At 34.2% G+C, this 123,997-nt stretch overlaps 2 protein-coding genes across 10 annotated transcripts; one reads left to right on the plus strand and one right to left on the minus strand.

The window, feature by feature from the left end:
- Positions 1-48,436: 48,436 nt before the first annotated feature.
- Positions 48,437-72,797, plus strand: LOC123701273 (yemanuclein-like). Of its 4 annotated transcripts, XM_045648687.1 has the most exons (17): positions 48,437-48,670; positions 51,861-51,962; positions 52,491-52,598; positions 53,724-53,858; positions 55,296-55,430; positions 55,737-55,824; positions 58,599-58,710; positions 59,555-59,692; positions 61,961-62,094; positions 64,862-65,051; positions 65,213-65,293; positions 65,782-66,000; positions 66,553-67,432; positions 67,647-67,704; positions 68,048-68,114; positions 69,735-69,779; positions 70,491-72,797. In XM_045648687.1, the coding sequence occupies exons 1-16, from the start codon at positions 48,512-48,514 to the stop codon at positions 69,766-69,768; spliced, it is 2,640 nt and encodes an 879-aa protein (XP_045504643.1). In that variant the 5' UTR covers positions 48,437-48,511; the 3' UTR covers positions 69,769-69,779; positions 70,491-72,797. The 4 variants fall into 4 exon arrangements, with proteins under 4 accessions (XP_045504643.1, XP_045504644.1, XP_045504645.1 ...); XM_045648688.1 differs by lacking the exon at positions 69,735-69,779; XM_045648689.1 differs by lacking the exon at positions 68,048-68,114.
- Positions 72,798-76,705: 3,908 nt separating this feature from the next.
- On the minus strand, positions 76,706-120,743 carry LOC123701553 (protein Fe65 homolog). Of its 6 annotated transcripts, none has more exons than XM_045649061.1 (14): positions 120,589-120,743; positions 109,548-109,634; positions 103,357-103,495; positions 90,758-90,796; positions 90,015-90,232; positions 89,301-89,535; positions 88,584-88,776; positions 87,394-87,521; positions 87,133-87,138; positions 86,238-86,431; positions 82,565-82,767; positions 79,487-79,663; positions 78,642-78,859; positions 76,706-77,897 (listed from the first exon to the last, which is right to left on the minus strand). In XM_045649061.1, the coding sequence occupies exons 2-13, from the start codon at positions 109,567-109,569 to the stop codon at positions 78,650-78,652; spliced, it is 1,764 nt and encodes a 587-aa protein (XP_045505017.1). In that variant the 5' UTR covers positions 109,570-109,634; positions 120,589-120,743; the 3' UTR covers positions 76,706-77,897; positions 78,642-78,649. The 6 variants fall into 6 exon arrangements, with proteins under 6 accessions (XP_045505017.1, XP_045505013.1, XP_045505015.1 ...); XM_045649057.1 differs by having other exon boundaries at positions 120,567-120,743; XM_045649059.1 differs by having other exon boundaries at positions 109,548-109,737; positions 120,567-120,743.
- Positions 120,744-123,997: the final 3,254 nt, after the last annotated feature.

Below are 123,997 nucleotides of genomic sequence, written 5' to 3' on the forward strand. Positions count from 1 at the left end.
TTATTGTCTTTGCTGTTTTATTTACTAAGTGCTCATTGGTTTTTATACACAACGATTTAACAGAAATTCTTTAAAGATTAAAAAACGTCTGTACACGTAAAGGAAACCTTAGACCCCGTATTCTTTTACGTATCTTTTACTTTTACGTATTATTAAACTAGCTTACCGCCCGCGTCTTCGTCCGCTTTGTCTAAAACCTAATAAATTATATACTAAAACGTTGCTCTTGAATCACTCTATCTATTAAAAAAAACCGCATCCAAATCCGCTGCGTAGTTTTAAAGATTTAAGCATACAAAGGGACATAGGGACAGAGAAAGCGACTTTGTTTTATAACTTTTATAATATGTAGTGATAAATCAAATATAAATTATAAATTGCATTTAATGGTATAATAAACAATAATAATATATCTCAGTCGTACTTTTTCGTGTATTTTGTTTCCCTTTTGAATTCTATAGATTTTAAAAGAACTGCTTCTGCCTTCACTAAGTTATAACACCTAGGAAAACCTAACATTGTAGTATACAGTACCTACAATCTACATATTCTACTATATTGCTTATTGTCCTAAATACAATATATTATGTAGACTTATAAAATACTAGAGGTCCGCCCCGGCTTCGCCCGTGGTACATATTTCGCAATAAAAGGTAGCCTATGTCCTTTCTCGGGTATCAAAATATCTCCATACCAAATTTCATGCAAATTGGTTCAGTAGTTTCGGCGTGATTGAGTAACAGACAGACAGACAGAGTTACTTTCGCATTTATAATATTAGTATGGATTATATTTAAGCAACCTATGTGTGCAATAGTAGTAAGTAACAAGTACTAGTGATTGAGAAACCAAACCTATAGAAAACTTCTTCGACTTCGGTATTTACATAACAGAAAAAATATACATTTCAAGTGCATTGATGAAATCCGATACTTCTGAAACAAACATACTTTGGTATTAAAATAGTTGAAACCCGTTTCTTCGATGTTGAAAAGTAAATCCGTGTTGATTAACAAAGTTCAAGCGTATACCGCTTGAAGCGTATAATATTTGGGTGTGATCATTGTGATAGAATTAGCTACAGCGATTTACGCGCTTAAAACTTAAGAACTTAGTACATAGGTACTTAGAAATGAAGCAATTAAATTTTACGAAAAAATTTCAGACTTCATGATTTATTTCCATTTTCGCTAAGTTTGGTTGCGGTAATCTTAGGTACGGTCGAGGTGTAATCAAATTTTTACCAATATATTTTACGAAATACGTTCCTTATTTATGTTTCACTAGTAACAAAAAGACTGCATGATTATCTGCAGAAAGTTGCAGCCAACAGATAGTAAGTTAAAGCTGTTCTCTTCTCCTTAAATTATAATAAAATCTCTTCACAATTAATGAAATACGAAATATTTTATAACCACACAGGTATCGCCCCTCCCATCACATAACCCAATCACCAAGATTTGCCAAACTAAACTGGGCTCAGTGGAAACTACAAAGTGGTTTTTAAGTACAATAATTAAACTGTTTTCCTAAAGTTTCCATCATACATCACGTTTAGGCAATCTCGTACATCTGCCGGTTAAAGTAGATAACGGTAATGGGAGTTTGTCTGGAGCAAATACATATTATTACTTTGAATACTTCATTATTTAGGGATTTTCCAAGTGCTGTCCAGCTAAGCGATGCTTTAACAACACAAGAAAGTATTTTTGTGTTGTTTAATTATGTGTATTTCGTTGTAAATAATAATCTAAACACACGTGTGAATCTAAAATAAAATATACCTAATCGCTTTTCAGCATTTTCAGGACGTCAAATGTTGGATGTAGGACTCCCACAAGATTTCGGATCACCAGCGGCGTGACTCTAGAAGCTCCCTGCTACTTTGATTAGTCGTCTATCCATCTCATTAAATATATAAAAATAAATGTGGTTTTCTGCTTGTGAAAGTTTTTTAAAAATCAGTTTAGAACTTTCAACATCATGGTGCATTACATATTGCTATCTTAATTTTTTAAGAATTTTCACGTATATATTTTATAGTATTAGAAAAGTATAAAGAATAATAAAATAAATTGAAGAATAATAAAATAAAAATAAAATAAATTGATAAATTGATTGCGTAATCATAAAATCAAAATGGCGTACTAAGTCCCACATAATAACAACCATAATAATTTTACTTCTAATGCAATTTATATCGTTAGAAGCGAACGGTGCATAAAATAAATACAGATAATAAAATATAGACTATAAAGACATACGTTAACGTTTATGGCGTGAATAAAATCAGCTATACCAAGGCTATACCCGTTATAGGTAAACTGGTTTTATGAACGTAAACAATATTCTAATGTGAACAACCTTATAATGATTATTGTTTATTGATTCTCTGATGTCTTCGGCCGCTCCATGCTGTGAAAATATTTCATGTTTGCTGTAGGTACCTTCATAATCACTACATAGTCTAAAACAAAGTCGCTTTCTATGTCACTATGTCCCTATGTATGCTTAAATCTTAAAAACTACGCAACGGATTTTGATCCGTTTTTTTTAATAGATAGTGTGATTCAAGAGGAAGGTGATTCAAGAGGAACTACCAAATTATGGAATAGCCTCCCCGCAGCGACATTTCCTAATGTCTACAACTTGAGTGTCTTCAAGAAGAGAGTGTACCTCCATCTCAAAAAGTCGGCAACGCACCTGCAGAATCCCCTGTAGATGAATATGGGCGGTGGACTCGCTTACGATCAGGCGCTCCACAAGCCCGTTTGCCCACTCTAATATAAAAAAAAAAAAAAAAAAAAAAAAAAAAAAAAAAGGTTTTAGTATATACAGTCGACTCTTATTAATTCAAACCTGCGATAATTCGAACCTCTCTATAATTCAAAGTCATCACGAGGTCCGGCTACGAAATCTCTTTATATTTCGAACTAAATCCATACATTTTTGTACGCTTGGTAATTCAAACAAAAAATCATTGCTATATAACAAAACGACGCGTTAATTCGAACTCATCGGTGTTCAACATTCGACAATTCGAAGTTGCAGAGAGAAAGAGGCGGAAATATTTAACAATCTAGTACCTACTAACGTACAAATACGATTTTGCGACAAGTTCAAACGTGTAGGTATTGTTTTTGTTATGATTAGTTTGACTATTTGACACGCATTCTAACGAATTGGTTTGTGTTATAATTCAGTTACTGTTAATCGTTCGTTGTGTATACAGATTAAAATTTTCTGTTAGTCATGAGCCCTAGAAAGTATAAATGTTTGACGATTGCTGAAAAGAAGAAGTTAATCGAAAAAGTAGAGGAAAGTGAGAAGAAAAGTGATGTTGCAAAAGAATTTAAGATTCCTCTGAGTACTCTCTCAACCATAATAAAGCATAAGGAGAAAATTAATGCTGTTCAAACTGCTGGAGTACGGAAAAGGCACTTTTTCTCTTAAAAAAATATTGATAAGTCTGAGCAGCAGCAATATGCTTTGAAGCAAACCAGCATAACAGAATTCTTTCGAAAACTTAGTTAAACACTTATGATTACATGTATGTACACGAATGTACCTCTAAACTTTTGTCATTGTTATAGAATAGGAGTTAATAAATAATAATTGATCAACACTTAAGAATTCGAAGTTTTATTTAATTACTCTCACAAATTTCGAACCATTTGATATTTCAAACACTCGATAATTCGTAGTATTTTAAGAGTCCCTTGAGTTTCGAATTATCGAGAGTCGACTGTAATTTAATAGGTTTTAGACAAAGCGGGAGAAGCCGCGAGCGGGTCGCTAGTATTATAATAAAATGTTCAACAATTTTCGTAGAGGCTACGTAGAGCCTCTACGTAATCGTCTACACATAATTACTCAGGCTAACTAAGGTTAATGGTAATTTTATGAATTTTTTGCTTGCATTTTTCTGCTTGATTCCGATTGCCCCAAAAATCTTGTGAAAAATCCAATCTTTTATTCCATAGAACACATACCATAATACATAATTATTATAGCACATATTACAAGAAACGAAACTACGAATAACGATCGCACTTTATTAACCGACTTCAAAAAAAGGAGGAGTTCATCAATTCGGCCGGTATGTTATTTTTTATGTATGTACACCAATTACTCCAAGGTTTCTGAACCGATTTACGTGATTCTTTTTTTGTTCGATGCGGGATGGTGTCGAATTGGTCGCATAAAAATTTTATTCGGATAGGCCCAGTAATTTTTATTTTATGAGCATTTTTGTCTGTATTTGTAAATGTTGCAAGTGCAAGTTTGAAGTCGGTTGTTTTTAACGCAGTTATCACTTGTAAGATTAGGTAACTTTTTAAAACATCCCCTAATCATAAACATAACAGCATAATTATCACGAACCAGTTCATATCAGAACAATCTCCAACTGGCCAGCATTACTGGCCACATTACCAATTTGGCTAAACACTAGACCGAGTAAATAGCAGTTCCCAAACTGTAGTTAATACTGCGACTTCGCTCGAAACTTTGTCGAATCGCTACGAATGAAATTGGTAGCTGACGTCCTAAGTTTCAGTTGAGAGTTGAATGCGCCAGATTCTCGGCTAATATAGCAAATGTTCAGTTTTGGAATCAATGGTTTAATTGGAATATGACTTAATTCTCTTGATCTTCTTTTTATAAATTCTATAATCAACTGTTAACTATCAGGTTTGACACATTGCTGTAATTACCTTAATAAGTTCTATCAATAATTAAGAATACAATACGGCTTATTATCGCTCCGAAAATTTCAACCCACGCCTATTATGCATTATGTAATTTCCTATCTTATCCCTTCTTTTATTCCCGTCTTCTACTTACAATATTATGTCTTCGTACACTTTTGTTCTTTGGCTGTGGTGATTTAATGATACTATCTGTATCTGATTCTGACTGACTTCATACAGTTTACCCACTCTTCTTTAAAAATTTGTTATTCACCTCCATATCCTTAACAAAAACTGCATGGTTAAACTTATAATTGAATGTACATACCCCAAGTGACACAAGGTAACAATCTCCTCCATATTTTAATAACCGGAAAACCAATATAGCTTTTTCATTTCCCAACTTATTAGAAAGGACGGATGTTTCCAATTAAGTGACCTTCACAAAAAGAGTTAACAAAACTTACTTCATTTCGCTTGGAATTAGCTCAAACGACCTCTGAAGTTTATTACACAGCGGAATAACCGCAAAGTATTAAATAGCATTTCGTTAAGGACCGTAATTAACGAGCGTTTAAAAATTTTCATCCCGTTTTAATATACTGCGGCTTCAGAATAAATTATGGTTTATGAGCATTGAGATAATATTAATATGGAGCAGACACCACGAACAAAATCTGTGCGCCAAGCGCGGCGGCGCGGGGCGCGCGAATGACGGCTAGACAGTCATAGATTATGCGATGTCACCGACTCACCGCTATAGAGGCGACACTTTGTTTCATTCTGTCTATTTTATTGGGTGCCACTCCTTACATGCACGTTGACTTGAAATTTTCTTTGTACTTACTTAATATTTATTTTAGGTATAAACTGACTTTACTACGCGGGGCTAACAATATCTGGCATATAATATAGGATGATGTAAATAGTGACGTCATATGGAATAATTTAATTTTTTTCGTGTTTTAGGTTCAGTCAGGGCTATGGGAAGTTTTATTCCTTACAAATTGAGCCTTTTTTAGAAAAAAAAATAATTTTTCCCTTTCTTCACGGCCCAGACATGGAAACCTTGAATAGAAAAAATATTAATTACTTATCTCTGAACTAGCGGTCCGCCCCGGCTTCGCCCGTGGCACATATTTCGCAATAAAAAGTAGCCTATGTTCTTTCTCAGGGTCTTAAGATTGTCTGTGAAAAAGGAGAATGCCCATGAAAGTATGGACCACAGTACAGTGTTGCGTCAATGCCAGAGTGGTTTTGGAGGGTTCTTCGAAATTCAAAAGATTTTTACCAATTGATTTTTTTTGTGATAAAAACAGGGGTTTTCAAGATATTGAGAAAAATGTGAAATAACCTCAAAACTTAAATAACCCCGATTTAGTTAGGTTTATGTGTGATTTAGGTAACATTTTATCGTCCAAAGGTTATTTTTTCGATTAACATATTTAATCTATGCGTAGAGCTTATGCTTTCAGACAAAGTCTATCTGTTCATCGGCTAGTGTAGGTAGGCACCAGAAATCTTCCGGGACGGATTTCAAGAAAACCTAAATATATACTTAAAAAATTCCAATTGAGTTTTTATTCGGTTTACATGTTGTTGTTGTTGTTGTTGTTTGAATCATTTTTTCACTACATATTCGAAGAAAGAAACAAATAAGAAATAACTGGTTACCTACCAAGCTATGTCATAATAATATTTTTTTTTATATATACATATTTATATTATTTTACTTCACTATCTTTGTTAAAACAACCTACAGTGTATAAACAATACCTTAAAGAGTGATTTTATGTTAATTGATTTTTTTTGTAATTCAATGAAAACAATAATCGATATTAATACATTTAGCTATTTACCATAGTAAATGTAATAAGTTACCGCTTGGTTACCGTGGTAACCGGTAATGGACACTAAATCTATAATAACGGATCTAAACAATTACATGTCTTATTAGATTTTACAAAACATTCCCTGTTCAAAATATATTTTCCGATGGTAAGAAGGCCTCTAAATTGCCGAGATTTTTTTTAATAGTATTGTTGTCTTGATGCATGAGAAAAACCAGTACCAAAAATGGGCATTCTCCTTTCATCAAAATCGGTCCAGTAGTTTATGAGCCTATTAATTACAATCAAACAAACAAACAAAGTTTTCCTCTTTATTATATTAGTGCAGATAAATAAATAATAATTATACGTTCAAGTCAGTAGCTTATACAATATCAAATAAAAACTTGATTAAAATCAATTAACAAAAAAAAATTGGTGATTGAGTAATTGATTTTCATATTTCATGATTTCACCTTTTTTCAATTAACAACCAGTCTATGCTTTTCTAAATATGTAAAATTATTATTTTATACTATAAAAATATACGCCAGCAAATATTACTAACAACACTTATTTCATGCCCAATGTCATATCTTAAATTTTTAATCTATGACAAAATGTCGCCCGCCAAAAATTTTGCTCTAACTAAGTTTTAAAAATTATTATCTAGTTACTTACTGATGAAAAGTTATTCCTTTGCACTTTTCCGTATTCTTTGTATTATCTGTGCAATATCGTAACACACACGTAGGCATATTTGATGCGTTTCACGTTAAAACAAATAAAAAATGAGCGTGACGTTCGCGCCAATGAGCGAGCAAGCGACTGAGTGCAGTTACGCCACATGACGTATGTTGAGTGGAACATAAGTGATGTAGGCGGTATCGTCTCCATATTAAATATTATCTCAATGTTTATGAGTTAACTTATGTATATCTGTGTTGAATCCTCTTCCTTTTTAGAAGGAAGAGGCCTAAGCTTTACAGGATGTTACGCAATAAGCGTATTTTCTTATTTTTTTCCCCACACTAATTCTTAACGTCATTCCAAAACTAAAACACTTCTTTCTCCTTTTCATTCAATCTTGTTAATATATTTTGAGGTTAACTCCCGATCAGTAGGTAATAGTTTATTTTCTGTTATTTCTATAACATTATTTCTATAACCTGCATTAATTATTTAGATATTTCTTTCAATATCTATACAATTTCTTATACTATATTATTATGTCAGCTAAGTAGAATATATGGTATATGTAGAGCAGTAATAAACTTACTTTTTTACCTACATATTAGTAAATACTTCCTACATAATCTATATAATATACTACTTATAACTTTGTTTTTTTTTTCAGATCAACCTTTTGCACAAGGTACAAGTATCTTTTTAATCCGTTTAAATATTTTCGGCCGCTCGTCAGTAGCTCGCCTGCCGCACAATAAGGACATTAAACGCGACAAAAATGAAACGTAGCCAACATTACTGAAACATGATCCACGGCTGTGAATTATTACATCTGTCCAATGATTTATTCAGTCACAGATTGCCGCCATTTTTTATTTTTGTATTGACGTCCCCGATAGGTATTAAAACCCGATTGGTGACTGTTCAATCATTTATTCATTTGTAAACCGTTTTGTATGGATACGGGTTTGGGAAAATATTTCAGTGCTTCTTTTTATAGGGGACGGCAAATAAGTTGATCATGGAGGTTTTAAATTGGTAATGAAATGTAATTTTTAATAATTGCAAATTTAGTACTTATTTAAGAATTTAAGCATGAACTAACTTCATAAGTAGGTATGATTGCGTATGTCCAAATGTGGTAATTTTTATTATATTTTTATTTTTTGCCAATACATACCTTGTTGATGCGTTGGTTTGACAAAATCTTCAATAGGAAATCCTTTAAAATGTACACTTACGATTAAAAAAAAAAAACTATAACCCATCCAAATATCGACCGCACCAACCGTTGCTTAACCATAAACAAAATTACAATCATTGACACGACGGAAGAACGCTTGTAAATCGCGAACAAGTATCGCTACAAAAACACTCGCGTAGAAAACGTAAAGTGCGGCTAAGTACCTAAGGGCCTTCTAACGAGCGCCTCTTGACGTCCGTCTCCTGTTTTAGGGTTCTGCATGCAATGGAAAATCCCGAAACATCCCTTTGACAGAGGATTAACAGAACTATAGTTACTAAAATTATCTTTGTAGGTATGTGTCTTACATTTCACGACAAATAGTAACAATTTTCTATTTTGTATTTCCACCAGCTAGGAATCAGAGAAGAAATCTAAATCTATCAAGTCTTCTAAATTCGTACAACGCATTTAAAAAAAGGTAAGAAAACAATTGCTTTCGCACTAATAAATCAATTCAGATAAAGCTCATCGTTGATCGAATTTTCATCCTCTTATAATAAATGAAAGATGAAAAATCGATCGTGATAAAAATTAATATCCCATTTTACGGAACCCATCGAAGCCAATGTATAAAGTACTTGACCCAGATCCTCCCCTCCACTCTAAGGGCACTCCAATGGCTTTCCGCTTTTTTGTCATTTAAAATAACCGCCAACGCATTTTTCACGAATACTTTCATGATGTGAACATTTTTGATATTTATATCAGGATATTGTTCATGTAATCTTTATGTGATCGTGTAGAAATATAATGTCGTAATGTATTTATGGTGATTATGCATAATCTTTCTAAAAGAATTAAGAGTATATTCATTACTAGCTGTGCCCGCGACATCGTCCGCGTGGAATAGCGACTGCATAGTACTTACTACTTTACATACAATTATTTAGTAAACACGTACTACCATAAACAATTCATAGAATTGTAGCTAAAAAACTTCCGTACTTTCCGGAAATCCGGGGCATTTTCCGGATATATCCGGAAAATGCCTGTAAAATATCTGGAAAATCCCCCGGAAAATGTGTGAAAATGTCCGGGAAATACCCGGAAAATATCCGGAAAATACGTGAAAATGTTCGGGAAAAGCGTGGAAAATGCCTGAAAAATCTCCGGAAAATGCCAGGGAAATGTCTGGAAAATATCCGGAAAAGCGTGGAAAATGCCTGGAAAATCCCCGGAAAATGCCTGAGAGATGCCCAGAAAATGCCCGGAAAATATTCAAAAAATGCGTGAAAATGTCCGGAAAAGGCGTGGAAAATGCCTGGAAAATTCCCGGAAAATGTCAGGAAATGTCTGAAAAATGCCTGGAAAATGCGTGAAAATGTCCGGAAAAAGCGTGGCAAATGCCTGGAAAATCCCCGGAAAATGCCTGAGAGATGCCCAGAAAATGCCCGGAAAATATTCAAAAAATGCGTGAAAATGTCCGGAAAAGGCGTGGAAAATGCCTGGAAATTCCCGGAAAATGTCAGGAAATGTCTGGAAAATGCCTGGAAAATCCCCGGAAAATGCGTGAAAATGTCCGGAAAAAGCGTGGAAAATGCCTGGAAAGTCTCCGGAAAATGTCAGGGAAATGTTCAGTAAATTCCTGGAATATGCCTGGAAAATATCTAGAAAATATCCGGAAAATGCGTGAAAATGTCCGGAAAAAGCGTGGAAAATGCCTGGAAATCCCCGGAAAAATGTCAGGGAATGTCCGGAAAATGCTTGGGAAATGCCTGGAAAATGCCTGGGAAATATCTGGAAAATATCCGGAAAAAGCGTGGAAAATGCCTGGAAAATCCCCGGAAATTTCCTGGGACTTACCCAGAAAATTCCCGGAAAATATCTGGAATACGCGTGAAAATGTCCGGAAAAGCGTGGAAAATGCCTGGATAATCTCCGGAAAATGTCAGGGAAATGTCAGGAAAATGCCTGGGAAATGCCTGGAAAATATCTGGAAAATATCCGGAAAATGCGTGAAATGGTCCGGAAAAGGCGTGAAAAATGCCTGGAAAATCCCCGGAAAATGCGTGAGGAATTGCCCGGAAAATGCCCGGAAAATATCCGGAAAATGCGTGAAAATGTCCGGAAAAAGCGTGGAAAATGCCACTTCAAATTTGCGAAGTAATTAAAGCAGACAACCAAAAAAAGAAAAAGAAAGCTAAAATCTTTCATATTAAATGTATATGGGATATCATATTTCATATTATGTACTTAATGTATGGGAGGGTAAAGATATTTTTTTTATATTTCTCGATTTATTTAAAAAAAAATGATTACGGCCATTATTAGGTTTAGTACTTTCGATATCAGTTTAAAGTTTTTTGTTATCTGTAATACTTACAAAAAAAAATCGCCTGTGCACAACAGACGATTACACCTTGTACATGAATGCCTTAGCAAATATTTGCCGTGATTATTTAAATGATCATAATTTTTTTTATTAATGAACCAATTGACATGAATTAAACACTAAATGACAAAAAAAATTAACTACAGTTTTGGGTTCGGGATCAATTTAATAATTACACCTGTTAATATTTTTTTACATATTTTCATTGTATAAAATCGTAACATAATTTCCTTTATGTTTTGTTCTATAAGCTCCTGAAGTGGACTCTGGGAAGACATGGGTTAAAAAGTTAAATAAATAAGTACAATTGAAAACCCCACCAACATCATATTATTTAATTTTTAATTATAAATTTGCAAGAAGCGTTAAACATGTAAATTGATTTGATTTTAATGAAGTCTCATAGATGGCGCTGTTTCAAATTTGTCTTTATACTACTAAGATTCATTAAACTGTTTCTCTGCCAAAATTACGTAAATGACGTAGTTTTTATAGTGTAAAGCTAGATAATAGCGTGGCTTACCCAAAAACAACATTTAAACATGAGTCTTTAGATTGTACGCTGTGTAATACACGGAATACGTTAGAAAAATAAAGGTTCACAGCTCCTCCCCCGGAGGTGATAGCATGATAATGTGTATATAAAAGCCTCACCCGACCTGTTAGTAATAATCATGCAAAATTTGAAGTCAATCTATGCGGTACTTTTCGAGATTAGCTCGGACAAATATACAGACAAACAGACAAACAGACAAACCGACAAACAGACAAAAATTCTAAAAACTATGTTTTTGGCTTCTATATCGATTATAGATCATGGATTATGTATTCTTTTAAAAAAATATTCAATGTACAGTTTTGACTTTCCTACGATTTTATTATATGTATAGATTGTTGTTATGTTATGTTAACTGTTATGTTAACTTGTATGAATTTTGTTACTTAACAACTAGAGAACAGCTATATGAAATGTAGCACAACACAGAACAAATAGAAGAGACAACATAAGAATTGAACTAATTATGACTTTTAAGTTTCATATCGTTATTCTGTTGAAATAAATTTTAAGTTAAGTAGGTACTATTGAAGTGAAACTTCTTTATCGGGGTTGGAAAAAAATTTAGTGTAACATTTTTTCGTTACTCGTGACATTTTTCTGTTACGCGCCATCTTTTTCTTATCCCTACCACGCGTGATTCAACGTATTTCTGTAAAGTTGCATAAATAGTAAATTATTTTTTGAAAAATAAGGTCATAAAGAAGTTTCACTTCTTACGTGTGTACACGCACACATTTTTTTATAATTGGAGTTGTGATACTTAGCTAAGAAAATTTGATCTAGCTACGTTCAAGGAACTAAAGTAGCACGAAAAAGCAAGTGAAATTTTAAATTTCTCTCACATGATCACTATTCTAATGTTAATAAGTAAATTCTTTTGAAACATGACCATAAAAATTAAATAAATAATGATATTATATGTGACATTAATCAAAATGTGCTTTCACAGAAATGTTATCAGGTTTAAACCATAATTGGAAATCTCTATGATGCCTCTATGATGATGGTTGCGTATTATTTATTGAAATTAAATGGCTTCCATTTTCCACAAATATTACATTGCAAATATAATTAATTAATATCCCTATTGCGTGTCCCAAAACAGGTTTTACATAAACAAAAATAATAACTATATACACACAAAAACATATCTGAACGTCTGTCAGACAAATTTATTTGCGTACTTGAAGTACAATAGGAGTCAACAGCGAGTCAGCGTAAACTCGTATTTCGCGAACAAACCCAGGTAAGACAGCTGCTATAAACAACACGTGCGTTAAATTGAAGATTCTTGCCTGTGCTGTGTGATATTTTGGATGCGGTATTTGTCTTGCTAGGCTAGTAACTGAAAAGGTAAGAAATTAGTCGGATAACATATTTATTTTAAGTATAAAGCTTTGTGTATTGATACAAGGTTATATTGTGCATAGAATTTATTACGAAGTGGTAAGTACTAAGACAGAACAAACATATAATATTACTAGATTTCCGCCCGCGGCTTCGCACGCGTTTGCAAAGGAAAACCCGCATAGTTCCCGTTCCCGTGGGATTTCCGGGATAAAAACTATCCTATGTGTTAATCCAAGTTACCCTCTATATGTGTGCTAAATTTCGTTGTAATCGGTTCAGTAGTTTTTACGCGAAAGAGTAACAAACATCCATTCATCCATACAAACTTTCTCATTTATAATATTAGTAGGATGATAATACTAGCTTTTCGCCCGCGTCTTCGCCCGCGTTTTCAAAGGAAAACCCGCATAGTTCCCGTTCCCGTGGGATTTCCGGGATAAGACCTATCTTATGTGTTAATCCAAGTTACCCTCTATATGTGTGCTAAATTTCATTATATCGGTTCAGTAGTTTATGCGTGAAAACCATACATGCATACAAACCTTTTCTCCTTATAATATTAGTATAGATAAACCTTCTGCCACAGATAATATTATATTACTTTACAAAAGAATTGTTTTGAAATTGTAAACCATATTATTCTTTTAAAACTATATATAGTTAGATTAATATATGCCTAGAAAGAATAAAAACAGTACGTAATACTATTTTTAGATTCTAGTAACTAAATATTTCACTAGAGCGTAAAAGCAAAGTCTCTAATGACGTAGATACGGGGAAATGTAAAACTTTTCACTCTAAATTAGTTCCGTTCAACATTTGCGTGTAAGTAATTAGCATATGATTAACGAAACAGTTTTTACCTTCCCTAAAGATAAGTTTCAACACTGAAAAACATTTTAAGCTTTGGATCAACCATATTTCTGTGTATAATTCTGTTTAATTTATATCTCTACTATGAAAATTTGGGGGACATGTTTTTATTTCAAAATGTCCATGTATGACCCTTTCGTTAATTATTATTGTAGTATATTCTTAAAATTTTTGATTGGATAGAGTTTTTAATTTTCAAATGCATTTTACCGATAGATTGATCCAATTTTCATATTTATAATGTTAAACACAGTATAATTAAGCCCGGAAAAAGCTTTTTAATAGATAAGAGCTGTTTAAAATTCCTATACGACATGAGCATAACTTTAATCTATATCTATACATATAATAAATCTGTAGAAGGGTAAATTCTGTACATTGAAAATATTGAAAAAATAAATAGCAAGGGGTGTTAACTGGATCGATACCAAACCCAAATATGTGATTAAAAAAAATTTTGTCTGTCTGTCTGTCTGTCTTTCTGTCTGTCTGTCTTTCTGTCTGTCTGTCTGTCTGTCTGTCTGTATGTGAAGGCATCATGTAAAAACTAACGGTTTGAATTTTATGAAACTAGGTATAATTATACCTTATTAACCTGGGCATAAAATAGGATACTTTTTATCTCGGAAACATACGAAGAAATCTTAATTTTCCTTAATTTTTCCGCGCGGACGGAGTCGCGGGCGGAAGCTAGTACAAAATATAAATAAAGAAAAACACAAACTAAATCAAGAATAATCTACACACATCCACAATTAGCATTCTTCGTAAATGTAAAGCGGTGTTTACATCTTAGGATGCAAATAAACAGCGGCATAGCTGCAAATTGTAGACGCACGTCGACAGTGTACACCTACCCTACACGGGAAACATAATAATGTGGGTCGACATCTGAATTTATATTGGTATAGTTAGTAAAATTTATTACACATGTCTCTTCTGATGACTGGCTTTGATGGGTCATCCATACATGAAAATAATTGAGGGTATATGGAAGTAAAAACTTTAAATCTTATTGAGAAATAAATAAATATAAAATTTTACCTTCCTATAGCAATATAAGTGGACAAAAATGAGCGTAGATTAGTTCCATATCGATACGCATACTATAAATTCTAGATATGCATACTCAAAGCTTTTTTAAAGAAATAGCAGAAAATGGTAGAAATGGATACTGTAACAAACAAACAAACTACTAATGGCATTAAAACTAGAGAGTAATTGACTCATTTTCCACAATAAATGTTTACTAACCAAGATCTAAAAGAGAAAAAATTCAATAGTAACACTAATAAAGTGATACAGTTGTTAAGCTTTTATAATATTACTAGCTGCGCTCCGCGGTTTCACCTGCGTGGTTCCGTTCCTGTCGGTCTTAACGTGATGATATAATATAGCCTATAGCCTTCCTTGATGAATGGGCTATCTAACTCCGAAAGAATTTTTCAAATCAGACTCGTAGTTCCTGAGATTAGCGCGTTCAAACAAACAAACTCTTCAGCTAACAAACAATCCCATTCCTATTTGTACGAAGGCCAGTTAATTAATCACTTTTAAATTTCCTTTCAAGACACAAAATGAAACCATAATCACATTAAGCCCCAGAAGGCATCCCCGAGTTATCTAAGTTATGTTTACTTCTTTAGCAGAAGCAAAACAATTATTTATCCGTATTCCTTTCCGTTTTGATGCGCTGACTTGGCAATCTTGTTTGGATTATATGTAAACCGTGTCAAAAAATGTGGCGTCTATTTTTTTTAAACACCCACGTAATGTATAAACATAAAACTGTGAGTTTGCAGAAACATTTAAATATAATATAGATATAAAAACTGGGAAGAACCTGGCCTTCGAAACACAGTTTACCACTAGTTCGAAGGTCAGGGTCTGAACATAATGCTGTACCTGTTTCTTGAAAAATAAATTTTTATTATTTATTTATTAATGTTGTTTATTAGTTTTATTCTATGGAACGATAGATAATAAATGTAATTGTCAAGTTTATTATAATCAACAAAATCATTTCTTTTCTTTCAGATGACAGATTCTCTCGAGGTGGAATTGATACAAATCCAATCTTTTCAATGTTATAAGTTTAATTATGAGCTTTTTGTTATCATGGAGCTGAGAATAACAACAGACTGATCACTGAAGGAATGTCTAAATTTGGTAGCCATAATCCAAATTTGAATTCAATAAAATATACTTAAATGATTATAATGCACCAATACATTCCTAGAATTTTAAAAAAGCTTTATATTTCAATTTCTACTAAACGTGGTTTTATTCACCCGACTGAGTAACTCAAAGAATATTTTCCTTTTTCAATCGTTCCATTATCGGCCCTACTTGTACGTGTCGCTTCGTTGCAAATAAAAGAAATTTACATTTTAATTCTGTGAGCAGCTTAAGTTACGAAGTCCGAAAAGTGATTCGGACTTGAAATGAAATCTCTTTTGTACCTTTTCCGCCGGTTTCTGCTTTTTTGTGCCGACGCTACTGATAATTCTTAATTTGAATTAAACATTTATCTTTTATTTTATAGGCAATGGATTATCATAATAAATATTGTTGTTCAATTTGTGAGACTGATAATGTGTTGTATAATGTAACCTTACAACTAAGTTATCACACGTAAGATCGCCCATCAGTCGAAATTTAACTATCTCTACATAATATATTATAACTACTAGTCGTTGGCCTATTTAATCTATGTTAGATTATATAGTTATATCCGGTTACATTTTAGTTACATTTTAAACTATTAGTATATTATTATATTATCTGTGATTATAACTAATATATACAAAACATAATAAAATGGCCACAAAGCAAGAATCACGTAAGCAATATCAGAGAAACAGATGTGAAATGCACCTGGACCACATCCCACTAGAAAATACACCAGTATTTCGTTTTACTTCCTTATAACTTTTGTCGGTATACCTAAAATAAATATGTAGCAATTATGTAGGTAATCGATGTATTAATAAAATAAACATAAAACCTCAGCTTTGTGTTTTTAGAAGCCGGTTAAAAAACATCTAAAGTTTAGAAACAGGCTAACAATAAAATATAAAGTATACTAGATTTCCACCTGCGGCTTCGCCCGCGTTTTAAAAAAAACCGCATAGTTCCCGTTCCCGTGGAATTTCCGGGATAAAACCTATTATATTCCAAGTTAGGTAGGTAAGTGTTCTAAATTTCATTGTAATCGGTTCAGTAGTATTTGCGTGAAAGAGTAACAAACACACACACATATCCTCACAAACTTTCGCATTTATAATATTAGTAGGAGTAGGATAGGATAGGATAGGATGTAAAATACAACCTATTCACGCTTCAGCTGAAAACGAAACTGTATAAAGCTATAAAAGTTTATATAAGCTTATAAAAGTTTCCATACACAGGACTAATTGCGGATACTATTTTTCGATACAATCTGTAATTGATACATCGGTATTAAGTTATACGTAGGAATAATTATATTATAAAATAAATCGCAGTTTTTTTTTACTCAATATGTAGGTTTCTAACATATTAATATGCAGTACGAAAGCTCTGTAATTCTGTATATTTAGGCGACAGGTGCAATGCGCAGAATCCATCACAATCCGTCCATCCAATCACAGTGTCAGTTATATTGTGAGTACACGCGGAATTCGACGATAAATACATATGGCTCGATTGTCCATGATTTGTATTTTAATTGGACATAGTTAATTAATAATAATTAAACAAGTGTATTAAAACAATGACTTTGTGGTCAAGGCTTTAGAAATCCGTCGAAAATTCAAAGCTTAGTCATTAGAATAGCAGGAAAAAATTAAAAGTTTTTTACAATCGATTTCCACATGATCCACAGCAGTACATTTTAGATCAGTATTAATAGACATCAGATTCAGATGATTGTGAAGATAATATGGTATACTTCGCTACGCCCCGGCTTCGCCCGTGGTACATATTTCGCAATAAAAGGTAGCCTATGTCCTTTCTCGGGTATCAAAATATCTCCATACCAAATTTCATGCAAAATGGTTCAGTAGTTTAGGCGTGATTGAGTAACAGACAGAAAGACAGAGTTATTTTCGCATTTATAATATTAAGTATGGATGTTGCAAAACATTCTTCACAGAGCAACAAACATTGACAGAGCTATCAACAAAACAGCTATCAAACTCTTTAGTACACTGAATTATGGCCACACTGATGAAGCCACATGTCGATATCGTCAGGTAAGTAGATCGTTTTATCCAGTTTAAACATAAGTTTATCCTCATCTTGAAATAACAGAGTCAGCTCAAGTAGCATGTAGATACTTTGCTCCATTTCTTTTTACGCTCAACCTTACCTTTAAAGTAAACACGTGTAGTCACCCTAACCGCAGACGATTATCCGTCGGCAGGCGATCGTTTTGCGCACAATCCGTGTCCGGTTACTGCCCGGTTATACCCGGGTAATACCATTCACGTATGTATTTACATAATAGTATTGTATGACAAAGGCTCTGCGACACTGTGAGAAAAATAGATTGTAAAATGCTGTAATCCCCTTGAAATCACCTGTATATGATATTATGTTATTGTTGGGAATAATACGCGATTGGGTTATAACATGTTTATCTATGCGCGCACTATGGCATTTATTTCAAATATATTTTACTAGCTGTACCCCGCGGTTTCACCTGCATTGCTCCGCTCCTGCTAATCTTAGCGTGATTATAAAAAAATAAAAAAAAAATTGATTATATTATATAGACTATAGCCTTCCTCGATAAATGGACTTATCGTAGTTCCTGAGATTAGCGCATTCAAACAAACAAACTCAGCTTTATAATATTAGTATAGATTAAAATTATCCATTAACAATCAAATTTAATTAACGTTCTTTATGTAAAAGAGCATAATTCCGTAGTCCGTACCTATAGACAACATTGCTATAACATTTTTGAAAGGCGTCTAAAATTGAACGTTATCGTGCCGTTTACAGCAAATCGCCAACTCGCTCATCTCCCTCAAAGCCAGCTAATGGGAAGTCTTCATTAATCACGCTATAGGAACAAAACTTGGCCCTTCAAGATCCTTTTTATGGACAGAAAATAATTTATTCCCGTGATTTTTAACTGAAGATTTATGATGCTCGGACAATTGTGGTTGTAATGATATCAATTTGGGTCACGATTATGAATTTATCATCGAATTATAGTTAGGGAGATGAAAGTAATAATTCCAAATGTATATAAAAGCAGGATAAATAATTGGATGATCTTACACTTACATAAAAATAACGTGCAGTAATGAAATTCAAAGTTGCAATCTACTTATCTGTCCGTGATTGTTTTTTTTTTTAATTAGGTTCAGACTTCAGTTCCAAAAATTCCACGAAGTGTTTATTTTTCTGAGCAATATATTATAATTCAAAAAATGGTTCAGATACAGCTCTAAAAAAAGGCGTTGGCAAGAAGCACTATCCAATACATCAACATAATTTTTCTACTACATATTATGTCTATGAATTGAAAGAACTTTTTTAAGTATTAAAATACCAAAAATATACTCTCGTAACAGATGAACACAAATAAATTATACCAATGAACTTTGTTATTTACTATAGTTACACAGAAATCCAATATCAGTCGTACGTAGTTACTATAGAGTTTATTACGAAGCATTTACATACAAGTTTATTAGCCCCGTTACGATCTTATGAGGAAAATGTCATCTTATGCCATATCTGTATTAATTCCAAGCGAATCTATTGGTGTTTACAAAATACGAGAAAACTTGCTAGAGTTAGCATTTTCTTTAGATGTTTGTTGCACTTCCTTTGAGGTAGACAGAAAATAAATAAAATAAATAATGCATGATTATCCATACCTACTAATATTATAAATGCGAAAGTAACTCTGTCTGTCTGTCTGTTACTCAATCACGCCTTAACTACTGAACCAATTTGCATGAAATTTGGTAGAGATATTTTGATACCCGAGAAAGGACATTGGATAGGTTTTATCCCGGAAATCCCACGGGAACGGGAACTATGCGGGTTTTTCTTTGACTGCGCGAGCGATGCCGCGGGTGGAAAACTAGTGTCAAATAAAATGATCCAATCTTTATACAGTTCGATATGAATCATTAACATATTGTACATAATATTAATCTATTCTTATATTCTAAAGCTGAAGAGTTTGTTTGTTTGAACACGCTAATCTCAGGAACTACAGGTTCGTTTCGAAAAATTCTTTCGGTGTTAGATAGCCCATTTATCGAGGAAGGCTATAGGTATAGGCTATACATATATCATCTCGCTAAGACCAACAGGAGCGGAGCATTGTGGGTAAAACCACGGAGCTAGTTCATGATAATATCCATCGATATAATATCCAACTCTTCCAATATTTCGATAATAAGAATAATCATGTTCTAATAATGTTCATATATTTCATACATTCTTATTTACTTGCCTTTATACAATTTTAAGAATCATATTGGCTTCACAATCATGAAACTATAGGATAAAATTCCTAAATAAATTTGATTAAACTTCACCTACTTAAAGGTATGAAAATTTACGATTCAGTGAGAATATTCGCTTCACAAGCTGAATCTAAAGTTCTTTGCAATTGAAACAATTGCGCCGCCTCTGCAATCCAATCAAGCATCGACTGGATTGAACAGGACCGTATTTGACAATTTTTTAAATCATATTTGATAAACATTGAGTTGGAATGATTAGGAATATAATAAACCTAAATTCACTAGGAAATATGGTAGTGGGTATCTACTGTATGATATGCGATACTCGTAAAGAAACTTACAAACTATTCACGAAAAATGTTTATGATGATTTCACACTCTCATGTTCATTTTACAAAGGCAAAAATACGTGTAGACCACATCCATAATAATTTCATTTAATCAGATGAATGAATACCAAATTGAAAATAGACCTCATTCTGATGATCTACCACTCGTCATTTCACTTTCACTTATTTGCCTTACCGAAGTAATTTGCAAAAAAAATAAGAATTATCTTTCTTCCGTCTTATCCGGCCCTGGTAACAAATAAGAGATGTTTTCGATTGTATCGAATCATTTATCGGGTTGGCTAAATGATGCCGTAGTTGCTTTGTTGCGTTCGCGTTGTCTTTAGTGCTCAAAGCTCTAATAACTTGGTACGATAAAGAAACTTTTATAATATAAATGCAAAAGTTTATATGTTTATTTGTTAATCCTTCACGCAAAAACTGCTGAACCGATTTTCATAAAATTTGGCACACACATAGAGAGTAGCTTGGATAGTCTTTGGTAGGTTTTTATCATGAAAATCGCACGAGAACGGGAACTATCTATGCAAGTTTTCCTTTACTCGTGTGAAGCTGCGGGCGAAAAGCTAGTATAAATATTGTAAAGGTTCACTAGCATATTTCGATTTTAGTTTCGAGGGTGTTCATGAAAGTAACGGACTACTACTTACATAAAATAAAAGGCCAAGAAAATAAGAAATATATATGTTACAGTCAAAACCCTGAACCAGTCAATAACGTTATTGACCGGTAAAATCAGTTAATAAGGATATTGACTAAGGGCGTCGGTTAATATCCTTATTAACTGATTTTATCTGATTAAACCAGTTAATAACGTTATTGACTAAGGGCATCGGTCAATATCCTTATTAACTGATTTTAAGTCAAGACATCTAGTCAATATAGGTTTTAACCGACGTGCCCAGTCAAAACTCATAAAAAGTTAAGGACGTTAGTGAAATTATACTAGAAAATCATTTAAAAAGGTTCATAAAACTTTTTAAACTTTTTTATATTTAAGAGTTTTATGTTTTATTAATTGATTCGGGGCATTGTTTGTAAACTGCAACCGCGCGAGAATACGTGCCCCAAAATATTTTTGAAGATGGCAATTGTGTTTTAATAACAACTAGGTTTCCGCCCGCAGCTTCGCCCGCGCAGTCAAAGAAAAACCGCATAGTTCCCGTTCCCGTGGGATTTCCGGGATTGCGTTAGTTTCTGATTTGACGGAGTGACCTGCAGGTGTACTTCGAAGACTGCTACTGGATCTAATAGACGAGAAGAGCTAGGAATGCCGAGTTTGGACTCGTTTTGTTAGTTATGTCGAGACCTTACCTCCGGACTTGATGGAATGATCTGCAGGGGTACTTCGAAGACTGCTACTGGAACTATTATACGAGTAGAGCTATGTGTGCCGAGTTTGGGCTCGTTTTGTTAGTTATGTTGAGACCTTACCTCCGGACTTGATGGAGTGACCTGCAGGTGTACTTCGAAGACTGCTACTGGAACTAATAGACGAGTAGAGCTAGGTGTGCCGAGTTTGGGCTCGTTTTGTTAGTTATGTCGAGACCTTACCTCCGGACTTGATGGAGTGACCTGCAGGTGTACTTCTAAGACTGCTACTGGAACTAATAGACGAGTAGAGCTAGGTGTGCCGAGTTTGGGCTTGTTTTGTTAGTTACGTTGAGACCTTACCTTCTGACTTGATGGAGTGACTTGCAGGTGTACTTCGAAGACTGCTACTGGAACTAATAGACGAGTAGAGCTATGTGTGCCGAGTTTGGGCACGTTTTGTTAGTTATGTTGAGACCTTACCTCCGGACTTGATGGAGTGACCAGCAGGTACTAACAAAACGTACTAGTTCTACTTGTATAATAGTTCCAGTAGCAGTCTTCGAAGTACACCTGCAGGTCACTCCATCAAGTCCGGAGGTAAGGTCTCAACGTAACTAACAAAACGAACCCAAACTCGAGCTCTACTCGTATAATAGTTCCAGTAGCAGTCTTCGAAGTACACCTGCAGGTCATTCCATCAATTCCGGAGGTAAGGTCTCAACGTAACTAACAAAACAAGCCCAAACTCGGCACACATAGCTCTACTCGTCTATTAGTTCCAGTAGCAGTCTTCGAAGTAAACCTGCAGGTCACTCCGTCAAGTCCGGAGGTAAGGTCTCAACGTAACTAACAAAACGAGCCCAAATTCGGCACACCTTGCTCTACTCGTCTATTAGTTCCAGTAGCAGTCTTCGAAATACACCTGCAGGTCACTCCATCAAGTCAGGAGGTAAGGTCTCAACGTAACTAACAAAACAAGCCCAAACTAAGCACACCTAGCTCTACTCATCTATTAGTTCCAGTAGCAGTCTTCGAAGTACACCTGCAGGTCACTCCATCAAGTCCGGAGGTAAGGTCTCAACGTAACTAACAAAACGATCCCAAACTCGGCACACCTAGCTCTACTCGTCTATTAGTTCTAGTAGCAGTCTTCGAAGTACACCTGCAGGTCACTCCATCAAGTCCGGAGGTAAGGTCTCAACGTAACTAACAAAACGAGCCCAAACTCGGCACACATAGCTCTACTCGTCTATTAGTTCCAGTAGCAGTCTTCGAAATACACCTGCAGGTCACTCCATCAAGTCAGGAGGTAAGGTCTCAACGTAACTAACAAAACAAGCCCAAACTAAGCACACCTAGCTCTACTCGTCTATTAGTTCCAGTAGCAGTCTTCGAAGTACACCTGCAGGTCACTCCATCAAGTCCGGAGGTAAGGTCTCAACGTAACTAACAAAACGATCCCAAACTCGGCACACCTAGCTCTACTCGTCTATTAGTTCCAGTAGCAGTCTTCGAAGTACACCTGCAGGTCACTCCATCAAGTCCGGAGGTAAGGTCTCAACGTTACTAACAAAACGAACCCAAACTCGGCACACCTAGCTCTACTCGTATAATAGTTCCAGTAGCAGTCTTCGAAAAACACCTGCAGGTCATTCCATCAATTCCGGAGGTAAGGTCTCAACGTAACTAACAAAACGAGCCCAAACTCGGCACACATAGCTCTACTCGTCTATTAGTTCCAGTAGCAGTCTTCGAAGTAAACCTGCAGGTCACTCCGTCAAGTCCGGAGGTAAGGTCTCAACGTAACTAACAAAACGAGCCCAAATTCGGCACACCTTGCTCTACTCGTCTATTAGTTCCAGTAGCAGTCTTCGAAATACACCTGCAGGTCACTCCATCAAGTCAGGAGGTAAGGTCTCAACGTAACTAACAAAACAAGCCCAAACTAAGCACACCTAGCTCTACTCGTCTATTAGTTCCAGTAGCAGTCTTCGAAGTACACCTGCAGTTCACTCCATCAAGTCCGGAGGTAAGGTCTCAACGTAACTAACAAAACGATCCCAAACTCGGCACACCTAGCTCTACTCGTCTATTAGTTCCAGTAGCAGTCTTCGAAGTACACCTGCAGGTCACTCCATCAAGTCCGGAGGTAAGGTCTCAACGTAACTAACAAAACGAGCCCAAACTCGGCACACATAGCTCTACTCGTCTATTAGTTCCAGTAGCAGTCTTCGAAGTAAACCTGCAGGTCACTCCGTCAAGTCCGGAGGTAAGGTCTCAACGTAACTAACAAAACGAGCCCAAACTACGCACACCTTGCTCTACTCGTCTATTAGTTCCAGTAGCAGTCTTCGAAATACACCTGCAGGTCACTCCATCAAGTCAGGAGGTAAGGTCTCAACGTAACTAACAAAACAAGCCCAAACTAAGCACACCTAGCTCTACTCGTCTATTAGTTCCAGTAGCAGTCTTCGAAGTACACCTGCAGGTCACTCCATCAAGTCCGGAGGTAAGGTCTCAACGTAACTAACAAAACGATCCCAAACTCGGCACACCTAGCTCTACTCGTCTATTAGTTCCAGTAGCAGTCTTCGAAGTACACCTGCAGGTCACTCCATCAAGTCCGGAGGTAAGGTCTCAACATAACTAACAAAACGAGCCCAAACTCGGCACACCTAGCTCTACTCGTATAATAGTTCCAGTAGCAGTCTTCGAAGTACACCTGCAGGTCATTCCATCAATTCCGGAGGTAAGGTCTCAACGTAACTAACAAAACGAGCCCAAACTCGGCACACATAGCTATACTCGTATAATAGTTCCAGTAGCAGTCTTCGAAGTACCCCTGCAGATCATTCCATCAAGTCCGGAGGTAAGGTCTCGACATAACTAACAAAACAAGTCCAAACTCGGCATTCCTAGCTCTACTCGTCTATTAGATCCAGTAGCAGTCTTCGAAGTACACCTGCAGGTCACTCCGTCAAATCAGAAACTAACGCAATCCCGGAAATCCCACGGGAACGGGAACTATGCGGTTTTTCTTTGACTGCGCGGGCGAAGCTGCGGGCGGAAACCTAGTTGTTATTAAAACACAATTGCCATCTTCAAAAATATTTTGGGGCACGTATTCTCGCGCGGTTGCAGTTTACAAACAATGCCCCGAATTAATTAATAAAACATAAAACTCTTAAATATAAAAAAGTTTAAAAAGTTTTATGAACCTTTTTAAATGATTTTCTAGTATAATTTCACTAACGTCCTTAACTTTTTATGAGTTTTGACTGGGCACGTCGGTTAAAACCTATATTGACTAGATGTCTTGACTTAAAATCAGTTAATAAGGATATTGACCGATGCCCTTAGTCAATAACGTTATTAACTGGTTTAATCGGATAAAATCAGTTAATAAGGATATTAACCGACGCCCTTAATCAATATCCTTATTAACTAATTTTACCGGTCAATAACGTTATTGACTGGTTCAGGGTTTTGACTGTAACATATACATATTTTTTTTTCCAAGCAATGGAGTAGGCTTAATAAATTAATACAGTACCTTTACAAAATTCGATTTGTGTTTTTTTTCTTATTTATATAGTTATAAGGGCTATTAAATCTCTCAAAATGAATCCAATATTTAACCACAACATCATATTACGTATCTTTACAGATCATTGTTTGCATGGTTACGCAAATAAAAATCTGCGAACAGTATCAAATAGCAATACTTCAACGAATTTGATTTTAGCAGTTTAAGCTTTATGGGCCACGTCGCAATAAAAGTTTACGAACATCTTACATTTGGGCATTCTGCGCGTGTGAAAGACCTTTGCGTGTCGCGAGTAGAGGGGCTATGGTTTTGAGGGAAATTGGGATGTTTCAACTCACTGACTCAACTGTTATTTTCTTGTTGTATGTGTAGAGAGGTACATGAATAATTGAGTGTAAGATACTAAGTATATCGCTTTAGAGCGAACTTAATAAAAGATCAGATATAAAAAGCACGGATAGCAGTCTTGAATGATTAAAACATATTATGTAAATTGCGAGTGATTTTTGTTTAAAAGAAAATAAAAAGAACCAAAAAGAAAAGATGGTGGCATATATTATTTTTTAATATTATTTTAGGCAGTTGTAATGTTAGTCATAATACAGCATTATTCTATTGATGCTGTAAATATGTATTTATTTATTTACAGCATCAACATGCTCCTATCAGGCTGCCTGGCAGATATTGCTGCACAGCAATAAGGCCGCCTTTTGGTCAAAATATTTGTATGTAATTTGTTTGTAGATTTTTAATTATAATTTGTACAATACTGACAATATGAACATAAAATGCAGTTGACATTTTAGCATATCATTGTCGAGTATCCGAATTATCCACACTTCCCCAAAGTAATACAGGCCCTACCGGGTCGGCAGTTTTATGGGACAAAGGGGCTGACGCAATGCGGATCGTTAGCGCACCACCTGTTATGGGTTCCGTCTCTATTGTTTGTGTGAACACGCCTTTACGTGTCACGTGATAGTCGAGAGTATTAAGGAAGCAATTTTTTGTTTGTAGACTTGTAAGGAGGATTTGAGTGTATGTAATGGAAAATTAGTTGTATTTATTTCTTAGTACGTACATAGCTTAAGAAAGTGCTAGGCTATTTAACCATTTATAAAAGTACATCTATACTGTATTATGTGGAACAACGGCTTTAATTGAACTGTGTTATTTTTCCTTTTCCAGACTGACATTTCCCGCATAAACCATTCATTCACAATGCATTCACCGCTATCAAACCCAACCAGCCTTACCAAGTTGCCAGCCTTAAAAACCACTATATTGTCTTGTTGATAATAATATTAACGTTGTAAACTATGATTTTTAATCACTTTGTTACCACTTGATGTTGAAGCCCCCTTGCTAGGCAATAGCTCAATTACGAGGTCTAAAAGCGTTAAGCGTTTAACGGCCCAAATACCTGAATGGCGAACGCCGTGACAAGATCCATAGCACACGACCGACATTATAAGAGAGAATTAATATGAAAACTTTGATCAAAAGGTAAAGTTTTCCAATCAGTGCGCGCTATTGTGTCCGCGCAATTAATGTGCTGCCACAAATAATGTGTGTTCTTTTGTCCTACAAATTGGGTCGATTCCTCCTTGAACGTGTATCTTGTAGGACTCGTGAAGACCTAGTTTTTCATTTACATGCACGCGCGACACAGCGCTCCCGTTACCACGCATTGTAGAGCATGAATGTCGCGCTTTAGAACTATTTGATACAATTTAGGTACATGCAGTAAATTGTATCGAATAGTTCTACATAATTGTTTAACACAATATTTCTTCCTCTCAAATACACTTATCTAGTCTGAACATTGGATTGAGTTTTATTATTCTAATGGTCGTTAGAAAGATGTTCTTATCTTAAGCAGGGAATAAATTTACGGACTGGATAAATGTTATTGATACGAATTTATTGTATCCATGAATCTTGAGAGAATTAAGTATGTCAAATTTCACCAAAATAACCATCAAATCATGACTTTATACTCTATTTTGATTGGTTCATTTTTCGAACAATTCTCCTTGCAACAAATATCTAATATATAATATTATAAAGGCGAAAGTTTGTATGGATGTATGGATGTTTGTTACTCTTTCACGTAAAAACTACTGAACCGATTACAATGAAATTTAGCACACATATAGAGGGTAACTTGGATTAACACATCGGATTTTTATCCCGGAAATCCCACGGGAACGGGAACTATGCGGGTTTTCCTTTGCAAACGCGGGCGAAGCCGCGGGCGGAAATCTAGTACGTATATAAGAATCTATGGCCTATAGAACGATTGGAACAGGAAAATATATGTAAAATGCATCCCCATACTCCAGAGAGAACAAGCGTCTCTTTATGGGCGCGCTTGCTGTATATTAATGCCATGTATTTCAGCCAATATGTTACACAGACTATATTTTATTCGCTTGTTCCCCTTCGGATATGTCGAATGCGACATGTGGAGTATCCAAAATATGTGTCAAGTTGTCATAAAAATGTATAGGATATATTTATTCTCTATACCTTTTCCAATGAAGTCAGTCACAATTCATCATTAATCAGAACCATTTTAATCGAGAAAAAACATCCAAATCGGTTCAGCAAACATCATAGACTAGATTCTGGAACTTTTTCACAAAAATGTAAATATACTTAGAATTATAAAAAAAACTTGTAGAGAAATTCTAAATACTTTCCAATAGTGGAAAAACAGGTTCGCGCACAATATGTTCAGACCTTTAACTACAGCGATTTATAGTTCTTTCAAAATCACAGCCATTTTGAGCCTTACAGTATCCTTTTAGATACACAATCTGCGCTAATAACATCTCAATCATTTGAACAACAAATCGTAAAAAGACAGTCATTCTACACTTTATCCGTAACACTCGGTCATTACACACAATGCCCATCCAATAATTCCAGACATTAACTTTGGCAATAACGGGGAAAACTCGGTTATTCGGGCATTATCGCAAATGTCGTGGATGAATTATCACATTGTTAGGATATCGATTGCCGTTCGATTGTTATCTAGAAGCTCTTTGTTGACAACCAACGTTCTGTTTTTGGAGTTTTGTCAAGGAATGTTTAACGGCATCTATTCATAATTGTATAGGGATTATAATTATTCATCTTTACTACTTTTATTTCATTTATCGGTCTAATAGCAAACATATTCGAATATGAATTAGAACGAAATGTTATGGAGAAATATTTTTGGGTTTCAGTTTCGTTCGTTGATAGTTGTGTTGTGACTAGTATACTATTGTTATGTTATTGTTGTTATTGAAGCATTTTGTTATGATGTAACCTTAGGATGTAACTCTAGAAGACAAGATAGTCAAACAGTGCATAAAATATAAAGATTAAAAATAAAGAATGGATATTTTCAAATCGCAATTTAGAGTCAAAAGTAACTGATTGTACAGCACCTACTTACCTACACATAAAAAGTATATTTAGACCAAAAAACAGCATTTGACCAACAACAGCACAAAAATTTGCCATTACCTTACATTACGTTGGTAATGGTAAATTTTTGTGCTGCTGCTCTCCACACGTATACTTAAACAAAATAAAACAATTACAAAAGCCAGCTCAATTGAGAGATTAGATAAACGCGGGAGTTTTCAACGTATCCGGTCATAACCGTGGCGATAGCACGGTCATATCCGGGCTAAGGATACCCGGATACAATTGAGTGGTTATTATGTAAATTCAACGTTATCTCGGCCAATATGCACCTGCAGTAGGTTATAGACGTGTAGAGGAAATGGCATACTTTTTGTGTGTTTTTCTTTTTCAAACCTTTTAGGTGGACTGTATACTAAAAGGTAGATACAATGTTCCAGTTATATAGAACTAACTGCTCCGCGCGGTTTCACCCCCGTGGCTCCACTCCTGTTGGTCGTAGCGTGATGATAAATAGCCTATTGCCGCCCTCGATAAATGAGCACTGAAATATGTTTTAAATGGGACAAGTAGTTCCCGAGATTAGCGCGTTCAAACAAACAAACAAACTCTTCAGCCTTATAATATTAGTATAGATGTGGTACTTTTCGTACTTGTATGTTTTTCTTTTTGAAAACATTTAGATGGACTGTACTTATGAGTACTGATAGTGTTCTTGATTTCTATAAAATGTGTTTCAGGTTGTTGTACAGTTCACTGCTTACTCTTGTATTGCTGTCAGAAAGTTTATAAAAGAATCAGCAACAATAACTCGTATAAGATAATATTATAACAGTTTGATATTGTCCCATTCAGTTTTATTGTGTCTGACACACATTCGATATGTTTGAAGCAATTATATCTTCAGAATGATTGCTATATAATAAATTCCCTTCATTGTTATACATTAGCACAGATAATATAGAGATAGTAATAACATAGATTAATAACTCCTAATATCTAAGCACATTCGATAATCATATGAAATTTGAACTCTCTAACAAAACTTACTCTGTGTACCGTTTAATTTTCTTCGGATATTTTCTCAATAATATAAAGCATAGCAACAAGATGCTCGCTGGTAATTTTAAAATAAATACACAATGCAATATCCACGCGAAGCACGTACAAATAAAATACAGAAAGTATTTAACAAAACGCTTGTGTGTCTGGAAAGAATTGAATCTGAAATTTATATATTTTTTATTTTTTAACTGCTGCTTTAATATATTTTTATCAAGTCTAATAATGACTGACGAATCGTTTTAAATATCATTATTATGAGGTAGCTATCTAGTTCTACATTTTACTGCTCATCCATACTAATATTATAAAATATGCGAAAGTAACTCTGTCTGTTACTCAACCAAACCTAAACTACTGAACCAATTTGAATGAAATTTGGTATGGAGATATTTTGATACCCGAGAATCCTTTCTCGGGTATCAAAATATCCATAGGCTACCTTTTATTGCGAAATATGTACCACGGGCGAAGCCGGGGCGGACCACTAGTAATTCATAAAATATACATTTTATATGAGTATTATTTTAGGCTAAGTATCTAGGTAGTTTAACAACACCACACTGCACACACTATGTCTTTAAAAACAAACTTCTAAGTAAATCGTCATTACTCCATTTTTTGATTCCCACTGCAGGGACACAGACACACACAGGCCTCCTTTGGGGGTAAGACATAATCCATCACGCCAAGTGCGGGTTGATATATGTCAGATGTCATGCTTTTTGTTTTAGACATGACGGCTTTAACCATGGTTTTAGACATGATGGCTTTATCCATGGTTTTATCCTTTGATTATTTACTTGTAAATAATGAAAGGTTTTATCACGATGTTTTCCTCTTTCTCTTCGATTGGCGTAGTGACTACTTGACTAGTGAGGACATCACCAGTACATTTCAATATAATTCATTCTACACAAATTTAGACCAATTTACAGAAATAGAGATCATTCACCATTCTTAAACAATAAAATTATACCATCTATATAATATATAAAAATGAAACCCGTTTCGCGTTGTCACGGCATCACGTGTGAATGGCTGAACCGATTTCGATAATTCTTTTTTTATTATATTCCTTGAAGTACGAGGATGGTTCTTATATAGAGAAATCGTAAATATGTACCACGGGCGAAGCCGGGGCGGACCGCTTGTTTTGAATATAAAACGAACTCATCACTATAACAAACTATGTAAAGAACGTATTATAATCCTTTTTAAATTCATTTTTGCTTGATCTCTAAAATAGCCAAACCGATTTTGAAGATAGTTTCTTGAAAATAAAGCTTAGACTACTTGGATGGAAACTTAGATGGAAATTAAGGCCAAATAAATATAATCTTTCGTGTTTCAGAGAATAATTATTTCTTTAAAATATCATCGAAATCCCACAATCCGAAGGATGAAATGTCGCCATGACGGTAAATACTCGTGGATCATGAAAATGTTAATAAAATATAAGTTTCAAGGTTTATTTATTTCATTTTTGGTGAATCAATATTATTAGATCCCCTCGTGGCATATAATAGTCGAGATGTATTGCAATTTGCTTGCCTCATCGATTCTCAATATTCATTATGGAATGCATGAGTTATGTTAAGAATGTTTCATATTTGATACTAGCTTTCCACCCGCGGCATCGCCCGCGCAGTCAAACAAAAACCCGCATAGTTCCCGATCCCGTGGGATTTCCGGAATAAAACCTATCCTATGTCCGGAGTAAAAAGTAGCCTATGTCCTTTCTCGGGTGTCAAAATATCTCTATATTATATACCAAATTATTGAGTAACAGACAGACAGACAGAGTTACTTCCGCATTTTTAATACTTATTAGTATCCCAACAAGCTCCGTTCTATAGTGAAGGATATACAAAAATTGATACCTTAAATTGTTGTCATCATCATCTATCATCTATTAATTAAAAATTATTATTCTTTTAATAATAAAAATAACTTTGTAAAAATAATTTTGTATTGTACTCTTAAGAAATAGCTCTGTATAATTGGCGCATGCTGTGTTAACCTCTAATTGTTTGTTACTTTATCGCAAGAACTATATGTTATGTAATAATAATTATACTAAAGAATCATTGTAAACAAATGTTGGTTAACCAAATAAATAAATAAATAAATTAGTATGGATTCACAGAGAATAGATATGGATAGCTCAAAAGAGCTGTAAATAAGAAGTCAATGATAGTAAAATTGATTTTAGTTCCATAATATCTCTATTTACACTAAAATGTGATCAGACATGATATGAACCACATGAAAATGAATGGGGAAATTTATAGTGTTCGTCTCATGTGTATCTAGACACGCGGCAGCGTGTCAAGCCGAGTTCAAGCGAAGAGAACTGGCGAGCAGCAGCCGTGTGTATATTTACACGAACCATTTCGAGCCACTTTTCACCCCCTTATAACTCGAAAACTATTTAAGTTATATAAACCAAATTTGGTACATATCAAGAGGACCTCAAGATAAACAAGAACCTTAAATTTCATAAATACAGATTAAACAGTTGCGTAGATATCAATATCCAAAAATCGCAATTTTTAAGACTGACTGACTTATAGACATATACAAAACCTAACCCACTTCCAGATGACCTAGAAAGTTCAAATTTTGTAATCAACTAGGTAATAGTGAGTGTACAAAGGAAAAAATCAGAAAATACTGAATTTATTTGTATTTAATTTTTTTTTCAATGACATAAATTTTGTTTGTATGGAAAAATGGAAAAGTTTAAAAAAAAAAGAAAATAGTATATTCACCTTACTAGTCTTAAAAAATAGATCAAAACTAATCAGTGGCCGAAAAAAATTTTGAAATCCATCAATAAGTGACTGAGATATAGATTATTGAAGTTTACATATTTTAGGACGAAACATCTGTAGATTCGAAGCGCCTCTGACATCACACTCACTCGCGCTAGTATCGCTAGGGCGGATTACTTCGATTGCATGATTTCTTTATTCAAAACTATTATTAAACGTAAAATAAAAGAAAATTGTAATAAAATATTGCCTTTATTGCTCATACAGTTAAAAATAATATATAATTTTACATATTCACATTTATTTATTCTTTATTTATGAGTGTTTAGTTTAGTTTTAATTTCAGTGTAAATAAATAAATAAAATCTTTATTTTGCTTTAAACATGGTATTCAATGGTGATACAATTATATTAATACCTAAAGCACAAACATGTTTAGCCAATACAAGCATGCAAAAATAATTACCATAAATGGTGAGTAGTTGTGATATCACGTATTGGCGAACCCACAAATCAGTGGCACCCATCCTAAAAAAAAAAAAAAAAAAAAAAAAAAAAAAAAAAAAAAAAACAGTTTGGACTCTTTTCCCACTAAAGCGACCACGCTGAGTCGATAGCACTCACTCCCAAAGCGATAGGATGCACGGTTTCGAAGATGTGCAGATCGATTAACTCATATCTAATTGATATCCGGTGGGTCATTAGCGTCCCATTGTTCACCTTTTCCTATTAGCTAATTACACCGTCCGGCGTTCTTATCTATTACTCATTGTGCACCTCGCTTATCACTGCTTTTGTATTAAACTTCTTTGTTATGACCTACCTCACTATTCTAACCAAACGATGTATTATTATATTCAAGAAAAAATACGTCTAAAATCCTATAACTATATTTATATATTATCGTACTATATTATTATAATTGCTGTTTTTTTAAAAAAGCGATTCGCTTCTGGCGTTGTTTATCAAAATCTAACCTAACCTAACCTAACCTAATTATTTTTCCGGGTAATCTGATGTATCGAACTTTGTTGCGAGCTACCTCGCTATTCTGAATCATCAATAAAACACATTCATTTTACTGCCATTTTTATTTCCAAAATGTTGTTGCTTATTATCTACTGCTTTGTGTATTTAGCGACCATTTGTCCATTTTGCTATATAAAAATAATTATTGATGAACATTTGAATTGTAGCCTTATCTACTTATAAAATAGGAGCGAAACATCTCATCCACTAAAATATCGTTGTACAGTGTGTTCCCTGTAAATATGCTCGTAAAACTATGCATTGAATATCCCTGAAACTTATATAGCAAATACATTAAGCAATATTCACCACAAACTGAAGTCCAATCATTCTGAATCCTATCAACATTCCAGTCCCATCTCTTACAATTCCTTTTCAAAAACTGGAGATGATATCGCTCAGGTGTTCGTCCATATGAATCAAAATATTGACCGATGCCATTCGTATCGATATGTACAGCTACCCAGTGTGAACCTGGTTTATCATCCGCATCCAAATTGCATATTATATACGTTGGTACATGGGTATACATAGGCAGTCTATTAGCAGCATAAACATTATTTTCTAGACTAGGATGAATCTTTTTCATATGTTTTTGTAATTCTAGTGTATCCATGATATTACTGTTACTAGCAGATTATTACAGTACCAATCTATTCAATGGTTGTCATAGGAATGTTCAATTATAGTGTTTTGTATAAGATTAAATAGGAAGTTTGTAATGAAATAAAAAATAGTAAATTGCATACAATTTGTTTTATTTAATTTTATAATGTTTCCTTTAGTTACATATACACAAAATGCATTAAGCATAACACATAAATCTAAAATATAACACACATTATAACCTTAACTACTATAGTCTACAGTAACATTTCTATTTTTATCTATTTCAATAATATTATCAAACTCAGCATAAACAATACAGTTAATTGTTTGTGTTAGTGAGGATTCAAATCGTACTTCTAATCTTACACTACCATGCTTTATGAGATTCCAATGAGCTGATGAGTTAGCTGATAAATCAGGAGTTAAATCAAATGCTAAAAGACAGTAGCCTTTGGCATACTGTTCACGAGAGATTGCATTTCCTTCATTAAGAAAGTGAATACCAGTCCCCGAGAATAGAGTATGATATGCCGATGTGAATATATTATTATTAAAAGATGGTTGCAATGCTTTTGAAGGTATTTGTTGACCATCAATATATAAGCTGAAAGAGTTAATACCATAGTTTTCAAAGTTAAATGGATTTTTAGTAAGTGAACCATTAAATGCGGAATTGTTAACAAATCCAATAATACATCTTTTGGGTACCTGTCCCAAGAATATATTATCAAGAGTTTTTCCTTGAACACCTGATGGAATTGTTAAAACTTTAACTTCAGCACGAGTAATAGGATATTTAGCAGTTGTAGAAGCTAAAACTTTCTGATGTGCGAGTAATACACTTGGATTAATTCGTGCTCTTCGAACAATAAGAGTTGCATCCGTAATGCAAACTTTAAACTTTTCATCATTTGACCCAGCAATTAAATTAAAACTCTCTCTCGACCGAACTAATTTTACACTCATTTCAACACCATTAATTAAAAATTTATCTTGATTGAAAATGTCACCATGAAGATGACCAATCATTTCTATTTCCCGGCTTTCATTAACTAATTCCTGTCTTTTAGCAAATCCTGTGTTTTTACCATCTGTGGAATCCATTTTGCCTGCTGTATCATCATACCAAAGACTACAAGTAAGATGAGATTGTTTAGCAGCAGGAGCATAGTTTAAAAGGGTTTCCATGTATGCTCGATAGGCATAGGTATTATTAGGTGGTGATACAAGTTTTTGGTTTAAATAAACATCGAGTTGACTAAAAAGTGAATGCAACCAATTATTTACAGGTGCTACTACTATAGTTGATAACAAGTTTGTTGAATCTTGATTTAATACTTTTGCCTTTATGTGGAGTAATGTATGAGACAAATCTATGTAGTCATCGCCTGTTCCAGGAACTTGAAACTCGATAGGTCCATCATCAGCAAGAGATGAAATTGGTTTATAGTGAATCCACAATCCATTTTCAATGCTTGTTTGTGTGGACGGTAATGCAAACAAATCTAATTCTGACTTAACGCACTCACAAGAATGATTATGAAGGAAAGACATACTTAATTTGAAAATATATCTTTGATGTTTTTTGGTTTTAGGCCAAGTTTTTTCGTAGCTTTCACTTTAGCTGTTAGTGGTGGAATGAACGAGGCCAATCGTTTTCTTTTAGTTATATACCCAGATCCTGTCATGTTTAATCGATCAATTTTGTTATCAGCCTTTCGTTTTAAGTTCGTACTAACTTGCTTTAGACGATCTTTTATTGAGGCTTCCATAGGACGGGCTTGAATCATATCCGATAAAAGTCCTACTCCAGCGTTTAATGCCTCCTTACCAACCACTCGAGCACCACTTGAAAGTAAAGGTAAAACTGATCTAAATAACCCTCCTAAGAAGCTCCCAATACCATGACCGCGTTGGTATGGTGAACCCTTATAAATTACTCCAACTCCTGATCCAGCTTGATGTGAATAATAATTTTCATATGGACATTTATGATGATCATGAGGAGAATACATTATTATAATTTGCGGAAATGTAGTTTAATACACACGGTTCCAAACTGGAATGGTATTTTTTGTCCTGCGCTCGATCTTATATCCATTTCCAGCGTATCGAACTCTCTTCGCATAACGGGTAAGTAGTGAGGTGGAGAGAAAACGTGCATTTTATACGCACCATAAATGTATTTTGAAGGATCTAATGAAATGACTCTTAATAGTGGAGTCATAACATCACCCACAATCTGAGGATCGATAATGTCGCAATATAGAAATAGTTGAGATGGTAACCCTAAATGTAAATTAGCAGGACACTTCCCAAAATTTCTGTCTAGGAGATTTGTATTTGGTTCATAACCTAGTTGTAAACTTAATTTGGGTGATAATGTTACGGATGTTATATTTTTATCCAAAACAGAAACAGACACAAATTTTGTTATTTCATCATAACGAAATTTCAAGTTCTCTCCGATACCATTTAACGCTCTCAAAATATGTTCAACGTTATCGTAGTTGGTAGCGGGAATATGTTTTTTGTAGTACACTGATGATGGTTTATCTTCATTAGGAATTAACATGGTTTTTGTGATGTATACAACATTTTCATGATCTTGAACAGTAAACATTGTGCATGGATATTGAAACTCCACAACTCCAACCAACCATTCACCTTCTAATTTCATAGCTTTTGGTAATTTTGTTGAAAAATTTGTGGTCTTGTTATCAGGAAAGTATTCCATTGAACTATTGCTGAGCAAAGTTAAATAAAAACTTTCTTTATTCATATTTCTTTTAAACTAGAAGCTAAAATCCAACTGTTAAATTTATCTGGATAACCTTTCCACTTCACTAATACTTCTTTTCTGTTGCCCGAATAACGAGTACCAATTATTTTATCTATTTTATATTGTGAGGTGGGGTTGTAAGTGACCTTCTGTAATTCTCTTTCATAAAAAGTACCAACTATTGGTTCATTTTGTAAATCTGTAATTGTATAAACAACCCATGGAGATCTATCAATTATTGAAGATATAATAAATATTTCATCACTCCAATTTGATTCATATCCTTTTTGGAAAACATGTTTATATTTAGTTATTCGAACATAATCACCCACGTTGAAATTTGGTTTTGAATTTACTAAAGAAAGTTTGTTTGACCCTCTATCATAAAGATTAGTCCAAACTGTCATAATATTGTTGGAACTTACATCACATGGGCACATCTTAATACTCGAGTGAATGCTGTGATTATAAGAGTATATTAAATCTTGTAAAACATCTATAAATCTATAAGTATTATTATGAGTGAAATAACGCCACATTTTCATTTTTAGAGTTCTTTGAAATCGTTCAACAATACTAGCCTTAATATCAGGATTGTTAGTGGTATAGTAATTTATCTTTTTGGATTTAAAGTATTTTTGTACATCTTTTGAAACAAATTCTGTACCTTTATCAGATTGTATGTGAGTAGGGGTTGAATTACTTTCAGTAAATATACTTTCAAAACATTCTTTAGTTGTTTCTGAGTTTTTCTTTTTCATTGGTCTTGCAAAAGCATATTTACTAAATACATCAATAACACAAAGTATGTAGTTGAAACCATCATTATATTGAGAATAAGTTCGCATATCACTTAAATCAGCTTGCCACAGCTCATTAATATTTGATAGAATGTACCTATTACGCGGGAATTTTTTCCGAATGGGTTTATGTAATGTATATGTTTCTTGTGATTGTAACCATTCCTTTACTTGCTTTTTATCCATTTTACCCTTCATAGCTTTTGATAATTTATCAATACTACCAAAACCAGCGGGGTTAGATGGATCATAATAAATCCTGTTAATTTCTTCTAGTACGGGGTCCATTTTTCCCAATCGATCTTTTTACGTATTTTAGTTATATATCTTTTATCTCCACTGCTCGGTGTAGAAAATTCTTGAACTTCAATCTCAGAGGTTTTGTTCAGATCTTTCGCTTGAAGTTGGTTAATAAACTTACATCTCTTTGGATTTCCAATATAAGTAAGTGGTACTTTAATATCTTTCAATGCTTTAGCAAATCTATCCCACCCTATCGGATCACTTTTTTTTAAGGGTCTAAGTGAATCATTTATTAAATCAACAATATTACTTCCTGGAATTTTTTCATTATCAATTATGACTGTGCCTTCATTATCCCAACGTATTTTACTTTTACTTGTTCCAATTAAGTTTAATAATGACTCACCTTTTTTATTATAAGTTTTTGGTATTAAACTGAGTATTTGTGTTGGTGAATACAGTGGATTTGCCTCACTTTCTATACTTTTAATGGAACCTTTCTCCTCCAACAAAGATTCAGCATCAACTGAACTTTTTAGATCTCTATCTTTATTTTTAAAACCAATTTTAGACTCATTTGAATATTCATTAGATGTAACAGAATAAATTGGTAATCTGAGTGGTTGACGATCCTCTTCGGTAAAGTGAAGGTATCTTTGTAGTGTTTGTAAATAGATATAACATCCACTTCTTTCGGTCTTCCGTCTTACTATTCATAATATTTTGCATTTCAATATCTAATCGAGACAAATTACTTGTATCCTTATTTTCTTGTTTTAATTTTTCAATCAATCCAGGTTCAATAAGTATCATTTTCTTAGCATTTTCCATGTTAACTGGCTAGTCCACTTACTAATCCACTCAATATTGCACCTAATATTATTGGTAAGAAAGTCCCTCCTTTTTGTATAATAATATTTTTTCTTAGTTTATGTTTACACTTACGCACCAGTTTACGGAGTATATTTTTGTGTTTATTCAATTTTTGTTTATCTTGATCTTTAAGTGGTATCTTTCCTTGTAAAACGTTATGAATACATTCACAAATACAATTTATTTCTTTTTCATCACACGTTTTAAGTAATGCTCTTTGATGTTTTGGTTTAAGCGTATGCAAAGCATTTAGCAAATGTTTATGCGTTGTGACTCGACGATGCATCATTTAGAAATGATTTGAATTGTTTGATTCTTGGTGTATTTAAACTCTTTCGTGGGGACGTAGACTGTACAGTGACCATTAAATGGGAATACATTTGTCTTGATACGACAAAAATCATTTGTATTCTGTTTTAAATCTATTATTAAATATCCATGTGCTTCTAAAGTTGCATCCCTGTAGGCGTCTTCAATGAATTTTGTGTTATCTGGTGACACTTGTCGTGCTAAATATCTTATTTGAGTTTTATCTCGAGGGTTTTTAAAATAAATTATATAACTTGAGTTTAAAGAAATGTCTCTTTGACCTTTACCTTGATGAAATAAATTTTGTGTTAAATAAAATACACTAAGATTCCGGTGATGACTACCTTTTGTAAATATATCCACAATTCTTCCATCAGACTCTCTCATTAGATCATCAATAATAATAAGGTGTGGGTTTTCACCATCAAACATATTAAGATTTGGAATTCCTTGATGATAGTTAACATTTGGTAAATTATATAAAGGTTGCATTTCATCAAAGCACCATGTGATATGATTAAAATCACAATTACATATTTCTTTAACTGATTTTATGAAATTTGTTACAAAATTTGACTTCCCACATCCACTTGGTCCGGCCACAATAGCAGTAAACGGATGGATAAAGTGAAACATTTCACACGTCTAGAGTTTAAAGGGATGAAATAAAAAATGAAAATGTTGGTGTAAAAATTTAATATATATATATAATATTATATTGCTAATTTTTTTTTTTTTTTTTTTTTTTTTTTTAATTAATATCATTTTTTTTTTTTTTTTTTTTTTTACAATCAGTACAAATTTTGTATATATACACACAGAAATAATAGTAAAAAGTCACTTAGCGTAATTTATAATGTCCGGAAAAACTCTTGATAATATATTCTTGGTACAGGTACCCAAAAGATGTATTATTGGATTTGTTAACAATTCCGCATTTAATGGCTCACTTACTAAAAATCCATTTAACTTTGAAAACTATGGTATTAACTCTTTCAGCTTATATATTGATGGTCAACAAATACCTTCAAAAGCATTGCAACCATCTTTTAATAATAATATATTCACATCGGCATATCATACTCTATTCTCGGGGACTGGTATTCACTTTCTTAATGAAGGAAATGCAATCTCTCGTGAACAGTATGCCAAAGGCTACTGTCTTTTAGCATTTGATTTAACTCCTGATTTATCAGCTAACTCATCAGCTCATTGGAATCTCATAAAGCATGGTAGTGTAAGATTAGAAGTACGATTTGAATCCTCACTAACACAAACAATTAACTGTATTGTTTATGCTGAGTTTGATAATATTATTGAAATAGATAAAAATAGAAATGTTACTGTAGACTATAGTAGTTAAGGTTATAATGTGTGTTATATTTTAGATTTATGTGTTATGCTTAATGCATTTTGTGTATATGTAACTAAAGGAAACATTATAAAATTAAATAAAACAAATTGTATGCAATTTACTATTTTTTATTTCATTACAAACTTCCTATTTAATCTTATACAAAACACTATAATTGAACATTCCTATGACAACCATTGAATAGATTGGTACTGTAATAATCTGCTAGTAACAGTAATATCATGGATACACTAGAATTACAAAAACATATGAAAAAGATTCATCCTAGTCTAGAAAATAATGTTTATGCTGCTAATAGACTGCCTATGTATACCCATGTACCAACGTATATAATATGCAATTTGGATGCGGATGATAAACCAGGTTCACACTGGGTAGCTGTACATATCGATACGAATGGCATCGGTCAATATTTTGATTCATATGGACGAACACCTGAGCGATATCATCTCCAGTTTTTGAAAAGGAATTGTAAGAGATGGGACTGGAATGTTGATAGGATTCAGAATGATTGGACTTCAGTTTGTGGTGAATATTGCTTAATGTATTTGCTATATAAGTTTCAGGGATATTCAATGCATAGTTTTACGAGCATATTTACAGGGAACACACTGTACAACGATATTTTAGTGGATGAGATGTTTCGCTCCTATTTTATAAGTAGATAAGGCTACAATTCAAATGTTCATCAATAATTATTTTTATATAGCAAAATGGACAAATGGTCGCTAAATACACAAAGCAGTAGATAATAAGCAACAACATTTTGGAAATAAAAATGGCAGTAAAATGAATGTGTTTTATTGATGATTCAGAATAGCGAGGTAGCTCGCAACAAAGTTCGATACATCAGATTACCCGGAAAAATAATTAGGTTAGGTTAGGTTAGGTTAGATTTTGATAAACAACGCCAGAAGCGAATCGCTTTTTTAAAAAAACAGCAATTATAATAATATAGTACGATAATATATAAATATAGTTATAGGATTTTAGACGTATTTTTTCTTGAATATAATAATACATCGTTTGGTTAGAATAGTGAGGTAGGTCATAACAAAGAAGTTTAATACAAAAGCAGTGATAAGCGAGGTGCACAATGAGTAATAGATAAGAACGCCGGACGGTGTAATTAGCTAATAGGAAAAGGTGAACAATGGGACGCTAATGACCCACCGGATATCAATTAGATATGAGTTAATCGATCTGCACATCTTCGAAACCGTGCATCGTATCGCTTTGGGAGTGAGTGCTATCGACTCAGCGTGGTCGCTTTAGTGGGAAAAGAGTCCAAACTGTTTTTTTTTTTTTTTTTTTTTTTTTTTTTTTTTTTTTTTTAGGATGGGTGCCACTGATTTGTGGGTTCGCCAATACGTATCACAACTACTATGGTGTAAGTAATGGAAGAAGGCTTCGTCGAAGGTCGAAATGATTTAATTTGCGTAATAATAATATGAGTGAAACATCTTTAGGCGCGTTTAGAGTAAAATTTCAAGATTGCGTCATGGCAATACCGTAACGTCATGGAGTAAGGCGACGATTCTTCTACAACGATCTTTGCATCTTGGTAATAGTGTGTGTACAAATTCACGCTGGATGTTTAGAAAATCATGTAATCTTTTAAACAGAAAACGAGTTTAAAAAATTGCAGATAATGACGGGGCAATGTGCGCTGACATTCATAACATACAAGAAAATATAGAGAATAATACTAAACAAACCATACAGAGAAACCGCAAGAAAAAAAAATCGTATATAAAAAGTATTATATTTATAAAGTAAATCAAATTTGCAGAGTAATTTTCTGTACAAAAAGTAATGATATCCCACCAAAAACATAAATGTAAAAATTGGAGCCGAGTTCAATCGTTGACTTCATTTGCCAAAAAAAGAAATGAGATCTAAATGTGTGCCAAGTTCTGCAGACAGTCCAGAAATTTATTTACAAAGATGTATTAAGTTCTTAGGTTGACTGAAAACTCAATTGTTTTATTTTCCCTTAGAGAACAATGTTTTTTCCAAAATATAACTTTTTTAATTTGAATAATATAATTATTTTCACAAAGAAAACAACTAATGACCTATTGAACCCCATAATTTGATGAGGCTAGTTTTACATACTGTTTATATTTTGTGTGGTTCTAAAAACTAGCTTATATGTAAGTTATCCCATAATTGCATGTACATGTATATTTTTTTGTTGTCAAATAAAGAATTTATTTATTATTTATAAAAGAATTTATAATTATATTATTCAAATTAAAAAAGTTATATTTTGGAAAAAACATTGTTCTCTAAGGGAAAATAAAACAATTGAGTTTTCAGTCAACCTAAGAACTTAATACATCTTTGTAAATAAATTTCTGGACTGTCTGCAGAACTTGGCACACATTTAGATCTAATTTCTTTTTTTGGAAAATTAAGTCAACGATTGAACTCGGCTCCAATTTTTACATTTATGTTTTTGGTGGGATATAGTATACTAGCTGCTCCGCGCGGTATCACCCCCGTCGCTCCACTCCTGTAAGTCGTAGCGTGGTGATATTCTATAGCCTATAACCTTCCTCGATAAATGAGCTATCTAACACCGTAAGAGTTTTTCAAATCGGACCAGTAGTTCCCGAGATTAGCGCGTTCAAACAAACAAACAAACTCTTCAGCTGTATAATATAGATTAGGTTTTGTTGAATATTTAATAAAATTCACTACACAAAATGTCACATACATCGAAATACCCGAAAGCACTCTACAAATCAATAAAAGGACCTTCCTTCAATCAACTAAGAGATCCGGAACGAAAAATGTAAAGACAAGGGCCGTATTGCATAAAATATTGGGTTTACGGTATTAGGTATGGGTATTCGGTATTGGGTAGGTATCGGTATCGTATACCTGTTACGTAGGGCAGGTATATTGTGAATGTTATCGAGTGCTCACCTATCTCCAGCTAGATTGAACTGGAAAATATCCAATGCAAATACCCTATTGGCGGCTACGAATTATATGGTTTGGATGCGGTGGTTTTTTCGGTATTTTATTTATACTGGGATGAACAGGTAGTCGGAATACGGTTTTCTCATACTAATGACTCTAGCCTACAGGCTGAAACACATTGCAAGTATCGCAGTAAAACATATTATGATCGATAAATGTGCATTGTCAAAGACTTAAATATACTCGCAAATCGCGATATGTAGACTCTACATTGTAGAGGTCACTATAAAATTAATTAAGTTTTATTTATGTAATAGTTACCTATCTAAATTTCATAATCATATTTTGAAATAATGTCTATCGAAACGTCCTCTCTATAATTTAATGACTACTTATTAATTAAAAACAAACATGTATAAACCTAATAAAGTGCAGAATTAACTAGTTTCAAATTTTCACATCCATTCCAAAATTATTAGCTCCACGAACTTATTACCAGGTCTAGATTAATCCGTGCTCTATGACGTCATATTACTTAATAGATCACATCCAAGATTCACAAATCCAAATAATTGAGGTAGTCTGGAAGAAAGGGTAAAATTTCAGTCACGCGCCAACGAGGAGGCAAGGAAAGCGCTCATAAATATTGTAATCGCAGTGTATTTCGGCCATTGATGAAATTTATTTAAATGATTTCAATAATGTATGATGAAATCCCCTGTAGCACGGAGCTTTTTGCGTTTATTATAGTGTTCGATTAGCATTAGAAACTAACTTTTTCAAGTGAAACTTCAGGCGCGATGAGAGTAAAATTTCAAGGTCACGTGACGTCAATACCGTCTCGTCATAGAGTAAGGTGACCATTTTGGCACCTTTGGATTTTGCCACACACACGCTCTTTTTTATTAATATCTATAACTTCATCAAGATACAGATGCTTAGATACTATGACGTATTTATAAGGACTTATAAGTAAAATATTTTAAGGCATTTCAATCGGCAAACTAATCACCTGGTTTCATTTACAAAACGGAACCGAAACTGCGTCATTATTTCCCAACTTCGCCAAACTTTGACACCCTAGGGCTGCGCAAGGGACAAAATCCCATTTCAATTATTATTGTTGTGATCACGCAAACATTGGAACTGGTAATTTAAAACTTTCGTACGGGTACAAAGCCGAAACAATCGAATATGCAAAGGTTTTGTTTCCTGGAAAGGAATGCTGGAATCGATGGAACGATGGAATCTTCATATGAATTTTAGTTTTTTTAACAAGGTGACATTTTAGTACAATTTGTTATTTCGATCGTTCTCACAATAAAGTCTATTGAAGTTCTGCTCATGCAAAAAAGAAGCCTATAATATCCTATTAATAAAACTTATTCCAAATTCCTTCAGTGGCTCTAGCTTGAAAAAGCAATAAACAAAATAACTACCATGTTCATAATATTATACAATATTAAAATGTCCGCATGGAGTACGGATATTAATATTTAAAAAGATACTCTAGCAGAAAGTAGGTACCTAACCTAACTTTTAACGTTACTCATAAAAGAGAGAACTTAGGGAACATCTTAGCACTTATTTTAAATTAACCCAGTGCCCTTATAGACATAATAGGCCATCAATCTTACTTCCTAATGAAAGGGAAGCCATTTTAAAGACTACATAAATCGACGTTTAACGATGATTCAGAAATTTAATCGGAGCACTCCCGCCAAAACTCAGGTGGTAGAGTTTTACATTTTTAATCTGTTAGCTTCGAATTTAGGCTAGTTGTACATTGTACGCTGAACATCTTAATGCAGCAATGCCTTCTTTTTGTATTTAAAAATCGCAACAAAATATGTAAAAAATTCTTAAGCGAAGTTAATAAATTATATTGTCATGTTTACACCGCACATGTTGTGGAAGAAGTGCATTCCATTCTATAAAAGCATAATTATTAAGATTTAGAGATATACAAATTTATTGCAAATTAATGTAATTCTACCGACCTATACAAATCCCATGTCTTAATTAAAATGGGCAATAAATCCGTAGGAATTAGTATCAATGGGAATGACCTGAGCTTTGAGCTTCGCTTCTTAATAAGTACCTATTACAGATAAAGAACCATAATAACATTGTTTTTCGTTTATAATATAAATTATTATTGTATAAATTATTTTCTACGATATTATAATACCTATTTATTTTCTAGCTTATGAAAATAATAAACGAGGCAAATTAGACCCGTCTGGAAACATTTCTGACAAGTCAAAGACAGTGCACAATTGGTTTTAAATCTCCTTTGTAAAATGTATTCAAATTCTTAAACCTCCGGTTCTATTATCCGAACGAAAAATTCCCGCCAAAAATTGTGTCATAATAGCGATGAGCGGGAAGGTCAAATTTCATTTTCCCTAATGAATAATATTCTGGGAGTGGCACCGTATATCTTAGGATCAGGGAAATACCGTCTCCTTTTTTTATTAGATGCCGCGTTCAGTCAATTCAAGTATATTTTTTTGCTTTTTTTTATAATAAAAATATAATATACGGAGACATGATATGTTGTTTGACCAAAGATTGAGAAGCCAACGTGTAAAACATATTGTGTTAAATTTAACATGTACTGCGCCTGTAATTAAATTTATGCAAATCGTCACACCTTCGTAACTGCTTGTGTTCACCCATCATTTCAATTTGCATATTGCCTTAAGGTACCTACATAACGTACGGAAATTGGTTTTTAATTAATTTTGCTCGCAAATGTGTACTCTGCAAAATTTTGAAAGTCATTTAATTATGTGATAAGTTAAACAGCTTTTCAAAGCCCTCTCGTAAACGGTAAAATATCGTAAAAATAATATTTTCATTAGCTACATAACAATATAATAATATACTTATTGTTTATTCCTGGTTGTTTAACTTTTATTTTACTAATTCAATAATTAAGTACCTACTTAACCACTTTCAATTCGATTTTATTTTAAAATTAATTACGATAAAAAAATTTTTCACAACAGCTATAAATTTTAATGATTTATACGTCCTACTCCTAACCTAACACATGACAAATGTTTTTACTTACAAAATTATTTACTTTAATTTCCTTTTTTATCAATGCCTACGTCTTAAAAATGCGTGCTTCTTCCTGATTCACTAAACTTCCTAACAGAACGAGTACCTACTGGCGAGCCGTGCAAACGCGTCAGTAGAGAGTAGAGACTAATGTACCTAATCTTAATAGGAATCTTGGTTTCATAATGTCCAACTCATCAACGCTTTCCGAAAAGTCCCACTTTAAGGAGCCGTTTGCTGATAGTGTCATTTTTATACGCCCGGACCGTTAACTCGGAATTAAAGTAGTAATTGGCGGGATTCTCATTTTAAACTCGAACTAATTTACAGTTATTGGAATTATTATTATGTACGTAGTATATATCTGTCAACTGTGTTACAATTCACTGATAAAGTATACCAGCTATGCCTCTATGTTTGTGTACGCTGTACACTGGATGAAATACTTCAATATTACTACTTACCTACATTTTTAAAGAAAATCATGAAAAAGTTCAGTATTCTACTTAGTTAATTAATAATAATATTCTGCAAAATTACCTACGCGTAAGTTACGGTAGATAGATTGCAGTCGATTAGGCACAGATTGCTTAGGTACCTATTTTGTATGCTATTAAAAATGAATTAGCTGTAAGAATATTGTCCTAATATCTCAAATGTTATTAGAAAAATACCTATGTAAAAACACACATATTGTAGGACTAGGTAGGTATTAGTAGGTACCTACGTGCCGAAATAAATTTAAATGTACTCTGACAGGAAGGGCCAAGGGGAACCATACATTGAGTGTTACCACCTCAAAAAGTAGGTAAATGAAAATGATATAATAATAACCAATTGTACCTATAATGTGCAAAGTATAGGTATTAAAAAATATGTCACAATATTATAATACTTAAAAATCTCTAAAATATAAAAATCAGCAGGAATTGGGAAGGTAATAGCAATTTTCCTTAGGTATTTTCACCACGAAAAAATGTTACACTAAATTTTTTTCCAACCCCATAAAGAAGTTTCACTTCAAAAAGACGTGTGGCACTCGGGGACGGCCGCACCGCGCCGGTTAAAGCTATATTGCATAGCATGCCTTCAGGCTTCAAGCCACACCTCCGAGACCGTCGGAGTGAGGAGCGTGAGATTTTTTCGACGGAATTTCTCGATTCGGTCCCCGCGCTCAAGGCCCGCGATTAAATTTTATAAACATTTAATTAAATTTTAAACAAATGAAAATACCTATTCGTTACAACGACATTTAGAAGATTCAATCAACATATTATATTATGATAATATTAATATATAAGAAATAAAAATATATTATATTAGATAATATGTAAATGATTAGTCGGGTCTTAGGCCGCCTGTCCACCTGCAAGAAAACTTCCGCGAGAAATGTCCGACAGTCTGTCCGACAGCAACTTGCAAGTCTAATTCCGCGTTTCCACCTGCAAGTAGACTTGCAAGTTGCTGTCGGACAGACTGTCGGACATTTCTCGCGGAAGTTTTCTTGCAGGTGGAAACGCGGCCTTAGATATATTTTGTCGATAAATGCAGGATAATAATATTCTAATGTCATGTGATTGAAATTTGATAAAGTGACATCTATTGTTTCATTATTGAACTTAAATTATACTCTATACAGTTTAATAGAGAAATGAAATTACAACAATTTTTACTCCTTAAATCAACAGCATTTCAAAACATTAAAAAAATAATTTAATAGACGGCCACCCATTTTAAAAATTGTGATTTTACTTTTTAATTCCATAAACATGTTTATTTATTTACAAAATACATTGACAATATACTGCCATCTCGTGTTTAAGCTATGCAACAGTATCGTAGTTCCTAGTTTTGTCCGTGGCGCTCACAACCCAAACAATGAATTCCAACATGGTGGCAATGTGGTACACAGTTTGAAAATGCAGGCCGTGTCATGCTTTGAAAAAAATCATTTTATGCTCGAATTTGTTGGAAAATGTCGGACCCTAAACGTGCTACTATTATAACAGTGGGTGCTCCAAAAAGTGTAAAGAATAATGTGAATAAATCAGTGAGATTAACTATAAATTTGGAGGAAAGCAACGAATTGAAATGTCCAGAGCTGAATTACAAGGAACTAGTCATAGCAGCAGCAGTAAGTTATCACAGAAAATCATAGTAATTTACGCAACCATACTGCTTTTTCAGGTCTTTGTAACTTGAGGAATCCAGTGGAAATCTAAAACCGCGGTAAATAAAAGCGTTTGGCGGCTAGATTCGATCCCAAAAGGAGTCTTGTAGAATTCGCTTAGGATATTTTTTGCTTACGTTTCACGGTTTTGCATTAGGTTTGTTACATGATTTTGCGTTCACGGGCTGTGTGAGAAGCCCAGTTATCGGTCGCCATGTTTGCAACAATCTTTGATGAACGTTGTCAACCTAGGACATCAACTTGCGAGAGCAATGTTTTGATCCAATAGATCATACGATATAACGCTATTTACATAAGATATTAATATTTTTTTAACATTGCAGCATTATAAGAATAACACGTTGCATATTTGCTAATGACAATGGTAGTTTATTATTATATTGAACATAGGGAAAGTCGCCTATTCGAATGACCTAAGTTAACCCGCCTATTACATTGTTATTTCCGGCACAATCACAGATTAGGTTACTATTTAATGGTTTTAATTTTAATTTTGCTATTTACGAATTAGGATAACATATGTTAGGTACCTAGCTGTAATTATAGGACTGTACATAATAACATAGTCAGATAGTGCATGTGTGTGTGGGTGTCGTATTTATTTACGTTCGGTGCGTTAATAGTGTGCAATGGTCATTATCATAATATATAAACGGTTTATAATTTCGTGACATTTGAAGAATAATTAAAGATGGTATGAATCGGTATGAATATAGGATTATACATAATAATGTATATGTGTTGTAGTATGATTCGCAATGTTGGCAGAAGATAAACGCTTGCAAAACTTGGCGGTTGGTACTGGGATGATAATATAGTGATCTTTGCTTGGTCTAAAAGCTTTTGTTAGCTTCAAATTTCAATCGATAGGTAACTAATAGTTAGGTTATGTGCATATTATTATATACGGGGTTCTCGGCGCGCGCGTGTGTGTGTAATTATTTATGTGTTCCGATTATAATGTTTATGTGTGCTTATTTACCTGTTATATTTATGAACCGTTGATGTTTTAGGTTGTTTTTTGTCGTAGGTAGATATAATAATATATTTGCGCGTGAATGTTCAGATAATCCACATAACTTGTCTTTTCTATTGGAGCGTGTAAGATCGGTACCTATTATTATTATTTTAATAAAATGTAATGACGACATTACGAATGTCATTTGTTTGTTGTGAACGTTTCTTATGTTTTTCGCGTTGCGATTATTCGTGGATTATTCTTTCTTCATTAATTTGTTTTTATTGTTGTTTTTTAACTAGATACATTGTAGGTAGGTATATTAGGTAGGTGCTATGTTTAGTTTTTATTTGGGATTTGTTTTTGTATCTGGATTGTTGGATCTCTTATGACTTTTTGTAATTTATAATTAATGTTTATTGGTATTGTTTTTATAGGACGCCGACTTTTTTTAACGCGCCGAAGATATTGTATTTTTTTGTAGGTAGTGCAAATAGTTAGGTGCCCATTTTGAGAACCTGCACCTAAGTATATGTAAATTAACTCTTTTTTTGTGGATACGGCAAATTATAAATCTTATTAGAATATCAATAAGTATTAAATAATATTTATATTTTATTTATTATTATTCATATTGAGTATTACTGTATGTTATAAAAATAATTAGAAGCGAGTTTTTTATCAATCCACTGGTTGATTTAGCGTTGGTAGTTAGGTATGTACCATATTAGTCATTCTTATTTATTGCATTTTAAAAAGTGTTACATTAAAAAATGTACCTGTGTACATAAATTTTAATTTTTATCATCCTAAATTATGTGCAAGAATATTGCTATTATTTTAGAAATAGTAAAAATGACGGCGTTAATGTTTGTAATATCTAATTAATAAAATATAATATACAAAACAAGTTCTATCTGGTGTCACCTTAATTAATTTATGCTTCAACGTTAACTTTGGTATATCGGCAAGCTTGATAAATACTAAATAACTAGCTATTGCCCACCGCTTCACCCGCAGACAAAAATTACACCCTGATTGAACTCTTTGCGGATGGTTTTTGAAAGAATAATAAATACCTACCTAGCCTGTTTTAAAAAAAAATAATGACTTTGATTCTTTAACTATTTCATTCCATCTGAATTTGTGCTGTGGTTTGGACATTTATAATATTAGAATGGTTATTCAATAAAATATACAGACATAGTACCTACCTATCTTATCAGACTAATTAGTTATTAAATAAATAAATACTTATGTAGGTACCTATCTATACATATAATAAATCTGTAGAAGGGTCAATTCTGTACATTGAAAATATTGAAAAAATAAATACCTAGCAGGGGGTGTTACTGGGCTTACTTGGGCTGGGTCCAAAGATGTGATTAAAAAAATTTTTGTCTGTCTGTCTGTCTGTATGTTCAGGCATCACGTGAAAACTAACGGTTCGATTTCGATGAAACTCGGTATAATTATACCTTATTATCCTGGGCATAAAATAGGATACTTTTTATCCCGGAAAAATACGTAGAAAAAAATAAATCTTAATTTTTCCGCGCGGACGGAGTCGCGGGCGGAAGCTAGTATGTAATAATATTAGTATAGGTACCTATAAAGGAATTGGTTTATTTATTGATCTTATAATAAAGTTTCCGTAGCACTGAGATGTACTAGTTTTACCTTCTAAAAGCAGTGCCGGCGTTAGGGGGGGGGGGGGGCCGGAGGGGGCAATGGCCCAGGGCGTCAAATTCTGGGGGGCGCCAAGGTCTGAAGTTGGTTAACCTAACACTTGTTATTGCTTCCCTCAAGTGGCCGCCACAATATTGTCGCCCAGGGTGTCAGTGGCCCTTACGTCGGCACTGTCCAAAAGTAAAACATAATTCTTGAATTCAACTACCTACACACTACCTACATAGGTTGATAAAAACACTAAACGCAAGTGACTGAAAAGATATTGGAACGCTGGCAGCAAATATTTATATTGTTTCCATAGGAATATCATATGGAAACAAGATAGCAAAACAACATATTCGTTCACTTTAGAAATTTGTAAGGGTAACTTAAAAATTAAAAAAAAAATTATGTAGGTATTTAAAATATGTACATACCATACTTTTCGAAAAATTGCAGAGCCCGTAAGTATGGTTAATTGATAATTATTATTTTTTTTTACAGAGAAAAAAGAGAGTAGAAAATGGAAAAACGGCAGGGCTGGACCCATTCTCAGATAACGACGATGATGTTGAGAGAGTTGCTAGGAAATTTGAACAAAAATATGTAAGTATTTTTAATGACAATATTATTTTAGTAATTTCTCAAACTCAAACATTCATTTATTCAATTAGACTACTATTTAGTAGCACTTTCGAATCGTCATTACATAGGTAAGTATTTTTAACATTTACCAAATAATAATAAAATAATTTTCAAAAGAAGATTGTTATCAAATTGTTATAAACCGGATCATATTTTGTACAGCTGTTGATCTGTTTATCTTTTTCGACACATGTGTATCCTAAATGAACATTAAATAATTTGAAATAATAGAGACATTATGATTTTTTATTAGTTGATCCGGAAACAATTATCTGCAAGGACAGTCTTATCACTTATAAAATAAATATGTTAATAAAGCATAAATAATAACACTCAGTCCTACTTAATATACACAAAAAATGAAATCTTAAAATGGATCAAATCAATTTACATTCATACAATATAAATTATGTGATTACAATTTAGTATTTTATTGTTAATTAATTATTTTATTCTGTATAAAAATAAATTTGGTTCACAATTTTCCAGGGAGGAAAAAGCACATATGGCAGAAAGGGCCGATCAAAGTATGAAGATTTTGCAGACATTGGAGCTGGTTATGATGAAAACGATTCATTTATTGACAACACACATGGGGTAAGTATATGCTGTGAACTTCAATAAATCAATAAGTGAAGATCCGGTTTAAATGTTAAATTTAAAAAGAACATAATTTCGTTTTAATTTACTACATAAATAATTAGTTTATATTTCCTTACCATTCATTTATCAATCAACATTAATGTATAGAACTTAGATTATAAAAAAAAATAACTGCGTTAAAAACAACCGACTTCAAAAACGGAAAAGTAAGAAATAAAAAAGATTTGATATTATTAATTACTACATATTATTTTTATGTGCTATTTACTAAAAAGGTTTGATGTCGGTGCATGGGCTTAATACTAAGTGCTTAGTGTTTGGCACCGACTTCAAACCTATTTAATAAATAGCACATAAAAATAATATGTAGTAATTAATAATATCAAATCTTTTTTATTTCTTACTTTTCCGTTTTTGAAGTCGGTTGTTTTTAACGCAGTTATTTTTATTTAATACTTTTTAGTGTATTTTTCAACACGAATCAAACGAGCCCAAACTCGATAAAGTTGAGTCAATATATTACTGAGTTCCTATGGCCACCTTCCGATTCCATCATCAGATCAGCTCCATGTCATGATAATGTTTCATCGCTATCCAATTTACATTCGTATACAAAATTTCAGCTCAATCGGTTACCGGGAAGTGAATCAAAGTTACTTGCTACATTGAAATTAAGTCATCGAGTACAGACAAAAATGCTCATAAAATAAAAACTACTAGGCCTAGCCGAATAAAATTTTTATGGGACCAATTCGACACCATCCCGCATCGAACAAAAAAAGAATCACGTAAATCGGTTCAGAAACCTCGGAGTAATCGGTGTACATACATAAAAAAAAAAAAAAAAAAAAAAAATATACCGGCCGAATTGATAACCTCCTCCTTTTTTTTGAAGTCGGTTAATAAACGGAATACACAAATAATTAATAATAATTGTTATGTGACCATTGAATCATTGATATTAGGTCTAAAATTTAAAATATGTATTCTACAAATTGTTTTAAATTCACAATATTATTTTTTTAATATGTATGTTGATATATCTTCAACTTCTAATATAGTAAACAAAAAATATATGAATTTACATGCATAGGATATTTCATTTATATTTTCTTTCAGTACGATGAGATGATCCCGCCAGAATGTGATACTCTCCACGGTGGTTTCTATATAAACAGTGGGTCTTTAGAGTTTAAAACAGTACCAGAGAACCAAGTGGCAAACTCGGATGGGGAGCAACGGCGAAATAATAAGGTAAAAAAGGGATTTTTTATTAGTATATCACTCAGAATTGTTTCAATTTAATATTGATGGAAATCTTGGAGTTATTTGATAGTGTATAGCATAAATTTAAACAAAAATGAGAAAATGATAATAAGAGATAAGCGCTTCAATGTATCCGCGCAAGTTATAGTTAAAAATGTTGAAGGATGCAAATAAACAGGTTCAGAATGCATTTAAAGTCAAGCATCCATTAAAAACCGTTGTTAGAAAAAGTTAAGAGGTCTCAATAGTTTTATATGTTAATGCCTTTGTTAATATTATGTGATCTTAAAAGGTGTGCTTTTCAGTTTATAGATTAATTATCAGAAATCTTTGACATACATATTTTGGGTCTGATTTATAAAGCATAATTTTATCATTGTACATTTTACTTTACTTCTTTCAAATAAAAATAAAAGTGTTTGCTCCAAACCCTACATTTAATGTATTTTATATATTATGCACATGAAATAAAGTTTAAGTTCCTGTTATAGGACAACAAGTATTGCCAAAGCATGCCTAGAATTGCATCATAATTGATGCAGTGACACGTATATTACGGCCAATTTACTTTTATATGTATTTACCTTATATCTAAAATAACTTGCAGCTAAACATTTTTCTTAATTTTTGTATTTATTGTTTATGAATTATTCATAATACAGGAAGTTGTTTCACTTTATCCTTATACTAGCTGTGCCGCGCGGTTTCACCCGCATTGCTCCGCTCCTGTTGGTCTTAGCGTGATGATTAGCCTATAGCCTTCCTCGATAAATGGGCTATTTAACACCGAAATAATTTTTCAAATCGGACCAGTAGTAACTGAGATTAGCGCGTTCAAACAAACAAACAAACTCTTCAGCTTTATTATATTAGTATAGATATAAAATTTCTATGACTTCATTTTTTTAAGTTACAGTTTATTATGACGGTGTACTTATCCTCATTATAAGAAGTATATTTTACTGGCAGTCCGCCCTGGTATTGCCTGTGCTACATTTTTACCCTATCGCAGTCAGGGATCTAATGTCAAATGATGAAAGATTTTTAAAATCAGTGCCGCTCTTAAAATTAGCACATTCAAACAAACTAATTCTTCGCTGTATATTATTATTTTTATAGATATATAATATTATTAGTATAGATTATGTAAAACTAGGTTTCCGCCCGCGGCTTCGGTCAGCGCAGTCAAAGAAAAACCTGCATAGTTCCCGTTCCCGTGGGATTTCCGGGATTGCGTCATTTTCCCGGGATTAAATATTAATAAAAAGTAGCCTATGTCCTTTCTCGGGTATAAAAATATCTCCATACCAAATTTCATGAAAATTAGTTCAGTAGTTTAGGCGTGATTGAGTAACAGACAGACAGACAGAGTTACTTTCGCATTTATAATATTAGTATGGATTTCACATCTCGTAAATATTGCAGAGGCGCATTTCATCGAGCAGCAGTGAAGAGGAATCATCGGATAGTTCATCAGACTCGGACAGCCAAGATGTGAAGGACACGAAACCTATGACCAATGGAAATGTTGATTCACACAAGACTGAACATAGGAAAAAGGTATGGGAGTGTTACTTAATTTTTATGTATGTTCTTGTAAAGTAAGTTTTGTATGTTTGTTTTTTTTTATTGGTAGGAAACTACTAGACTCATGCCAGGAATTATTTCAATGAAGAAATAATTGAAAGCTACATAAATAATAATTATTATACATTTTGGATAAAAAAATTGGAGACCTTTATAAAAATGAGTGCAAGCTAAATCTAAAGACTAAAAGATTTAAGAACCCATATCATCAACTTATTTTAATTTTTAATGCTATCTTTTTGCCTTTATAACAGTGTATTAAACATGTATTTGTTTCAGAAAAATAAAAATAATGAAAAGAAGAAAGCAAAGAAAGTGGGCAGAACTGACTCGTCTGCGGCTACATCCGGAAAACAGACATCTGACGGTAATTATAGCTAAATATATATTTTAAGCTATTGCATAGCTTCTATCGCGGGCCTTGAGCGCGGGGACCGAATCGAGAAATTCCGTAACGAAAAAACCTCACGCTCCCCACTCCGACGGGCGGAGGTGTGGCTTGAAGGCATAGCATGCAATAGCGCAACCGCGGCAGTCCCCGAGTGCCACACGTCGTTTATAAAATACACACAGTATTATTTAGTAAAATAATATCCCACCAAAAACATTTTCATGTAAAATGTTGCCAAGACGAGCCTATATGACTCGCACTGTCAAAAAGTTATCAGATCTCATGTAGAGCCAAGCTTCTAACACTACACGCCCTAACTCTACAAGGCCTAACTTCACAAACTCTACACCTTAGTCAAAATATGTGGCTTGGCCATTTCGCTACATTCACATCGGCGCGGCGTAAGGTGAAAAATTAATTCACTGTTCATTACTTTTGTGTTATACAATAGTTCTTGCAGTAACGAACGGCCAAGCCACATATTTTGACTAAGGTGTAGAGTTTGTGAAGTTAGGCCTTGTAGAGTTAGGGCGTGTAGTGTTAGAAGCTTGGCTCTACATGAGATCTGATAACTTTTTGACAGTGCGAGTCATATAGGCTCGTCTTGGCAACATTTTACATGAAAATGTTTTTGGTGGGATTTCATTTCTTTTTGTAAGTTGTTAAGTAACAAAATTTTTTTTTATTTTTTTCTTCTTTTTTTGGGGTGTATTTCTTGCACATCAGAGACGCCTTTTTTTTAAAGCCCACTCTCTTGTCAAGGACAATTTATTTTTTATTTTTAGCTACTGTGTGGACGTAAGATACATATATATATATACGTACCCATACATATATATATCTAGGGGAACCAAGTTTTAGATTATTAGATTAGACCTCTAGCGTCATCAAAATTTAATTTAAAATTACAGGTCTAATACAAACTCCCATCCCCTAGTTTAAGGGGTTGGGGGATGAAAGTTACAATTTTTTTGTTGTTTGTGTGCTAATACTAGCTTACATACAAAATTTCAGCTTTCTAGGACATTAGGAAATACCTTAAGAATTTTGATGATCATCAGTGAGTCAGTGACGAAATTAGCGTTTTTTAGATATAAATAAAATCTGAAGTATAAAAGCTAATGTAATTAAAACTTAATATATTCAATAAGTCCCCTATTGACAATATATCCCGAAAATTTTGTTGATCTAGCATAATCCAAACCCAAGTTATGAGGGTTCAAAAAAACGTCGAAGCGCTTCGAGAAAAGGTAGGTAGTGCCCGTGCGCTTCGCTTTCGCTTGGTTCGTCTTGGCGGGGGCACTACCGTGCCCCCAGATATCACTACATAGTATAAAACAAAGTCGCTTTCTATGTCCCTATGTCCCTTTGTATGCTTAAATCTTTAAAACTACGCAACGGATTTTGATGCGGTTTTTTTGTATGTGATTCAAGAGGAAGGTTTTAGTATATAATTTATTAGGTTTTAGACAAAGCGGGCGACGCCGCGGGCGGTAAGCTAGTATTTTATAAAATACACACAGTATTATTTAGTAAATGTATATAAAGAGTTTATTATTTGCATCATTTATCATACAAGTGATAACTGCGTTAAAAACAACCGACTTCAAACTTGCACTTGCAAAATTTACAAATACCTACAGACAAAAATGCTCATAAAATAAAAACTACTGGGCCTATCCGAATAAAATTTTTATGGGACCAATTCGACACCATCCCGCATCGAACAAAAAAAGAATCACGTAAATCGGTTCAGAAACCTCGGAGTAATCGGTGTACATACATAAAAAAAAAAAATATACCGGCCGAATTGATAACCTCCTTTTTTTTGAAGTCGGTTAATAAAATGGACATTTGATTGATGGATGTTTAACACACAATCATATTTTAGTTGAGAATTATCAATATGAATTTTTATTACTTCCTTTCAATGATATATGATGTAATATGTTATGATAAAAAATACATATTGATGTTTTCTACACTAATATTATAAAGAGGAAAAGTTTGTTTGTTTGTTTGTAATGAATAGGCTCCTAAACTACTGGACCGATTTTGATGAAATTTGGTTCAGACAATCTTTAGACCCTGAGAAAGAACATAGGCTACTTTTTATTGCGAAATATGTTCCACGGGCGAAGCCGGGGCGGACCGCTAGTGTTTAATATTGTAAATTAATCTAAATCCTATACATATACTTCTAAAAAGTGTAGAATTTGCGTAAATGCTATGGTAAACCGGAAGTTTAAAATTCATATACTTACTCTTATTGCACAATTTTAAAACGCTGTAAAAATTATTATGTGTCTTACTAAAACACAGCGTTGGACGAAGAAGCAGTCTATGAATCCTATAAATCTCTATGAAATAAGGTCACCTTACCGATTGTCTATGGATCTTTCACCTCACTAGCAAGTAATATTGTTGTCACAAGGAATACCAATGAAAATAAAAACGTGTGCGTGTACTAGTGTACACACGTAAGAAGTGAAACTTCTTTATGACCATATTTTTCAAAAAATAATTTACTATAATGCAACTTTACAGAAATACGTCGAATCATGCGTGGTAGGGATAAGAAAAAGATGGCGCGTAACGAAAAAATGTCACGCGTAACGAAAAAATGTTACACTACATTTTTTTCCAACGAAGAAGTTTCACTTCAAAATAAGAATATGTGTAAAAATAAAAGTAATGTGTAAAAATAAAAGGGTGTTATAAAAATACTAATAATTATACTGCGTCTTTAGAAAATGGCGCCGGCGAAAATGAAAGTGCTGACTCGCGAACATCTCAGTCCGACTCGCTGACCTCGAAACCGGCGCCCAGCTCTGAGAATGTGGTCACATCGGATAGTTCCAGGTATATGCATACTAATATTATAAATGCGAAAGTAACTCTGTCTGTCTGTCTGTTACTCAGTCACGCCTATGAGCCGGCCGGCCGGCTATGAGCAATACACTCAACGAGTTAATTACTGAACCAATTTGCATGAAATTTGGTATAGAGATATTTTGATACCCGAGAAAGGACATAGGCTACTTTTTACCCCGGAACATAGGATAGGTTTTATCCCGGAAATCCCACGGGAACAGGAACTATGCGGGTTTTGCTTTGACTGCGCGAGCGATGCCGCGGGTGGAAAGCTAGTGTTTTATATCTGTATAATTAATGGCAAAATGTCATAAAGGGAGAAAATTGGTAAGACTATTTCGATCTGATTTAACTTTATTGAATCTATACTAATATTATAAAGCTGAAGAGTTTGTTTGTTTGTTTGAACGTGCTAATCTCAAGAACTACTTGTCCGGTTCTTTTTTTATAATATTCTTTGAATTACGAGGATGGTTCTTAAGGAAAGTACATATGTACCACGGGCGAAGCCGGGCGGCGGTTAGTATTTTATAAATTCTTGTGATAATGCCATAATTGTTATACTTGGCATAAAATAACTTTTTCATTTTGATACATTTTAAGCTATTGCATAGCTTCTATCGCGGGCCTTGAGCGCAGGGACCGAATTGAGAAATTCCGTAACGAAAAAACCTCACGCTCCCCACTCCGACGGGCGGAGGTGTGGCTTGAAGGCATAGCATGCAATAGCTTTACCGCGGCAGTCCCCGAGTGCCACACGTCTTTTTTATGTTTTTGTATATCACACTTGTTTATTTATAAGATTGACTAAGAAAATCTTTTATTTTTACAGAGACACAGAATCAAAGGTGGAAGTGAAACTGCCGCAGCTCGTGAGTCAAGCGTTGGAGGAACTGGAGGCATTGGGACAGCAACTGAAGGACAATCCGGGGAAGGAATTTGATGCCAAGACTGATCTCTGTGTTGTGAAGTATGTATTGGATTTATTTATTATTAATTATGTTTTTAATTCGCAGTAAGAAAGTGTTTTTTTTTCTAATTCATCACTATATAGTATTAGATAGGGAGGTGAAGAGGGGAATTTTCTGCAATACTCGAGCGTGGCAGTTTAAGATATGAGAGATACCTTAGACCTAATAGAACAACCTTGTTAACTATTTAGCTCTTTAAGTAGTGACGCGCGCCCAGGATAGACGATCAGATTAGTAAAAAAAAATCGATAGTCTGAAATACTCGAGCGCGTCAGATTAAGATATTGGGGGTTGATTTTAGTGTTTTAAGACTAAATTTAACTAATCTGACGATAAGTCCTTGACGCCGCCAAGTTATAGGGTCGCGAACTTGTAAAAAAAAAACGTTAATCCGGCATTCTCGAGCGCGATTGTTTTTATTTTTATTTTGAAGAATATAATCTAAAACTTACTAAAAATACAAAAGCTGCCGGTTTCCGCGTGACCGGAAGCCTGGAGGAGCCATTTCGTCTTCCGAAAAACGCGTTGCAATATATAAGTCGCGAACGATACATTTTACAAAAAAAAAAGTTTGAATAAACAAAAAAGGTAATTTTATTTTACACAAAAAAGGACTCTTTACATTTTTGTCCAAAGTTAAAACTTTTTGACTTGAAGCATCATAAAAATTCAAACTCCCGGTTTTTTGAGTATATCTCGAAAACTGAGGGTGTTAAGAAAAATTGATATGATATAACGATGATTAAAAAAAAGAAACTCTCAAACCTTTTTCGGTCAGATTAAGAGAACCCACCAACATTTTTGTCAGATTAAGAAAATATGCTTTCAGGAGACCGAGATAAACCTCCCCTATGAAAATCTGACGCGCTCGAGTATTTCAAAAGGACTTTTTTTTTCTGCATTTTCAAAAATTCATCGTAACTTATCGTCACGCCGAAATCGTCAGTTTTTTTAAAGGGAGCTTCCTTGGGGCCTACTTAACACCCCTTCCGAAAATCTGACGCGCTCGAGTAAATTTTTTTTTTTGTGCATTTTTGACGAATTAATATGCCTAGCCCCACCACGCAAACCGGCAGATTAGTATACCGTTGTTATCAGAGGCACTTGGGGCATACGTAGTATGAATATCTGACGCGCTCGAGAATGCCCAAGTAACTATTTTTTTTTTACATTTTTGAAAATCCGTACACGCCAAACCCACCGCTAAAATGGTTTTTAACTTTTTACCATAGAAGCTTTTCTTTTCGAAATTATTTTATCTATCGATTTTGATAAGTCTCGACGGCGCCGTTTAATTACGCCATTTAGCTACCTCGCCTCCCTATCTATATAAAACAAGGTCGCTTTCTCTGTCCCTATGTCCCTTTGTATGCTTAAAATTACGCAATGGATTTTGATGCGGTTTTTTTAATAGATAGAGTGATTCGAGAGGAAGGTTTTAGTATATAAAACTTTTTTTGTTTTCTTGTTGTATTCTATTTGTGTTAACAAACTACTTACTACGTACAACGTTAAACGAGCAAACATGTTTTATTAAATTTTATTATTATTTCTCTGTAAGGTATTCAAATGTAATCTTTTTGAGAAATAAATGTCTTAAACCGTATATAATTTATTAGGTTTTAGACAAAGCGGGCGAAGCCGCGGGCGGTAAGCCAGGTATATTATACAATCAATAGAATGAATTAGAAAAAAACACATTTTGATGTACAATGAAGTAAATATTTTTAATAAGCGATACAATAAATAGACTTCAAACATTATTGATACGAAATGAGGTGTTAATTTCAATGAATGACAACGCAGCTCGTGTTTTGACGACTTTTACTCTAGTTTAGTTGTTTATAGTATGTTAATGATTCTACAAGACATTTTTAAGCTATTGCATAGCTTCTATCGCGGGCCTTGAGCGCGGGGACCGAATCGAAATTCCGTAACGAAAAAACCTCACGCTCCCCACTCCGACGGTCGGAGGTGTGGCTTGAAGGCATAGCATGCAATAGCTTTACCGCCCCAGTCCCCGAGTGCCACACGTCGTTTTTGACGTGATAACGTCTTTAAAATCGTTTTAGTCGGGTGACATGTTCAGAAATCTGCCACACCAAAACCTCACGAGCGCGATCTCAGGTATAACGAGAGAGAGACGGACCGATCTCCCGTCTCATCTCGAGCGCTGCCACCAATAAGACGTTATCACGTAAACATCTCGATCGTAAACCTAATTTACAAACAACCAATTTTTTTTTTAATTTTTAATATTTACACAGATTGGAGCGCAGCCTGAACAAGTGCGGTGCAGACAACCGCATGCGGCGCGTGTGCTGGGGCCGAGCGGCCGCCGCGCTGAGGTGTTCTCGCGCGCGCCTGCTGCAGCGGGCCAAGCGGCTGGACGCGGCATCAGGTACACTTACATACACAGGCTGCACGCGCCTAGTGGTGAGACACACGCACATACATACATGAGTACACCTACAAGCTGTGCGCGCACATACATACATGATACACACAAGCTATCTATATCGGGCCAAGCGGCTGGACGCGGCATCAGGTACACTTACATACACAGGCTGCACGCGCCTAGTGGTGAGACACACGCACATACATACATGAGTACACCTACAAGCTGTGCGCGCACATACATACATGATACACACAAGCTATCTATATCGGGCCAAGCGGCTGGACGCGGCATCAGGTACACTTACATACACAGGCTGCACGCGCCTAGTGGTGAGACACACGCACATACATACATGAGTACACCTACAAGCTGTGCGCGCACATACATACATGATACACACAAGCTATCTATATCGGGCCAAGCGGCTGGACGCGGCATCAGGTACACTTACATACACAGGCTGCACGCGCCTAGTGGTGAGACACACGCACATACATACATGAGTACACCTACAAGCTGTGCGCGCACATACATACATGATACACACAAGCTATCTATATCGGGCCAAGCGGCTGGACGCGGCATCAGGTACACTTACATACACAGGCTGCACGCGCCTAGTGGTGAGACACACGCACATACATACATGAGTACACCTACAAGCTGTGCGCGCACATACATACATGATACACACAAGCTATCTATATCGGGCCAAGCGGCTGGACGCGGCATCAGGTACACTTACATACACAGGCTGCACGCGCCTAGTGGTGAGACACACGCACATACATACATGAGTACACCTACAAGCTGTGCGCGCACATACATACATGATACACACAAGCTATCTATATCGGGCCAAGCGGCTGGACGCGGCATCAGGTACACTTACATACACAGGCTGCACGCGCCTAGTGGTGAGACACACGCACATACATACATGAGTACACCTACAAGCTGTGCGCGCACATACATACATGATACACACAAGCTATCTATATCGGGCCAAGCGGCTGGACGCGGCATCAGGTACACTTACATACACAGGCTGCACGCGCCTAGTGGTGAGACACACGCACATACATACATGAGTACACCTACAAGCTGTGCGCGCACATACATACATGATACACACAAGCTATCTATATCGGGCCAAGCGGCTGGACGCGGCATCAGGTACACTTACATACACAGGCTGCACGCGCCTAGTGGTGAGACACACGCACATACATACATGAGTACACCTACAAGCTGTGCGCGCACATACATACATGATACACACAAGCTATCTATATCGGGCCAAGCGGCTGGACGCGGCATCAGGTACACTTACATACACAGGCTGCACGCGCCTAGTGGTGAGACACACGCACATACATACATGAGTACACCTACAAGCTGTGCGCGCACATACATACATGATACACACAAGCTATCTATATCGGGCCAAGCGGCTGGACGCGGCATCAGGTACACTTACATACACAGGCTGCACGCGCCTAGTGGTGAGACACACGCACATACATACATGAGTACACCTACAAGCTGTGCGCGCACATACATACATGATACACACAAGCTATCTATATCGGGCCAAGCGGCTGGACGCGGCATCAGGTACACTTACATACACAGGCTGCACGCGCCTAGTGGTGAGACACACGCACATACATACATGAGTACACCTACAAGCTGTGCGCGCACATACATACATGATACACACAAGCTATCTATATCGGGCCAAGCGGCTGGACGCGCCCAGCGGTGAGACACACGCACATACATACATGATACACACAAGCTATCTATATCGGGCCAAGCGGCTGGACGCGCCCAGCGGTGAGACACACGCACATACATACATGATACACACAAGCTATCTATATCGGGCCAAGCGGCTGGACGCGCCCAGCGGTGAGACACACGCACATACATACATGATACACACAAGCTATCTATATCGGGCCAAGCGGCTGGACGCGCCCAGCGGTGAGACACACGCACATATACACGCACGAGTGCGGCGCGGTAACGCATGTGGCGCGTGTGCTGGGGCCGAGCGGTGAAACACATGCACATACATACATACATTTGTACACAAGCACATCTACACAAGCTATCTATATCGAGCCAAGCGGCTCGACGCATCTACCGGTGAGTCGCACATACGTACATGTATACATACACACAAAGAGACGCACTCAATGATACTACCCATTCATACTTGCGCATGAGTACACACACAGGCTGTGCTCACCGCTCCAAGTCGCTAGCCAAGCTTTGCTGGACACGTCATCGGGTATACATACATACACAGGCTGTAATTAACGCTCCCAGAGGCACGACACGCAGCAGTGATACGCGCGCACACATTTTTATAACTAACACACGTCATGAGGTACAAAAAAATAAAAGCAAAAGTACTGTAATTATAATCCATACTAATATTATAAATGCGAAAGTAACTCTGTCTGTCTGTCTGTCTGTTACTCAATCACACCTTAACTACTGAACCAATTTGCACGAAATTTTGTATAGAGATATTTTGATACCCGAGAAAGGACATAGGATAGGTTTTATCCCGGAAATCCCACGGGAACGGAAACTATGCGGGTTTTTCTTTGACTGCGCGGGCGATGCCGCGGGTGGAAAGCTAGTTACATCTACATTATCATTCATGTGTATTCAACAGATTCAATTCATAGAATTCACATATAATATAAGTACATCATTTACATTTATTTATATTTTTAAATTTCGTTTTCAGCTCCAACTCAAACATCACAGCCGCAAACGAATCCCACACAAACGGGCACTGCCAATAGTTCTAGTGTTATAACCAGTACTCACTCGGGTTCGCTCAAGAGGAAAGCGGACGATGACTTGGAGAACATCGATGATGTTAACAGACTGAGTCCGGAGGAGAAGGAGGCGAAAATCGTTGAGACTTTGCAGAGGTGAAGTTTTATTTCTTTTATAAAATAGTCTAGTAACAAATTTGTAGTCAATTAAGATAATGGATAGATCTAATCCAACGTTCCATGTGTGATAAAGTGTGATAAGTTTCTATTTTTCATAAATCTTAAAGAAATGTAATTTAATAATTAAATATTTACAGGTTACAAGTGTTAATAGATGAGAGAAAACCAGACATGATTGCAACATATAACGCTGAGTGTGAACGAGTTCAACAGGAGAGGTAGGTTTTGAATGCAATTTTATTCTATTTTTGTACCTGAAGGAGTGTTGTTGTGAGTGATGTTGTTTATTTCGTCTAGATCTAATTAGTTTTTTTGTTGTACTATATTTATTAAACAAGACTGATAGGCATAACATTACGACCATTAGGAGACGAGTCTGAACGAATGTTGCAAAAATTGCAAATTACATTCGTTTCGAGTGCAGACGCAGCGGTCGGCCTCTTACTAAACGAACATTTCTTTGGCATATTATGATATATACGTACAGTTACTTACATATTTTGTAAAATTAAATTGTAATACTGAAATGATTTAAAAGAGCAACTATGGAGTTTCTTGCCGATTCTTCTCCATAGATACTGCTTTCCGAATCGGTGGTAAATGTTAAAAATATGTATTGACGTTTCAAAAGTGCTTCTCGAAGAAGTCTAATTGAATAAATAAATGTTTGAGTTTGAGTTTGAGTTTGAACAATGGAACGTTCCAGAAAGAAGATCCAGATGGCGTCCGCGGACGGCGCGCCGCACATCGACAAGCGGCTGCCCAAGCGGCGCTTCCCGTGGTGCGCGCGCAGCCGCGCGCTGCTGGCCCGCCTCGCGCGCCTCGCCGCCGCGCCCGAGCGGGCTGCCGCGCTGCTCGCCACGCGCGCGCTGCCGCTCTTCCCGCCCGGCTTCGTGCGCATGCCCACGCTGCTAAGACAGGCCAAGTGAGTGCCCCGAACTTGTACACTACAGGCCCATGTTGAAACAATTATCTCATTGACCACCGAGCGGCCCGATCGGGCCTCGACACAATTGTGATTCCGAGGGCTGAGGCATTAAGGGTCATTTGAACCACCAGGTGATCTATCTAGAACGATGTAAGAGCATAAAATAATAAGATTCAGCACTATGCCGTCACTGAGTTGTCCACCTGAGTGCAGATGAGAATTCGAAAGTACAGGTAGAGATTTTTTCCACTTGCCTCCATGATTTTTGTACGGCGTTGCGAAAAATGTGAATAATGGGCTCCACTGGCGCGCACTAGTAACTAAATTTATGTTGCAAAAGCAACTGTCATATAAGCTACCTCTGTAAAAATTGTTTATCTCGTTCAATCAATTTACTCATTTTTTTATTATTGGGATACCAACCTTACATAACTCATCATTTGAATTCTCTTAAATAATAACATGATAATTATTAATTAACAATTAGAAAAATACGAGATATAATAATAGTACTTTAAAATATTCTAAAATATAACTTACTGCTTTCAGCCTCAACAAAGAAGTGAAAGCGTCGACACTAAAACGGCAACGCATCGGTTCAACATCACAATCACAACCGCCGACAGTCGTCAACAATATACAACCGCAGTTCAACGAGCCCATACAGTTCCCGAGCTCACTCACAGTCACAACAACAACAAAAACAATCGAAAAAGATGACGACAAACACAAAACTGTGCCCTACGGATCAATATTGAACAGCTTCAGCCTCAACAAAGACTTGATAATCGAAAATACAAACGACCGGACAGATAAAAAAGACGTTCCTAACAATCTTGGCAGTATAACGATAACACCAGTGCTGAATAAAGAAAAAAAAGTTGAGAAAAAGGAGCCGCTCATACGCGTCAAATCGCCGGCCGCGCTAAACAACATGGTGAAAAAGGACAGCGATAATAAAAAGCGAAAAGAGAAGAGAGATAAAATGGACACGCCACTGCACGTGGACACGAACACGCAAGCGCGGGAACCGATCAAGAGTCCCCGCGTTCACGAGTTCAGTAAGACGCAAATAGACAATATGAAAGCGATGGAGAACAATATACCACATCCAGCGTTAGTCCCAGTTCATCATTCGCCGACATTCGCGAAACCGGACAAACGGCCCCCGGAAAAAAAGAAAAAGGACATAGAAATTGTGTCCGATATGGACCCGCTAGGTGACATACATCAGGACACAGTGGCTGTGGACGATAGCAGTAGTGATATTGAAGTGATAGAGGACAAAGTTAGTGATAAAGTGGGTGACAGTGACACAGTGCCTTCGGACAGGAGTGATTGTAAAGTGAATAGTGTTAAGAAGAACGATCTGGACGATGAGACCAAGGAGGAGATTAACACAGTTATGAGGGGATTGGAGGAGATGAAGGTAATGTTATTTTTATGTTGATTAATGTAGGAAGTTAGGTTTTAATTTTTTGCATGTATTGTATAGTAAGGAAAGTAATATAGGCTACAGCTCGTAAATTTATATTTATAAAGCATTTGAATGCCATAAAGTCAAAAATATAAATTTCTACATTAACTAGCTTTTTTGCATTCACACATGTTACAATATTAAGCATTTTATATATATTTTTCAGCATTCACAATCGCCAACCAAGGTGAACTGCAATTCATATGGTGGCGTAATCACAAGTGGTGAGTTTCATTTATAAAACATGTCTGTTTTACACGAAAGTTGGCTTCCCATGATTATTATTTTTAATTTTACCCCTTATATCATATTATATTGAATGCCAGGATCAAAATTATTCATCATTTCGATTTGGTCTGTTTAAAATATCAATATTATCAGTATTCTATTTATTCATTCACTCTTGATTTCAATATTCCACAAAATGTATAACCACACGCTATTTACCTTTCAATTTTCAATACATATTTGTATTCCCCTCTCATGTGTAGCCAACAAACTGAATTATGACGTCACACACACTATATTTAATTAAAATAATTAATATAACACATATATTCTTATCAGCGAAGCACGAGTCTTCCAAACAAGCGTACAACAGGACTATATTTGATCCCGCGAATAAAGACAAATTGTAAGTTGCGCTTGCACATCACGCGCGGTTGTGGTGGCACCTTGTGTTAAGATTTTGTGGGCGGTTCGTCTAGGAAATTTATTGGTGTTGGTACTTGGTATAATAAAATAAAACTAAATTTTAATGCGTAAAGTTGAAATGAATAGACCTTTGGGCAGGTTCGTTGATAGCTTTTTTTTTTTAATTAAGTCCGGTCTCATTAATGAGTATAATTTTTTTTTTGTAAAGTCAAGTAAAATTTGGGGATAAAACAAACATGACTGCATATTTCAGAAAATAAGGCTATTTTATAACGCATAACGTGATTATCTCTATTGGGCTAATGTGAAATTTGATAAAGTACTATTTTGGATTATAATCAGGCTCGAAGGACCAAAATCTATAAAGTTTGATTATACACTTTAACTGTAACATAAGCTATAATAATATAAAATAATTGTTTTTAACACTAAAACGCCATTAACAAAATCTTAACATTTTATTACTCGCTTTCATAACTCCCCACTCGTGTCACCTTGACATTTAGTGTTGTAGCTTCATATAGCTAACTTTTCCACGCTATCCTTGCGTATGCTATTCTATCGCTAATTTGATGTATATATTTATTTTAGCGTCTGATATATTATAATATAAAGAAAACAAAGTTTTTCGTATTTAGCGTTTAATATATAAAAATATGGTTAAATGAAGTCGTCGTTTTTTAGTTTTAAAAGATTGAATTTTGAGGGTATTTTGAAAAATAGTAATCGTACTAAAACTACGTATCATAGACTTTTGAGGGTATGTTGAAAATTGTAAGCGTATTTTTGTTGAAATACGTAAACGGTTGAAGTATATTATGTAAATTAATGTGTCGATTTTTAAGTTAGAAATATATATCGTTTTAATTAAAATTAAAATCAATTGGTTATTACTGCGTTGCTTTTATCTAAAATATTATGTATCCTATAGCTTGAGCTAAGAAGTCTAATATAACTGACGTATTTTACGCTATCAATATTCAGCGATATATACATAAAATTATCTATTAAATTGTATAAATTATATATTGTTCAGTCCAGTGTGTATCTTTTTGTGTCGTGATCAAAAAATACTTTAAAAATAATTATGCAAGCTGCCATGCCTTGTAGAGTGTGCTAGAAGGGTGTCACCGGAGATGAGAACTAAATGCGACATATTATAAATAAATATAAATGTACCTTTAATAAGGGCGATATCCTTGTTTATTTGAATGTGTTTAAATATTTGGTCTATCCCGTTCTGAAGAGATTTTTCTCTTCAGTATGGTATCTTCCATAAAAAGTGTTACATCTTTTAATTATTTTTTAGTGAATACTATTGTATGATGCTTTTTTCAAATAGATAAGCTTTTAATCGATTTTTTATGTTTATAAACCTAATTTTTTTTTATGAAAATGAATTGTTAAAATATGGGGAAAGACAAATATATCCCAAGTTCTCATCTCTTGTACAGTACCTATTCATGATTCCTTCTTATCTATCACGTTTTCTACCATGATCACGAGTCATTTAGTTTGTGTGTATTTTGATACATTATAGTCGATATTGGTATAAATTATTTGGTAAAATAGCTATCTGTAGTAGTTACCTTTGTTTCAGAGCGAACTTCTTTGAAAGAAATAGATGGATGTAACGCCGTTAATGGTTAGTTTAATATTTTTATACGCATTGGAAACTAATTTAGTGAATTAAGAGATAATATGGATTGCCCTCAGTAGGGAAAATTAAAATGTACTTATACTAATATTACTTAGTAGATTTCAAACTTATTGTGTACAACATGACCTTGAAAAATTGTAATGAGTTAGCGAGAAAAAATTGCATGCAATTTTTACGTTAAACTAAGCTAACTTCTTTACACATATTTCCTATTTGATCCAAGTGTTAGGACGTTACAACGAATTTGCACTGAAACATGACAAAAAAAATGTATGCGTGTACTAGAGTACACACGTAAGAAGTGAAACTTCTTTATGACCTGAAATGTCACGAGTATGGCGTAACACAAAAATGTCACGCGTACGGCGTAACGCAAAAATGTCACGCGTACGGCGTAACGCACAAATGTTACACAAAATTTTTGTCAAACCCCGATAAAGAAGTTTCACTTCAAAAATGCGAAAAAAAAGTTATTAAGAGCTTCATTTAGTTAATTTTTTGATTGATTTGAAAAAATATCCAAGTTCGATTACTTTTGATACAAGACTTCAAAACGAAAGTGATGATAAGTTCAAACTATTTTATGGCTTGATATAATTCCAATTACTTAATAAATATTATCACTCTTTTGAAGTTGGTTAAAACATTACTAAAATGTGTTTTTAATAGTGTCTAATACTAAGCTTTCTTTTTCAGGTTGAATTTTTGAAAAAATCTTATGAAGTTCAGAGAAGAATTTACAAGGAATCATTTTATTTCACTATAATGTTATTTATTTGAAAATAACAAGTGTGAGACGCTTTTGTCTTAAACAGGGATTCGAACTGCCTATATTGCTCAGGAATTAAGTTAAATTATGTTGTGACTGCCTAGTATTCCCGCACTACGAAAATAAAATCACATCAAAAATGATACATCTATGTGATATGTCTCTAAGAATTATGGAACAGATATTTTTTTTGTTTATATGTTAGCGTATTTTACACTGTATAGATTTAATCAATGTAATTAAAATAATAGTTTGAACAGATCAGAATATATTTTAATGATGAATTTGATTAATGAATATTTTTCATAAACTAATTATCGTTGTTACGATGTTTTAATGGAAAAGTACATATTTATATATTCCTAATTAAAATAGTGACTCAATACGGATATTTTAAAAAGTAAATAATGTGAATATTTCCAAAAGTTGTCATTAATTCCAAAAGATTTAAATTCTAAAGATTTATTTATGCTTTTGTATGCTTTTTCTTCAATCTAACTGTTTATTTACATTTAATATGATTAAGGGCTGATTTTTCAATCCTTGGTTAAATCTTATCCGTCCAATAAAGTATTACACAATACAGATGCCACCTAAAAACTGTCAAAAAGTGGGCAAGTAACACATTTTTAAAATGGTTGTTTAATACGATATTCGATGAATAAGTTTTAACTAAGGATTGAAAAATCGGCCCTAAATATTTAACCTGGTCTGTTCTAAGCTAATATTTGATTTCTCCACACCATATATTTTTTGTTTTTTTTTTTTTAGTTATTAATCGTTCGTAAATTTATAATGAATCCTGATTTAAATTCTATGCTTTATAACAATAATTATGAGTTGTTTTATTTCATTAAACTATAAAATCTGATCGAAATGTATTTTATTATTTGTAAGTCTCGTATTATGTGATCTTATGCTATTGGTGTTTGAAAAATATATGAAGTCTGCACGTTGTTACATTAAAAACAAAAATCGAAAATCAAGCATTGTCCTCCTTATAACACAAAAATTATTTGTGTGTGAAAATAAACGAAGTATGAATGTAGTAAAAATTGTTTTTTTGCCTCTTTTCGTTTTGGAAAATGGTTCTTAAATAAAAAATTGTGATGTCAATTCAGATTTTTTCTCTTATTTTTTATTTTTACTCACATCGTGCAGGCTTTCAAAAATAGTCTGAAAATCAAAGTCCAGTAATGGTGATAGGCTAGTCTACTTTACACTAGAAATCAATTCACATTTACATTTTAATAATATAAAATCATTGAGTGGCCAATAAAACTGCCATTTTATATGTGTGCGTGGTGTATTTGTGTTTTACCTGTGTTGAGAGCTAAAAAGAAGCAAGAAATTATGTTTTTGGAACTCAAATGCAAATTAAGCTGTTAGACAGAGATACGAAATATATTTTACATAGTGCTGTCTCTGTCTGACAAAAATTTGTCACATTTGGTTTCAAAAACACAAGGTTCACTTATTTTGGTTCCAAATCTAAATGTTTTTTTATGATCAATTTATCCATTTTTGGGTCTAAAATAATCAAGATCCAGACATGAAAATTTAGAACTACGAACGTCTTAAGATAATCCGACATTTTAGCCTAAGAACTTAGTTCTAGGTTATATATAACTTAGAGGCCTATGTAAGTGGCTTCGAGATAAAAGTCTGTCTTTATAAGGCAATAATAAGTGTGAGGTAAGGTCGGAAAATATTATGAATGCCCAGACTTAGTCGGGCCGTGTATAAATTTCCTAAATGAAATATTGCAAATTTCGACATTGAAGAAAATTTGCAAAAAAGTATTAAAAATCCGCGCCTATAATGAAAGAATCGGAATTAATAACCTCATGTTGTCTTGCTCGCACACTAATGGAGGGAATTCGATTATTTATCGACGCGGATTATAACCTAAAAAGTCTTCATATTCCTAAAATATGCATTAATAAAATGCGTGTTAACTGTGTTGATTGGCAAAGCGTTAATATAAATATAGTCAGAACGGTAAGATCTAAGGCCTTGTAAATGTTTGCTATGAGATAGTAAATAACTGAAATGATTATAATTGTAACATAATAAATGCTTATTTTATAATCCCCAAGCTTGTGGGACATTTTATTTTAATACATACAACTAGGAAACATTCGGATTTTTTTGTTTTTGTAATAGTGATGGATGTATTTATAACGGAATTCCAAATTATGTCCAATGTATGATGAATAAATATTTATAATGAAGTTCTGTTGTTTTATTTTCTATCCAAATTGTGTTATCTTCTATTATATTAAAATGAAACGCTAAATTTGATGTATAGCGCAAATCTCGAGAACAGCTGAACTGATTTCGTGATTTTTTATTTAGTATTCCTTGAAGTACGAATGTGGCTCCTATGGAGAGAAAATCTATAAATATAGGGCGTATAATGGGCGAAGCCGCGGGAGTGGACCGCTAGTTTTATATAAAATCATTACATAATATATAGATAGGTATATCAGTAATTTTCATTGGGATATTCTATTATGAAGCTAGCAACAAGGCCACGGATTACAAATGTAAAATTTGGTTGGTTTGACACATTTTTTATTACATAGAGTGGATATGTCGTGGCCATCTTGTAGATTTGCTCATTTCATGAAATGGTTGCATTTAGTTGCCCATATCGAGAAACGATTTCTTATCATTGACCTGCTCAAACCACATCATGATTCATGATGTGGCCAATAGACACAACCATTTCATGAAATGAGCAAATCTACGATATGGTCACGACAGGTGACGACATAATATGAGGTGGATAGTATAGACGTAAATCGTAATGGATTTATAAAATTAAAACAATAACATTATATTTTATTCCATCAGTATTAGGAAAAAACATGGTAGAATTTTTAGAATCGGTCGAGTAATTTTGAGTTAGCTAACTAGCTTATAGGAAAAAAATCAAATGTTTCTTCTTTACATAGGTACCTAAAGAACACACACGGACAATACCTAACTATATAATAAATGCGAAAGTGTGTTTGTTCGTGTCGTGACTGAGAGATTTAAATTTTAATGGAATGATTTTTTGACTGGAGACAGTTCGGAGGCTAAAAGTAGAGAGCAATAGGTTACATGTTACCACATTATAACATCTCATCCCCATAAAATGAACCAGAATGATGCACATTGGAATCACTGCAAAATTTGTAAAGTCCGATAGATGGCGCTAAATTAAAAAAATGTCTTGTGTGGCAACGGATAATTTTCTTTAGCAATGCGAGCGAAGCCATTGGCAAGGAGCGTAGCATTCCTAATTATTAGTATAATAAGTAAAGAGCGGTAAATATGGTTTTTCATTCCATCAATTATTATAAATATTTTAAGTCGTTGTGACCGATTCAATACCTATTTCCTAGTAAGTCACTAACTGCTATCAATTTCAAAACCTACTTTATCTCTGGAGATACTAAACTACCTATCCATTCTGGCTTCGTACGCATTAAATACATAGCCTTAAGGCTCAGGGATCACGTAATTAAACAGTGAATTAATTTTTGAAATAGGTTCAGTAGTAAGTACAACTAGTACAGATTTTAATGATCGACTATTATTAGAATCTAATAGATTTTATAAAATATATACGATAGAAGAGAACGGATGGGTGCGAGATCCACATCTACAAATCACAACTTTTATCTTGCCTGCTGCTTATTTCGACGTCCGGCAAATATCTACAATTATTTATTTATTTATTGTATAAATAAAACTATTCACTTTATTACTGAATCTTTTTTTCACATATTATGTACCCTATTAGTTTCTACAATTAAAACATTGAGAAATACATAGCGAATTTCCTGCAGTTTCTAATAAACACACACACACAAAAAAAACCTAGTAGAAGATATGCATGTAGGTATACTGTACTTTACGAAACTAATACCTAGGTATATAACATGAACGAGCTGTCTACTTGTATAGTTTATGTCGTTTAGTGCAAGTTAGTAAGAGAAGAAAATATGTAATAGGTAATATTTTTTTATCTCTTTCTAGTTTTTGTACTTTGTGTTCATCAAGGCTTGGTTGCATCCAAGTTGCATCATGTTTTAGTCATAGTTAAGGTTAATGTCAAATTTAACAATAATGGTAACGGTAACTTTCACAGTGACAGCGATGGGTTGCATCCAAGAAGGTTGCATCAGCGAATATTTTAGCATTGAAAGCTATCAGTTTCAAGTCTGTCATTTTTTTTGTACTTGATGTCTCTGGCATATATTTAACGTTCAATAGCTTTAACCGTTGAAACATGAGTGTTAGTTACTGTTGAAATTATAAATTTTCCTTAACCGTTACTTTAACATGTTTGTTATTGCTAAAGTATCATGGTGCAACCGAGCCGATTTATTACCTACATATATAAAGGTCTTTTCTCAACGCATCTGTATTTTTAATTTGACAAAACTTTTGACTTGGTGAACCGATTTTGATGGTCCCATTAACATATTGTCACATTTAGTCGGAAAAGGATAGGTATAAATAAAACAAGGAATGTGTTTATGGATATTTTTTTATTAATTTCACAAAATTATTCATTAAAAGCCACAATTTTAAGGCTTTTAAGCTGTCAAAGCGATGACGGTTCAAATATAACTCCCATCGTTAGATCATTCAACAAACAGTGAGCTAGAAAACTGTAATTTAGAAGCTATCTATTAACTACATTATAAACGATTATATTTTGTAGAAAATACCTCATATACCTCGTCGATAAAGGCAATCAAAGCTGCGACTATTGCGCCTAGGCTCGCGCCCGACCACACGACTTACATCATGTAAAACGTTGACACTTATCTTAAACATTTGAATAAAACTATGTTACGTATAATAAGAACAGCTCAGTGTTATATGACGTATTTATACGACAAGCAACATTCACCACTAATATTTGAAGTATACGTTGAAGCTAATTTGTGATACCTAAGTGAACGTCTTAACCTAAGGTGGGGCAATGACCTTTCCGCCGACACGCGAGTTCCTACAGACTAAAACAATTTCACACAAAACCAAGCGAGTAGGCTCTGAGGCAGAAGGTCATTAGCTCCCTCACTATCATCTATTTAGTTATAGACACAGAATCAAGATATATTTTTCAATAGATTTACGATCTCTTGGACTAATCTCATGTGGGTCCCGCTTCGCTCTATATACAAATAAATTGTGTCTCTTAAGAGATCTTTAACATAGCCTTGCTGTATAAGCTACCAATTATTATTGAATCAACAATAACAGTTTCAAATTAATTCCTTTGTGTGCTACTAATATGATAATATGAGGAGTTGGAAAAGATAAGCATGTAGGTAATCTACTACGAAATATCCGGTCTTTAAATAGAAAACTCTACTTTAAATTTCAACAAACAAATACATAAATAAATGTTCTCTAAATAATCTTTTGTGAACTGATTTAAAAAACAAATCAAAGACCGACTTTAAACTTTATAAATAATTTTAATAGAGTCGTCTTCAGGCGCATTAAATATACACATCTGCGGAATATTTTAGGATTAAAAATACATAAGTAAATATAGGTAATCGCTATTGAAAGCTCAATGTTTTCAAGACCCTTATTTGAACGAGGCTAGCATTAAAAATATACATTTCATGAGCCAAAATGGGCGAAAAATAAATTTAAAATCTTGTACTCATTTTGAAAAGCTAGTCCCAGTAAGCTACGCATCATAAATATATGCATATATCAATACCAATTGCGACGACTTACAAAAAATATTCATTTCTCGCAATCCAATATAATTATATTTTATATTATACAAGCTTAAGCAAAAATAAACTCTTCATATTTATCTATCGTTACGTCTATACTCTACGTCCAACACGCGACACCAAACTTCAGAAACCGGAGCCAACATTGCCCCACTAACGCATTAGTTAACAAACTATTTTATTAACCAATATTCAAATCAGTGGCAACATCACTCGAGTAATTTCTTCATACCGTGCTCGAAACAATCCGACCGAACTTAGCGTCCGCCATTTGCAATCCTTCCGTGTCCTCCATTTGCTACACTAAAACTAATCTCCCGAATTACATAACTATATACAATCCCGTCCCAAATCCCGATATTTTCTTAAATACATCGATATATCATATGATAAATGATAATACAAGTTAAAACTAACAAAGGTAAATACCAGTGATTCATATTTATCGAACTTCGCCGTCGATTCATAAATATAGGTGTTCGCTTATAACTAATCACTTATTGCATAGAATTTACAAAAGCATACAACTATCGACTAGGAATTTATAAGGTAACAATTATAACGAGACCAAATAATTCAAATTCTTATCTAACAGCGATACATTGAGTCGAGATAATTCATGGTAACAGTAAATATACGAGATCATTTAACGTGAATTTAAAATATGAAACAGTAATATATTTGGATTATATGCAATGGTTAGATAAATTATTTTATTATAAAAAGCTGATTTTAGAGATGGGTCGAGTTCACAGTATTCATATCCAGTCACAAACGGTATGGCGTAACAATGTGTCGTAACAAAATTAATATTTGTGCAATAGTTCAAGTGAAGTTTTTCGATAAAACGGCAGTATAAGGCAAACTATTATTGCAACAACATAATACGGTGATAGATGGAAACCAGTCAACCAAAGCATGAGGTATTTTATATTGAATAACGTATGAATTGTTTTATGTGTTACATATTTTTATATTTAGCAATTTCGGCGAGCGATCCTAAATCTTGCCATTAAAAACGCAATATTTTTAAAATTACACAAAGCTATTTCTTCTATATGTGTTACAAATCTATGGCATCATTGATTGCTTATTACATAAATAAATAAATAAATATTCAGGATTATTTTCACACACGGCACGATCTGATCCCATACTAAGCTTTCGCTTGTGTTATGGAAACCAGATGGCTGATAAACATACATATATAAAAGCAAATAAACAGTACTACTCTAATTGTAACATAAACTTCAAGATAACAGTCAAAAATGAACCCAAAAACAACTTTATAAAACATACTTTCCAACATCAAAATCCTTTAATACGTGCAATCAAAATTGAACTTAAAACCCAAGCCATAAAGTTTACTTTCCAACAACTCAAATTTAGGTCACTCGCTGAAATTGTAGTGTATCGTAGTGTAGTGTAGTGTGTAGTGTATCGTAGTGTAGTGTGGTTTAGTGTAGTGTGGTTTAGTGTAGTGTAGTGTAGTGTAGTAACTAAGTGGTATGTTAGAGTGCGAAGCGTTAGCGTTGCGGCGACTACGCTGCGCGGCCTCGCTGCGCCGGGGGAATACTGCAACAAGAATTATTCAACTAATAAATTATAAGATATTTATTATAATAATTATAATAATTATTATTATTTAAAGTGAAACTTCTTTAGGCGCGTTGAGAGTAAAATTTCAAGGTTGCGTCATGGCAATACCTTCACGTCATGAAGTAAAGTGAGGATTTGTTATCCTGTCAAAGAAGTTTCACTTCTGACACGTGTGCTCGTTTGCTATTGAATAAGCTGTGAGAATTAATGGTGAACTAAGAAATGGTTGATGACAAATGGATCATTAATTCTAATCGTTGTATAGTTATGACTTATGACGATAAAGTCGAATCCATACTAATATTATAAATGCGAAAGTAACTCTGTCTGTCTGTCTGTCTGTTACTCAATCACGCCTTAACTACTGAACCAATTTGCATGAAATTTGGTATAGAGATATTTTGATACCCGAGAAAGGACATAGGATAGGTTTTATCCCAGAAATCCCACGGGAACGGGAACTATGCGAGATTTTCTTTGACAGCGCGGGCGATGCCGCGGGTGGAAAGCTAGTATAATATATTTTTTCAGCCTGGACTGATGCTGTAATTATATCTCAAAGCATTTCACAAATTAAGTTCGAAGTTTGATTGCCAAAAAATTATGAAACATGACCATTGTTTTTGTCAGTAGTCAATAACTGTTACTTACAACTTATTTGATTACTAAACTAACTTTATTTTATATTTCTCAAACTAATACACGTCAATTTATACATACCTTGATATTCAAGACGGCCGCCTGCCCGTAAGCGAGCCCACAAGCGACTTGAGCGCCTGCCCGAGCGACGCGCGCTCGCCCGGGCTGCCCGCTCCCCCCCCAGCGCTGCCCAGCGACAGCCCGGACAGACCGGACAGCCCGGAGATACCGGACATCCCGGACATGCCGGAGATACCGGACAGGCCACCGTGCGCGTCTAGACACTTTTGGTAGCGCAGCTGTGGAGGAGGAAAAACTTTAGTAAAAGAGAGAAAGTAGGAAAATCGTTTTGGAACGTAATTTGTGTGTACACAAAAAGAAGTGTACACAGTACACACATTATGCAAAAAAAGACATTTATTTACTAGCGGTGATAAATGCAAGAATAAGATGCATCAATGAAAAGAGATTAATCATGTTATTTTAATCACATAGCCCAATCGAGTAGGGCATTAAGAATACAGACCGGCCATTATTAATGGGTGTATAGGCTCTTTGACTTATTGTTTATTTATTTATTTTAGAATTTCCGACAAAGGATACGGTGTACATTTGTCACAAATTATAATTATGTAAGTACATGATCTTCTGTACCTTTAAAAGGAAATTACAGCGTTCAAAATGTTAATTACAATTCGTCAATTTATTAAAAATTGACGAATTCGTCAGTTTATTCTCAGTTCTAATTTTCTGTGATGCACAATAAAGAATTTTTATTTGATTGTTTTTAGACTTATCAAATTGGCTAATATATATCTGTTTGTTTGTTGACTTATCAAATTGGCTAATATATATCTGTTTGTTTGTTGACTTATCAAATTGGCTAACATATATACCTGTTTGTTATCAAATTGGGTAAGACATACCTTGCAGGCCGCCTCAATGGTCTTGCAGAGCGCGCCGGAGCTGGGGTCGGCGTGGAAGGCGTGCGCCACGAAGGCGTCCTGCGCCGTGTGCACGATGAAGGCGCAGCGCCGCACGTCGCGCCCGATGCCCAGGAACGACAGGTAGCGCACGCGGCACTCCACCAGCGGGGTGCTCTCCTGGGGACGCAGTTTGAGTCAAAAAGAAAAAGATAGAAAAATAATAAGGCATATGGTTTTTTTTGTTAGGTAAGTCGGACTGTATTAAAGGGTGCTCTCCTAAACATATTTTGAGTAAGGATTAAAGAAGAGAGAATGATAAGGCTTTTTAAAAGCTTTCAAGCGTACAAGGCACCTGGTCCAGATGGTATATACCCGGCTTTACTACAATGGGGGGGACCGATACTCACGTCTCATCTATCTGCCATTCTGACATCCAGTCTTGCTCACGGCTATATACCGACCAGCTGGAGGACTGTTGACGTTATTTTCATTCCTAAACCAGGGAAAACAGACTACACGGATGCGAAAGCCCACAGACCTATCAGCCTCACATCCTTTTTACTCAAAACACTAGAACGGCTCTGTGATAGACACATTAGGGATACTGCCCTCGTGCGTATTCCACTACATCGGAACCAACATGCTTACAGCCATGGTAAATCTACCGATTCAGCCTTACACTGTGTGGTGTCCAAAATAGAAGAAGCCCTACAAGAAAAATCAATGTGCCTGGGCACTTTCGTAGACATTGAGGGAGCTTTCGATAAGACACACTACTCAAGTATACAAAACGCCCTATCACAGCATGAGGTTAACCCCACAGTAGCCTCATGGATTATAAACATGCTAGGCAGTAGAGAGATACAACTTAGCAAGGATAAAACAAAGAAAGTGCTGGTCACCAGAGGCTGCCCACAAGGGGGAGTACTTTCACCGCTCCTGTGGAACCTAGTTGTGAACGACTTGATCAGCACACTAAACAAAAACAAATTCCATACCATTGGATATGCAGATGACCTAGTAATACTTATCTCCGGTAAGTTCACGAGTGTTGTCTGCGAAATTACACAGAGAGCTCTATTAATAGTTGAGCGCTGGTGCAACAAATATGACCTTTCAGTGAACCCGCGCAAGACGGAACTTGTTCTATTCACTAACCGACGCCTTCTAGGAAGCTACCAGCTACCAAAGCTATTTGGCTCCGTACTTCAGTTATCGAAAGAGGTTAAGTACCTCGGGATTACCTTAGACGATAAACTCAACTGGAACAAACACCTTGAGAATAAGATCGAAAAAACAAGCATTTCTTTCTGGCAGTGCCACAAAATGATTGGTAACAGATGGGGGCTCTCCCCGAAAGTCACAATGTGGCTCTACAAAACTGTCATAAGACCAATGCTAACTTACGGCTCTGTGGTTTGGTGGCCAAAGACACAACAATCGGCGGCTATAAGCAAACTGCAGAGATTTCAAAGACTCGCCTGTCTGGCAATCACTGGCAGCATGAGCACAACACCGACTGCTGCGATTGAAGCAATGCTCGACCTGCCACCACTACATCTTTTTGTAAGACAAGAAGCTCTAGCGACAGCTGTAAGGTTAAAGACACAAAACCTCTGGAGAATGTTGCCTACAGCACACAGTAAGATCTTAACTATGGCAGCCGAGAAGGAGTCCTCACTCCTTGCCATAAGTGATAAGATCCCAAAACAATTCATCTTTGACAAGAAATATAAGATACAGCTGCGTGAATACACGTCAGAACACAACAGCGTTGAAGACCTACTAATCTTCACGGACGGGTCCAAGACTGGAAATGGGACGGGTGCTGGGGTCTTCTCTGAGGACCTAAACATTAACATCTCGCACCCCTTGGGACCCCATAATACAGTCTTTCAGGCTGAATGCCTAGGACTTCTACTTGCAGCTTCGGCCATAATTAAAAGAAATGTAACAAACTATTCGATTCGGATCTTATCGGATAGCAAAGCAGCACTCATGGCAATCAAAAGCCATGAAATCACTTCAGGTTTGACCCTTGAGTGTCACTTAGCCCTAACTAAGGTATGTGACCTGAGAAATTCCCTAGTACTACAATGGATAAAAGGACACAGTAACTCACGTGGAAACGATGCTGCTGATATACTAGCCAGAAGGGCATCTGAAACACCGGTCATGGGACCTTTTCCCATTATACCGATACCTGCTAGCTGGACCCGGATGATGATTACCCAGCTCACTAGCACTGCTCAGAGAGCAGAATGGTCAAGCAGATCTGACTGCAAGCAAGCCAGAGAAGCCCTACCGGACATTGACTCGAGACTTGCACGTCGGCTTCTCAACCTACGTAGAGTGCAACTACGCGTAATAACAGGGACCCTCACAGGGCACGGCCCCTTTAACAAACATCTCTTCAATCTAGGGATCACAGACAGTCCGCTATGCAGAGCTTGCATGGCGACCGAGGAAACGGCAGCCCACGTCATCATGGAATGTAAGGGGGTTGCGGAGTACAGGGCAAGACACCTGGGGTCTCCTGGGTCCCTCCCCGAAGCCTTTGGCAGCCCTCACAAGCTGCTTGGCTTCATGGAGGAGCTCGGGTGGTTTCAGTTTTAGCTGGTTTCCCCCACCTCCCTCTCTCACGCAAAATAGGCGCTTGACGTCGAGTTGCGGAGAAATGCCCGTCTATTATTATTATATTAAGGCTTTTTAATTGTTAGGTTAGTCGGACAATTATATAGAAAAATGGTTGCTTAACGAAGACTTGTTATGGTTCGGTGGTTGGTCCGGAAAATACATGTTTAGTACAGTTAGATGGCTATTCGAAAACGGTAAGTTTGAGTATACTATCTAAGTGTATGGTAAAACACACTAAGTGTATGGTAAAATACACCAAGTGTATGGTAAAACACACTGAGTGTATAGCAAAATACACCAAGTGTATGGTAAAATACATCAAGTGTATGGTAAAATACACCAAGTGTATGGTAAAATACACCAAGTGTATGGTAAAATACACCAAGTAAGGTGTCTTCTCCCATATCCATAGTGACTGAGACGCCATGTGTACACACTCACCCCCTCCTCAGTGATGGTGATGCAGGAGGGCGCCACTGCGACGGCGACGGGGCGCCAGGCGGAGGGCGCGCGCGCGGCGGCGAGGCGCTCGAGCGCGTCGTTGAGCACGTCCATGCCGGTGGCGCGCGGCACCTCCGCGCTGCCCAGGTACCGCGCGCGGACCGTCTTGCGGGGCTCCTCCATCGGCGTGGGGAACGACGCACCTGCACCGCACACGGGTTAGCGGATAGAGCAGTTATGTGGTTTGTTGAAATTGATAGAACAGGAAATGTACACTCGGTTTGAAGATAGGCAATTTCCAAAGGACCGTTCAAATAGATGTCTTATTTACTATTTAAATGGACATGTTTAAATTACATCTCAATAATAATGTTGACAGTTAGGGAGAAAGTTTATATCTAGGGCATGCACCCGGGTTTACCCGGTTTCGAAAAACCCGGGTAAACCCGGTTTTTTTATGATCTTGAGAACCGGGTCTGAATAATATGAAACCCGGTTCTCCCGGTTCCGATCAAAATATTAAAATATAAAGTATTATTTACATTTTGCTGCATTATTTTAACAAATTTATTCTATCTGGCAACGTCAGACTCACGTGCATCGCGAATTTTCGTGCCACGCCTCAAGCGTGACTCTGATTGGTTGTCTAACCTTAGATGCTATAGGTTTCCTAGTTAGTTGTATTACCAAAAAAAAATTGGCTTCGTAAATGACAAAAATTAGGCTACAGAAATATTTTTATTAGATTTGTCGTGAATTTGAAAAGCTGTTGATTTTAGTGTGTCACATAATGATCCAGTCATTTTTTACCCGACTACGGCAAAGCAAAAGGAGGGTTATGATTTTGACAGGCTATGTATGTATGTATGTATGTATGTATGTATGTATGTTCATCTGTTCCCTCGTAACGTCTAAACTACTTATCAGAATTTGACAAATGACATATCATTAGAAGCGTCTTAATTGTCCGCTGGTTATAGGCTATATGGGGTTTCACAAAATCTAATGTGGCGTCCTCTATCGGACAAAACATACAAAGTAAAAAAATAAAGTTAAGATAAATATCCCGTGTTTATTATCATTTGAAAGCGCTTTCCTTGTACATTTTGAATATATATATATTACTAGCATTTGCTCGTGACTTTACCTGTATTCATGGGCTGATTGCATATAATTCACATCTTTTCGTCCATAGCTTCTTTATTAGTTCATCAGTTTAACTTTTGTTAATATTATGCCCCCAAATACACTTTAACACCAAAATAGTACAAATAATATAAAGTGAAAAAACTAAAACCCAACTACGACAATAACCGGCGCTGAAAAAGTATAAAACAAGATTTCAGAATACTGAACTGAACAAAGTTGCTAATGTAGTTTCAAGTAAAAGGACACAGTAGACTCTACCAAGATGCCTTCGTTGTAAATTGACAATAATGTCATACAATACTATTCTGAAGTATGCAATATTCCACTATGTAAAGATAAATTTTCATGTTTGGAAAGGCGTAGTCACACGTTACATAATATACCTATCTACCGTAGCTCTTCAACAACGTGTGACTACGCCTTTCCAAACATGAAAATTTATCTTTACATAGTGGAATATTGCATACTTCAGAATAGTATTGTATGACATTATTGTCAATTTACAACGAAGGCATCTTGGTAGAGTCTACTGTGTCCTTTTACTTGAAACTACATTAGCAACTTTGTTCAGTTCAGTATTCTGAAATCTTGTTTTATACTTTTTCAGCGCCGGTTATTGTCGTAGTTGGGTTTTAGTTTTTTCACTTTATATTATTTGTTTTTGTTATCAAGCTGAAATTTATATCGAATACTCAAGTCTACGGTCCCTTGATGCTATGAAAAAGTCAAACTCACAAGCCAACGCATCAAAAGATACAGCCGCAAATGCTGAAAATTTCCGCAAATTTCGACATTTACATGGAACTCAAAACCTTAAGGGTACTTATCTCAAGAACACAGAGTCTTGAAATTTGGTAAAAGTAACGTATTATTATAACACAGATAAAGGAAAAATTGCTAGAAACATAATTATTTTTAAGTTACAACATTATAAAAAAAATAGGTTAGTTCGGAGCCCTCGGAGCGCGAGTCCGACTCGCACTTGGCCGGTTTTTTGCTTTACGCCGTAAAGGTCAAAGTTAAGCGCGTCTACAGGATGGCGGTTCTACAGTGGTCTTAGAACGCAATGACAAAAAGAAAAGTGATGGTCAGAACGCTTATACCGGATACCTTTAGATACTATAACGTTTTATATTAGAGAATCTTAACAAAAAATATTATAGTATCTTCACCGTGTGTGACGCGCTTTAAAGGTAAAGTGAAGGATAAAGTCAAAATTATTTCGATTAAGGGAATAAATAGATACTTATAGATAATAAAGGGAAATTTTAAATGAAGTTTAAAATAACTAATGACAAAAGTGACGCGATTTAAAGTGATGGGAGTTAATGTGGCGGGACCGCGGGAGGTAAAGTGACGTGAGTTTAAGTGACGGGAGTTAAAGTGATGAGAGGTAAAGTGACGCGAGTTAAAGTGACGAGAGTTAATGTGGCGGTAGGTAAAGTGACGGTAGGTACAGTGACGCGAGTCAAAGTGGCGGGAGTTAAAGTTAAAGTGAAAGTTGGTCAAAATTATTTCGATTTAGGGAATAGATACTTATAGATAATAAAGGGACACTTTAAATGTAGTTTAAAATAACGAATGACAAAAGTGACGGGAGGTAAAGTGACGGTAGGTAAAGTGACGCGAGTCAAAGTGGCTGGAGTTAAAGTTAAAGAGAAAGTTGTTCAAAATTATTTCGATTTAGGCAATAGATACTTAAAGATAATAAAGGGAAACTTTAAATGTAGTTTAAAATAACAAATGACAAGTGACGGGAGGTAAAGTGACGGAAGTTAAAGTGACGGGAGGTAAAGTGACGCAAGTTAAAGTGACGGGAGGTAAAGTAACGGGAGGTAAAGTAACGGGAGCTAAAGTGACGGGAGTAACGCGAGTGAAATTGGCGGGAGTTAAAGTGACGCAAGTTTAAGTGACGGCCTATATCTAGTCGTAACCATTTCATTAGAAAACTGCAATTGTTAATAATAATCCGTGTATACGCACGCACGTACGTATACGCAAACTTCACGACATCAAGAGTAAGAAGAATATATCAGCTCTACATGATGTCGATCATTCGTTGAATCAACTCAGTTGACGTCATTAGATCAGCTACGTAGAGTCATCACTGCAGCGAGCGCTCTACCCGCCCCGTAGCGCTACGTAGAGCCCCGTCTGACTAGGGCTCTTCCGGCCTCCTCTACTCAAGCGCCAGACCAAGCCGAGGTTCGAGATCCCCGTGGGGGGGGGGGGGGACGCCCGCCCGCATGTCGCTACCAGCGTTACAATGTCGAAGCCCTTCTGGAGTTCTGGCTAACATCGAGAGACACCAAACAAAAAAAATGTGTGCGTGTACTAGTACACACGTAAGAAGTGAAACTTCTTTATGACCTTATTTTTCAAAAAATAACTAAAATAACGTATATGCAACTTTACAGAAATTCGTCGAATCACACGTGGCCCACATAAGAAAAAGATGGCGCTTAACGGAAAAAATGTCACGCGTAAATAAGTTTCAGTTCAAAAAGCAACGTAGAGCCGTTACCGGACAGAGGGCGCGGGCGGCGCGCGGCGGGCAGGTCGGTGGGGCGCGGCGGCGGCTGCAGCGAGCGCTCTATCATGATGCGCTTGCAGATGTCGCGCAGCGCGTTGGCGATGGAGCGCGCGGGCGCCTCGCAGCGGAACACGTGGCACATGTGCTTGCGGGTCGCGCGGTCGCGGGCCACGTACGCGAAGTCCCTGGCGATGGACATGCTCAATTAGACGCTAGCGATTCACATAGAGTCGTTTTTGTTATTTCATTGAAGTTATACTTCTTTTGGCGCGATGGAGAAAAATGATGAGAGTGAATTTTTACGATGCGCGCGCACACCGACACCTAAATTAAACAGCATGAAGTTAGCTCTAGGTGGTATGAAAATTAATGACTATGTTCAAGTTGTATATTCTAGTATTTTTTCCATACGCCAAAGAAGTATAACTTCTAACGCGTGTACATAAGTACACACACTCTTTATTTATTTATTTTATTTAAACAATTAGATGACAGAGATCCATTAATGTTAGTACGTGACTTAAAAAACTAATGTTAGTAGGTAAATATTATCAGTAAATATTATTGTTAGTATCAGTGGACGGGGCACCCTATGCGTAAACCTGTCGCTTTGAATGGACAAGTTTACGCACAAAGTGTTCCATAAAAAATGACATATATCTCTCCGAAATTACCATCAAGAGAATGTTATTGATAGTCTAGAAAAAGACTAGACTGTGACTTGAAATAGACTGAAGTCTACTTCAAAAGAAATCGAATGCTCTAGTGCAGAAAAAAGTAGAGTTACAAGTTACATCCTGGCAATACATAATAATATGCACTACCTATCACGCTTTGTAAATTTCTTACTTAAATCTCCTACTCTACTAATACTAATAATACGTACCTTTCACTGTTCCCAGCGGCATAATAGAAAATAGTAAATTAATAACAAATCACTTTTTTCTACATTTCTAGCACAGTCAAAAAAATATACAGTACACTTACACCAAACGTCGACACTAAACTACAAATTTACACATGAACTAAAACTGTCAATAGATGGCGCTATAGCAAATACAAACTCAGTAGCTGTAAGCTAGTATGTGTAGATTAGTTGTAAGATAACTTGTACAAATAAATAAATAATTAAAGCCAAGTTTCATACCGTCCATTGTCCCTTCCAACTCCCCACACTCGGATGGTGTGGATGGGCTGAGTGTGGAGTGTGTTGAGACTCTCTGGATCGATCAGTTTGAGTGCACCATCGTCTAAGTCCATGAATAAGTCTTTGCCCTGAAAAGATAAGATACTCTTCAGTAATTTATTGTACATAGCAGATTCTTATATAAACTGGACACAGATATCGGAAAAATATACCGAACGGTTGTATAAATTTGCAACCATTTTCGTTGACCGGAACATGTTTATTTATACATAATTCTTTTCAATTCGTAGTCGAGTATTATATAGTGGTCTCGGAATAATTACAAAAGTTTTGGAACTTGGATGCAAACTTGGAAAACATCTATTCTGATGCATTTACAAATTTGCAACCTCATGCGCGATCCAGAACTTTATGCAATTTGCAAATTTTTTTTTTTTTTTTTTACATTAATCCCAAAATTAAACAGTCCCCTCGATTTGCAGAACTTTTGAAATTTTCTTAACAACAAAATGTTTAATTAGATGTTTAAAGTGATAAAATTCTAGGTGCGGCTAAGCGTGTACGCTTAACATGCAATGTTCGTGTACAAATAGTTCGCAAAATTTAGATTGCACTTATGATAAACATGAGGTCTTTAAAATAATTAAGCTTACTTATAACTTGTTTTTTTTAAGGTAACATTAAGATTTCTTGGAGATAGCAATAATATGTGAATGAATTAGTAAGATGTCTTTTAAGATATACTTAATTTTACACATATCTCAGTGAAACTCGATTAAAAACATACCAATTTTTGTGATTTAAGATATTTAGGGACGGAACTTTCTTAATTATTTGTGGATTATATTATTTTCTTATGGACGACCTATAAACAACTAGATTAACAATCACGTTCAAAAATTGTCCAAAGCAAAACTCTCCCTACGCGTGTATTGGCAGAGTTTTCCAGATACATTACTTTGAACCTTACTGCCACGAAATAAGGTGTTAACTTCAATGAATGTTTCATACAACGCCGCTCAGACATTTTAGACAACAATTGTGAGCAGTTATTTACATTAATGTTATATTAATTTTACTCTTTAGCTTAAAAACTTGCTTTTCCCTTAGTTCTTCAACAATATGGAAAAAAAACGCTGCTAAACTGTCTTAAATTGCAAAAAAATATCGTACAAAAAAAAGATACTCACATCACCCCATCGTCCAACTTGGTCCAATAGATCATTGCGACCCAAGCTAAGGTCCACGATACACTTATTGACCGCGCGGCTGGAGCGCTCCGGAGTGAGGTCCGACTCCGATATCTCGACCCAGCCGAGCGATCGGACGAAGAATCGGACGGCGCGCCCGTCGGCGTCCGGACGGGCGGGGTAGCTGCGGCGCCTGGAAGGGGAAAATAATTGTTATAAACGATTTTTTTTTTACTTTTTTTGCAAGTGATTTTTCCTCTAGATAATTTAGTTTATACATGTATAATTAGTTTATAGGTGTAATTTTTATAGTGGTTAAGGTGATATGCTTTACAGTATCAATAATTTGCTGTCAAACATATCTGAACACAATAAGATGTTTGCCACCACTCCGTTTCAATTCCAATTTCAAAAGCTTAAATTGACACACTAAATTATTTGAGCAACAGAATTTGAATCATAGATTTGAATTTTTAAAATCTATACATATAAAAGATCCCTATGAACTATTATTTACAAAAATATTAGAACTCTTTTAGACTTGCTACTACGGTGGCAGTTATTCTAATATTCTAATACCAAAATCTGAAATGTAAACATTGCCTATAAACTTCTGTATCACTATTTTTATAGCTATTAATTCCACTACCAAAAACTTTTGAAAACTGCTACCACAATTCAGAGCGCAATAATCTATTTACACATACAAAAACTCACTTATAAGCGACTTCTTCCTTCCTCTTCCTCTCCTCCTGGTCCACATGGTCCAGGGCCCCACTCGTCGTACTCCTGGTGACGGACGTGGTCATGGGCCCGTCGTACTTCATGTCAAGGTTGGAGCAGTCCCTCACCATGGAGATGCGGGATTCTCTCGCTTCGATGGGCGGCATTTTGGGGATCTCTCGCTGTATTGTGCCGCTTTTGATGTGCCAGTAGTAGGGGCCGTCGTTGTCTGAAATGGCGACAAGTAATGTTAAGTTAACGGCACATTTGTTGTTTATTTTTTGACTGAGATTGTAAATTTACCAAAAAAATAAATAAATAATTAAACGAATGAAAGCTTACATGATTATTAGTCGATTATATTCTTGGTATGTAATTATATTTATTTTTGTGTACTTGATATTTAAATAAGATAAATTAATAATATTAAATACTAAGATTTGCTTTGATAATGTATTCATTTAAATTTTTAAGGATTGCGAATAAAGATTTACTGATTAACAAAGATGTTAGAATTTATATTATTGACAAAGGTCTTTATTAAACACAGACATTTATAAAAAGCCTTAAAAAGCTGAAGATTAAGACGAAGATTATAATTAAGAAGCACTTATAATATAACGCAAGCGCGTTATCCTCATGTCCTATTATTTACAATGTCATTTTTAAAACCAAGTCATTCTATTTCAATAAAATAAATTCATCAACCTTCATGTTTCTCCCATCCAGGCGGCAGCACCTCTTTCTTGGGCCTCAACTTGACCGGTATAGCGTACAGATCGTCGTTGGGGCCCTCCGCCAAGTGGGGCACGGGGCCCGAGCTCCCGTGGCACTTCTCCGAGGCCTCACGGTCCGCCCTTTCCTTTTCTGGAGGAGGGGAGTCCTCCCCCCCATTTTGCGGCGGCGTGATTAGGCCGCTTTTTTCACTGTAATAATTAATTTAATATGAGGTGTATGCATTTTGTTAGTTTGTTCTGAAGTCTTGAATGTTGAAACGATTTTAAATAGAAATACAAGTAATCTTTTATTTGTGTTTATATAGCGGTAGTTTTTTACAAACTGTATTTTATTTTATTTAAATTATATTAAATACAGTAAGTAAAAACTACCTGTGCTAATAGCAAGTATTTACTAGCTATTAGCACAAAAAAACTACATTACTTATACTTATGTAAGTAGAAACGTAAGCGTAGAAACACTGGAGGATTTCAACATCAAGGTACGGATTCGATTCCAGCTCAAGCCAAAAAATAACTCTTCTGTGCATGATTAAAACTATTTTATTCACATTCATTTAATTTATATTCCATTGCTTCAATATTAAAACATTACATTGAAATTTCACAAATTTAAAAGATATCTTCCAGATCTCACAACAAAGAAACTTAAAAAGCAATACTTAGTAACAATACGAATTCTAGAAACATCTATACAATATCTAGGTCACTCACTTTACTTTGCCAACCGGCGAAGATGCCTCATCTTCAACTCTGCAACAAAGGAAAAAGCATTATAACTTTATGTCTGTATAAAAATGTATTTTAATCTCAATTTAAAAATGTATCACTGCTTACACGACAGTAAAAGTAAACAGGAAAGTTTTTGAGGACGTATAGATAGATGGATGTTTGTTACTCCCACATACAATAACAGCTAACCAAACTTGGATGCAATTTGGCAACGAGATAGATGAAAGCCTAGATTAACATATTGACAATTCGTGTCGAAAATATCATCATTGAAATGATAGTTTACACAACCAACATAATAACCGACTGTAACCGGTAACCAGGGACTGGAACATGCTTCCTGAGTCTGTGTTCCCCGACGAGTACAATATGGAGGTCTTCAAGAGAAGAGTGAACAAGTACCTTCTAGGAAAGCGCTCTCCATCTTAGGCCACATCTCAGCTTTCCATCAGGCGAGATAGTGGTCAAGCGCTTTCCTATCAATCAATAAAAAAAAAAAAACAAAATTACAAATACTATTCTTAAACTAAATTTAAATTGATAACCGTTCAAAATAACTTTACTCTCAATAAACACAGTAAAAGGCATGTATCCTCTTAAAAAATGTGTATTTAAAACCACAGTATTACAATATATTTCCTATATTGTAATACTGTGTTTAAAACCGTTAAAAAACGTTTTTTAGTAATGAGTCTCACGGGTATCAATAATTATCCAACCGTGTCCATGCAGTCGACTGGAAGGGCCTTGGTCACTACATCGTAACAAAAATAAGACTATGGCGTATTGTTTTCATTTTGTAATCGATATTAAATTATTGAGCTTGTTAATGATGTAGTCTTTATTTTTGTTTATACAATACTATATTATGAGAAATTTGTTGGAATATTTTGACCATACAGTTAAACTTTTAAAAAAAATTTGTTTGAAAGAATGAAATAACAAAAGAACTAACTAGTCCTAACTAAGTGTCAATAGTTCCGATATTTTAACAAGTGCACGATACATTCATACAGCAAAGACTATTTAGCAGTACGTACAACTTTTTTATGAGGGTATATTTGATGTAATTAATACAATTATATTTTGAAATAAATTTCCATCGATATTGAACCAAAAGTTACTCCAATTCACAATCAATAAAAAAACAGCAACAATTAAATTTCCATACTTCAAAATCACAAAAATCAGCCTACAAAATATAAGTGAAAATATCATGTACAAGCACCCTTAACACTTAACAGTAACAATAAGCATAAAGCAGTGTACTCACTAACGACTGCTCTCAGTGCAAATGAGATTGCATTTTAACTCAGTAGTGTGCATTAATCTTCGTACATTTCCCTTTAAATTTAAAATGCGGGTATTTTTCATTTATTGCTTTCACTCGAATACGTAGGTTTAAGGGTTATGTAGGTTTCGGTCCATTTCTTAAATTATGTATAATTATAATATAATATAATTTGGCAAATGAATCGTGGTTATTTGAACGAACGTTGGGTTATCGTTAAAAGTAACCTGTTCCCTTTTTTTGTGTAATTTTTTTGTAATCAATTTCTTCGTGCATGAAATTTTATTTAAAAGTAAAATCTCGTGATTTTGTGCGGTAAGAGTACATTGATTTCACAAATCATGTTAAAGTAAAATATACGATTAGGTCGATTTTACTTTAAGAATTAGTGTAAAGGAAGACCGACTTTTATTATTGTCTATGCATTAAGAAGACTACGAAAAACAGTGTCCTTTAATGCTGCGCTTACCGCATATTACGGATACGTTACATCTGTGATACGGTATGGAATTATATTCTGGGGCAACTCGACAGACGTGACAAATGTATTCTTGGCACAGAAGAGGTGTATAAGGGCTATGTGCAATATTGGTCCCTTAGAATCTTGTCGACCATTATTCAAAAAGCACCATCTTTTAACACTCACGGGATTATACATTTTGGAAATTTGTATATTTGTCAAAAAACATGGTGAACTTTTTAAAAACATGAAAGACCACTCTAAACTGGGACTAAGAGATCCAACACGTCTAATGATGCCTAACTGCCGTTCAGCACTCTACCAAAAGAATGCAAGTGTAATGTGTGTAAAGATTTTTAACCATATACCAAAACATATAAGGGAACTACCAAAAAATTTAATGCACAAAAAATTAAAAGCGTGGCTTATTAATCACTGTTTCTATTCCTTAAACGAATTTTTTAGATTATAATTACCGAAACGATAAATGTACCTAACTTGACAAAAATTGACGTAAGAAATCAATTATAATGTAATAAAATGTAATAATCAAATTGTCATATTGCTATATTATAATTTAAAATGTGTATGTAGTAAATAAATGTAAAATGAACTAATGTAAATAATATATTGTTTAAATAATTAAATTATAAAATTAAAATATTTGTATGCCAATTGTTGGCGAATTGTGCGGACGAAACATTTATTATAACTTTGTAACCACAATTCATACAAATAAATTTTCATTTCATTTCATTTCATTTCATTTCATCATTTTGAATCAAGGAATCTATTGTATTTCTACTACGCTTTAACATTTTAATATCCACAAAAACACAAATAAAACCTTTACCAAGCGGTAATTCACACAAATCGCGCTAAAAAAGAACTCCACCAAAATGACCGTACTAACACGAAGTTAGGCACTTAACAGTCTCTCACCAAACTTGCCGACCGTCGAAGGCTTGTAAATTAACCACGAATCTGCTTTACGACCAATCTACGAGTTAATGGGGCTTATTTCGATTTTATGTCCCTTGCCCGCTTTGTTACGAATATTCTCTCGTCTAAAAACACTGTTTTAGGTGTTTCATTGGGAATATACTTCATGCACATTTAGTTAATTTCGATGATGGAATATCAATGGTCGCATATAAAAATAATAGTCCTTGGAAATCAGTGAGTATAGACGATTGAATATCAATGAACGGATTTAAAAATTCATGAAAACTATAATTGCACAGGTAGGTTTACTAAAAGAACAGTTTCAGAATTAGAAATTTTATTAGATTTGATGATGTTGGTTTCATTAATATTATCAATACTTAATACCATATTAAGGCATTGTCAATATAATTCTTATGTCAAATATAATTCTAATGTTATCCTGTTTCTTCAAAATAACAATCAACATTCAACAAATTGTATTTAAATCAATTACACAATCTTTGTACATAATTAATCACACTTACACACGAAAATTTGTACAATTTTACCAGTTACAAAATAATTAACAACAGAAACTAAAAATTCGAACAACTGACTCGAATCATCAATAGCACTCGAAATGCACATCACAATTGGGTTGGAACTGAACTCAATTCTAAAAAGCGTTTAAACTGCACAGAATGAAAGGCTTTTCGTGTCAAGACATCCTTAGAGCCTCTTCTACTTCGACGTGTCAAGTGCACCTACCATTGTCAGTAAATTCCCTTTTCTCTAGCGCTTTCGAATTATAGCAACGTGAAACTAGACTTAAAATTACTTTATCAAGAACCAATTCCTTTATTAGAAACTTGCTAGAAGAATGCATGACAAAATCGTTTCGGCATCCCACAGGGTAGCACTCTGAGTACACTTCTCTTCTTTATTTATAACGATGATCGATTTAAAAAACGAATGCAAACAGTTGCTTTAAACCTCGCCGTATCGTACATAATACAACGATTTGGACTACAACATTTTATTGCTCACAATCTGAGTAAGCAATCTTTATGTTCTGTATTGTAGCATAAATCGTCTAAATACATTAAACATCCAATCTAAAAACATTGCACTATTTTATGTTACAAAAGGAGACACAGAGTTCCATACGTATCTCCGCCGGGAATCGGGGGACCGTTTATATCCAGCTCGCATGCGAACATTGGACTACTTTGAATTTTAAAATGCTCCTCAAACAGTACGTCCGCCAGATGTTAGCCGAAACTTAGGAGTTCCAGCTATAACGTTGTCGTTGCGAAAAATGTTTTCGGTGCTTTGTTTGAAACACAAATTTTCGTGAAATTTAAATCCGACGAAACTTATGAAATAATAATACCGCGATGGTGATTTAAAATTATCCTGACACAGTTGGATTATTTTATTGCATGATATAAGTAACAATAGAAATATAATATCCTTAAAACCTACGCAAAGACAGGTGATAAAAGAAGTGTCCAAAATTCAATCTAATTCTAATTTATCTTAAAAATGAAAGGGAATCAATATCAAACTTAAACTATTTAAAAAACACACTACAAAATAAAATATAATTATATAACCCACTGTTAGTTTCCATCATCAAAACAGCAGCGTGTACTCGAAATAGATTTTATCGACACCGCTGGATATAATAAATGTTTAGATCGTCGATACGCGAATATAGATCGTGATGATTGCCGGTTAGTAACCCGTGTACACATGTACAATGTACAATGTACGTGTACATAGATTAACGTAGTTGTTTTGAACGCAAAAAGATCAATATGACCCATGTTTTTCACTAGCTACCTGGACTAAGCTAAACCAATTTTATGTTATGGGTAAAAGCTATTTCTGTGGTGTTTTCAATGGATAACTTATTTGTTATTTTAGTCGATTATCCTAACTATTCTGTGTGCCTATTTTAACTAGATCCTTTTTGTTATTCTGCTATGATTTTGTAACAAGTACCTACTCATTTATACCTTGATGTTTATAAAAAGACGTGTGTCAATCGGGGACTGCCGCGGTAAAGCTATTGCATAGCATGCCTTCAAGCCACACCTCCGAGCCCGTCGGAGTGGGGAGCGTGAGGTTTTTTCGTTACGGAATTTCTCGATTCGGTCCCCGCGCTCAAGGCCCGCGATAGAAGCTATGCAATAGCTTAATATTAGAACTACATATATTATCGCAGTGGAATTAATAATCTACGTAAATATCATTTCCGGAAATGCAATTTATACGATTGGAAGGATATTATTACAGGAAAATTAATACAGAAATATCGTCTCAGGATAAGAAAATCGATTAAAATTAATGTGACATCAACAACTTGCTGAATTTGCCATATTTCTTACACTTTATCGTCTCTGGTGTTTACCAAAAGGCAATCGATCATCAAGGCATTACTGGATGATTCGTTAGATTCCACGCATATTATATCTCTTCTAATCTTCTTATAGAACCATGTTTTCGAGCTATACCTTCGTTTTCATCTAATATTTCCTTATTTTTAAATTTGTGGATTATTCTGCATCTGTATTCATCAAGCCAATGCAAGTATCACAGGGATTATCGTCACGTTCCTGTTTCAATTCCGAAGCGTCCCTTGCAGTTCGTGTAATTGCATTGAATTTTGCTATTGCTCCGAATTTACAATTTTTCATATAATATTTAATGTCATGAGACGTTATTGATTATTTAAAATTTTAATTGACCCGCGATGATGATTGATTATTTAAAATTTTATGCTATTTATTAAATTGAAATCTGTCATTAAAAAACCAAGAATTTATATTTTTCTTTTTATTATACTTCAAGAAACTATCTATACCTTCTATAGTTCCCGTTCCTATACAATTTCCGGGATAAAAAGTAGCCTATGTCTTATTCTGATCTTCAGCTACCTAAATACCAAATTTCATTGTAATCGGTTCAGTAGTATTTTCGTGAAAGAACAACAAACATTCATCCATCCATCCTCACACACTTTCGCATTTATAATATTAGTAGGATAAAATGCGCATTTCTTCTCCATATACAGTAGTACCTAAGTTTTAGTGGAGGATACGTCAGTAATAAGTGTAAAAATAAATCATACAACCATAAATTACTCGTGAAACCACAAAAATAGGGTTCAAATTCGCTTGACTCATTGCTGAAGTATCTGAAACCCCATCAATAAGTTTCCTGAACAAAATTTATTCTTTTGTTTACTTCAGAGCGCTTGTGAAACGGAGAACATTTTAAAGGAAAGTTTTATGAGTGCCAACAGAAAATTAGGATATATGAAAAGTATTTCTCTTTTACAATTCGTGAGAATATAAGAAGATTAATGAGAATAATTGATAAGAATTATCTTTGGATATAGGTAGTGCGTTGGGCAGTGTACATAAATACCTAAATGTAAATCACAACACATGAAAAATTATTAAGAAAATTCATGATTATAAATCACTACATAGTATAAAACAAAGTCGCTTTCTCTGTCCCTATGTCCCTTTGTATGCTTAAATCTTTCAAACTACGCAACGGATTTTGATGCGGTGTTTTTTAATTGATGGAGTGATTCAAGAATAAGGTTTTAACTAGTATATCATTTATTAGGTTTTAGACAAAGCGGGTGAAGCCGCGGTAAGCTAGTAAGTAATATATTTCACAGTTTTATGAGTCCATTGTTTCATAGTAAATACAAAGTAAAAGAAAGGGCAATAAAAATAACAAAGATAATACTGAAATATCATAATTGCCAATTCGATATATCAATTACAATTTACAATTCAATACAAAGGATATTCTGTAATTCTGTATTCACTTGGGACTCTTTTAAAACTGGATAAATTGTGTACAGATTGCAGTCGTAATTCCCAAAAGAATGGAATGGAAACCACTAAGCGGTCACACAATAAAAGATTTACTTCTCTTATATAGTAAAGATCATTTATCAATCACTAAATACGGGTTTTTGATAAACAGCTGGAAGTTGAAGATTTGTAAACAATTACTTAAGAGTTAAGAGCCTGTCAAAGGATTTTTGCTGTCTTCTTTTGTTTTCTTAATTGCAGTTTTTATTGTTTTCCACTTTTTCCATATGTTACTTCTTAACTTAATTTAGATTATAATTAGTTTTAATTTTTATTATACATGTTTGTAACCAGTGTGTTCTGTTTATCTTATTTATCAGTTAAAATGACAAATAATGTCGGAAATTTTTCATAAATTGTAATTTAAAATATCTGTGAGAATTATCTGCAAGTGCTGAAACCAGCCCTTAGATTTTTTTAACTTGAATTTATTTAAACAAATAAATAAAAGTGTCCACACAATCTAATAACAATCATTACTACAAACTCTACTACATAATTACTACAAACCAAAACTTCTATACGAATATTAAAAACTGACGTAAAATTTCATTAAAACTTGCGGGTAGATTTAAAAGCTCGTATGAAGCATGAACACGCTCGAACTATGAAGTACTACAGCGAAATGTGAATTTATGGCATTTTCCTCATTTTAATTGGAGTTTATTCAGTATTTGAGTAGCGAAATGAATTTTTTCATCCACATTTAATAAGTGTTCTTTAATGTTGCTTAAGAAGAGATTAAAATGAATGGTTAATCTTTCGCGATATTAAATTCAGATTTTGAAATGGTTTGATTACTTTAATAGCATAAATATATCATTAAATTGTATATATATTGAAGTGAAGTGAAGTCCCATGCCCCCTAGAGGGGTAAGGGGCAGATGCATTATACATCTGTTTCACTGATCGATTTTCTTTAGGGCCAAGTAGGTGATCAACCTTCTGTGTCTTGCCAGACCGAGAATTTTTTTTTTTCTTCGTCTCCAACAGGAATCGAACCCAGGACCTCTCGGTCCTACGCTCACTAATAAAACAATTAAGCAGCATATTGCAAATTAAGCTTATTCCTTTTTACTATAAGAATTGTTACCAACTTCGATACTTATGAGTTATTACTACGTTGAAAAGTCGTTTCTTTTTCATAGAAAACATTAGAATAAGGGTATCAGGATTACATTTAGGGTCCCCCTCATTTATCTACATCCTACAAGACAGTGTTATCAAAAAATGGCTAAAAGATTGATGTTCGAAGAATAATGTTATAAATGTCCGGGATATTCATGCATTACATAATTTACTTACAAAATTGATATATATAATATGTATTTATTAAATCATCCAGGTGTTGTACAAAAGTAGAATTCTACGTGACTATAATAACAGTAGCTAGCAATTTATTTCGAAAAAACTAATTCCAATTCAAAATTCGAAACATATTTGCAATTATAACAAATACACAAAATACAGAGTTTAAATATCGAAATGTGTCTACAAATAACTATTTGTGGCTACGAAAACTATTTTCCGGTATCGCGTACTATCGCTAAGCGGATTTATCGCGACATAAAATGTTCATTTTACAACGCAGCGCTTTGCGAACTTCGTCCAATACAGATTATACGTTGCATTGGTTGGCGCAAGTTATAAACTATATGCGATAAGTGAAAGCGAATAATATTTTACGGTAGATGCTAGCAATATTGTGAACATGTTTTATTTTTTATTTTATTAGTTCAATCTAAGACTATTGTTTTATTGGATTTATTTTTAGTTTTTGAACTTCGACAAATATTTTTTAACTAAAATAACGTTATTAATAAAAATATAACGATTAATAGGAGAATAGACATAGACATAAACTATTAAATATATTTTAATATTTCACGCAAATATATTAGAGTCATCTACTAAGAAAACAACCAGCTTTTGCTTTTAAATTTCATTACAAATAAGCACTCAAATCCTTAACTTAGCAATCAATATAATCTAGACTATTCCTCTAACTTAGCTCCCAGGTGAGAACTAGTTAGTCATCAAGTTACATCAAGTTACCGGGAAACAAGAAGCTCCAAGTGAAGTTCAACTTAATGCGGCTTATTGCATCCCGATACCCCACGTATCGTATTACATAGCTGTAATCAAGAACGTCTAATGTGCTGCGGATTTTAAATTAACTTAGTTGTTTAGACTTAGGAATTATCGCTGAAAACTACAAGGAAGATCAAGTTACGGGTGCGGGTAAATATTTTAAAACGTTAATGTATTTTTTTAATTAATCCACCCGTTAGAAATATAAATTGTGTTTTATATTTTCCGTTACAAAAAATATACCTACTAACAAGCATACAAAAAAATTGTATAAACGAACAAATAAACCATAATTAGCGTGAAATAAATTATCCAAATCAATTATTTAAATTTTAATATAAAGAAGTACATAAATGCTATGTTTTTGTAACACATTTCCACATAACAAACACTAGTAGTAAACTCCTATTAATGTTTGATTAACGCGAATATAATTAATTGAAAATATGTATCTTTTAACATATGAAGATAAGATCACTTAACCAATATTTGAATCACCGTCAATACACACATCTCATACTGTAAACCACGCTAAAATACAAATACAATCAATATACTAAACCCAGTTTAAAATCTAAAAATTTTCATCACTCTTTCAACTCCTAAATTTAAGTTAGTACTAAAACGATATACATATATTAACTTGTACCACACAAGCATTATGTTCCGCAGACGTGCCTTACTACGGGCGCTACGGATGTGTGGGGCCATGAAACGAGCAAACTAAATATTAGTTTATCGAACGTTTAAAATTGTATTATGTTGGAACTATGTGATGCGATGTTATTGATATTATGTTTATCATAATGGATTGAGGTATGTTTATTGTTTAGATAGAACTAGAAATTAAAAAAATGAAGTATAAATATTATTTTATAAATTGTAAATAAATGATTTAACACTACGATAACACTAAATAAATTAACTAACACTAAATAAGCAAAAATATACAAAGACATTAAATAATTTACCTTAAAAACCTAGACAGGTATAAAAATAGTATGCTCGGTAGTCTTTGGTAGGTATAATATTCTAGATTTCTAGTTATACACATTTTGATTCTAGAATTACAAAATATGATTTTATATTGCTCAATTTATTATCTGACCATGTTCTTATAATGTTTTTTTATTAAAAATTTTAAAAGTAAACGCATTTACAATTAATTTTTGGTCAACACGCAAACTAACAGCAACCACAATAAATTAATTTTATTAGACATAAATCAAAAAGTCAAAAAATTTATTACAACTAAATGCAATTTCGAATAAAATAGTACTAATCGTCACATGAAAATGAAATAAATAAATATATATTATGAACAACAACAGTTTAAGAAGACTAGCAAATTCAATTACGCAATAAAAAAAAACAATAAACAACATTGTTCTTAAACATTACGCACAAATCAACATAAAAATCCAGTTACATAAATAAACGAACGCACAAATCCGTAGAAAAATCGAGAAATCGTTACGAGCGTGTCGTGGCCGGCCCGCGGTGCATCGCCGATCGATGCAGTGCGACTGCGCCGTCCGCAGGTCACTGAACTCAGTGACGTAATAACGTATTGCTATTTGGCTAGTGCTTGGCCCATGTGGGGCATGGGGCATATATGGTGGGACGGTTAAATATCGCCGTTTAATAAACAGTCTAGGCAGTTGGCTAGGCTGTGACATTTTATGATATATTTGTTGGTTATAATATTTGCATAATTGACCCAGATGGGGCATGGGACACATATCGTGCTAGGCTGTGACATGTTATATTATATTGAGTAATATTTGCGCGGTTGTCCCTAGTGGGAAATGGGACGGACTGGATATCAGGCGGTTTATTGGCGTTTAAATATTTATGCTCAGAAAACTGATGAAGCTGAGCTGTTACATATGATTTATTTTGAAATTATAATATTTGCTCGGTTGTCCCAGGTCACGAATATCAGTCAGTTAAAAGGCGCCGTTATGATCACGAAATTTCAAAAAGTTAATAGCAAGCAAGCATGGTCACGGGCAGATTGTAATGAGCATGACTCATGAGCGTAAAACACAACAAAATAATTTTAACTTCTGAAGAAGTGTAACGTTATGAACACTGATTTTATAAAATACCAAATCTAATCGAGTAATTTCCAATCTATCACTTATTGTTCAAATCCAAGACAATAATTCTCTTATCTACTTACAAAAGAAAAAGGTCGCAACGACTAAACAAATTATTCAACTCTATTTATTGAAAAAAAAGCACTGAAAATAATATTTAACGGGAACGAAATACGGGAACGAAAAAACGAAAAGTTAATGACTATTTCCATTTGACATAATATTCCCCTCATGACTGTAGTTTTAACTGTTCAAAATGATCACTGGACAGTAATGTAAACAGGCTTCTAGCTGTACTTTTAATTGCGTCACACAAAAGCGGATAATAATACACGAGCCACTAATTATCGATTTCAATGACAACTATATGCCTAGACGATCTATTTCGATCTAGCCTTCCTCCCACGGCATTGATCGTTTTCACGTTAACTATGGAGCTAAAATTATTGTCCAGACAAAGTGGTATTAAGAGGTTAATTTCAAAGAAAAAGTTGATGGTTAGGTATAACTAGTTGGGAAATTTCAATAACATTTTATTATATTGACACCTTGAGATTTTTATTTGCGGAAACATAAATAATCCCAACTTAAAACTTCATGGCTAAAATTAGACTATAATTGATATGCAAATCTATGCTGCAGTCTGCAGTTTCTAATTTTACCTAGATCCGATCTGCTATTCTTGCACGAAAGATTTCCTAACAAACATGCATTCCCTTCATAATTTATTTGCCTTGTTGTTGTTTGCATCATTTGTTGCCTTAACCCATTGTTATTCAATTGATTTTATCCTGACAACTAGCTCTACTCCACGGTTTTATCCGCATTCCTCCAATCTATTGGTCTTACCGTAATAATATACAACCTTCCTCGATAAATAGGCCATCTAACACTGAAAGAATGTTCCAAATCGTACCCTTAGTTACCGCGTTCGACTAAACCAACTCTTCATCTTTTCTTTATAATATAAGCATGGATAGCAAACACAAAACACACCAATTTACAGTCGCTTAATTTCATACACTACAGCGACTTTTAGAAGAATTTCATACTAATAGAGTCATATTTATTTGTATATGGTCTGAGCCCTGACCTTATCACAAACCGTTTGTCATAGGTCACAGTGAATCAGACGCTTGGCATGGAGAGCGGGTAATTTCGCTGTGTATCATGATATATGTCATTTTATAGGTTTCGAGACGTAATATATTGTTGGTACAGTAGTTGTGTGATATAGTAAGGCTGGTTGCAGAGCTTGACCGACCATCAGTGCGTACGTCAGTCGCGCTTGTCATATGTATGGAAATTCATAAAACCGTTCATAGCTAGAGCGACCATACGCACGCGTATTGTCATGCGCATTAGTGTCATAGTCATACAATTATTGATGCGTATCGTCAGGACCGACGGTACGCACTGACGGTCGGTCAAGCTCTGTAACCAGCCTAAAGCCTTGGCAGTTACTGGATTGAAACACTGCTGTTGTAAGTAACCGTATTATTATTTTGAATGCAAATGGGCCTAACTATTACGTTTTCACGGCTACACCACAGCCCCAATTTGATAATGAAAATAAATAACTGAAGACCAACAATCAAATAGGCTATAGTAAAAGTCCCTTCGCGCTTAGTATACCAATAGTATGACACCCTGTATATCTTAGCCCTGTATCCTTAATCCTACTTTCCTACCGAAGATTCTTTCTTTTTTCCTCACGAAGGCAATAAATAAATACAAATTCGCTGCGTTAATTGTTTTCCAATAAGCCTATATATACACAAACTTCATAATAACTATAATAGTAGACTCACCTCCTATTATCAAGATATGCGTCGTACTCGTCCATGCTCTTGTCGTCGTGCATGCTGTACAGTTCGCTGTATATCGCGGACTCGAAGCGAGACCGGTCCAAGTGGTAGTTGGGGTTCTCGTACGAGAGCAGACCATTCTCTGTGGAAGATAGGAGCTGTTAGTTATAAAGTTTAAGGTTATGAGAAGGTTGGGTAAAATATTTTATGGTAGCTGGGAGTGCTGTTGTTGGTAAAGGATGGGTAAAAGATTTTTGATATGGAATGTAGCTTGGAGGAGTACTGCTCCTTGTTGGGAAGGGAGAGGAAAATTTGAAAGAAGTGCATTCATCACCATAATGCAACTATTTGTTGTCACTACTTAAACACCTATGAGTGCGTGGGAGGGTTGAACAGAATGTATATAGTTATCTATGTTATAATGTTGTAGTCATTATTTGTAGTCTTAGTTTCATAGTACAAATGTTTGATTACCATTTTTGGTATTACTCTATTTCGTTATACCGTCGCACGTCAAAAACTATAAAAAAATGGTACTTCTTCTATTTATCCTAAGCATTTCATAAAATCAATACAAATTTAAACTTCAATAAAAGTTCAATAACCTCATTAAGTCAATAAAAAAAGCTCAATGCTTCATTTACGAGTCTACTACATTAAAGCAATCAATACCAAGACACTTAAAGCTCAATAGCCATAGCCTCCCGTCTCGATTACATATCCCATCCTAATCCCTTAGTCCTCAGACTTCCACGGCACCTAATTACCCTGGCTAGCATCAGACGCACTGCTATGGCTGCGTACAGAAGCCCCGACATCTGTCCATGCCTTATGTAACGACATTGGTATTCACTGGTTAGGCTATGCTTTCCTTCGTTGCTAGCTTGGATTCAAAGGATTAGGACTGGAATGGACTATTTAAAGATAGTCGGGCTAGAATTTGATTTATAATTCATACAAATAAATTTCATTTCATTTCATTTCATTTATAGTCTGTTTTTTTCAAAACTCGGTATTGAGTTTTCTTTCCGGCATTCAGTGGAATTAAAATTGGGACTATTTAATTTGATTTTTTTTTAATTATTATTAATGTGTTTGGTAGTTTATTTCGATCTAGAGTAGATGCTCTAGGATCAATTTGAATGTCCAATAAAAGTTACCAGAAAAATTAATATCTACTTACAAAAACACTAATTATTATAAATCGAAATATTATGGCTCATAAATGATATCAGGTAGGATAAAGAACCCTTCTGAATGCCCAACCACTATAATTGGAAAGTCAATCATTTCTATTCTCTCTGGGAATAAGAATCAATATGAGGTTATTTTTTAAGAATGAAAAAGTCCTCTAGAGTATAAAGCAAATGCATTTCACATCTGCCTGACCGATCGATTTTCTTTGACTCAGGTCATCAGCCTTCTGTCCCGAGCCTTTTTGTCAACAACCTTATGTTCTCAGACGTTTTTTCCATTGGGAATTGAACCCAGAACATCAAATAGACATGCGATAACCACTGTACCAAACTCAAACATTTATTTATTCGATTAGAAATTAGAATACTTCTAGAAGCACTTTTTATACGTCATTATAATAATTACCACCGATTCAGAAAGCAGTAATCTATGGCTTAGAACCGGCAAGAACTTCCAAAGTTGCTCTTTTAAAATCATGCATTATAATCTTACAAGTAGTTAGACGAAGTTTTTATGATCATACACTATACTTAATAGCTGGAGGTGTAAGGTTCTAAATAGCTACAATCTTCATAGGTTATAACTTGTAACGTGGGCCACTACACCTAAAACGTAATGGTTATAGGCCATTTGAGTTGTGGTACATAGGATAAAAGAAGGCGTTTTCATATTAAAGTATGAATATTTTGCAGGATAAATACCCGATTGTTTTTTTACTATTTCAAATTCATTATTTATTTGAAAGTGGGGTGTAACAAAATTCTAAAATTGAATTGCTGCAAAAAATCCTTAAATTTTATAGATAGCTGTACACAATACAAATTCTTATCTTCCTCTTCTATATATAGTATACCTAGACTGCAGCCTCAATGAAGAGACAAAAGAAGTTTCTAGTTCATCTTATTACGTGACTATAATACTAACTAGATATCTCCACGAGCACACATACACCAAGATCTTCAACAAAAAAAATATTAAAAATAAATTTATGAATTTTCAACCCGCTGAAATCTCATCCCAAATACCACATCTCAATATTCAAGTCACGCGTGTCAATAGTTACGTAATATGCTTGTAATATCATAGAAGCAAATACTGTCTATTTACATGTATTAACATAATAAATGATCTCAGACAAAATAATACCATCAATTTGTTAAAGCACTGTAAACTGTTTACGAGGCTAACTATATGAATTAGGTTAATGAGTTATTTTTAAGTAGGTTATAAGTCTAGTCTTTATAAAAAGGGAGGCAAGAAGAGAGGGGGTAGCTTAAGTTAAAATAACGATTTTTGAAGTGAAACTTCTTTATCGGGGTTGGAAAAAAATTTAGTGTAACATTTTTTCGTGACGCGTGACATTTTTCCGTTACGCGCCATCTTATTCTTATCCCTACCACGCGTGATTCGACGTATTTTTGTAAAGTTGCATGTAGTAAATTATTTTTTGAAAAATAAGGTCATAAAGAAGTTTCACTTCTTACGTGTGTAGTGTGTACACTAGACACGCACACATTTTTTTTAATTCACTGAGTTATATACACATAAATTAATTGTTTGTCTAGGTATCGCGTAAAACATTACATGCTTTGTTACAATTATTATTAAAGACAAAAACTCCAAAAACGATTTTTAATTTGTTTTAGTTAAGGTTTTAGTAATGTAAGTCTTTACCAAGTAACAGGCTTCATTTTGTCCAAGTCAATCCGTAAAATAATTGAAATTTCAAAGGAGACATAGGGGATTAAAATTAAGATAGGTATAAATATTGGTAAAGTTATTATAATGCAATAAATAATATGTTTATGAATGCCAATTTAACTCTGTATGTGTTTATATTGACATTTGAATCTTGCAAAAGACGTACCTATGTCGAGCCAATTTAATGGGCAACATTTGACGTCTATCAATTTTATCTTCGAAGAGATGTAACTTGTATAAAAACATCGATTAAAGTGAATTAATCGATACGGATTTGAAACATTTGTCAATCGAATTTATTAATTTGTGATGATTTTTATTCACAAGTAATCAATGCATTCGATTCTAGATGTCAGATTTCGATTTTTAGAGTAACATCTCTGGTATTTAAAAAGAAAAAAAGGTTTAACTATTGACACAAAATTGTAACGACGTCAGTTCTTCAATTCAGAAATTGTTAATTATGTTTAGACTGGTTTATCAGTAAAATGAAATCTTAAAATTACTTGTATTGGTCATTATTATTATAAATATGTAATCGTAATTGAAAAAAGTTAAGCAAATGTGCAGTTCTAACAAAACGAAATATCATGTTATTCTATGTCGTCGTTACTAGGTTACGTTGTTGAATTTTGTTGAACTGTCAAATGTTGCCTATTAAAATGGCTCTACTATAATTATTGATATTATGATGAAGACGCGCGGCTCCTCAAAAACTGAATTATTTTATGATGACATATATTTGCATAGAAAAAAAAGTAAATAAATAGTCATTTCAATTGTTCCAAAAATAATGCAATCAAGTAAGCTGCCTTCAAAACCCACAGACGAAATATTTTTCGAAGTGCCTATGTTTAACGTACTAAATGTTTAGAGATATTATATTTTAACAAAGACAATATAGGTAGGTACTAGGTACACAGGAAATGACCTTATCCATGTATTTAATTAATATGAAATAAAAAATCCATACAACCAAGTTCACGGCCTGAATAACATGCATTCCGTAGCTAGGGGGCAAATATTAAATTGCCTGTGACACGAATACTGCGTATTTAAATTATATTTTATTTTGTACACGTTTGGCCTTTTATTTCATTTCTAATGCCAAGAGGTCGTTATTTCTATGCTAGAGGTGCATATTATTTACATATGATATATTGTAACTTCCTAGTTGATATGCCTATAACCTATGTACATAGGTAACAAGTTTTGTAAAATTAGTTATTTATTTGTTCCATTTCTCAGGAACAATGAATAGGATTGTATTTTATAGATAGGTAATATCAATTTTATATCAATCAATATATTCGCAACTTAAAATCAACTTTTCGCAAACTCATATTGTCCTAAGAATAAATTAAATAATAAAATATATCTATCGGCAACCCTATCTTACTATCGCAAGGTCGCAGCCCTAACAGCTTGTCTGAGCTGCAGCGGATCGATCCTGCGACCTTCACCGTCGCGACTCGTCTCGAATAACTTGTCTTCACCGGGTGATGTAAGAACTGATGGACAGACGGACTTTCTTTGTGAATAGACTGGGAATTTACAAGTTCAAATTATTTAATTTTTTTTTTTACTTTTTTGTCTTCATTCCTTACAAAGGCCGTATAAGCTCGTATTATGAGTAAGTATTAAGTTATGTAAGTACCTATTGGTACGTATTTGATCTTATTCAATGTTTGGTCTAATTAATTTTATAAGTTGTGTAAACTGTAAATCAAAAATGTAACCTGTAGGAAGCTAATTATATGAATTACCATTGTAAATAAATTAATCATTAAACATTCTTTACACGTTACCAAAGAAAAAACCCTTAATACACTGCAAAGATTTTTTAACTTGTAATAAAGTTAGGAAAAGGCGGCAAAATATGTCCATTTTCTATTCTTTCTTTCGAAAAGGCTTGGCTTGTACAGTCAACACTGTCTTGTCTGACTGTCTATGATGATTTTTAAAAATAATTAAAAATACATTTATTCCTAGACGTTTCTATTTATTCGTCACCATTATACCCGGCGCGGCCTAAGATGATCCCTATGACACTGACAGTTATTCTCAAGAGACAAACTTGTAATGGCGTCACCATTAAATTAGAAACGTATTGGAGGCGTCTAAAAATGGCATTTATTAATTTTTACGTAGCTTTATGCTATTACAATGATATTCCGTTGGCATTATAACAATTCTTAACATTTACGAGAAATTATATCAATCTGACTTTACGTTTACGTCCTTCAAAACTTACATCGTTGGCATTTATCGACTAGTGCGGAAAGTATCGATAAACAAATTTCGATAATGGAAACGAGTTCACATTTTTTCCATGCTTAAGCTATAGTTCATTCACTATTGAATGGAACAGAAGATCGCAGCATAATTAATTAATTAATTTCCGTTCGCGTTAATTTACTTACCTATGATAATATAAGTTATAGAAAAATTAAATGGGGGATTCCATTTTCATGATAAAATAATATACACTGTGTTAAACGGGTTAAAAATTACGAGAAAATGATAAGGTGCATTTTTATGTTTTGGAAAACTTTCGTTTTACTTACCGTTTCGTTTACATAATAGACGTTAAAAATTCATTTTATAATATTTGTAAAAACATGTTTACCGACGTGGCTGAATGCAAACCACGCCTTTGCCTATAAAATAGTAAAGTATCGACACGATCCATCATACGAGCAATCACTAAGACGAACTGTCATAGGGATCATCTTAGGCCGCGCCGGGTATAGTCAACAATGACAGTCCATTTTGTTGAAGACATTTCTTTACCCGATTACGAAAGGCAGAGAAAATTGTGCAAGTCATATTTATTTATTGAAGATTGAACGGTAGTTGATATAATATTATTATTTTCTGATGTCATAACAGCAACCAATGCAAAATTAGGAGTGAAAAAATACGGAGAAACTAAAGTTGTCAGATATGTTGCAATTGGTTGCAATGACTCAATTGTTAACAACGTTTTGATATTTATAAACAACTATAGCTTTCCGCCCGCGACTTCACCCGCGTTTTCAAAGAAAACCCTACATAGTTCCCGTTCCCGTGGAATTTCCGGGATAAAACCTATCCTATGTGTTAATCCAAGTTACCCTGTAGGTAGGTATATGTGTGTGTGTACTAAAAATACCAGTTCTTCACGGCGTAATTAATAAATTATTCAAAAAAATTACCATAAATTTTAAAACAGCAAACCCATAAAAAATAAAAACTTAAAAATTAGCACCTTTAAACTTTAAAACTAATTAAACAATTAACACACCAATACTCACTTTCACGTTTATGTAAACCCATAGTGTAGTTCACACTTGACACATCGCACTGACACTTTCCGTTTTCACTTGGCACAACACTAGTTTCTAAAACACATACCGAATAATAATCATTGTGTAAGTTTAAACGCTTCCAGATTTTGTAAGTTTTATGTAATGTAACATTGTCTTGAATTTTAATACGAAGCAACTACTTAAATCAATAAAAATGGGTTACATAATAGTCTGAGTCTAAAATATGTGTCTAAGATTGCCTAAAAGATGTACTTAGCACGCATTCGATACTTATTTAAAAAAAAATACGTGTGGCACTCGAGGACTGCCGCGGTAAAGCTAGTGCATAGCATCGCATGACGCATCGCTGTGCCGGTTGGAGTTGGGGGTGTTAGGTTTTTTCGTTACGGAATTTTTACATTCGGTCGCCGCGCTCAGTCTGAGATAAAAGCTATGCAATAGCAATAAGGAAAGTGTATTATGACAAAAATATATGATCATAATCATTCTACTTTTCCGTTGCAGAGACAAAAGCCGTACAAAAATCACAAAAGTACACTATCAGCTTTCACAAAGGCCAAAGGGAAAAAGAGCAGAGATTTACAACCTAATTCTAGGAATCCAGATTGTACCTACCTTTGAAAGAATACTAACGGATATAAAAACTGCATTAAATGCACTTTTCTTTATATTTTTAAGTTAAAATAAAAATAACTGCGTTAAAAACAACCGACTTCAAAAACGGAAAAGTAAGAAATAAAAAAGATTTGATATTATTAATTACTACATATTATTTTTATGTGCTATTTATTAAATAGGTTTGATGTCGGTGCATGGGCTTAATACTAAGTGCTTAGTGTTTGGCACCGACTTCAAACCTATTTAATAAATAGCACATAAAAATAATATGTAGTAATTAATAATATCAAATCTTTTTTATTTCTTACTTTTCCGTTTTTGAAGTCGGTTGTTTTTAACGCAGTTATTTTTATTTAATACTTTTTAGTGTATTTTTCAACACGAATCAAACGAGCCCAAACTCGATAAAGTTGAGTCAATATATTACTGAGTTCCTATGGCCACCTTCCGATTCCATCATCAGATCAGCTCCATGTCATGATAATGTTTCATCGCTATCCAATTTACATTCGTATACAAAATTTCAGCTCAATCGGTTACCGGGAAGTGAATCAAAGTTACTTGCTACATTGAAATTAAGTCATCGAGTACAGACAAAAATGCTCATAAAATAAAAACTACTAGGCCTAGCCGAATAAAATTTTTATGGGACCAATTCGACACCATCCCGCATCGAACAAAAAAAGAATCACGTAAATCGGTTCAGAAACCTCGGAGTAATCGGTGTACATACATAAAAAAAAAAAAAAAAAAAAATATACCGGCCGAATTGATAACCTCCTCCTTTTTTTTGAAGTCGGTTAATGAACGTATTTTTGACAGTTTTTAAGAAGTAAGATTTATTAACTTCAAGTAAGCAGTAAAATAAAATTCAATGATAAAAATAAAATAGGTAACTTTTAATTTATGTCGCAATTCGTATATTAAATACCACAATAATTATTGCTAATATTGAATCTAATGTAATAAAATTTAATAGCTTTAACCCAGATTTACTTGTCAATTTTAATTTTTAATGTAAATTATTATTATCAAGATATTTAATTGGTTTTCATTCATTAAAAACAGCTTTTTAAGCTTTTAGCAAAAGATATTTAGTACTTATTATATTTATATATTCAATTTCCTTTTCACCGGTAACCATACCATAATAATATGTATTATCAAAACGAGCCTATCAGTTATGTAACTCCCATTTTCTGTAATAAAACAATTCTGTGTAAATTGCACAATTTCTTTGTCTAACTCAAATTAATCTTAATAACGAGTTATCTCATGAGATATACGTTGTTGCATTGAAATAATAATAATTGGATGGAAAAAACATTTCTTTATTACTGGGAAATTGTTTGTTTGGAACCGACTGTTCTAAACTAAATGACAAAGCAACAAAAATATCGTAAAAATAAACATGCTAGGTATGGGAGATGTTATGTGACAAATTAGTATGAACATATATTATTACGTAGGTAATTAATGATCTTTTCGCATGCATTTTAGAGTTTACCCCGACATAGATATAAAGGGAAGTCCCTTAAAGTCGGGTAAGGGGCAGATGCATTATACACTGTTTCACTGATCGATTTTCTTTAGGGACAAGTAGTATTCCTGCCAGTCTGAGTCATTTTTTTTCATCTCCACCGGGAATCGAACGCAGGACCCCTCGGTGCTACGCTTACGCGTCAACCACTGTACCAAGGAGGCGGTCTCGACATAGATACAATACCTACTTAAATTGTTTTCATATTACAATACAGATTTATAATTTATGTTTAATTGCGATACGTGCACGGTGCACCGGAACGCAGGTGAGAGTTAGAATGAGAAGGTCGAATTTCGACGGCTGACCGATACTAGAATCTTTTGAAATATTGAACTTAGGTATGTATTCTGTAATTATACAGGTTAACAAGGTTCGTCTGTAAGTTAATACATCAGTCCGTCTCATAGTGTCACAGAAATACGTGGACAAACATACATTCAAACACAAAATAAATAATTTGTTACATTAATGGTTACATTACCTACATTATATTCTTAGATTATATTACTCTTTGCGAATTTTTACAATAGAGAAGCAATCGTAGCCAGCAAACTGCGAGTAATCATGTAAAAAATAGTCAAACTTTTCCAATCGAAAAAATACAAATTAAATTTAAAATTACCTCATTGTTTTTTTTTTTTTCAACCTATGCCAGTGACACTATCAAAGTACAGACTATACAGTTTATATAATCTGTGGCCTGAATGGGACCGGCGCTAATCGCGTTGCATTCGCGCCCGGTGACGCGGAACGCGAGGGCGAAGCGAACATTCGAGAAAATGTTTCATTTGTAATAATTACTAGTGTATGTAATTTAAAATTTATTTATGTTCTATGATATTTTCAGTATCCTTGATTTAAGAATGAGCATAAAAGTAGCTTATTGATCGAAACAAGCTATTATTATTAAAAATAAACGGGCTTTGTCAAAAAATACCGATAACCAACAATGTATAATTTACGTAATAAAATTCATTCAATTCAACATTTTAATTCGTTTCATCAAAAATTGAACCAAAATGAATAGAAAGCACAATTTGTCTACATAACAAAAAAAAAAATTAATTTCAATGTTTCAAATCTCGAATACATTTTCATTTGCTACTAGCGGTCCGCCCCGGCTTAGCCCGTGGTACATATTTACGTTTTCTCTACATAAGAACCTCGTACTTCAAGGAATATAATGAAAAAAAGAATTACCGAAATCGGTTCAGCCGTTCACACGTGATGCCGTGACAACGCGAAAGGCGTTTCATTTTTATATATATAGTTTAGTAACTGACCTAGGCTAAACAACCAGGTCAAACCTAACCGCTCTTATAGATACGTTGAAAGTTGAAACCATTTAATCCCACTTAGAAGAGGATTTAGTTGACCTACTAACTAAGAAGATAGCTATTATGAAGGCTTTTAAATTAATCGCAATGTGTAGTCATTTATTTTTGTTTAAAGTTGACTCAAAATGGCTCCCTCTTACAAAAAAATAGTCTATGATTGAAGACCTGAAAATTAATTTTCTTATGGAGGATACGAAAACTACAAAACACTAGGTATAGTACTATAGTAGTATATTATATACTAGGTATAGTAATAAATAAATAAATGAATATGCTTTTTAACCGACTTCAAAAAAAAGGAGGAGGTTATCAATTCGGCCGGTATATATTTTTTTTTTTATGTATGTACACCGATTACTCCGAGGTTTCTGAACCGATTTACGTGATTCTTTTTTTGTTCGATGCGGTATGGTGTCGAATTGGTCCCATAAAAATTTTATTCGGATAGGCCGAGTAGTTTTTATTTTATGAGCATTTTTGTCTGTAGGTATTTGTAAATTTTGCAAGTTCAAGTTTGAAGTCGGTTGTTTTTAACGCAGTTATCACTTGTAAAGATATTTTTTGATTAATATGTAACAAATTACAAATGAAATATAATAGTAATATGTATCGTTTCGTAAGGTCAAGGTAATTATTATTCATTAATGTTATGTTTTATGTTTTTATTACTTTTATTGCTTTTCCGTTATTATCAATCATTTTTATGACAAGCAGGGAATTTATTACACTAAAAACATAACTTATTTTCTTTATTTATTAACAATATTGACTTTTAATATTTTCGAACATAAGCAGTAAGCTTAGGCAGTAAGTGTACAGTATTATATTATCTGTACAGTAAGTAGGTAGGTATAAGAAAAACATTAAAGTGTTATTTGAATTTTTGCACGCAAAAATAAAACTATAAAGATGTATATATATGAATATATTTTCCTCGTACCTAATTAAAGTTTCCTGTTAATAATTGCGAATCTAAAGTATTTCGTTGGAAGAAATAAAAAACGCATGAAAAAGCGTCTATCCGCCAATTATTCTCGTCCATAGAATAATTATTGCTTTTATAAAGAATCTAGCTCACTAGACTTATGAATATAATTGCTTAAATTTTGTAAATATGCTTTTTTTGTATGTATAAACCTGTTTATATGTAATTTTTCTGGTCAAAAACCAAAATTGTTTGAAAAATTTAAAATATCCATATGGAACCACCGCAACACAAAATAATATCTGTACATAGTTGTAAAATAATATAAAAATTAATAATTTAATAACTACAGGTTTCTGAAGTAACAAATATGACGTAATATCAAGGATGAAGGTGATGATTAAATGGGGTACAACTTGTACCCCATGTAGTCAAGGTTGTACCGTACAAGGTGCGATGTATTTATTTTTCCCGACTGCGACGGAAGGATGGTTATGTTTTTTGAGTATGTTTAATGTTTATTTAGGTAATATTTCTATGGAACTCTCTAAAGCTTCACCTGTTGTATTTTGATGTGAGTGGCACTGGTAAGTACAAAAAAAAAAAAAAAAACAAAATTTTGGCGCCAAAAAGTAATGAATGCTCTAAATAAAATTAATTATTTATTCCGTAAATAAAATCCGTTGCAATCTTTAATTTCTAAAAATTCGCGTAAAACTGAGCACAAAAAAGATGATTAACATCGAAATTTTATATTCTAAAGGTCAGCATAATATTTAAATAAAATTATTATAATACCTATAACGGCCATTTTATTAACCCCTTATTGCATGAATTATTAAGGAGATGAAATAAAAATTATTTTTTTGCAAAAAAGTGTTTATTAGACCTTACATTATGAGATCAAATTGAGAAAAAAAATTATTTACTTATATTATAGAAAATATATAACGGCGCCATATATGGACTCGTATGCAGTGTTTGTTGTATTTTTTCTGTCATATATGGCTTCGCATGCAATTAGAAAAAAGTAACTAATTAATAAAATAAAAACATATTCCGGACTAATTTCACACACACGGTTGCTAAGACCCAAACTAAACTTAAGCTTGTATCCTGAATGCTTAGTCAACTGATATGCTACATATACTTTACATAAATCCTATCCTACTTATATTATAAATTCGAAAGTTTGTGAGGGTGGATGTATGTGTATGTGTTTGTTTGTTACTGTTTCACGCAAATACTACTGAACCGACTTCTATGAAATTTAACACACATAATATAGAGGGTAACTTGGACTAACACATAGGATAGGTTTTATCCCGAAAATCCCAAGGGAACGGGAACTATGCGGGGTTTTCTTTGAAAACGCGGGCGAGGCCGCGGGCGAAATGTTAGTACTTTATATGGATACCTAAATAACACCCACAATCACAGCCAACATATACTTCGTGAAATTGCTTAAAACAATTACGTTTGTCATTATAACATAAAAACACGTTATATTTTTCACATAACGTGTAGGAACGAAATTGGAACAATATAGGCATAGCTGACAGGCGTTCTTCTTCCAAATTTGGTAATGACTAATCCCATCAGATCGTACAGAATCAAAGTTAAAATCTAGATATCCTGCAGGAGTTTTTCGTAGCTTTTTTGCGGTAATTGGCGAGTCAGAAATACTGAGGAGACTCCAGAGATGCCGATGTTTCTAAGTTTTTGAGAGACGACCACGTCTTTTGGTAATAAGAGCTTTCCCTGACTTTCGCATTTGCTCTGAAACGGCTAATTAAAAATCATACAGTGGCATATAGCATGAGTCTATTTATTGATGATGATATATTTACATAGTGAGATAAAAGTGTCTAGGATCGATACTGGAACGAAAGAAAAAGAAAGTATCCTTGAATGCATACCCAGCCACATATGACATAATATATTTTGGACGGAATGCATACGAAGCCAAATATGACAGATTTGGAAAAGTACAAAAAAACATGATTAAAGCAAAAAAAAACAACCTAACCAAATGTTTTACCTTATTTTAGAAAGACTTAAGAATGAAGTAATATTTTTTTTCATGGCTTTACTCACCTTTTTGATATTGAAATCTTAATTTGAAAATCACGGTTTTTTCCGCGCACCCAAACCGTCGCACGCGCTAGACTAAATCTATAATATATCTGATGGATAATATTTACACTGTATAAATTAATTACATTCCAATTCTCGATGAAATGCTGTTTAAGATGTAAGGTAGTTTTTTTAGATATTGTTTATAGTTAGCCTATAAAAAATTCATAAACTTCGTCGTCCATATATGGCTCTGTATGCGGTAAGGGGTTAAAAATGTTAAGCATATTAATACTCTGCTGACCTCACTTTGACCTTACTAATGGCTCATTGGTAGAAGATATAATAGTTTAGGGTCGTAGGTTCGATATCCGTAATTTTTATTAAGTGACCCGAGTAAATAAAATGCGTAGTGTTCACCCTTTTTCGACTGGTGATAACAGTACTAGGTACTTACTTAATTAAATTTTTGTAAAAATAATTTTTAATAGATTGTTATTTGTTATGGATATGCTAGTTTTGTTTTTAAATTTATTTATTTAATTTACAATTGGTACCGTTTAGCTTTTTATTATAATATAACTGTAATCTCAAGTTATTGAAATTGATGAAAATAATGAGTGTATTTTCTAATTAAAAATTATTAAATAGAAATAATGTTTCTAGAACAAACATTTCATCGAAGACCTTAGTTTTTATTTTATTGCTAGAAATCTATACCAATATTATAAAGCTGAAGAGTTTGTTTGTTTGTTTGAACGCGCTAATCTCGGGAACTATTGGTCCGATTTGAAAAATTATTTGGGTGTTAGATAGCCCATTTATCGCTATATATCATCACGCTACGGCCAACAGAAGCGGAGCTACGGGGGTGAAACCGCGCGGAGCAGCTAGTAAATAGATAAAAATAAACACGAGTTTTTGTCTACCTACAAGCTTCTCATTTCAAAATAGCATCAAAACCACTACATCCGCACTGGCTATACGAATTAGCAGATTTAAAACAATATCAACAATCTACTTTCATAATACCCAAGGTCGTCAACAAACGCCGGCGAAGTCACCTTTCAACTTGTTTATTTTTTTACTATATCCGTGTTCTTTTATATCAAAAGTGGACTTTTATTTTAAAAGATTTATTATAGCTTTAGTTTTTGCTCTTGAAATTAATTGATAGTGATAAAAATGTTTTACTTTATCTCTTCTATGAACAAAATAGATATTGGAGAAATTTGCGTGAAATAGAATGCATTCTTTGAATAAAGTATTACATACTAGTAAGTAGTATATTATTATTAGTCTGTGGTATTACTGAGAACTGTTTTAAATCAAAAATTGGGATTGTTGACGTGCACGATGCAATGTAAACATGATATAGGTACCTAATTATTCGCCTAATTATTAGTCGCCGCCTCTTGTGAGGTGTCCTAGGCATTCAATTAAATGTCGTCATTCAATGTGTGCTAGTGACACAATCAAATAATAGCAGATTCAACCAGACGACTGCGACACAATATTATGTTGTGACATAATTTTTGAAGTGAAACTTCTTTATCGGGGTTGGAAAAAAATTTAGTGTAACATTTTTTGATTTTTCGTTACGCGTGACATTTTTCCGTTACGCGCTATCTTTTTCTTATCCCTACCACGCATGATTCGAGGTATTTCTGTAATATATAGTAAATTATTTTTGAAAAATAAGGTCATAAAGAAGTTTCACTTCTTACGTGTGTACACTAGTACATGCACACTTTTTTTTTCTGAGCTTAGCGCGGACAAACATCATGACACAGGGCTTCTTTACATATATATATAGAATAGTATGTAAAACTGGCGTCCATCTTTGCGAAAACAGAAACATAACATCAATATAGTTAACAGGCCAACGACCTAACTGTCCCAGATTCATTTATTGTATGACTCTTTTCATGCCTGAAGTTGGTTGGATTTATTTGGGTTAGGATTTATTATATCTGTATTTAGTATATTTGAAAGGACTTTAGTTCAGTTGGAACGCGCTAATCTCAGGAACTACTGGTCCGATTTGAAAAATTATTTCGGTGTTATTGATAGTCCATCCTCGATAAATGGGCTATAGGGCGTAAGATATAATATGTATATTGTATATCATCACGCTAAGACCAATTACCGTTGGTAGGCTATTAATTTTAGATGAAGAGAAATTTTATGTCTGTACATAGGTATATTTAAATTTTATATTTTATCTACATTATCGTGTAATGAAATAAATATACAACTTTCTGCAATTTCTCCGAGTACGTTTAATTTTATGGCGCGAAAATTATATTGGTAAGTTTTCATTGGTAATTTTCACACCGTCACGTTTTAAATTTTCTAAGTTTCACACATTTCACATGACTATTTCGTATTTGTAGATAGCAATGACCATTCACAAATAATTAATTGATGACCAGTGTTGATGACTAGCATTTTTTGTTATTTTTACTCGTAGAGATAGATATTACGTTCGTAAATTTAAAACTATTTTTGTCAAGAATTATGAAAATAAATCACGACAATAAACTGGTATTTACCTGACAACCTTTTTACTTTATAGTTTACTAGCTTTCCACCCGCGGCATCGCCCGCGCAGTCAAAGAAAAATCCGCATAGTTCCCGTTCCCGTGGGATTTCCGGGATAAAACCTATGTCCTTACTCGGGTATCAAAATATCTCTATACTAAATTTCATGTAAATTGGTTCAGTAGTTAAGGCGTCATTGAGTAACAGACAGACAGACAGAGTTACTTTCGCATTTATAATATTAGTATGAATAATTGTAGTTATTCTAATAGATTTTATATTTTAAAATCTTTTGTTATAGGTTTGAGGTTAAAATGTTACCGAAAAATATGTAGAATTTGAATTCGCACGTGATACCTACCAGGATAATAATCTTAACTATCCCTTACATAAGATGCATAAACTGGCCCGTCCACAATAGGCGCATTACGTAGGGCAACGCACTGCACGCAAGCCAAAAACGGGGTCGGACTGTTTTGCGATCAATCATCAACAGCCCATTTAGCGTTCACTTAATTCATTTTGTGATTCATCATTTCCGTGACGTGTTTTTCAACAAAGGCTATTTGGAATTATTTTTTACTGTTTTAGGTGAAGTTAGATTGTGTCATAGGTAAAATGTAGACTGACTTTAAACACGCGGTTTTGTTTTAGTTTTAATTTTAATCGAATTGTTTTCTGTTTTTGCTTAAAAGTGAATTCATAGATATCTTAAAGGAGTAGTAGGACCTACAGACCAATTCTATCTTGTAAACTAAGCTTGTAAACATGAAAATGCGCTGTTTGTTGGACCGCGCTTTGCCGCGTAATGAAAGTTGGTAAAAAACTAAAGATCTTATCAACAATACCCTATGTTTAGGTAAGTACCTACCTAGTTATGGATGTAACAACTAACAGTAGATGTTTTGTTTTATAAAAAATGGTTTATAATCTACCTAGGTATGAGTATTATATATAAGGTGTATGAGTGTTAATAATATTATAGATACAAAAAAAGAGCGTATTGCAAATAGTACAGATAGGTACGTACCTACCTACCTAGGTACCTACTGGAAATTATCTTTGGTAAGTATGTACTATGTACCTACCTACCTATAGGCTAAACCTACAATTTTTCGAATATCAATTTACTCCTTGAAAATATAGGTACCTAGGTAGGTACCAAACCTATTCATAAAATTAATATTTGCACACAGACTACACTTTTATACGGAAAAATATTTAAATACATACCTATTGAAAACGACACAGATAAAAAACCGTTTTATTAACTTTAAAAACAAAAGATATTTTATTATTTAAATTACCCACGAAATGCGTAATTAAAACTACAATTTCGGACTATTAAAAGCGAAATAAACACCATTGTTTAAGTTAAATTAAAATAATTTCTCGCGTGCGTCATTAAAATTATTTTCTTAACCGACAAAAGCGCAGAAAATATCTATTGTTGTACTTATGTTACAAAAGGCTTTGTGGCTAAGCTGTACCATAATCTTGGTTAAGACGGACTTAGCACATTAATTGGATATTTGCATTGCTGTTTTATAACATAACATACCTACCTAGTTATGTGAAGTTATGTCCAACGGGACGTGGTGCAAATGCATTTTCACTTCTAACATCACCACTCATCGATGTATTTGTGCAAAAAATTAATTTCATGAAAAAGTAGGTAAGTAGGTACTAGGTACGTTTTTAAAAACAAAAATATGAGAAGACGTTAATATTTTTAATTTGCTTCTAATTTCTCAAATATAAGCACAATATTATTGTAAGGTCAAAGCCAAACAATGGAGCCCAAATTAAAATCTAATTGGAAATAATTTCTATTTATCACCCGATTACGAAATCCAAACACGGTAAACAAATTAAACAAAACACAAAATTATTTAACCAATGACCTACTTAAAAAACGAATCACGCTATAGAAACAAACTTTAATCCAATTTAATTTGTACCTAATTATCGCTTTAAGCTTACACAACGTCTTTATTCGCACAAAAACACTGGCACTGAATTCTTGTATAGTCTCAAGTCTGTAAAAAAAAACAACAGACAGCACAAATATAATATCACTTTTTCAAAATTTAAATTTAGAATGGCGCGGCGAACGGCACTAGTGCAACGCTCTATGGCAGAAATGCGACTGGCAGTGCGGCGCGGGGCGGCGGGGTACAACAAGGGATGCGCGCCCCGGCCAGTGCCGTCTATTGCGGTCTGAATTGAACAGCTGATTTTTCATTTTTTAATTCAATTCCGTTTGACATATTTTGCGGTTCAAATTGGTAAGTTTTGCCTTTTAAAGCTTTTTAATCGAGATTTTTATTTAAACAATTTATCTTATTTTCATTCGAATTTATTCTTTCAACAATATTTCTATACCTTCATCAAATCTATATAGAAAATTTCAAATTTAGAATTTTACCCCAAATGTAAATACGTCGTATTATAGGTAAAAGGAAAAAGAAAAACGAAATGTATAACTTTATCAACTTAGGATCACAGTTGCGTCAACTACCTATAAAGTTATGGAAATCTAAGGATGGCTTATATACCTAGGCAAAAATATTGGCAAAATAATATAACAGTGTAAGGGGAAGTTTTGCAAAACTACAAAATTATTGGTGTGAGGAGTGTGAGGTGGCTATTGTTCTACGATGTCGTGTGATGAAAAATAAATCAGTAAAGTAAATAGATGGGTATGTCCTTTGATTCTTGATTCTAGAATTTATTCATAGATAATATCATAATTAATGATCATAAAGGTACTTACCTAAAGTCCAAATAATGTTTAAAATTATGCAGATTTATAAACATTCTTATCTATATCGTAAAACGACAATTATAATATTAGTGATCTAGTTTTGACAATGTTTAAATCCTTTATAAAACGTACTCGTATTGGTATGTGAAAATGGAGTGAAAAAAACTAAACAAAGCTACGTGCTTTAACTAGTTTCTGATCTTATTAAGGTCAAGAGCAATCAATTATTATGTAAGTAAATATAACTACGATTAATATTGACTGTATTATAATTGGTTATATTCGCATTAGAGTTTATTAAATTTCCATTTATATAATGTAATGACATAATTGGTATATGTAGGTACATATTAATAAGTAAGGTTATGATTATTAGGCAATACTCGAAATAATGTATCATTATATTTAATACGAAGAAAATCAGAGTAGATAGGTATATAATTAAAACTAAATACATATTTTATTATCTTCAATATGTATTTACGAATTATACGACGATCACGTCTTTTAAAGAAAAAGTTTATAATATATAATATAAATAATAAAACTCAAAGGTGATTGACTGACTTGATCAATCAACGCACAGCCCAAACCACTGAACACATCGCATCGGGCTGAAATTTGGCATGCAGGTAGATGTTAGGACGTAGGCATTCGCTAAGAAAGGATTTTGATCAATTCTACCCCCAAGGGGATAAAATAGGGGATGAAAGTTAGTATCGTGAAAATTTGTCTTTTTCACGCAGGCGAAGCTGCGGGCAACAGCTAGTAAGATTATATAGCTTTAGAATAGCATATAAGTATCAGTATTAAACTTACGCTGAAAGGTATTAGAACCCTTATTTTAACACTAGGGTTTCAAACACATTAGCTAAGGACCAACAACCCTCTAGATAAAAACCTCACCCCTTTAACGTTTTAAATTAAATTAACACCCTTATTTATTGCACTCAAAATTGTATCTTTAACCTTTTGAAATATATAACCTTCATGCTTTAATAATGCCATTTCATAAGATTTTATAAAAATAGAAAAGAAAACCGTATGAGAAAAGGTTTGACATTTACAAAATGTATTTTTAACTGAAACTCACGGTCTTTATTTTATTTACTAGACATATAAAAACTCTGTTCATATAAACATTTACTAAAAATATTTAACATGGGCATATAAATCTATACTTATAATATTATAAAGCTGAAGAGTTTGTTTGTTTGAACGCGCTAATCTCAGGAACTACTGGTTTGATTTGAAAAATTCTTTCGGTGTTTGATAGCCCATTTATCTAGGATGGCTGACTATATATCATCACTATTAAACCAGCAGGAGCGGAGCAATGCGATTAAAATTGAAATTACCTATTTTAATTAATATAATAAATAACATACGAATAAATTAATTTTAATTATAATTGCACAGATTACAAAATATGTACGTAGCGGTAACATTTGACATTTAGGTTCCGGTTCTGAATTTAATGTATTTCAAAAGTAATTACTCTTTATAAAAACAAATAAAATTTTATGCAAACAATTTTAAAGACCATTAAAAATAATGTACCTACCTGTACCTACTAATATTGAAAAATAAAAAAAATATACAAGGCCCCGAAATTCGAAACCTAGACCACAGATAACTAAAGTGTACGTCATAGACATAGTATAGAGGTAACGAGGTGATAACCTATTTGCACACGTATTTGGTTTTTGGTACCTAAATGCTTCGCGTGATACTGTACGCATGCAATATATATACTTATAACAATATCAAATAAATAAATACTATTATGTATTAATTGCCTAGTCAAATTGCGTAACCATATAAATAAAACACGTAAAGTAATAAAGCAGTAACTCTTGTCACATTTCACGCGTCTGCCTCGTGACGCAACCAGCGTATTGGGTAAAGATGCGTCGATGCTTCACTGCACGTACGTGAGCCATGGAAATGGCGATTAGATTAAGATTAGCGGAAGCGATTTGTGTTACTTTTTTATAAGAATTGTGAGTACATCATTATTTATACGATTTGTGAGTACGTCATTATTAATAGGAATTGTTAGTGCGTTATATCAGACACTTAGCGGTAGGTTCGGTGTGTAGCTACTGTTTTAAAAAGTAAGATGGAATACAAATGTTTGTTTATCGTTGTTATGCAAATTTAGAAGAAAACTTTTAAGCGTTTGTTTTCCATAATTCTAAATTAATTCGTATTTGAATTTGAAAAAATACAAGGGTAGTGGGAGAATTGGGTATGGAAAATATTTTGTAGCCAAGGTATGTGTAATTTTTTATTTTATATTAAACTCAGTCTGCAAAATTACAACCAAGAGCGACTCAAGCGTTTTAACACGAGCAAATCATAAAACATTTAGGACAAATAAGAAAAAACTATAACCTATCTACAATTAGTAAAAAAAATACATGATTTTCCCGCCATTTCTCTGGCCATTCTGCATTCATTGGCCCACATACACAATGTCGTTGGCCCACATACACAATGTCGCTACTAAGCATCGCATATAAAGGCAAATAAAAACGAGTTCTAACATCTATTATTTACTTCACAATATACATATTCTAGTGCAATTATGTTAATTTAACGTTGAATTTTTATAGATTATTA

This window comes from Colias croceus, chromosome 21, assembly GCF_905220415.1.
Source record: "Colias croceus chromosome 21, ilColCroc2.1".
NCBI classification, from domain to species: Eukaryota; Metazoa; Arthropoda; class Insecta; order Lepidoptera; family Pieridae; genus Colias; species Colias croceus.

Bases quoted from the DNA above. Each gene is read 5' to 3' on its own strand.
- LOC123701273 (XM_045648687.1), top strand. From the start codon at position 48,512: ATGTCGGACCCTAAACGTGCTACTATTATAACAGTGGGTGCTCCAAAA. The intron at 62,095-64,861 runs GTACACTTACAT...TTTCGTTTTCAG, and splicing joins GCGGCTGGACGCGGCATCAG to CTCCAACTCAAACATCACAG. The intron at 67,705-68,047 runs GTGAGTTTCATT...TATTCTTATCAG, and splicing joins TGGTGGCGTAATCACAAGTG to CGAAGCACGAGTCTTCCAAA.
- LOC123701553 (XM_045649061.1), bottom strand. From the start codon at position 109,569: ATGGGTTTACATAAACGTGAAA. The intron at 82,768-86,237 runs GTAACGGCTCTA...TGTGCGGTGCAG, and splicing joins CCGCCCGCGCCCTCTGTCCG to GTGCGTCGTTCCCCACGCCG. The intron at 79,664-82,564 runs GTGAGTGTGTAC...CTGCGTCCCCAG, and splicing joins TCACCATCACTGAGGAGGGG to GAGAGCACCCCGCTGGTGGA.